At 50.2% G+C, this 143,651-nt stretch overlaps 3 protein-coding genes across 3 annotated transcripts; 1 reads left to right on the top strand and 2 right to left on the bottom strand.

Annotated features, from left to right (window-relative positions):
• Positions 1-23,879: 23,879 nt before the first annotated feature.
• LOC138358231 (hyaluronan mediated motility receptor-like) lies at positions 23,880-24,218 on the bottom strand. The gene has a single exon (XM_069315883.1). The coding sequence runs from the start codon at positions 24,216-24,218 to the stop codon at positions 23,880-23,882; it is 339 nt and encodes a 112-aa protein (XP_069171984.1).
• On the bottom strand, positions 24,218-25,144 carry LOC138358230 (uncharacterized protein PF3D7_1120000-like). The gene is made up of 2 exons (XM_069315875.1): positions 24,620-25,144; positions 24,218-24,517 (listed from the first exon to the last, which is right to left on the bottom strand). The coding sequence occupies exons 1-2, from the start codon at positions 25,142-25,144 to the stop codon at positions 24,218-24,220; spliced, it is 825 nt and encodes a 274-aa protein (XP_069171976.1).
• Positions 25,145-58,134: 32,990 nt separating this feature from the next.
• Positions 58,135-128,483, top strand: LOC138358229 (uncharacterized). The gene is made up of 4 exons (XM_069315870.1): positions 58,135-58,243; positions 68,942-69,486; positions 77,312-77,853; positions 128,186-128,483. The coding sequence occupies exons 1-4, from the start codon at positions 58,135-58,137 to the stop codon at positions 128,481-128,483; spliced, it is 1,494 nt and encodes a 497-aa protein (XP_069171971.1).
• The last annotated feature ends 15,168 nt before the right edge of the window (positions 128,484-143,651 follow it).

Raw genomic sequence — 143,651 nt, 5'->3', positions numbered from 1 at the left:
CACGAAAGGTGTTAATCCCTTCTAGCCTGTGTGTGCGTGTGTGTGTGCGTGCATACGTACGTGGGCTTGAGTGCGCGCGTGCGTGCGTGTGCGTGCGTGCGTGCGCGTGCGTTTGTCACTAGTTCACGGAAGTGGTAACTTCTACCCAGAATGAGCCACACCGAGCTTTTAAATATATATACTATCCTGAACAAGAATTTAATAATATTTTACCTCACACTGTACACCTGATTACTTGACCAGAGAGGGGTACATACCAGTATGATTCCCGCTCACACAACTAGATGAGTAATGATGATGTATGGTTGACGATGGTGCTCCATCGTCGCCTTTCCACTTGGTGATTCTCTAAGTGCTAGTAGATTGACGATGTCGATTCTTTTCTACACAAATCTCTGGAGTCACAGTCACCACCCAACAAACACAGTAGTTCCACGGCGGGCCGTCCCACCTGGTCGTCAGGTCAGGTCAGGTCAGGTCACTACTCGGTCCTCTACACTGTATGCACCATGCACCGGTGATTCCACTAGCTACACTTTGTTTTTTTCGCACTATCGCTAGCGATATGACTATGCTATGTAGCACCCTGCTAACTAAACACTGCGAGAGGCCAAATACTATGATCTAGCCTCAATAATCCTTCAATGTCACGAGAAATTGACGAATTTTCGCGGTCTCTCTCCTACCGTCGCTGGCCTATGTGTGTGTGTGTACTCACCTAGTTGTACTCACCTAGTTGTGTTTGCGGGGGTTGAGCTCTGGCTCTTTGGTCCCGCCTCTCAACCGTCAATCAACAGGTGTACAGATTCCTGAGCCTATCGGGCTCTGTCATATCATCATTTGAAACTGTGTATGGAATCAGCCTCCACCACATCACCCCCTAATGCATTCCATTTGTCAACCACTCTGACACTAAAAAAGTTCTTTCTAATATCTCTGTGGCTCATTTGGGCACTCAGTTTCCACCTGTGTCCCCTTGTGCGTGTTCCCCTTGTGTTAAATAGACTGTCTTTATCTACCCTATCAATTCCCTTCAGAATCTTGAATGTGGTGATCATGTCCCCCCTAACTCTTCTGTCTTAAAGCGAAGTGAGGTTTAATTCCCGTAGTCTCTCCTCGTAGCTCATACCTCTCAGCTCGGGTACTAGTCTGGTGGCAAACCTTTGAACCTTTTCCAGTTTAGTCTTCTCCTTGACTAGATATGGACTCCATGCTGGGGCTGCATACTCCAGGATTGGCCTGACATATGTGGTATACAAAGTTCTGAATGATTCTTTACACAAGTTTCTGAATGCTGTTCGTATGCTGGCCAGCCTGGCATATGCCGCTGATGTTATCCGTTTGATATGTGCTGCAGGAGACAGGTCTGGCGTGATATCAACCCCCAAGTCTTTTTCCTTCTCTGACTCCTGAAGAATTTCCTCTCCCAGATGATACCTTGTATCTGGCCTCTTGCTCCCTACACCTATCTTCATTACATTACATTTGGTTGGGTTAAACTCTAACAACCATTTGTTCGACCATTCCTTCAGCTTGTCTAGGTCTTCTTGAAGCCTCAAACAGTCCTCTTCTGTTTTAATCCTTCTCATAATTTTAGCATCGTCTGCAAACATTGAGAGAAATGAATTGATACCCCCGGGAGATCATTTACATATATCAGAAACAAGATAGGACCGAGTACAGAGCCCGGTGGGACTCCACTGGTGCACCGTAACTCTCTGCTTCCCATTGCTTAGATACTCCCTTATCCACTGGAGCACCTTACCAGCTACACCTGCCTGTCTCTCCAGCTTATGTACCAGCCTCTTATGCGGTACTGTGTCAAAGGCTTTCCGACAATCCAAGAAAATGCAGTCTGCCCAGCCCTCTCTTTCTTGCTTAATCTGTGTCACCTGATCGTAGAATTCTATCAAGCCTGTAAGGCAAGATTTACCCTCCCTGAACCCATGTTGGCGATTTGTCACGAAGTCCCTTCTCTCCAGATGTGTTACCAGGTTTTTTCTCACGATCTTCTCCATCACCTTGCATGGTATACAAGTCAAGGACACTGGCCTGTAGTTCAGTGCCTCTTGTCTGTCGCCCTTTTTTTATATTGGGACCACATTCGCCGTCTTCCATATTTCTAGTAGGTCTCCCGTCTCTAGTGACTTACTATACACTATGGAGAGTGGCAAGCAAAGTGCCTCTGCACACTCTTTCAGTACCCATGGTGAGATCCCATCTGGACCAACAGCCTTTCTAACATCCAGATCCAGCAGGTGTCTCATGACCTCCTCTCTCGTAATTTCGAACTCCTCCAAGGCCGCCTTGTTTACCTCCCTTTCTCCTAGCACAGTGACCTCACCCTGTTCTATTGTGAAGACCTCCTGGAATCTCTTGTTGAGTTCCTCACACTCCTCTCTGTCATTCTCTGTATACCTGTCCTCGCCTGTTCGAAGTTTCAATATCTGTTCTTTCACTGTTGTTTTCCTTCTGATGTGACTGTGGAGTAGCTTTGGTTCGGTCTTGGCTTTGTTTGCTATATCATTTTCAAAATTTTTCTCTTCTTCTCTTCTCACCCTGACGTACTCATTCCTGGTTCTCTGGTATCTCTCTCTGCTTTCTGGTGGTCTGTTATTCCGGAAATTCCTCCATGCCTTTTTGTTCAGTTTCTTCCCTTCCATACATGCCCTATTATACCATGGATTCTTCTGTTGCTCTTCGGATTTTTCCCTTTGGGCCGGGATGAACCTGTTTACTGCCTCCTGACACTTTTGGGTAACATTGTCCATCATACCCTGTACAGACTTGTCTCTGAGGTCTGTGTCCCAAGGGTCTGTGTCACTTAGGAAACTTCTCATCTGTTCATAATTCCCCTTTCGGTATGCCAGCCTTTTGATTCCTAGTTCTTTTTGGGGGGAGATAAGTCCTAGCTCTACCAGGTACTCAAAGTTCAATACACTGTGGTCACTCATTCCCAAGGGCGCTTCTATCTTAACTTCCCTTATATCCCATTCATTTAGGGTAAATATCAAATCAAGCATTGCTGGTTCATCTTCTCCTCTCATTCTTGTTGGTTCTTTGGTGTGCTGGCTTAGAAAGTTTCTTGTTGCCACGTCCAGCAGCTTAGCTCTCCATGTTTCTGGTCCTCCATGCGGGTCTCTGTTCTCCAATCTATCTTCCCATACTTGAAGTCTCCCATAATTAGTAGTCCAGATCCATTCCTGCTAGCAACAGAAGCTGCTCTTTCTATTATGTTAATGGTGGCCATGTTGTTTCTATCATATTCCTGTCTAGGTCTTCTGTCATTTGGTGGTGGATTATATATGACTACGACTATAATTTTTTTCCCTCCATTTGTTACAGTACCTGCTATGTAGTCACTGAAACCTTCACAGCCCTGAATATCCATCTCCTCAAAATCCCAGCCTTTTCTTACCAGCAGAGCTACACCACCCCCACCTCTTCCTTCCCTCTCTTTCCTCATAACATAATAGTCCTGTGGGAACACTGCATTTGTTATCGTTTTCGTGATCCTTGTTTCTGTGAGGGCTATTATGTCTGGGTTTTCCTCTAGTACCAGTTCTCCAAGCTCATTTGCTTTATTTGTAATTCCATCTATGTTAGTGTACATCGCTTTGAGGCTCACTTTCTTCTGTCCCTTCTCAAATCGCCTCCTTGGTGAGTGTTCTGCTGGTGGGGGAGGCTGTTCCATGGGTGTGAGGACCTGTGAGGTGGATAACAGGGTCTCAGAGGATACTCGATGAGGGGCAGGGGATCCAGTGAAGGGGGAGGGACAGGGAGGGTATGGGGTGAAAGGGGAGGGAGGACGGGAAGGAAAGGGGGGGAGGGAGGACTTGGGAGGAGGGGAGGGGTAGAAGGGTGGGGATTGGGTGTGGGGGGAGGGAGATTTGGCTGAACATTTGAGTGGGGGCAGGTGTGTGCGTGTGTGTGTGCATTTGTGTGTGTGTGTCTGTGTGTGTACTCACCTATTTGTGCTTGCGGGGGTTGAGCTTTGGCTCTTTGATCCCGCCTCTCAACCGTCAATCAACTGATGTACAGATTCCTGAACCTACTCGGTTCTATCATATCTACACGTGAAACTGTGTATGGATTCAGCCTCCATCACATCACTTCCTAGTGCATTCCATCTGTTAACTACTCTGACACTGAAAAAGGTCTTTCTAATGTCTCTGTGGCTCCGGTACTCAGCTTCCACCTGTGTCCCCTTGTGCGTGTATCACACGTGTTAAATAATCCATCCTTGTCTACCCTGTCAACTCCCCTGAGAACTTTGTATGTGGTGATCATGTCTCCCCGAGCTCTTCTGTCTTCCAGCGACGTGAGGTGCAGTTCACGCAGCCTGTCCTCATAACTCATGCCTCTTAGTTCTGGGACTTGCCTAGTGGCATACATCTGAAATTTTCCAGCTTCGTCTTCTACTTGACTAGGTACTGGCTCCATGCTGTGGTTGCATACTCCAGGTTTGGTCTTACATATATGGTATACAAGGTTCTGAAGGAATCCTTACACAGGTTTCTGAAAGCAGTTCTGATGTTAGCCCGCCTCGCATAGGCCGCTGATGATATTATTTTGATGTGGGCTTCAGGAGACAGGTTTTTAGTGATATCAACTCCTATATCTTACTCTGTCCGTTTCGTGAAAGACTTCATCTCCCATTCGGTATCCAGTGTCTGGCCTTCTAGTTCCTCCTCCTCCTCCTAGTTTCATTACCTTACATTTACTTGGGTTGAACTTTAGTAGCCATTTGTTGGGCCATTCCTTCAGCTTGTCTAGGTCATCTTGAAGCCTAATACTATTTTCATCTGTCATGATCCTTCTCATAATATTTGCATCATCAGAAAACATTGAGAGGAATAAGACAATTCCTTCTTGGAGAGCATTTACATATATCAGAAACAGTATAGGTCCAAGGACTAAGCCCTGTGGGACTCCACTGGTGACTCCCCGCCACTCCGAGACCTCACCCCTCACAGTACGCGCTGTGTCCTGTTGTTTAGGTACTTCCTTATCCAGTGGAGTACCTTCCCTTTCACTCCTGCCTGCATCTTCAGTTTGTGCACTTGTCTCTTTTGTGGTAATGTGTCAAAGGCTTTCTAGCCGTCCAGAAATATGCAGTCTACCCAGCCCTCACTCTCTTGCCTAATTTTTGTTGCCTCGTCATAGAACTAAATTAAACCTGTTAGGCATGATTTACATCTCTGAACCCATGCTTATCTTGTGTTACAAAGTCCTTTTACTCCAGATGATCTACTAGGTTTTTTCTCACAATCTTCTCCATCATCTTGCATGGAAAACAAGTTAGGGACACAGGCCTGTTGTTCAATGCCTCCTACCTGTCACCCTTCTTGTATATTGGGACTACATTTTTTTTGGTTTAATTGCTTGTAACATATAGTATGTGCATGTAATGATGTATACTGGATCAGTTCTACCGATGTGCACCATTTGATATGGCTTCCTAAACCCCAGTGGATGATATGGCTTCCTAAACCCCACTGGATGATATGACTTCCTAAACCCCACTGGATGATATGGCTTCCTAAACCCCACTGGATGATATGGCTTCCTAAACCCCACTGGATGATATGGCTTCCTAAACCCCACTGGATGATATGGCTTCCTAAACCCCACTGGATGATATGGCTTCCTAAACCCCAGTGGATGATACGGCTTCCTAAACCCCAGTGGATGATATGGCTTCCTAAACCCCAGTGGATGATATGGCTTCCTAAACCCCAGTGGATGATATGGCTTCCTAAACCCCAGTGGATGATATGGCTTCCTGAACCCCACTGGATGATATGGCTTCCTAAACCCCACTGGATGATATGGCTTCCTAAACCCCAGTGGATGATATGGCTTCCTAAACCCCAGTGGATGATATGGCTTCCTGAACCCCAGTGGATGATATGGCTTCCTGAACCCACTAATGATATTTTGTGACACCACCATTCTGTAATATTTGTTTATATGCATGCTAGAGCTAGTTTACGACTGCACTAGGATAGAACCTAAGGACAGCTAGTTCAGAGAGGTGGTGCAGTACAGTGCATGATGATAATGATTCTTAAGAGTTGGAGTAAAGATTGTTTAAGGTGAAATAGTATGAGTTGTAGAGAACTTAGTTTTTGTTCTTTTGCTTATTTCCGGTGACCTATGTTATAGGCCCCAGTAAACTGGTTGTTTTTATTTATTTTGTGTATCTTTCCCCTAGACTTGATTGAAGGCTTGGTGGTAATATATAGTTTTTGACCACATTATTATTATTACGAGCGATGCTGTGGAGCATGTGGGCATGACAGAGAGAAAAATTGGGTTCCTGTCTGTGATGATTGTTGATAAGTAAAATGATTACCTGCTATTCAGAATCATTATCATGCCAATCCTTTGCTCAAGATCATTCCTGTTGAAATCCTAGGGTTAGGATTATTTTTGTTACTGTATAACTCCATTGCAGTTTTCTATTTGAACACGATCGTGAGTGACATCCTTTTGTTTTTATGTGACACGGAGGTGACAAGTTGACAAGATGGTGCAAGAAGTTAGAGATTTTGCAGAATCCATTAGTGTAGAAAATTGAGATCTTGACTAAGTCGTTTCTTATTTGTATGGGTAAGGTCCTAGAGATAGAAGTTGGACCTAGAATGACTAAAAATTAATTGTTGAGAACCATATTTTTACATCTGATAGAAGATGGTATGTTAGATGACGAGGTGTTATAGGCATACCCTGATGATACTGAGAATGCAGCTAGTATCAGAAGGCAGGAACTAGAACTTCAGTTTAGACAAACTGAGCTCTAGAAATTTAATTGTGAAGAAAACACTAAGCTGATGGAAGCTGAGCTAGAAGTAGCTAGACTCAGGGGAGAAGCTGAGTTAGAGGCAGCTAGACTCAGGGAAGAAGAAGAAGAAGAAACCAAGCAGTTGTTAATTAAACAGCAGATGGCTGAGGCCCAGATTTGGCTAGAGGAGAAGAAGCTCGAAGCCGCAGCATCTGCTGGAAGTAAGGGCTCTTCAGGTATTGGTATTTATTATTCTAGAGGGTTTGAACTACCCAAATTTAATGAGAAGGACCCCGAATTATTTTTCCTGCACTCTGCAAAGTTAGCTGCTAGTCTGAAATGGCCAGAGGTCTCTTGGTTGGCCATAATGCAAGGAAAGTTGAAAGGGAAAGCCCAGGACATTTTCGCTTCATTACCATTTGAAGATAGTTTTCACTACCCCACAGTAAAGAAAAGGATATTGCAAGTGTACGAAGTCAATGCAGAGGCACTACGACAAACGTTAGATGTTTAAAGCGCACACCTGATCAATCAGTCACAGATTTTGCTCGTGTAAAGAGTCTATCTTTGACAAGTGGCTAAATAGTATGAACATGCAAGATTTTGTCTCTCTTAAACAGCTTATGCTGATAGAAGAATTATTGTCTTGTCTGCCTGATAAATTGACTATGGTGTTAGCTGCAGGCAAGCGTTTGTATAAGGATGATCATGAATTAACTATACTGGCGGAGGAACATGAGACTATTAATAAGATACCATACTGTAATTATAATATTGCACATAAAGCATTCACTTTTAGGCAGTAGTAGTAGTAGGCATCCGTCAATCCCGTAAGGTTATGAAATTGTGCCCTGGGTGTCTAATTGTTGTAGTCTAGTTGGATGCAGCGCCTGCTGTGGCTGTGAATGCCAACCCGAGAATGACAGTCCCGACTGCAGCGAGCGCAGATAAACGCCAAACGGGCGCGTCTGACAGTGGTCGAGACCTCCTCTGAAGTCTATTTGCCTCCGCCTGCCTCTTAAGTTCATCCTCGAATTTCTGGAGTCCCTTCTGTACTTTGCATCTCCAGGCAGATCTGTCCGCAGCTACTGCCTCCCAAGTGTTGATGTCGATGTTCATCTGCTTGAGGTCGCGTTCAGGCATCTTTGAAACGCAGCTGAGGTCTTCCGGTGGGTCTCCTTCCTGATGCCAGTTCTCCATACAAGAGGTCCATCGGTATGCGGCCATCGACCATGCGTGTGACATGTCCCAGCCATCGCATGCGTCTCTGCTTCAGGAGAGTGAACATTGAAGGGACTCCTGTTCTCTCGAGTACTGTGTTGTTGGTGACATGGTCTTTCACGTGATGTCAAGGATGCGTCTCAGGTTCCGCATGTGAAAGGTATTGAGCCGTCCCTCCTGGCGAGAGCGCAAGGTCCAGGATTCCGAGCCGTAGAGAAGTGTACTCACCACACATGCCATGTAGACTTGTGCCTTAGTGTGCACTGTCAGTTTGGCATTTTCCCAAACGCTCTTTGTGAGCCTGGCCAGTATTGTTGCGGCCTTCCCGATACGTCTGTTGAGTTCAGTGTCCAGGGAAAGGGTGTCTGAGATTGTGGAGCCCAGGTACACAAACTCGTGAACTGCCTCCAGCACATAGTCTGCTATATTTATACAGGGTAGCTCATTGACATCTTGTCTCATCACCTGTGTCTTCTTCAGGGTGATTGTCAGGCCGAATGCGGAACAGGCTGCGGCAAAGCGTTTGAGTAGCTGCTGCAGGCCTTCTGCTGTGTGTGTGGTGATTGCTGCGTAGTCGGCGAAGAGGAACTTCTTGAGGATTCGCATCTGTATTTTTGTCTGTGCTCGATGTCTGGATAGTTTATAGAGCTTTCCATCAGATCTTGTACGAAGATAGAAGCCTTCTGTGGTTGTTCCAAAGGCATGCTTGACGAGGATCGCGAAGAAGATGCCGAATAGGGTTGGAGCAAGAACACACCCCTGTTTAACACCACTGTTAATGTTGAGTGGTTCAGAAGTTGACACGTCGTACACGACTGTCCCCTTCATATCCTTGTGGAACGATTGTATCATGCTGAGTAGGATGGGTGGGCAGCCAATTTTGGCCAAAATCTTGAAGAGTCCGTCCCCACTAACGAGGTCGAAGGCCTTTGTAAGGTCAATGTACAAAGCTTTTCTCTGCTCCCTGCACTTTTCTTGACACTGTCTCAGGGAGAACACCATGTGAGTGGTCGATCTCTCTGCTCGGAAACCACACTGTGACTCGGGTACACTCTTTCGGCAAGAATCTGAAGCCTGACCAAGACGACCCTGGCGAAGAGTTTGCTGACGACGCTGAGGAGGGAGATGCCGCGATTGTTGTTGACATCGCTTCTGTCACCTTTATTTTTGTAGAGAGTGATGATGTTTGCATCTTTCATGTCTTGTGACACCGAGCCCTCCCTCCAGCACTGGCACAGAAGTTCATGCAACTCAGTTTTAAGTGATCCACGAGTGCACTTGAGAACTTCAGGCGGAATCCAGTCGTTTCCTGGGGCTTTCCCTGAGGAAAGTGAATCCACTGCTTTCTCAACTTCTTCCACAGTTTGTTCAAAATCAAGTTCTTCCACGATGGGCAGGCATTTGATTGCATCCAAAGCCTCTACGCTGACCAATTTCTCTCTGGAATAGAGTTCGGAGTAATGTTCCAACCAGCGATTCATCTGTTGATCACGGTCTTTAATGATCTCTCCATTGGCTGACTTCACAGAGGAGCCGTCCTGTTTTGTGTGGGGCCTGTTGCCTGTTTGATCCCTTAGTACATGCTTCTTATGTTGCCAACAGTGGCCGCAGTCTGGATGCTGGAACAGAGTCGAAGACAGTAATCGTTAGCACAACGCCTCGCAGTTTGTTGAACACTACTACGGGCAGTAGGGATCCCTGTAGGTTCCTTTCTGAGGGCAGGGTCTTGTAGGATGAGAGAGTTCGTCTCTTTTCCTCTACGAGGGGTAACAGTTCCTCTGCACTGGCCCCGAACAAATGTGCTGACTTGTTTTGCCTCTTACCGCAGGTGGACATGGCAGTGTTGAAAATAGTGCCCCTGAGATGTGACCACCTCTCACTTGCGCTATCGCAGGGTAATACAAGAAGGGCATTTACCAGTGCCGCAGTGAATTCCTCCACCTTGTGAAGGTCACGGGTCTTGTTTACGTTAATGCGTGGTCTTCCCTCCTACTTTACTCTGTGGATTTTCCGGGGCTGGAATTTTACTCTGCAAACGACAAGAGAGTGGTCGGTGTCATAATCTGCGCTCTGGAAGATGCGGGTCAGTTTGACATTTCTCAGATTGCTATGTCCCGTAAGCACCAGGTCGAGTTGATGCCAATGCTTGGTTTGCCCTGCCAGAAGAAGGTAAAGTCCTTCTCCCGTATGCTGCCGGTCGTGGGCAGACGTGTCTCCTGCAGGGCGACTATGTCCATCTGGAGCCTGCGCAGTTCATTGTTGATCACAGCTGTCTTGCGGGCGTCGTTCACTTCCAGTAGATCTTCCAAGAGACCCCGGTGTCATGGTACTTACATTCCATGTGCCCAGTGTGAAAGCTGGGTGGCTCTCAAACTGCCCAGCTTGAGGCGGGCGGTAGCTGTCCTATGAAATCGGATAATTTCTCCCACCGACGGAAGCAACCCCTGGCGCCTCACTCTACACCAACTGAGTTGTAGGCTTATCACCGGTAACTGTCGCTTCCCGTGTTGAGCCATCGCCAAGGCGATGCTGGAGTGTCCTCTCCAGCGGCACAGGCCTGGGCAGTAATTATGGAGGACCAGCTGTTGCCCATGCAGCAGATCCACCCTCTTCACGCCACCGATGTGATCCAAGGGAAGGGCAGGCGCCGATACACTTGGCACCAGTGTCGTCTCAGGAGTTGCCAGAATGTAGTTGTAAACAGCTGCAAACTGCCTTAGGGACTACGACTCCGGATTTTTCCTCAGGGTTGACTCCCGAAATCTTTCCCATGAGTGGGGGTTTAGCCGCACGACAGCAGAGGTTTGAATTCGGGGTTTTCCTTCCCCTAGATGAGCTGCCTTTCCAGGCTAACAGTTAGAGTCCCATCTGCCCTAAGCAACTCGTTTTAAGGTGCCAGAGACCCGCCTTCGCCCCTTCTCCTGTTGGTAGAAGCAGTTCCGCCAGGCCTAAAGGCTAAGCCACACATATAGGCCAGGAGCTGGACTTGGTTGTCAGAGGCTATTTGAGATGCATGCCTTCAGGAGCACTTTACAGGCTGTGGGAGCTTATCTGCTCAATCCTTCCACCCGGCTATAACAACTATTGGAACCTGGCAGTTTTAGGAAGTATAGTTCTGATAAGCAACCCAGTTGTCATCATAATGCAAGATCTGCTCTTACAGCCAGGGTAGGTCAGGTATCTTGTAAATCGAAGGATACTGTTAACCCTATTTGAGTCACATCAGGTTCAGAAGGTTCGTCAGATGTTAAACAATGTGGTTATTGCCACAAAAGAGGACATGTTGCCCGTTATTGTTTCCAATTGCATCCAGAATTAGGACCTATACCTAATGACTTGAATGTGAGTAAAAGAAGTCAAGGGAATCATAATTCTGAAATTTTGTGTAAGGGCACGCCACAGTGGTTCGCTGGTTTCGCTCTTTTTATGATTAAGACCAAAATGATTGGAGTTGTGGATAAGTGGGTTCCTGTAGTCATGTTTAGGGACACTGGGGAGGAACAATCTTCGATTACTTCTCGTATGTTGTTCCAGGTCAAGAAAATTGGCCTGGAAGATGTAATGCTTTTACAGGATATAGCAGGAGCAATTCAACGTGTTCCACTTATGCAAGCATTCGTTAAGTCCTCCTCCTCCTCCTCAAATCTTCCTATACGCATGATCTATGTATTGTAGGTGTGTGTAATACTTTGGCAATACCTGGAGTCGACATCATCCTAGGGAATGACATTGCTGGTAACTTAAGAAACAGTCATCTCCCCATAATGGTTGCAGATCCAGGTCGAGTTGTCTCAGAAGTGAGTGAGATTACTCCCATAGTAATCTCGTTCCCGTATGTGCCGTCAGCAGATATCAAGATCCTAAGCCCAAACGTTACGATGTTAATGTTGATGATGGAAACGATATTTCCAAACTTACAACCGGAGGGATGGCTGAAAAACCTCCAAAGACAGAACCGGAAATCAACTTAGCAGATACTTTTTTAGCCCACTTGGTTGTGGTTAGTGCAGTTGAGTAAGTGTTGCCATGTAATAAAGGTGTCCCCCCTGTTACAACCTCTTCTTCTTTTTCTAATGTTGAATCCCACACTCTGGCCCAACTTCAAAAGAGTGAAACTAGTTTGCATGTATGTTTTTCTGAAGCTGTTCCAGAGGAGGATGCTTTGGCTGATGATGTTGAATACTTCCTCTGCTGATGAGACGATGGAGATCTAAGATATCTTCCTCTTCAGAGGACACGAGAGTGTTACTCAGCTTGTAGTCCCCAAAGCATACCAAGAACAAGTCCTTGCAGCTGCTCATGACGGTCCTTTAACTGGTTACCAAGGGGTCAATCGAATTTTGTTCCAGGTAACAAAGTACTTTTATTGGCCCAAACTTAAAAGGGCTATTGTCAGATACTGTAGACAGTGTGTAGCCTGTCAAGTGGTGGGGAAACCCAACCAACTGGACCTAGAGCTCTCCTTCATTCAATTGCCTTTCCTCGTGAACCTTTTCTCACATCTTAGTTGATTGTGTAGGCCCTTTAAGTCAGACCAAGTCAGGTCATGTATATATGTTAATCATTAATGTGCAACTACAAGATTCCCGGAAGCATACCCAGTACGTAATATCCGGGATAAGACAGTCATCCATCACATTTTTAAATTTTTCACTTTGTTTGGACAAAGTTTGTCTTTGTTTCTACATTCAGTCGAACAAAGGCAAAACTTTTGTTCAGCTGGGTTCCAACAATTTTGTTGATGGTACAATATAAAGCATCAGCATTCCAGTACGTACCTACTGCTGATAACCAAGTTTCCGTTCCAATATTCAAAAATATTAACTAGTGACAGTTTGTTGACCAATAAGGAGACGGAAAATGGTTTTCTGAAACTTCTTCAAACTTTTAAGTTTTATTTATTTAATCTACATCGTTAATGAGCCATCTTTTCATAATTGATTAACAACTTAACATTAACACAAATAAATAAAAACAATTAATTTTATTATTTATGCAATTTTAGGTTTTCAAATATGCTTTAAAAATATAGTATTAAATTTCAATAATTGTTCATTTAGTATTAGTATGGTCCATTAATAGCATATGACCTTCCTTTTTTACAATAGCGAATAAATATATGTGGATTCAAAATGTTGACCAATTTCGTTCAAATTTTACATACTTTGTAACGCGTATATATTCTCCAAGATGTAGAAGCTATAACAAAATAAAAGTATAAACAAAGGAAAAATAAATAACAAAAACGAAACCAACCCCACAAAAAAAATTGTTGGACATTGATAGAAATAACAGATATTGTCATTGGGCAATAAATTGATATGATATATAACAAAATACAGCATAATAACATACTAATTATTATTTGTGTTATTATGAATTACCAAGAAGAAGGAAGAGTGATAATTATTATTTGATTATATTATTATTATAATAATTATAATAATTATTATAATAATAATTGATGTATTAAATAATTATCACTCTTGCTTTAGCTTTGTCTTGAAGGAAGCCAGCCTCGGGTGAAAGAGGGCTGTGACAATCTCTGTCTGGAACCCGTAAGTGCGTGACTGGGACGTCGACCTCCTGGGGCTCGTGCGACCTAGGCTCTGCTTCAGGAGGCTGGGGTCGTTCTTTCCCTTGATGGAGTTGTTGTTCTCCGGCCCCGACTACGGCGGTCTCCGGGTTTGGAGATCCTGTGCGTTCTTTCACCAACTTTGAGGTCAACTTCGGAGCTCACAGTTTCTGCGACGGCACTGGAATCAATCGTATTGGTGTTTTCCTTTCCATTGGAGACTTTCGGCACTGTAGAGAGGGGGGACCTGCTGTTTCGGTAACAGCTTCTCCTCCGTATCAACCTACCCTGGCTTTGCGGCATGGAGGGGCCACTCGAGACCGACAACCAGAGCGCAACTCCATAGTCTCCTGAGACTGATGGATGTCTACTACTATTATGAATTACTCAGTAATTCTAGAAAGGCACCAGCTGCATATCCACTTTGTGGATCCTCCTTACTACTATTCTTCTTTGTGCATTGGACAGGTGCTTTCATCTCTTCATCATTGCATTATCCTTCAATTCTAGTTAATAGGAGCTGTTCTTATCATCAGCACTTTTTTTTATTCATATAAATTCCATTTCTTAGGATATTGGGATGAAAGTTTCACGGTGCTGATGCCAAATAATTGGAGAATTGCGTAACTGTTTAAATAATTTATCATGTCACACAGAAATCACAATTGCGTGATGCATCAAATAAACAAATCCACATGGGGGGAGTTGTGTAAAACCCTGGTTTGTGCCTCGGAGAGGCTGCAGGATCCAGTAAGTTCAGTAGAACTTCGGTTTAAACTCCTTTTGACCATGTCGTAGCTCAGTTGATTAAGGCAGCGTCTGGGATGCACCTCGGACGCAGGTTCGAATCCTCGTCACGGCCCTTGTGGATTTGTTCCTTTGATGCATCACACAATTGTGATTTCTGTGTGTACTGATGTAAGGGCGAAGAGGGAGAACGGCCTATTGACATAGCTCGAGTGCTGGGGGGAGTTGTGTAAAACCCTGGTTTGTGCCTCGGAGAGGCTGCAGGATACAGTAAGTTCAGCAGAACTTCGGTTTCAACTCCTTTTGACCATGTCGTAGCTTAGTCGATTATGGCAGCGTCTCGGATGCACCTCGGACGCAGGTTCGAATCCTCGTCATGGCCCTTGTGGATTTGTTAATTTATCATATAATACAAATATTTTTCATTTTCCGGCCCTTTCTGAGCTATTATTTAGACCAGTGCTATTCAACCTGGGTGGACATCCCACCTTATAGTGGACGAGATTAAGTGTGGGGTGGACAACTGTCTAAGGGTAGACTACTAGGTGGACGAGATCCTCACCTGCACGTTTCTCTATAATATACAAGAGACTCTCTCTTTCTCTCTCTCCTATATTTCTTAAAATTCATATTACAAATACATATTTACCAATTATAACATCGAGGTTGCCACCTCACCTACACGCACGACCTCGATAGTACAACCACACGAGGGACTGTCTCACTATTGGTTGTCACTATTGGTTATTGACTGTCACTATTGGTTATTGGCTCAGCAATGCATGTGCGTTGCTGAGCCTTAGCAACCTTTCCCTGTTCCCCTGTCCTCCCCCACCATTCCCCCTCCCCCGTCCCCTCGTCCCCCAAACATTACCTACTCCACGTCCCCTCATCCTCCCCACCATTTCCTTCTACACCATCCCTTCGTCCTCCTCACCATCCCCCATTCCAACGTCTCCTCATCCTCCTAACCATTTCCCACTTCCCTGTCCCCACGTCCTCCCCCACCATCTCCAATGCCCCTGTCCCCTCGTCCTCTCCACCATCCCCCACTTCTCTGTTCACAATGGGAGCCGGTCGGCCGAGCAGACAGCACACTGTACTTATGATCCTGTGGCCCTGGGTTCGATCCCAGGCGCCGGCGAGAAACAATGGGCAGAGTTTCTTTCACCCTATGCCCCTGTTACCTAGCAGTAAAATAGGTACCTGGGTGTTAGTCAGCTGTCACGGGCTGCTTCCTGGGGGTGGAGGCCTGGTCGAGGACCGGGTCGCGGGGACACTAAAAAGCCCCGAAATCATCTCAAGATAACCTTAAGATAACCATTCTCCAATTCCCCGTTCCCTCGTCCCCAACATCCTCCACTCCCCCGTCCCCTCATCTTCCCCACTTTTACCCCGACAGCCCCTCGTCCTCCCCACTTTTACCCCCAGCCCCGTCCCCTCGTCCTCCCTAACATTCACCCCCTCCCCTGTCCCTTTGTCCTCCCCATCATGCCCCACTCCACCGTCAACTCATCCTCCTAACCATTCCCCACTCCACCGACCCCTCTTCCTCCCCACCATCTCCCATTCCCCAGTCCCCTCGTCCTCCCTACCATTCCCCTCTCCCCCCCGTCCCCTTGTCCTCCTCACCATCCCCCATTCCCCTTTCCCCTTGTCCTCCCCACCATTCCATATTCCCTTAGTCCCCTCGTCTCCACCATCCCCAACTCCCCAGTCCCCTCGTCCTCCTTACAATTACTCCGTCCTCTGTCACCTCGTCCACCCCACCATTTCCCACGCCAGTCCTCTCTTCCACCTTTCCCCACTACCTTGTCTGATGCATTCCCAAATGATCTGATGTTTCAATCAAATAATTGCGAACATCAAATGATCTGATGTTCCCATCACGGAAATATAAGAAAAATAGTTACAAAAAAAATAAAAACCATGAAAACTGAAAAAAAAACAATACTCGCAAAGTGAACAGTATAGTAAACAACACAGCTCTTTCCAATGCAATGTCACTCAAAATAATTAAATCAAATCGAAAATAAATGGAAATCTATGAAAATTCCATTTGTCAATGTAATCGAAATCATTGAAATGGAATCGTAACATATTTAGTATAGTGTGTGTTGTTCTTACGTGCGACGGATGGTGCTGTTTCTTAAAAAAAAAAGAGTTTTTACCTGTCAAAGGTGTGGCATTTATAATTATATAATGGTAAACAACATAGCTCAATTCCATCGCAATGTCACACACAATAATTAATTCAAAATGAAAATAAATCGAAATCTATGAAAATTCTTATTATCAATGCAATTAGAAACATTGAAATGGAATTGTAAGAAATATAGTAAAGTGTGTGTTTCTATTATGTGCAACAGATGGCACTGTTTAAAAAAAAGAAAACATGATTTTACCTGTCACAGGTGTGGCATCTATATAGTAGGTATATAAAAATATGTGTGTCGAATGCAATGTTGTGTCAAAATTTCCTGTCACAGGTGAGGCATGTATGTAATAGGTATATAAAAAGCTTCGTCTTTTCAAATTCAACGTTGTATCAAAATTTCAAAGCAATCTGTAAAGAGGTTTTGAAGATTTCCCTCACATGAAAAAACATGAAAACACAGTTTTTCCGAAAAACATGTTTTTTCCCCTCACAGATGTGACATCAATATAATATGTATATAAAAACTAACTCGGTTGGAACGTTGTGCGAAAATTTCAAAGTAATCGGTAAAGAACTTTTGGAGATTAGCGATTTTGAACAAACGAACATTTCCATTTGTATTTATATAGACTAGCAGTACCCGGCCACGCGTTGCTGTGGCTCAGCAACGCATGTGCGTTGCTGAGCCACAGTAACATCAGTGAAGGAAAATGAAGAAGAATTTTTCCTTCACTGAAGAACTACTTCAGTGAAGGAAAATGCCTCTAAATGGCATACTTAATGTTATCTTGTGTATATTGAGCCTCTTAGTTAGAGACGAGGTGTGTAAATATATGGATGAATATGTAAAAGTTAAAAAAATAAGAGAGACTGTTTTTTTCTGTTTACATAGTCATAGAAATGATATATAAAACATAGATTTTAAATATTAAAAACGTGAGATTTTTAATGAAACTTTTTCAGGGTGGGAGTGGACAACTTCTACTTAATCACCACTAGGGGTTGACAACATTAAAAAAGGTTGAAGACCACTGATTTAGACCAAAGCTGAAGATGTAATAAGTGCAACAAAACATTATAACAGTTTAGTGCAGATTGTTGCATTAAAGTCTTGCTATCCACGAACTAACAGTGTGTGTTGACAGACACCAGCAGCAATATTTAAGAGTGCTACATTTTCATATAATTAGCATATATACTTGACTAACTGTAAAGCCTGACAATTTATGTCAGCAGATGCTGAGAGTGGGAGACGGTGTGGTCAGCAGAGCTGGGTGGATACTTAATGCACTCGTATACCTCCTTCAAATCAAGTTAAGTCAACAGAAACAAATGCCCAACAAACTTCGGCTTAAGTATGGAATGTGTGACGTCATTAGTTCATCTCTTCAACTGGTGACGAAGGATTACAAACTGTGATGGCTACAACATTTTGCTTTCCTGGAATGTAACCAAATGTGGGATTAAATTCTTGAATTATGAGCAAATATCTAGCAAACTTTCCAACTGGATTCTTATTTTTGAACAAGGGAATTAATGGTTGGTGATCTGTAAGAACATGACCTGGGTAATTATAAATTGTATCCCTGAAATGTTTAAGTGCCCAGACAACTGCCAAGGCTTCTCATTCTGTTACGCTATAATTTTTCTCTTCTTTAGATAATGTACGGCTAGCATAAGCTATTGTGTGATCTCTGTGACCTTCTGTTTGAAGTAATGCAGCACCTAAACCTATGTCACTAGCATCTGTAACCAACGTAAAAGGTTTAGAAAAATCTAGGTACCTAAAGACAGGTGACGAGATCAAGGGTGCATGAGTTTTTTTTTTATGACTGATCCCGGGCCACTCCCCAAACAAAGGGTTCATCTTTTCTTTGCAACTTGTAAATTGGGGCGGCTATAATAGAGAATCCAGCAATAAATGAACGATAAAATCCTACAAGACCTGTGAACTGTCTTACGGCTTCTGCGGTATGAGGCGTTGGAAAATCACGAGCAGCAACAATTTTTTAGTCATTCAATGTAATACCTGAAGGTGTAACTGTATGACCTAGGAAATTAATCTTCTCCTTTAAAAATAAACATTTTGGAAGCTTATTTTTAAATTTGCTTCTGCGAGCTTTGCAAGTACTTTCTCAAGGTTCTGGAAATGAGTCTGAACATCTTGCGACATGATTATGAGATCATTAAGGAAAACTAGAAGAGTACTTCCTATCAATCTACGAAATACATTTGTCATGAGCCGTGAAAAGGTTATTGGACTACTCCGCAAACCAAATGGCATTCTTTTGAAATGAAAATGACCATTGGAAGTACTAAAGGCTGTCAATTGTTTACTTTTCTCATCAAGGGGGATTTGCCAGAATCCCTGCAACAAATCTAATGTTGAGAATACTTTGTTTCGACCAATACTTTGCAACAAACCATATAGGACTGGAAGTGGGAAACGATAAGGTATCGTTACTCTGTTAAGCTCCAGATAATCGATTATAGGTCTCCAAGTCCCATCTCGCTTTGGTACAAGAATCAATGGAGCGTTCCATGGCGAATTACTCGATTCAATTACATCACTCTGTAACATTTTCTCTATGAGTTTATCGGCTTCTGCTCTCTCAGAATGGGGAAGACGGTAAGCTGGTACATAAATAGGCGTAGTTCCATGTTCAAGGGAAAATTTATGTGTAATAAGAGGAGTGAGACCTAACTTTTCTCTTGGTAGAGCAACAACAGCTCTATACCTGTTCAAATTTTCCAAAAGCTGAGCCACAGAGTCAATAAAATCAGTAGGACTGAGGTGTTGCGCTTGCACCTCTGGCTGAGATCCCTGTTCTCCTGGTGTGAGAGTACAAACAGTATGATCCATGGAGACATCATTCACAACTCGCACAGGTAACGAGTAATGGGCAAAATCTACAACATGGGTGCCAGACTGGAGATGGATGTCGGCATTACTAGTGTTTGCAATATACAATGCAACAGTACCATCCTGCACTGTGTGCCAGGAGGGTTCAACAAACATACCATTCACTTTACACGTTTCACTTTCCACAATCACATCCGACAACTCAGGCATTCCCTGAACCTTAACTCTTATTCTGGTGAAAGAATGAGAGTGCAGCACTGTCAGTAACCGTGGAACCACTGACTTCAGAGATGGAAGCTGCCAGGCGAGCGAGACAACAAGAATCAGTTAGGGCGTCCCCTTCCAGAAAGTCCCGATACTCACTCTCCTTAACAACTGCACAACTACGATGCTTCAATCGAGTGCCTGTTTTCTCGGGTATGCTACCACGACAAGGATCTAACAAACCTACGCTAGCAAGGTGGGTGTTAACAAAATTAACGTAGTCTGATTGAAGGTTGAACTCATGACCTGTCGATACATGCTACACAAGGGTATGACGTGGTCTTTAATACTAATGTTCCAACGATGGGGAAACAATGCAATACTTTCATCAATCATGGTGTACAGACCTAAGAGAATGTCTCCAGGAAAATGAATAATGTCAACAACTAAATATGTTATAGACAATGTGACATCATTTAACTTGAGTGGGAGGTCAATTTCACCCTGAACTTTTACTTTATTTTCTGAAACACCACTTAGAAAAGGTATGGATGACTGTTTTACTGTAGTAGGGTGCTTACTTGCAATGTCTCTAAGAGCTGAAGGCTTGACAATATTAATTTTTGCACCTGAGTCAAGAAAAACTTTTAAAACTCTACCATGGACAATGGCTGAGACTAGGGGACCATCACTTGAGACTGGACAAGTTACTACTTGTGACTTATGTTGTCTGGGATATCTGCGTCTCGTCTGGGTCAAATTCACTGTGGTTCTGTCAACATCTACAACTGGGCTAGAGTCAGTGTCCTCTGTCAAATGTCCAAATCTATTTTGGGTAGCTACTGAATACACAGGGAGGGCACTAGGACTGGCTAGCTTGAATTGGTTAGCGGATGGCCTTGGGGGTTTCCCGACGACATGGAGTGAACATTCTGAACTCCAGAATTCTGTGACAGAGTATTATAATTCGAAGTTGCACTATAGCTGGGTTGGGAGTTATAATTACGCGAGTTCTGATAATGTCTTGGACGCTGTGCGCCTCGCCAAGACTGACCGTGGAAGTTACGAGGTGGGGATGTCCTTTGCCCAGCTCTACAATCTGCAGTGTGGTTACCAACTTGTTTATGGTACGTGCAATATGGGAGCCTAGAATGATTAGATTGACGAGGGAACCGAGAGAATTGTCTAGGGGGTGATGATCTAGGGGCGGACCAACAGTCCCTTGCGAGGTGGTTACTCTTACCACAATGCCAACATGAGGGAGTGGATGGTTGTGGACTATGGCGTCTCGGCAACTTATGAGGAGGCGAATTTGACTGGGGGCTACGAGCATGGGTACGCTCTGCAACCAAGAGTTTTGAGAGTTTGTGGGAAGATGCTGAGATCTTGTTACTACATTTACAGTATCAGAGGGTAGCAACAGTTGAGCACTTCGGGGAGCTAGTTTATCGACGGCATTGTTAATAGCCTCAAACACTTCACCAATTTCATTTTTAACTCCAAAATTCTTTTGCTCAATGATCGGTTTAGTATGCTCTGGGGCAAAATGCATTAAAGTTCCAAATACTATCATTTTGGATGATATCATATCATATTTCACATTTATCATAGCCTCAGGGAATAAATTATTGTCTTTATCTACCCAAGACGAACTAATCATAGCAGACACCAAGGCATACAGATATTGAACATGACAGCTAGTAAACGCATTAAACGATTCACCAGGCTGCATGGTGGCATTGGCAATTTTCTTGACTAACCTATACGGGTCGAGGTCTCCTTTGTTAACAAAGCACCGGCGAAAGAAATCCTTAAATTCAGACCAAGACTGGAGGCTAACAATTGCTTTCTCATCAACAACAAAACGTGCATCGCCTTTGGTTGTGTCCACAGCTGACCGTGCAATTGCCAAGTATTCGGCATCAGTAGGCTCAGAAAAACGTGCGACTGTTTTCTCTTCAACCTTACTAAACCATGACTCTAATAAGCGGGATTCACCAGCAAAAAGTGGGATAACCATTTCCTGAGCTGATCTCTGGACATTGGAACGAGCAACTGTTCCAGTTGAGTCTGAAGGGGTTTCAACAGTGGTAGGCTTGTCACTACCGAGGAAGTGGCAGTTGATCGCAAATTATAATTAAGTACACTAGTCATAAGGAATAGAGTACACACAAAAAATAAAACACTCAAAAAAATATATCAAACTTGCCTAAGGTAAGGAAATGGCAGAATTAAAATTATTAAATTGTACTAGGCAACAAATAATTAAGAACAAGCAAAATTGTGAATTAAATTAGCAATCTGGTATGAATATGGCTGGAATTTGAAGCATGTAAATTAATTAAACCAGGCTAAGCACAGCAATTTAGAATAAAAACGGGAAAGTGCAATTGCAAAATTTCATTAAATAGATTCAACACAACAAGTGGCAATACAAGAAAAATGGATGTAGCACAGAAACTGGACACAGGAATGTATATAACTTGCTATGGTAACATTATAATGGGAAATGTTGAAGGAATAAATTTCAAATTAAGGCCCTGGAGGAATTAAAAAAAAAGTTCTATTGTGCAAATCCTTAACTACTACTAAAACAATAATTTCTTACTTCACTGGAATTTAAATTTACCAATAATACTCTAGTAGCACAATTAATGTTCAATGAAATTACTGTGGGAAGCAGGAATGTTGAAAATGACTCAGAGAAACTGTGTGAGTGGAGTATGTAACCAGCTCCAATATTTAACAAGTCACTGAATGGTTAATTCACAGGATATTATGGATAATATTATGTAAATCACTATTAATACATGGTACACGAAGGTGTAGCTCTTAATTACTTAACTCAAGACTGCGGCCAAGCCAATATGACTATAGCCAACACGAAAACAATAACTGCGACAAGGCGTGTGAAGAGGCACATGCACGGTTTGTTTACATCTGAAGCGACAGGCAGCGTTCATGGCGGCAGTGGCGCGAAGTTCGGGGGACCCCACACTAGGAATGTGAGTGTGATGTTGAGGGCGTGACAATAATTATATCGTCGAATGGCGAGTGAAGGCCAGTTGCTATGGAGACGTGTAGACAGACGTTCACTGTAGAATGGTGTAGCAGAAGGCTGTAGCGATGGTGAGAATAGGCAATGTGGCTCTGCGGCGTCGTGACTGGGAGCTGGCGACGCTAGTCAGACGGTCGTAGTCTTTTTTCAGCAATTGTTTCTCAATAAATTGCACAACACAGCTGCAGAGCAGTTGAAGCTGTAGAAGATGATTGCAATAGCTGGAACGGAACAGGAAACACACACACAAGGCTTGTTGATGTGGGCTTGGGTGGCAGTGTTGGTGGTGGTGGTGCAGGTTCCCAGGTGGCGCGGGAATCTTCCTTTCTCCTCACTGATGAATTAGCGTTCTCACAGGAAAATATTGACCCTTACTTCTGAAACGTTGACCTGGAGTAGTGGTTGATGGTAGGACCCCGGACTGGTAAAATACCACTGAATGTCGATGCGTGGGTGGCAGGAGGCAGGAGGCGCTGGACACACATGATGTTACGTGGGCACTTGCGATTTCGTAGCTCAGAAAATTTATTATGAATCACACCGCTGCTATTCGAACCTTATAATATAAAAGTATTCGTTGCTTTCTTTGGTTGTAGATATACACAGTAGAAACTTCAGTAGTTTTATTGAATAAGGCAACAAGGTGTATAACTGGCCAGCCGAGGACCAACCTGCTCTGGGTCTGTGAGAATACTGAGGCCTGCTGGAAGCACGCCTGGTACCGCTCTGTCTGGCATGACGTCAGAGGCCTACTCGCCTGTGATTGGTTATGTTTCAACCGTCATACAATTTGAGTATTAACATTTCATGGGTCTGAGAGTATCCTTCATGTGTCTGAGAGTATCCTTCATATCTATGAGAGTATCCGTCATGTCTCTTATAGTATCCTTTATGTCTCTGAGAATATCCTTTATATCTCTGAGAGTATACTTCATATCTCTGAGAGTATCCTTCATGTCTGAGAGTTTGCTTTATGTCTCTGAGAATATACTTCATGTCTCTGAGAGTATCCTTCATGGGTTTGAGGGTATCCTTCATGTCTCTGAGAGTATCCTCCATGCCTCTGAGAGTATCCTTGATGGGTATGAGAATATCCTTCATGGGCTCTGCGAGTATCCTTTATGGATCTGAGATATCCTTGATATCTCTGAGAGTATCACTCATGTCTCTCAGAGTATCCTTCATGTCTCTGAGAGTACCCTTCATGTTTCTGAGAGTATCCTAGATGTTATGGGGGATTATCCTTGATGTCTCTGAGAGTATCCTTCATGGGGGTGTGAGAGACTCCTTCATGGGTTTCAGAGTTTCCTTGATGTCTCTGAGAGTATCCTTGATGTCTCTGAGAGTATCATTGATAACTCTGAGAGTATCCATGACGTCTTTGAGAGTATCCTTATTGTCGCTGAGAGTATCAGTGATGACTTTGAGAGTATTCTTCGTGTCTTTGATAGTATCTGTCAAGTCTCCAAAAGAATCCTTCATGGGTCTGGGAGTATCCTTCATATCTCTGAGAGAATCCTTGACGATGCTGAGAGTATCCTTGATGTGTCTGAGGGTATCCGTGATGTCTCTGAGAGTATCCTTCATGTCTCTGAGAGTATCCATCATGGGTCTTTGAGTATCTTTAATGCCTCTGAGAGTATCATTGATGTCTCTGAGAGTATCGTCATGTGTCTGAGATTATCCTTCATATCTCTGACAGTATCCTTCATGTCTCTGAAAGCATCCTTCATATCTATGAGAGCATCCGTCACGTCTTTGAGAGTAACCTTCATGTCTCTGAGAGTATCTTTCATGTCTATGAGAGTATCCTTCATGTCTTTGAGAGAATCCTTCATGGGACTCAGTGTATCCTTGATGTCTCTGAGAGTATCCTTGATGTCGTTGAGGGTATCATTGTGACTCTGAGAGTATCATTCATGTTTCTGAGAGTATTCTTCATGTCTCTGAGCGTATCATTGAAGTCTTTGAGAGTGTCCTTCATGGGGGCTAAGAGTATCCTTCACGTGTTTGAGAGTATCCTTGATATCTCTGAGAGTATCCTTGATGACGCTGAGAGTAGCCTTGGCGTTTCTGAGTGTACCCGTTATGTCTCTGAGAGTATCCTTCATATCTCTGACAGTATCCTTCATGTCTCTGAAAGTATCCTTCATATCTATGAGAGCATCCGTCACGTCTTTGAGAGTAACCTTCATGTCTCTGAGAGTATCTTTCATGTCTCTGAGAGTATCCTTCATGTCTCTGAGAGTATCATTCATGGGTCTGAGAGTATCCTTCATGTCTCTGTGAGTATCCTTCATGTCTTTGAGAGAATCATTCATGTCTTCAAGAGTATCCATGATGTCTCTGAGACATTCCCTTATGCCTCTGAGAGTATCCTTCATGCCTCTGAGAGTATCCTTCATGTCTTTGAGAGAATCCTTCATGTCTTCAAGAGTATCCATGATGTCTCTGAGACATTCCCTTATGCTTCTGAGAGTATCCTTCATGCCTCTGAGAGTATCCTTCATGTCTCTGAGAGTATCTTTCATGGGGTCTGAGAGTATCTTTAATATATCTGAGAGTATCCTTCAAGTCTCTAGGAGTATCCTACATGTTTCTGAACGTATGCTTCATGTCTCTGAGAGTATCTTTTATGTCTCTGCGAGTATGCTTCATATCTCTGAAAGTATCCATAATCGGTTTGAGAGGACCCTTCATGTCTCTGAGAGTGTCCAGTATATCTCTGAGAGTATCCTTCATGTCTTTGAGAGTATCCTTCATGGTTATGAGAGTATCATTCATTTCTCTTGAGAGTATCCTTCATGTCGCTGAGTGTATCCTCAAAGGGTCTGCGAGTATCCTTCATGGGTCTGAGAGTTTCTTACACGGGTCTGAGAGTATCCTTCATATCTCTATGAGTACCCTTCATGTCTCTGAGAGTATCCATCATGTCTCCGAGAGTATTTTTCGTGTCTCTGAGAGTATCCTTGATGACGTCTGCACCTATTCGCAGTTTGAAATTCCGACTTTTTATACAAAAAATCTGCCAATTACTGAAAGCGGCGGTGGGTCACATTTTGCCCCCCCCCCCCTGCAGTTTTCAAAATATCCAAAACATCCGAAATTCGAAACCTGAGCCATATTTTGGACCAAAATTCTGGCTATCTGCACCTATTCGCCGTTTGAAATTCCGACTTTTTATACCAAAAATCTGCCAATTACTGAAAGCGGCGGTGGGTCACATTTTGCCCAAACCCCCCTGCAGTTTTCAAAATATCCCAAACATCCCAAATTCGATACCTGAGCCATATTTTGGACCCAAATTCTAGCTCTCTGCACCTATTCGCAGTTTGAAATTCCGAATTTTTATACAAAAAACCTGCCAATTACTGAAAGCGGCGGTGGGTGTGGGACTTTTGGGGCTTGAATCTGATTATTTAAATATTAATGTAGTAGATTAAATTACGAAGGACCACCCGCCTTTAAAGTAAAGAGGGAAACTGAGAATTTCTGATCATTAGATAATTCCTAGATGAACCAGTAACTATGGATAAAATACTAGAGAATATGATCATAGAAATAATTAATGGGCTGTATAATTAAATGAATCAAACCCTCAAAAACCTACATTGGGGGGTTATTACTGGAGGTAAGTACGTCCAGGAACTAGTGTGGTTCGTTCACTAATCCAAATAATAATAATCTAATCCTATGAATTATGGTGAAAATGATGTCATTACTATGAATGGGAACATACATTATAAGTATAATAATGAGATTCACAATAAGCACATGTTAATCCTGAGGAATTCTGCATATAAATAATTGCAATAAAATTCATGAATGAATATAAAATCTTAGCTTAAATATGATTCCTTTAGGTAAGCCACGGCGTTTCCTCTGATTCTCTGGACTCGGTTGGCTGACGAATGGGACGAATTAACATGGGAGAAGGCGGCAGGGAGAATTCTTCTCACGTGCTGCAAGACAAATATTTACAGTAGCAACTAATTTAACTACTGAATATCTATATTCAAGAAATTGAGAGTTACAGGTGACAAAATTAATAACCTGTTATTAGATGTTATCATGCGTCGTAACGGTCAATCACCCAGCTACTACAAAACTCTTTACAAGATGCATCACATAAAGGGAATATACTTAGCTGAAAGGGCACTGTATAAGTTTTAAGATTGCCGTAATTCGCGTCCCCAGGCTCCGGCTAGGCCTAACCTGGATCGTGGCGCGCTTCACTGGCTAGTCACGTGTCATCAAGAACCAGATTAGAAGGTCCTTTATATGACACCAGCACCAGTTGAAGATATTATCTGCAAGGTTATTCACGCCTCACAGTGGCGACTTTCATCTGAGGATGGATAACGTCTACCCTAATGGCTGGGTAATGGCGTCACCTCGTGAGTACGGTATGAGCAGGTTTACCTCAGAGCTTCTCCACATGCGCACTGGCAAACCTCCTCAACCCACGCAGCGTCCCGCGTTCATTAAACAAATTATTGTCACGAACATTAATATTTCTCGCATTTACGCTTGAAACGTTGAAGACTGGACGGGTTTATTATTTAGAGGAGGGAAATATTATTATTTGCCAATTTAGAGATAGTAAATATATAAGGGAGAGGAATTAATGTCTCCCCATGGCATTCACTCTTGACGTTAACTTTTATTACTAGATAATCGCTATGACTCCAACGCTCTATTCGGCTTTTAGTTGGAGGTCAAATCATCTGCAATTAATTATCATACAGAATGCCTTAGTTATAGAGAATCGAATTTAATTCTCAAATACATTGAATATAATGTGTTGATTGTAAGGAAATCTGACGCAATACTGGCGTCGGATGACGTGAGAATTCTAGCCTACTGCACAGATGAAATTATTAGTACATGAGAATTCTACGTGTTGTTAATTTTACTTACTACAATAATTAGTAGAGTTAGTAATAAGTAATGAGAATACAACAGTGTTGTATTCGGTGTTGGAAATATCCAACATAACTCCGGGGGGAGGATTCTAGGGTCGTAGTGTACTGTGGAGTACTGACCTATCCGGAAGTGATATTAAGATTAGTACATTAGTATGTTAATATGTTAGTATGTTAGTACACACATAACAAACGTCCCGGATTTAACAAGGACTTACAAGAACTTGAGTCTTGCTATTTACATGTCAAATGAAACATGTTACTTATAGCCTACACAATAATTAAAGAATTGCTCTTAGTTGAGAACTAGAATAGGCTTGCAGTTTCCCTTAGTGGAAACATGCATTAACTATTGAAACATTAAATGATTAAGTTATCGGTAATCAGGAACCATCTAAAGCTTGCAATAAACTCAACAACTAGGGTCGCAGTGACATGTAATGGTGTATTATGTAGCTGCTGAATCATAGGTAAACTCAGAATAATTTCCTAAGAACTGATAACACTATTGTATGATTATACAGTAAATATTATTAGTCAATTAAGATCAAGGAGACTATGACACTACAGTAAGGTCACTGTCTAGGGTCGCTGTGACTTGTAACTATTGAGTTACTAGACAATAACATTACCGCAGCATCATGATCACCCCAAATTCAAATGAGGAAATTGAATTTAATGTGCACTGCCATGCAGTAGTCATTCTGACTGATGGTACAACTAATTTGCTAACTAGCTAAAATAATAGGAAAGTAGAGAACTGAAAAGTTTATTCATTAAAATCATGGAAAATTTTGAGTCGACAGTGAGATTAGTAGCCTAGTCATTCTGACTTATGAGCTAATTAAGTGGCAGCTCATAGGCTTGACACTGTAAACTGTTTAGTACGAAATCACCTTTACATGAAATTGAGTTTATTAAATCAGTCTCTATAAGTATAGTCAACTGTAATTAATGGTGAGTACAGATTAGGCTAGTACTCAGTTGACACTAACTAAAGTCCCTAAACCTACCTAAATAAATGGTTTGAGTTTCTAACCTACCTAAGTAAGGGACTAAGCTAATTGTGAGCAAATGTACTCGAATTAACATTGTGAGCAGTATTGAGCTCATTAACTGGTCGAGCTATATTGAACTCGTGAACATGGTGAGCTACATTGAGCTCGTTAGCAGTGCTAACAGGGTGAGTTCAGTGAACTCGTCAACAGTGTTGACAGGGTGAACTACAGTGAGCTCGTTAGCAGTGCTAACAGGGTGAGCTGTAGTGAGCTCGTTAACAGTGCTAACAGGGTGAGTTCAGTGAACTCGAATTAACGAGGTGGAGCTTTGTCATTCAGTTATCATGGCGAGCAATATTAAGCTCGTACGCATGGCGAACGAGCACTCATATTATTACGTTAATTCTAAGGTGAGCTATGTTAAGCTCATGAAGCATGTTAATTAACAATGCTAATGTTTAACGATAATGCATTAAACATATTAGTGCTCTGTAAATTCGCTTACGTATTAGTAAGTTTGCAAGTTTGTTCGTGCTGCGCTCCTACACTAAATAAGCAGAAACGAAAGAAAAACAACTCAAACAATTGATGCAAGTATTTATCACTAACTCTTAGTGCAGAAAACATGGTATTAAGAAGGTTTTCTTGGCAAACCTTTAAGCGCAAGTATAGTGGACCAGTGGTCCTAGTGAATTTGTAATTACTGAAGTTGCTTGATGACTTCATAGTATTACTAAATTCAGGAAATGCCAGTGGCATTGAGTGCTAGATTCTCTAGCCTAACATTTTTAATTACCTAGGGAGTACTAGATTCTCTAGCCCAACATTACAATTTAACTAGGAAGACTGAGTGTGGTCAATTACTACTTGTCGAGAATAATTCTAGGTCTGCAGTGAATTCAATGGTTTGGTCGCTGTGACTTGTACTTGTTTGAGTATGGACCATTGGTTTTCACTGAGAGCTATGAAACATCTCGGCGAGTATCAATTGCACTACATTCAATCTGAGTTTATTACTCAGCTGTGTTTCTCCTTTTAGCTTGCTGCTGGAGAATTGATTTACTGCTGACTAATTTATTATTGTTGGCAGGTTTAGGCTTGTTCACATTCAGAACTTTACCAGTAAGTAAGTAGCCACCTGCAGATTGGAGCATATTCATTCCCAATCGTTTAACATGTCCAGTTATGAACTGGTAATAGTAGTCGGCTCCTACTAGTACATCTACATTGTTAAGGCGGTCAGACATTAATTTGTTGTCAGCCAAATTAATTTCACGTTCCTGCAGGAAGTGGGCTGTGTACCCCAGACCCTTAATATTTAAGTCTAAAGGTATTTGATCTACAACAATGGCTTGGACAGCCTTGGCATGACTACCTAGTCGTACAAGCGGTTGAACTACTGTGTATTCATGGGTTCCTCGATTTATCATGGACCCTGACAAGTTTAATTTTACTTGTCCTATTGGTTGTAAATTAAGTGCCTTTGCTGCTCTTTGAGTAAGGAAAGTTCTCTGGGAACCTTGATCAAATAGCCTACGTATGGTGATCTTGGCTCCTCTGTTCTTCACTTGAAGTTGGGCAGTAGGCAGAGCAGCATCCACTTGAGATGCTTGGGAAGTTACGCTGTACACATCTCGCACCTTGCAGCACTGTACTTGTGTAGATTCTCTACGTCCTATTCTAGGATTGACATAATTAGTCCTAACTAATTTGCACAGTGCAGCATGATGCTTGCCCCTTCTACACCTATTGCAGGTGTTCAGTGGGGTTTCACAGCTGTTAACATTATGTGGTTTGAGACACCGAGTACATTTGTGTAACTGTTTGAGTCGTCTGACTCTTGTGTCTCTATTAGGATAATTAGTACATTTGTACAGAGAATGTTTTTGATGGCAAAACAAGCACATTCCCCATCCTACAGATCGTTTAGGGTTTACCGGTTTAGGTAAAACAGTATTTGCAGGTGGTGATGGTTTTGCTGTTTGCATTTGTTTGTTATTCATTCTCTTGTGAGTACTTGGTGTACTCAGGGGAACCATTAACAGGCTCTTGGGAGTGCTCTTTGGACTATTAGGTCTCTTAGGAGCACCTGTGGAGTTATTAGCAGTGCTCTTTGGACTATTAGGTCTCTTAGGAGCACCTGTGGGACTCTTAGGCCTCACTGATGAATCAGTATTTGACTGATTGTTGTTACATTGAGTATTAGCACCTTTGTTACCTAGTGACAGTGTCACTTTAGGAGTTTCAGGTAAGGAAACTGATGTAGGTACAGCTTTGGTGCATTCAGATTTAGCATTAATTGCTTGGTCTGCTGTATGATTGCTCATATTGCGCAAACCTGTAAATATATCCTGCATTGACAGGGTATTACCATTCTGGCACACATATAATTTATTAAGTGTGTCACCAGACAATTTTCTCTGGATGATAATTTTAGTCATCCACTCAGTAGTTGGGTGATCCACCTCTTTACTGAAAGAATTTATCAGTGACTCAAGCTGGAAACTAAAGGCTTGTAAAGAGTCAACTGATTGCTCTGGTGAAGATAAATTTAATAATTGGTGTACAAGGTTTATAATAGTCTTCTCATTGTTAGCACTTACTTTAGAAGGCTGTTGTGAGCAATTGTGACCATTACTTGTGTTGCTTAAGGCTTCTTGTTTAGCCTCAGCTTTGATTACAGCTTCGACTGCTGCTGCAGCATTAGCTTTATCATTTTCTGGTTCAGATTCACTGATTATTGCAGCTTCACTTGTTTCATCTGCAGCTTCAATTGTTTCTCTGGGTTCTGGTGATAAGCTAGTTAATTCAGTAGCCTTATGTATTGAACCTATAGAATCCAGGGAACATTGAGAAGTGTGGTCTGAAAATTGGTCAGACTCTGTAAACAAATCATCACATGAAGCTGTATTAGATGAGAGGTTAGAAAATGAAGGTTGAACTTCAGTTGTTGATCTTGTATAGTGATCAGTATTGATTAGAGGATTCTCCTCATCTTGAGGTAGCTCAGGTATTTCATCTGAACTGAGTGCTTGCTCGGTTGTAGTTTTTCTACAAAAACGTTCTATCCAATCAGAATCATTTTGTTTCGCAAGTACTCTTTCATAGTGATCTAACTGGTCTTGAATGGTATCTACATATTCATCAAGATCATATTCGATCTGACTTAATTCGTCTGGGTCAGTATTACTGACCTGGAGTAAGTTCCTATGAGACTCGATTACAGTCTTCACATGATCATATTTTTGGATGGCGTTCCTTATGTAACTTGCTAGTCTGTAGACGTCACCTGGGTCAGTTTCTACACAGAGATGACATTTCATAAGCAGTTTTCCTAAAGGACGTTGAAGAGCTGTCAAGAATCTTGCATTCCTTTCTAAAGGATTCATTCTTGTGGTAAATGGAGTCTGATAGGGCTTATGTAGCTAGTGGTATAGCTATGGTGTCTGCACCTTGATGTAAAGCAGGTATAAGTATTGACAGCCTGGTATTTCTTGAGGCTGGTTGTAATTTACCTCATTTAGAGGTTAGCTACCTACCTAATAATAAGCAACTAAGATTTGAGTGGTACCTTGGTCTCACTACAGGTGTTCCTCAGCTTAGCTCATCTAAATCAGCCTCGGATGGGTAGTGGACTTACAGTAACACTCAAAGACATACATAGAAATATGCAATAAAATAATTACACAATAAATGGTTAATCCCACCCTTGATAGGGTCAGCACAAAAGAATAATATATATCACTAACTAGCTCAAGCTTAGTCGTGGGAATTTCTACTTGAGAAACTACAACTATATTTAGTCTATGCTTGTGCCAAATTCAACACAATCACAGCCTAAATTGTTACCTAATAAAGGTTGGCAAAGATTATATTATGGTGCAATAATGTGCAAACAATTGTGCTGTGTTTTTGGGTTTTTTGTATTTTATATAATATACACTTGTGTAATTATGTGTATAAGAAATTAAATGAACACAAAGGAATTAATTGTGTTTGGCAAGTATTCTACTGCCGTAAATATTATCTAACTCCTAAATGTACTCCTAATGTGGAATAAAATATTATCAGGGTTAGTAATGATTAACTAGTATGAGATCAGTAATTTATATTAGTATACTGGATCCCTAAATATTAATGATCCACTGACATGAGTGAATCAGTAATTATAACATGGATTCAGGCTATAATGGACAGTCTGCTGACAGCCATACATTGAAACATTGGTATAGCCTAAATGGTTAACACTTAATTGGTGTTAGTGATTAATATAAGGTTATGAGCTGTTGCTCTTGGTGACCTAAAGATTCTACTTCAGTATGAAGTGTAGGTCTAAATGTTGTGGGTAATTGGTTATGACCCACTAAAGCTACCTTAGACATGAGGTGAAAGTAGCAATATGTTAGTGTGATCTAGACTAACTAATGTGTTACACTGTTAGTTGACACAATTAATTAAATAGTTAGTCTAGCTTATGTCACACAAGGATTAGTTATTATTGATTAATATTTTAATTATAAATTTAATGCCTATCCGGTTCGATAAGGACCATAATGTGGGACTTTTGGGGCTTGAATCTGATTATTTAAATATCAATGTAGTAGATTAAATTACGAAGGACCACCTGCTTTTAAAGTAAAGAGGGAAACTGAGAATTTCTGATCATTAGATAATTCCTAGATGAACCAGTAACTATGGATAAAATACTAGAGAATATGATCATAGAAATAATTAATGGGCTGTATAATTAAATGAATCAAACCCTCAAAAACCTACATTAAGGGGTTATTACTGGAGGTAAGTACGTCCAGGAACTAGTGTGGTTCGTTCACTAATCCAAATAATAATAATCTAATCCTATGAATTATGGTGAAAATAATGTCATTACTATGAATGGAAACATACATTATAAGTATAATAATGAGATTCACAATAAGCACATGTTAATCCTGAGGAATTCTGCATATAAATAATTGCAATAAAATTCAAGAATGAATTTAAAATCTTAGCTTAAAGATGATTCCTTTAGGAAAGCCACGGCGTTTCCTCTGATTCTCTGGACTCGGTTGGCTGACGAATGGGACGGATTAACATGGGAGAAGGCGGCAGGGAGAATTCTTCTCACGTGCTGCAAGACAAATATTTACAGTAGCAACTAATTTAACTACTGAATATCTATATTCAAGAAATTGAGAGTTACAGGTGACAAAATTAATAACCTGTTATTAGATGTTATCATGCGTCGTAACGGTCAATCACCCAGCTACTACAAAACTCTTTACAAGATGCATCACATAAAGGGAATATACTTAGCTGAAAGGGCACTGTATAAGTTTTAAGATTGCCGTAATTCGCGTCCCCAGGCTCCGGCTAGGCCTATCCTGGATCGTGGCGCGCTTCACTGGCTGGTCACGTGTCGTCAAGAACCAGATTAGAAGGTCCTTTATGTGACACCAGCACCAGTTAAAGATATTATCTGCAAGGTTATTCACGCCTCACAGTGGCGTCACCTCGTGAGTACAGTATGAGCAGGTCTACCTCAGAGCTTCTCCACACGCGCACTGGCAAACCTCCTCAACCCACGCCGCGTCCCGCGTTCATTAAACAAATTATTGTCACGAACATTAATATTTCTCGCATTTACGCTTGAAACGTTGAAGACTGGACGGGTTTATTATTTAGAGGAGGGAAATATTATTATTTGCCAATTTAGAGATAGGAAATATATAAGGGAGAGGAATTAATGTCTCCCCATGGCATTCACTCATGACGTTAACTTTTATTACTAGATAATCGCTATGACTCCAACGCTCTATTCGGCTTTTAGTTGGAGGTCAAATCATCTGCAATTAATTATCATACAGAATGCCTTAGTTATAGAGAATCGAATTTAATTCTCAAATACATTGGATATAATGTGTTTATTGTAAGGAAATCTGACGCAATACTGGCGTCGGATGACGTGAGAATTCTAGCCTACTGCACAGATGAAATTACTAGTACATGAGAATTCTACGTGGTGTTAATTTTACTTACTACAATAATTAGTAGAGTTAGTAATAAGTAATGAGAATACAACAGTGTTGTATTCGGTGTTGGAAATATCCAACAGTGGGTCACATTTTACCCAAACCCCCCTGCAGTTTTCAAAATATCCCAAACATCCCAAATTCAATACCTGAGCCATATTTTGGACCCAAATTCTGGCTCTCTGCACCTATTCACATTTTGAAATTCCGAATTTTTATACCAAAAATATGCATATTACTGAAAGCGGCCGTGGGTCACATTTTGCCCAAGCCCCCCTGCAGTTTTCAAAATATCCCAAACATCCCAAATTCGATACCTGAACCATATTTTGCACCCAATTTTTGGCTCTCTGCACCTATTCGCAGTTTAAAAATCCTACTTTTTATGACAAAATGATGCATATTACTGAAAGCAGCTGTGGGTCACATTTTGCCTAAACCCCCCTGCAGTTTTCAAAATCTCCCAAACATCCCAAATTCGATACCTGAGCCATATTTTGGACCAAAATTCTTGCTCTCTGCACCTATTCCCAGTTTGAAATTCCGAATTTTTTTACCAAAAATATGCATATTACTGAAAGCGGCGGTGAGTCACATTTTGCCCAGCCCCCCTGCAGTTTTCAAAATATCCTAAACATCCCTAATTCGATACCTGAGCTATATTTTGGACCCAAATTCTGGCTCTCTGCACCTATTCGCAGTTTGAAATTCCTTATTTTCATACGAAAAATCTGCCAATTACTGAAAGCGGCGTTGGGTCACATTTTGCCAAACCACCCAGCAGTTTTCAAAATATTCTAAACATCCCAAATTCGATACTTGAGCCATATTTTGGACCCAAATTCTGGCTCTCTGCACCTATTCGTAGTTTGAAATTCCTACTTTTTATACCAAAAATATGCATATTACTGAAAGCAGCAGTGGGTCACATTTTGCTCAAGCCCCCTTGCAGTTTTCAAAATATCCCAAACATCCCAAATACGATACCTGAGCCATATTTTGAACCCAATTTCTGGCTCTCTGCACCTATTCGCAGTTTGAAATTCCTAATTTTTATACCAAAAATATGCATATTACTGAAAGCAGCGGTGGGTCACATTTTGCCCAAACCCCCCTGCAGTTTTCAAAATATCCCAAACATCCTAAATTTGATACCTGAGCCATATTTTGGACCCAAATTCTGGCTCTCTGCACCTATTCCCAGTTTGAAATTCCGACTTTTTATACCAAAAACATGCATATTACTGAAAGCTGCGGTGAGTCACATTTTGCCCAGGCCCCCCTGCAGTTTTCAAAATATCCCAAACATCGCTAATTCGATACCTGAGCTATATTTTGGACCGAAATTCTGGCTCTCTGCACCTATTTGCAGTTTGAAATTCCGACTTATTATACAAAAAATCTGCCAATTACTGAACGCGGCGGTGGGTCACATTTTGCCCAAACACCCCTGCAGTTTTCTCAATATCCCAAACATCCCAAATTCGATACCTGAGCCATATTTTGGACCCAAATTCTGGCTCTCTGCACCTATTCGCAGTTTGACATTCCGAATTTTCATACGAAAAATCTGCCAATTACTGAAAGCGGCGGTGGGTCACATTTTGCCCAAACCACCCTGCATTTTTCAAAATATTCTAAACATCCCAAATTCGATACCTGAGCCATATTTTGGACCCAAATTCTGGCTCTTTGCACCTATTCACAGTTTGAAATTCCTACTTTTTATACCAAAAATAAGCATATTACTGAAAGCAGCGGTGGGTCACATTTAGATCTAACACCCCTGCAATTTTCAAAATGTCCCAAACATCCCCAATTCGATACCTGAGCCATATTTTGAACCCAAATTCTTGCTCTCTGCACCTATTCGCATTTTGAAATTCCGACTTTTTATACCAAAAATATGCATATTACAGAAAGTGGCAGTGGGTCACATCTTGACCCAAGCCCCCTGCAGTTTTCAAAAAATCACAAACATCCCAAATTCGATACCTGAGCCATATTTTGGACCCAAATTCTGGCTCTCTGCACCTATTCCCAGTTTGAAATTATGAATTTTTATATCAAAAATATGCATATTACTGAAAACGGCGATGGGTCACATTTTGCCCAAGCCCCCCCTGCAGTTTTCAAAATATCCCAAAGAACCCAAATTCGATACCTGAGCCATATTTTGTACCCAAATTCTGGCTTTCTGCACCTATTCGCAGTTTGAAATTCCGACTTATTATACGAAAAATCTGCCAATTACTGAAAGCGGCGGTGGGTCACATTTTACCCAAACCACCTTGCAGTTTTCAAAATATTCTAAGCATCCCAAATTCGATACGTGAGCCATATTTTGGACCCAAATTCTTGCTCTCTGCACCTATTCGCAGTTTGAAATTCCTAATTTTTATACCAAAAATATGCATATTACTGAAAGCAGCGGTGGGTCACATTTTGGCCAAACCCCTCTGCAGTTTACAAAATATTCCAAACATCCCAAATTTGAAACCTGAGCCATATTTTGGACCCAAATTCTGGCTCTCTGCACCTATTCCCAGTTTGATATTCCGACTTTTTATACCAAAAATATGCATATTACTGAAAGCGGCGGTGGGTCACATTTTGCCCAAGCCCCTCTGCAGTTTTCCAAATATCCCAAAAATCCCAAATTCGATATCTAAGCCATATTTTGGACCCAAATTCTGGCTCTCTGCACCTATTTGCAGTATGAAATTCCGAGTTATTATACCAAAAATATGCCAATTACTGAAACCGGCGGTGGGTCACATTTTGCCCAAACCCCCCTGCAGTTTTCTAAATATCCCAAACATCCCAAATTCGATACCTGAGCCATATTTTGGACCCAAATTCTGGCTCTCTGCACCTATTTGCAGTTTGAAATTCCGAATTTTCATACAAAAAATCTGCCAATTACTGAAAGCACCGGTGGGTCACATTTTGCCCAAACGCCCCTGCCGTTTTCAAAATATCCCAAACATCCCAAATTCGATACCTGAGCCATATTTTGGACCCAAATTCTGGCTCTCTGCACCTATTCGCAGTTAGAAATTCCGACTTTTTATACAAAAAATATGCCAATCACTGAAAGCGGCGGTGGGTCACATTTTGCCCAAACCCCATTGCAGTTTTCAAAATATCCCAAACATCCCAAATTCGATACCTGAGCCATATTTTGGACCCAAATTCTGGCTCTCTGCACCTATTCGCAGTTTGAAATTCCGACTTTTTATACAAAAAATATGCCAATCACTGAAAGCTGCGGTGGGTCACATTTTGCCCAAACGCCCCTGCCGTTTTCAAAATATCCCAAACATCCCAAATTCGATACCTGAGCCATATTTTGGACCCAAATTCTGGCTCTCGGCACCTATTCGCCGTTTGAAGTTCTGAATTTTTATACAAAAAATCAGCCAATTACTGAAAGCGGCGGTGGGTCACATTTTGCCCAAACCCCCCTGCAGTTTTCCAAATATCCTAAACATCCCAAATTCGGTACCTGAGCCATATTTTGGACCCAAATTCTGGCTCTCGGCACCTATTCGCCGTTTGAAATTCTGAATTTTTAAAAAAAAATCAGCCAATTACTAAAAGCGGCGGTGGGTCACATTTTGCCCAAACCCCCCCTGCAGTTTTCTAAATACCCCAAACATCCCAAATTCGATACCTGAGCCATATTTTGGCCCCAAATTCTGGCTCTCTGCACCTATTCGCAGTTTGAAATTCCGACTTTTTATACCAAAAACTGCCCAACGGTGGGTCACATTTTGCCCAAACCCCCCTTCAGTTTTCAAAATATCCTAAACATCCCAAATTCGATACCTGAACCATATTTTGGACCCAAATTCTTGCTCTCTGCACCTATTCGCAGTTTGAAATTCCGAATTTTTATACCAAAAATATGCATATTACTGAAAGCAGCGGTGGGTCACATTTTGCTCAAGCCCCCTTGCAGTTTTCAAAATATCCCAAACATCCCAAATTCGATACCTGAGCCATATTTTGAACCCAATTTCTGGCTCTCTGCACCTATTCGCAGTTTGAAATTCCTACTTTTTATACCAAAAATATGCATATTACTGAAAGCAGCGGTGGGTCACATTTTGCTCAAACCCCTCTGCAGTTTTCAAAATATCCCAAACATCCCAAATTTGATACCTGAGCCATATTTTGGACCCAAATTCTGGCTCTCTGCACCTATTCCCAGTTTGAAATTCCGAATTTTTATACCAAAAATATGCATGAAAGCTGCACCTATTCGCAGTTTGAAATTCCGACTTATTATACGAAAAATCTGCCAATTACTGAACGCGGCGGTGGGTCACATTTTGCCCAAACACCCCTGCAGTTTTCTCAATATCCCAAACATCCCAAATTCGATACCTGAGCCATATTTTGGACCCAAATTCTGGCTCTTTGCACCTATTCACAGTTTGAAATTCCTACTTTTTATACCAAAAATAAGCATATTACTGAAAGCAGCGGTGGGTCACATTTAGATCTTACACCCCTGCAATTTTCAAAATGTCCCAAACATCCCCAATTCGATACCTGAGCCATATTTTGAACCCAAATTCTTGCTCTCTGCACCTATTCGCATTTTGAAATTCCGACTTTTTATACCAAAAATATGCATATTACAGAAAGTGGCAGTGGGTCACATCTTGACCCAAGCCCCCTGCAGTTTTCAAAATATCCCAAAGAACCCAAATTCGATACCTGAGCCATATTTTGTACCCAAATTCTGGCTTTCTGCACCTATTCGCAGTTTGAAATTCCGATTTATTATACCAAAAATATGACAATTACTGAAATCGGCGGTGGGTCACATTTTGCCCAAACCCCCGTGCAGTTTTCTAAATATCCCAAACATCTCAAATTCGGTACCTGAGCCATATTTTGGACCCAAATTCTGACTCTCTGCACATATTCGCAGTTTGAAATTCCGAATTTTCATACGAAAAATCTGCCAATTACTGAAAGCGTCGGTGGGTCACATTTTGCCCAAACCACCTTGCAGTTTTCAAAATATTCTAAGCAGCCCAAATTCGATACGTGAGCCATATTTTGGACCCAAATTCTTGCTCTCTGCACCTATTCGCAGTTTGAAATTCCTAATTTTTATACCAAAAATATGCATATTACTGAAAGCAGCGGTGGGTCACATTTTGCCCAAACCCTTCTGCAGTTTACAAAATATCCCAAACATCCCAAATTCGAAACCTGAGCCATATTTTGGACCCAAATTCTGGCTCTCTGCACCTATTCCCAGTTTGATATTCCGACTTTTTATACCAAAAATATGCATGTTACTGAAAGCAACGGTGGGTCACATTTTGCCCAAGCCACCCTGCAGTTCTCAAAATATCCCAAACATCCCAAATTCGATATCTAAGCCATATTTTGGACCCAAATTCTGGCTCTCTGCACCTATTTGCAGTTTGAAATTCCGAGTTATTATACCAAAAATATGCCAATTACTGAAACCGGCGGTGGGTCACATTTTGCCCAAACCCCCCCTGCAGTTTTCAAAATATCACAAACATCCCAAATTCGATACCTGAGCCATATTTTGGACCCAAATTCTGGCTCTCTGCACCTATTTGCAGTTTGAAATTCCGAATTTTCATACAAAAAATCTGCCAATTACTGAAAGCACCGGTGGGTCACATTTTGCCCAAACGCCCCTGCCGTTTTCAAAATATCCCAAACATCCCAAATTCGATACCTGAGCCATATTTTGGACCCAAATTCTGGCTCTCTGCACCTATTCGCAGTTAGAAATTCCGACTTTTTATACAAAAAATATGCCAATCACTGAAAGCGTCGGTGGGTCACATTTTGCCCAAACCCCATTGCAGTTTTCAAAATATCCCAAACATCCCAAATTCGATACCTGAGCCATATTTTGGACCCAAATTCTGGCTCTCTGCACCTATTCGCAGTTTGAAATTCCGACTTTTTATACAAAAAATATGCCAATCACTGAAAGCTGCGGTGGGTCACATTTTGCCCAAACGCCCCTGCCGTTTTCAAAATATCCCAAACATCCCAAATTCGATACCTGAGCCATATTTTGGACCCAAATTCTGGCTCTCGGCACCTATTCGCCGTTTGAAGTTCTGAATTTTTATACAAAAAATCAGCCAATTACTGAAAGCGGCGGTGGGTCACATTTTGCCCAAACCCCCCTGCAGTTTTCCAAATATCCTAAATATCCCAAATTCGGTACCTGAGCCATATTTTGGACCCAAATTCTGGCTCTCGGCACCTATTCGCCGTTTGAAATTCTGAATTTTGTTAAAAAAAATCAGCCAATTACTAATAGCGGCGGTGGGTCACATTTTGCCCAAACCCCCCCTGCAGTTTTCTAAATACCCCAAACATCCCAAATTCGATACCTGAGCCATATTTTGGCCCCAAATTCTGGCTCTCTGCACCTATTCGCAGTTTGAAATTCCGACTTTTTATACCAAAAACTGCCAATTACTGAAAGCGGCGGTAGGTCACATTTTTCCCAAACCCCCCCTGCAGTTTTCAAAATATCCCAAACATCCCAAATTCGATACCTGAGCCATATTTTGGCCCCAAATTCTGGCTCTCTGCACCTATTCGCAGTTTGAAATTCCGACTTTTTATACAAAAAACCAGCCAATTACTGAAAGCAGCGGTAGGTCACATTTTGCCCAAACCCCCCTGCAGTTTTCAAAATATCCCAAACATCCCAAATTCGATACATGAGCCATATTTTGGACCCAAATTCTGGCTCTCTGCACCTATTCGCATTTTGAAATCCCGACTTTTTATGTAAAAAATATGCAAATTACTGAAAGCGGCGGTGGGTCACATTTTGCCCAAATCCCCCTTCAGTTTTCAAATTATCCCAAACATCTCAAATTCGATACCTGAGCCATATTTTTGACCCAAATTCTGGCTCTCGGCACCTATTCGCCGTTTGAAGTTCTGAATTTTTATACAAAAATTCAGCCAATTACTGAAAGCGGCAGTGGGTCACATTTTGCCCAAACCCCCCTTCAGTTTTCAAAATATCCTAAACATCCGAAATTCGATACCTGAGCCATATTTTGGACCCAAATTCTGGCTCTCTGCACCTATTCGCAGTTTGAAATTCCGACTTTTTACTCAAAAAATATGCCAATCACTGAAATCGGCGGTGGGTCACATTTTGCCCAAACCCCATTGCAGTTTTCAAAATATCCCAAACATCCCAAATTCGAGACCTGAGCCATATTTTGGACCCAAATTCTGGCTCTCTGCACCTATTCGCCGTTTGAAATTCTGACTTTATATACAAAAAAATCAGCCAATTACTGAGAGCGGCGGTGGGTCACATTTTGCCCAAACCCCATTGCAGTTTTCAAAATATCCCAAACATCCCAAATTCGATACCTGAGCCATATTTTGGACCCAAATTCTGGCTCTCTGCACCTATTCGCAGTTTGAAATTCCTACTTTTTATACCAAAAATAAGCATATTACTGAAAGCAGCGGTGGGTCACATTTAGCCCTAACACCCCTGCAATTTTCAAAATGTCCCAAACATCCCCAATTCGATACCTGAGCCATATTTTGAACCCAAATTCTTGCTCTCTGCACCTATTCGCATTTTGAAATTCCGACTTTTTATACCAAAAATATGCATATTACAGAAAGTGGCAGTGGGTCACATTTTGACCCAAGCCCCCTGCAGTTTTCAAAATATCCCAAACATCCCAAATTCGATACCTGAGCCATATTTTGGACCCAAATTCTGGCTCTCTGCACCTATTCCCAGTTTGAAATTCCGAATTTTTATATAAAAAATATGCGTATTACTGAAAGCGGCGATGGGTCACATTTTGCCCAAGCCCCCCTGCAGTTTTCAAAATATCCCAAAGATCCCAAATTCGATACCTGAGCTATATTTTGAACCCAAATTCTGGCTTTCTGCACCTATTCGCAGTTTGAAATTCCGACTTATTATACCAAAAATATGACAATTACTGAAACCGGCGGTGGGTCACATTTTGCCCAAACCCCCGTGCAGTTTTCTAAATATCCCAAACATCCCAAATTCGATACCTGAGCCATATTTTGGACCCAAATTCTGGCTCTCTGCACATATTCGCAGTTTGAAATTCCGAATTTTCATACGAAAAATCTGCCAATTACTGAAAGCGGCGGTGGGTCACATTTTACCCAAACCACCTTGCAGTTTTCAAAATATTCTAAGCATCCCAAATTCGATACGTGAGCCATATTTTGGACCCAAATTCTTGCTCTCTGCACCTATTCGCAGTTTGAAATTCCTAATTTTTATATCAAAAATGTGCATATTACTGAAAGCAGCGGTGGGTCACATTTTGCCCAAACCCCTCTGCAGTTTACAAAATATCCCAAACATCCCAAATTCGAAACCTGAGCTATATTTTGGACCCAAATTCTGGCTTTCTGCACCTTTTTGCAGTTTGAAATTCCGAATTATTATACCAAAAATATGCCAATTACTGAAACCGGCGGTGGGTCACATTTTGCCCAAACCCCCCTGCAGTTTTCTAAATATCCCAAACATCCCACATTCGATTCCTGAGCCATATTTTGGACCCAAATTCTGGCTCTCTGCACCTATATGAAGTTTGAAATTCCGAATTTTCATACAAAAAATCTGCCAATTACTGAAAGCACCGGTGGGTCACATTTTGCCCAAACGCCCCTGCCGTTTTCAAAATATCCCAAACATCCCAAATTCGGTACCTGAGCCATATTTTGGACCCAAATTCTGGCTCTCTGCACCTATTCGCAGTTTGAAATCACGACTTTTTATACAAAAAATCTGCCAATTACTGAAAGAGGCGGTGGGTCACATTTTGCCCAAACCCCCCTTCAGTTTTCATAATATCCCAAACATCCCAAATTCGATACCTGAGCCATATTTTGGACCCAAATTCTGGCTCTCGGCACCTATTCGCCGTTTGAAATTCTGACTTTATATACAAAAAAAATCAGCCAATTACTATAAGCGGCGGTGGGTCACATTTTGCCCAAACCCCCCCTGCGGTTTTCATAATATCCTAAACATCCCAAATTCGATACCTGAGCCATATTTTGGACCCAAATTCTGGCTCTCTGCACCTATTCGCAGTTTGAAATTCCTACTTTTTATATAAAAAATATGCCAATCACTGAAAGCGGCGGTGGGTCACATTTTGCCTAAACCCCATTGGTGTTTTCAAAATATCCCAAACATCCCAAATTCGACACCTGAGTCATATTTTGGACCTAAATTCTGGCTCTCTGCACCTATTCGCCGTTTGAAATTCTGACTTTATATACAAAAAAATCAGCCAATTACTGAAAGCGGCGGTGGGTCACATTTTGCCCAAACCCCCCCTGCGGTTTTCATAATATCCTAAACATCCCAAATTCGATACCTGAGCCATATTTTGGACCCAAATTCTGGCTCTCTGCACCTATTCGCAGTTTGAAATTCCTACTTTTTATATAAAAAATATGCCAATCACTGAAAGCGGCGGTGGGTCACATTTTGCCTAAACTCCATTGCAGTTTTCAAAATATCCCAAACATCCCAAATTCGACACCTGAGTCATATTTTGGACCCAAATTCTGGCTCTCTGCACCTATTTGCAGTTTGAAATTCAAAATTTTTATACAAAAAATCTGCCAATTACTGAAAGCGGTGGTGGGTCACAATTTGCCCAAACCGCCCTGCAGTTTTCAAAATATCCCAAACATCCCAAATTCGATACCTGAGCCATATTTTGGACCCAAATTCTGGTTCTCTGCACCTATTCGCATTTTGAAATCCCGAATATTTATGCCAAAAATCTGCCAATTACTGAAAGCGGCGGTGGGTCACATTTTGCCCAAACCCCCCTGCAGTTTTCCAAATATCCTAAACATCCCAAATTCGGTACCTGACCCATATTTTGGACCCAAATTCTAGCTCTCTGCACCTATTCGCAGTTTGAAATCCCGGCTTTTTATACAAAAAATCTGCCAATTACTGAAAGAGGCGGTGGGTCACATTTTGCCCAAACCCCCCTTCAGTTTTCAAAATATCCCAAACATCCCAAATTCGATACCTGAGCCATATTTTGGACCCAAATTCTGGCTCTCGGCACCTATTCGCCGTTTGAAATTCTGACTTTATATACAAAAAAATCAGCCAATTACTGAAAGCGGCGGTGGGTCACATTTTGCCCAAACCCCCCCTGCGGTTTTCATAATATCCTAAACATCCCAAATTCGATATCTGAGCCATATTTTGGACCCAAATTCTGGCTCTCTGCACCTATTCGCAGTTTGAAATTCCGACTTTTTATACAAAAAATCTGCCAATTACTGAAAGCGGCGGTGGGTCATATTTTGCCCAAACCCCCCTGCAGTTTTCAAAATATCCCAAACATCCCATATTCGATACCTGAGCCATATTTTGGACCCAAATTCTGGCTCTCTGCACCTATTCGCATTTTGAAATCCCGACTTTTTATGCAAAAAATCTGCAAATTACTGAAAGCGGCGGTGGGTCACATTTTGCCCAAACCACCCTTCAGTTTTCAAAATATCCCAAACATCTCAAATTCGATACCTGAGCCATATTTTGGACCCAAATTCTGGCTATCGGCACCTATTCGCCGTTTGAAGTTCTGAATTTTTATACAAAAAATCAGTCAATTACTGAAAGCGGCGGTGGGTCACATTTTGCCCAAACCCTCCTGCAGTTTTCCAAATATCCTAAACATCCCAAATTCGGTACCTGAGCCATATTTTGGACCCAAATTCTGGCTCTCTGCACGTATTCCCAGTTTGAAATCCCGACTTTTTATAAAAAAAATCTGCCAATTACTGAAAGCGGCCGTGGGTCACATTTTGCCCAAACCCCCCTGCGGTTTTCAAAATATCCTAAACATCCCAAATTCGATACCTGAGAAATATTTTGGACCCAAATTCTGGCTCTCCGCACCTATTCGCAGTTTGAAAATCCTACTTTTTATATAAAAAATATGCCAATCACTGAAAGCGGCGGTGGGTCACATTTTGCCTAAACCCCATTGCAGTTTTCAAAATATCCCAAACATCCCAAATTCGACACCTGAGTCATATTTTGGACCCAAATTCTGGCTTTCTGCACCTATTCGCAGTTTGAAATTCCGACTTTTTATACAAAAAAATTAGCCAATTACTGAAAGCGGCGGTGGGTCACATTTTGCCCAAACCCCCCTTCAGTTTTCAAAATATCCCAAACATCTCAAATTCGATACCTGAGCCATATTTTGGACCCAAATTCTGGCTCTCGGCACCTATTCGCCGTTTGAAGTTCTGAATTTTTATACAATAAATCAGCCAATTACTGAAAGCGGCGGTGGGTCACATTTTGCCCAAACCCCCCTGCAGTTTTCCAAATATCCGAAACATCCCAAATTCGGTACCTGAGCCATATTTTGGACCCAAATTCTGGCTCTCTGCACCTATTCGCAGTTTGAAATCCCGACTTTTTATACAAAAAATCTGCCAATTACTGAAAGAGGCGGTGGGTCACATTTTGCCCAAACCCCCCTTCAGTTTTCAAAATATCACAAACATCCCAAATTCGATACCTGAGCCATATTTTGGACCCAAATTCTGGCTCTCGGCACCTATTCGCCGTTTGAAATTCTGACTTTTTATACAAAAAAATCAGCCAATTACTGAAAGCGGCGGTGGGTCACATTTTGCCCAAACCCCCCTGCGGTTTTCAAAATAACCTTAACATCCCAATTTCGATACCTGAGAAATATTTTGGACTTAAATTCTGGCTCTCTGCACCTATTCGCAGTTTGAAATTCCTACCTTTTATATAAAAAATATGCCAATCACTGAAAGCAGCGGTGGGTCACATTTTGCCTAAACCCCATTGCAGTTTTCAAAATATCCCAAACATCCCAAATTCGACACCTGAGTCATATTTTGGACCCAAATTCTGGCTCTCTGCACCTATTCGCAGTTTGAAATTCCGACTTTTTATACAAAAAATCTGCCAATTACTGAAAGCGGCGGTGGGTCACATTTTGCCCAAACCCCCCTGCAGTTTTCAAAATATCCCAAACATCTCAAATTCGATACCTGAGCCATATTTTTAACCCAAATTCTGGCTCTCTGCACCTATTCGCATTTTGAAATCCCGACTTTTTATGCCAAAAATCTGCCAATTACTGAAAGCGGCGGTGGGTCACATTTTGCCCAAACCCCCCTGCAGTTTTCCAAATATCCCAAACATCTCAAATTCGATACCTGAGCCATATTTTGGACCCAAATTCTGGCTCTCGGCACCTATTCGCCGTTTGAAGTTCTGAATTTTTATACAAAAAATTAGCCAATTACTGAAAGCGGCGGTGGGTCACATTTTGCCCAAACCCCCCTGCAGTTTTCCAAATATCCTAAACATCCCAAATTCGGTACCTGAGCCATATTTTGGACCCTAATTCTGGCTCTCTGCACCTATTCGCAGTTTGAAATCCCGACTTTTTATACAAAAAATCTACCAATTACTGAAAGAGGCGGTGGGTCACATATTGCCCAAACCCCCCTTCAATTTTCAAAATATCCCAAACATCCCAAATTCGATACCTGAGCCATATTTTGGACCCAAATTCTGGCTCTCTGCACCTATTCGCCGCTTGAAATTCTGACTTTATATACAAAAAAATCAGCCAATTAATGAAAGCGGAGGTGGGTCACATTTTGCCCAAACCCCCCTGCGGTTTTCAAAATATCCTAAACATCCCAAATTCGATACCTGAGAAATATTTTGGACCCAAATTCTGGCTCTCTGCACCTATTCGCATTTTGAAATCCCGAATTTTTATGCCAAAAATCTGCCAATAACTGAAAGCGGCGGTGGGTCACATTTTGCCTAAACCCCATTGCAGTTTTCAAAATATCCCAAACATCCCAAATTCGACACCTGAGTCATATTTTGGACCCAAGTTCTGGCTCTCTGCACCTATTCGCAGTTTGAAATTCCGACTTTTTATACAAAAAATCTGCCAATTACTGAGATCGGCGGTGGGTCACATTTTGCCCAAACCCACCTGCAGTTTTCCGAATATCCTAAACATCCCAAATTCGGTACCTGAGCCATATTTTGGACCCTAATTCTGGCTCTCTGCACCTATTCGCAGTTTGAAATCCCGACTTTTTATACAAAAAATCTGCCAATTACTGAAAGAGGCGGTGGGTCACATATTGGCCAAACCCCCCTTCAGTTTTCAAAATATCCCAAACATCCCAAATTCGATACCTGAGCCATATTTTGGACCCAAATTCTGGCTCTCGGCACTTATTCGCCGTTTTAAATTTTGACTTTATATCCAAAAAAATCAGCCAATTACTGAAAGCGGCGGTGGGTCACATTTTGCCCAAACCCCCCTGCGGTTTTCATAATATCCTAAACATCCCAAATTCGATACCTGCGCCATATTTTGGACCCAAATTCTGGCTCTCTGCACCTATTCGCAGTTTGAAATTCCGACTTTTTATACAAAAAATCTGCCAATTACTGAAAGCGGCGGTGGGTCACATTTTGCCCACACCCCCCTTCAGTTTTCAAAATATCCCAAACATCCCATATTCGATACCTGAGCAATATTTTGGACCCAAATTCTTGCTCTCTGCACCTATTCGCATATTGAAATCCCGACTTTTTATTTAAAAAATCTGCAAATTACTGAAAGCGGTGGTGGGTCACAATTTGCCCAAACCCCCCTGCAGTTTTCAAAATATCCCAAACATCCCAAATTCGATACCTGAGCCATATTTTGGACCCAAATTCTGGTTCTCTGCACCTATTCGCATTTTGAAATCCCGAATATTTATGCCAAAAATCTGCCAATTACTGAAAGCGGCGGTGGGTCACATTTTGCCCAAACCCCCCTGCAGTTTTCCAAATATCCTAAACATCCCAAATTCGGTACCTGACCCATATTTTGGACCCAAATTCTGGCTCTCTGCACCTATTCGCAGTTTGAAATCCCGGCTTTTTATACAAAAAATCTGCCAATTACTGAAAGAGGCGGTGGGTCACATTTTGCCCAAACCCCCCTTCAGTTTTCAAAATATCCCAAACATCCCAAATTCGATACCTGAGCCATATTTTGGACCCAAATTCTGGCTATCGGCACCTATTCGCCGTTTGAAATTCTGACTTTATATACAAAAAAATCAGCCAATTACTGAAAGCGGCGGTGGGTCACATTTTGCCCAAACCCCCCCTGCGGTTTTCATAATATCCTAAACATCCCAAATTCGATATCTGAGCCATATTTTGGACCCAAATTCTGGCTCTCTGCACCTATTCGCAGTTTGAAATTCCGACTTTTTATACAAAAAATCTGCCAATTACTGAAAGCGGCGGTGGGTCATATTTTGCCCAAACCCCCCTGCAGTTTTCAAAATATCCCAAACATCCCATATTCGATACCTGAGCCATATTTTGGACCCAAATTCTGGCTCTCTGCACCTATTCGCATTTTGAAATCCCGACTTTTTATGCAAAAAATCTGCAAATTACTGAAAGCGGCGGTGGGTCACATTTTGCCCAAACCACCCTTCAGTTTTCAAAATATCCCAAACATCTCAAATTCGATACCTGAGCCATATTTTGGACCCAAATTCTGGCTATCGGCACCTATTCGCCGTTTGAAGTTCTGAATTTTTATACAAAAAATCAGTCAATTACTGAAAGCGGCGGTGGGTCACATTTTGCCCAAACCCCCCCTGCAGTTTTCCAAATATCCTAAACATCCCAAATTCGGTACCTGAGCCATATTTTGGACCCAAATTCTGGCTCTCTGCACGTATTCCCAGTTTGAAATCCCGACTTTTTATAAAAAAAATCTGCCAATTACTGAAAGCGGCCGTGGGTCACATTTTGCCCAAACCCCCCTGCGGTTTTCAAAATATCCTAAACATCCCAAATTCGATACCTGAGAAATATTTTGGACCCAAATTCTGGCTCTCCGCACCTATTCGCAGTTTGAAAATCCTACTTTTTATATAAAAAATATGCCAATCACTGAAAGCGGCGGTGGGTCACATTTTGCCTAAACCCCATTGCAGTTTTCAAAATATCCCAAACATCCCAAATTCGACACCTGAGTCATATTTTGGACCCAATTTCTGGCTTTCTGCACCTATTCGCAGTTTGAAATTCCGACTTTTTATACAAAAAAATTAGCCAATTACTGAAAGCGGCGGTGGGTCACATTTTGCCCAAACCCCCCTTCAGTTTTCAAAATATCCCAAACATCTCAAATTCGATACCTGAGCCATATTTTGGACCCAAATTCTGGCTCTCGGCACCTATTCGCCGTTTGAAGTTCTGAATTTTTATACAATAAATCAGCCAATTACTGAAAGCGGCGGTGGGTCACATTTTGCCCAAACCCCCCTGCAGTTTTCCAAATATCCGAAACATCCCAAATTCGGTACCTGAGCCATATTTTGGACCCAAATTCTGGCTCTCTGCACCTATTCGCAGTTTGAAATCCCGACTTTTTATACAAAAAATCTGCCAATTACTGAAAGAGGCGGTGGGTCACATTTTGCCCAAACCCCCCTTCAGTTTTCAAAATATCACAAACATCCCAAATTCGATACCTGAGCCATATTTTGGACCCAAATTCTGGCTCTCGGCACCTATTCGCCGTTTGAAATTCTGACTTTTTATACAAAAAAATCAGCCAATTACTGAAAGCGGCGGTGGGTCACATTTTGCCCAAACCCCCCTGCGGTTTTCAAAATAACCTTAACATCCCAATTTCGATACCTGAGAAATATTTTGGACTTAAATTCTGGCTCTCTGCACCTATTCGCAGTTTGAAATTCCTACCTTTTATATAAAAAATATGCCAATCACTGAAAGCAGCGGTGGGTCACATTTTGCCTAAACCCCATTGCAGTTTTCAAAATATCCCAAACATCCCAAATTCGACACCTGAGTCATATTTTGGACCCAAATTCTGGCTCTCTGCACCTATTCGCAGTTTGAAATTCCGACTTTTTATACAAAAAATCTGCCAATTACTGAAAGCGGCGGTGGGTCACATTTTGCCCAAACCCCCCTGCAGTTTTCAAAATATCCCAAACATCTCAAATTCGATACCTGAGCCATATTTTTAACCCAAATTCTGGCTCTCTGCACCTATTCGCATTTTGAAATCCCGACTTTTTATGCCAAAAATCAGCCAATTACTGAAAGCGGCGGTGGGTCACATTTTGCCCAAACCCCCCTGCAGTTTTCCAAATATCCCAAACATCTCAAATTCGATACCTGAGCCATATTTTGGACCCAAATTCTGGCTCTCGGCACCTATTCGCCGTTTGAAGTTCTGAATTTTTATACAAAAAATCAGCCAATTACTGAAAGCGGCGGTGGGTCACATTTTGCCCAAACCCCCCTGCAGTTTTCCAAATATCCCAAACATCTCAAATTCGATACCTGAGCCATATTTTGGACCCAAATTCTGGCTCTCGGCACCTATTCGCCGTTTGAAGTTCTGAATTTTTATACAAAAAATCAGCCAATTACTGAAAGCGGCGGTGGGTCACATTTTGCCCAAACCCCCCTGCAGTTTTCCAAATATCCTAAACATCCCAAATTCGGTACCTGAGCCATATTTTGGACCCTAATTCTGGCTCTCTGCACCTATTCGCAGTTTGAAATCCCGACTTTTTATACAAAAAATCTACCAATTACTGAAAGAGGCGGTGGGTCACATATTGCCCAAACCCCCCTTCAATTTTCAAAATATCCCAAACATCCCAAATTCGATACCTGAGCCATATTTTGGACCCAAATTCTGGCTCTCTGCACCTATTCGCCGTTTGAAATTCTGACTTTATATACAAAAAAATCAGCCAATTAATGAAAGCGGAGGTGGGTCACATTTTGCCCAAACCCCCCTGCGGTTTTCAAAATATCCTAAACATCCCATATACGATACCTGAGAAATATTTTGGACCCAAATTCTGGCTCTCTGCACCTATTCGCATTTTGAAATCCCGAATTTTTATGCCAAAAATCTGCCAATAACTGAAAGCGGCGGTGGGTCACATTTTGCCTAAACCCCATTGCAGTTTTCAAAATATCCCAAACATCCCAAATTCGACACCTGAGTCATATTTTGGACCCAAGTTCTGGCTCTCTGCACCTATTCGCAGTTTGAAATCCCGACTTTTTATACAAAAAATCGGCCAATTACTGAAAGAGGCGGTGGGTCACATATTGGCCAAACCCCCCTGCGGTTTTCATAATATCCTAAACATCCCAAATTCGATACCTGCGCCATATTTTGGACCCAAATTCTGGCTCTCTGCACCTATTCGCAGTTTGAAATTCCGACTTTTTATACAAAAAATCTGCCAATTACTGAAAGCGGCGGTGGGTCACATTTTGCCTAAACCCCCCTTCAGTTTTCAAAATATCCCAAACATCCCATATTCGATACCTGAGCAATATTTTGGACCCAAATTCTGGCTCTCTGCACCTATTCGCATATTGAAATCCCGACTTTTTATTTAAAAAATCTGCAAATTACTGAAAGCGGCGGTGGGTCACATTTTGCCCAAACCCCCCTGCAGTTTTCCGAATATCCTAAACATCCCAAATTCGGTACCTGAGCCATATTTTGGACCCTAATTCTGGCTCTCTGCACCTATTCGCAGTTTGAAATCCCGACTTTTTATACAAAAAATCTGCCAATTACTGAAAGAGGCGGTGGGTCACATATTGCCCAAACCCCCCCTTCAGTTTTCAAAATATCCCAAACATCCCAAATTCGATACCTGAGCCATATTTTGGACCCAAATTCTGGCTCTCGGCACCTATTCGCCGTTTGAAATTCTGACTTTATATACAAAAAAATCAGCCAATTACTGTAAGCGGCGGTGGGTCACATTTTGCCCAAACCCCCCTGCAGTTTTCAAAATATCCCAAACATCCCAAATTCGATACCTGAGCCATATTTTGGACCCAAATTCTGGCTATCTGCTCCTATTCGCAGTTTGAAATTCCTACTTTTTATATAAAAAAAATGCCAATCACTGAAAGCGGCGGTGGGTCACATTTTGCCTAAACCCCATTGCAGTTTTCAAAATATCCCAAACATCCCAAATTCGATACCTGAGTCATATTTTGGACCCAAATTCTGGCTCTCTGCACCTATTCGCAGTTTGAAATTCCAAATTTTTATACAAAAAATCTGCCAATTACTGAAAGCGGTGGTGGGTCACATTTTGCCCAAACCCCCCTACAGTTTTCAAAATATCCCAAACATCCCAAATTCGATACCTGAGCCATATTTTGGACCCAAATTCTGGCTCTCGGCACCTATTCGCCGTTTGAAATTCTGACTTTTTATACTAAAAAATCAGCCAATTACTGAAAGCGGCGGTGGGTCACATTTTGCCCAAACCCCCCTGCAGTTTTCAAAATATCCCAAACATCCCAAATTCGATACCTGAGCCATATTTTGGACCCAAATTCTGGCTCTCTGCACCTATTCGCATTTTGAAATCCCGACTTTTTATGCAAAAAATCTGCCAATTACTGAAAGCGGCGGTGGGTCACATTTTGCCCAAACCCCCCTTCAGTTTTCAAAATATCCCAAACATCTCAAATTCGATACCTGAGCCATATTTTGGACCCAAATTCTGGCTCTCGGCACCTATTCGCCGTTTGAAGTTCTGAATTTTTATACAAAAAATCAGCCAATTACTGAAAGCGGCGGTGGGTCACATTTTGCCCAAACCCTCTTGCAGTTTTCCAAATATCCTAAACATCCCAAATTCGGTACCTGAGCTATATTTTGGACCCAAATTCTGGCTCTCTGCACCTATTCGCAGTTTGAAATCTCGACTTTTTATACAAAAAATCTGCCAATTACTAAATGAGGCGGTGGGTCACATTTTGCCCAAACCCCCCTGCGGTTTTCAAAATATCCCAAACATCCCAAATTCGATACCTGAGCCATATTTTGGACCCAAATTCTGGCTCTCGGCACCTATTCGCCGTTTGAAATTCTGACTTTTTATACAAAAAAATCAGCCAATTACTGAAAGCGGCGGTGGGTCACATTTTGCCCAAACCCCCCTGCAGTTTTCAAAATATCCCAAACAACCCAAATTCGATACCTGAGCCATATTTTGGACCCAAATTCTGGCTCTCTGCACCTATTCGCAGTTTGAAATTCCAACTTTTTATATAAAAAATATGCCAATCACTGAAAGCGGCGGTGGGTCACATTTTGCCCAAACCCTCCTGCAGTTTTCCAAATATCCTAAACATCCCAAATTCGGTACCTGACCCATATTTTAGACCCAAATTCTGGCTCTCTGCACCTATTCGCAGTTTGAAATCCCGGCTTTTTATACAAAAAATCTGCCAATTACTGAAAGAGGCGGTTGGTCACATTTTGCCCAAACCCCCCTGCGGTTTTCAAAATATCATAAACATCCCAAATTCGATACCTGAGAAATATTTTGGACCCAAATTCTGGCTCTCTGCACCTTTTCGCAGTTTGAAAATCCTACTTTTTATATGAAAAATATGCCAATCACTGAAAGCGGCGGTGGGTCACATTTTGCCTAAACCCCATTGCAGTTTTCAAAATATCCCAAACATCCCAAATTCGACACCTGAGTCATATTTTGGACCCAAATTCTGGCTCTCGGCACCTATTCGCCGTTTGAAGTTCTGAATTTTTATACAAAAAATCAGCCAATTACTGAAAGCGGCGGTGGGTCACATTTTGCTCAAACCCCCCCTGCAGTTTTCAAAATATCCCAAACATCCCAAATTCGATACCTGAGCCATATTTTGGACCCAAATTCTGGCTCTCTGCACCTATTCGCATTTTGAAATCCCAACTTTTTATGCCAAAAATTTGCCAATTACTGAAAGCGGCGGTGGGTCACATTTAGCCCAAACCCCCCTTCAGTTTTCAAACATATCTCAAACATCTGCTGATGCTGTTCGCAGAAGTCAACGCAAGAGAAATGAAAATGTCAGGCTGTCTCGCACCCTTGATGAAATGGAGTTTTAGGTACAGTATTGTGGTTAAACTGCACAAACTTTGTCAGTTAATAATTTGTACTTTTTCCTTGTTAAGGGGCCATATCACCCGGATTAAAAAAATTGTTGTAGGGCATTCATAATTTATTATCCTGATACATGTGAAAGGTGCTGCACCTAGGCCAAGTTTCAGCATCTCAGCCTAAATAGAGACGGAGAAAAAAAAACAAACAAAAAAAAGACGAATTTTTCAACCATGTTCAAAAAATTTCACAGCCCACAATTGTGAACCAAAATCATTTATAAGACACTCAGCTATGACCTTGCTATATAATAAAGATTTGCATGTGACATTATTATCCCAGATGTATTTAGTGCAATAATACAGATTTTATAAAAGTTTCCCAAAAACGTACAAAATGAGGTGTATCATTATTTATAAAATCAATAAATCTACGTAGATAAGAATAATGACATGCGTTTATAGAGGTGAATTTTCTACATATAATGTGCAAGTTTCATGTAAATAGAATAATAAATAAAGGCTGTGAAATTTTATCTAGTATTAAAAGTTGGAGTTGCGTAGCGCGCTCTCAAAGTTTCTCAACCTGCGGTCACTCGTGAGTGGTGATTTACGCATTGCGGCCAGCTCGTATGGAGAGCTCGCATGCATCTAGCTGTCAATGCTTCTCTCTTGTTCGTTTGGTAAGTCATATTGCAGTACAAATAGCTAAAAATCCAAAAATAGCATGTTCTGGGAGATATTGTGTGAGCGCGTCAGCATACATCCTCTCTCCATGAGAGACACGCAGTCACTGACTGCACCACCCTCGTGTCAGACCATATGTTGTGTTGCCATATGGTTAGTTTATATTCATTTTATGCATAACATGTTATTTTCAACGCTATTACGAAAAATAAGACATCTACAACGTAAGATACAATACCCCGCGGCGTACTCACGGCGCGAGGACCAGATTCACGAAAGTTGCAGCGGGAAATTTGACTCTAATTACGTTATTTTTCAAGATATCATTAAACGGTTTGGACCACAGTGTTGCCAGAACGTTGTAGTATTTTTCGTAATTTTTCGTAAATATTCCATTTTTCATCGGATTTTCGGTGACATGTAACAGGGGCACTTAGGGTGAAAGAAACTTTGCCCATTTGTTTCTGCCTCGTGCGGGAATCGAACCCGCGCCACAGAATTACGAGTTTTGCGCGCTATCCACCAGACTACGAGGCCCCCAACGTGTGTGTGTGTGTGTGTGTAAACTAAAGTCTTTGAAAATGTAATAAGTTTTACGAAACGCGCTCAAGTGTCGCGTCAGACTAGAAATAAAAATGAATTTTGGAGAACTGATTTTTTATTTACCATCAACAGTGAAAAGAAACGTAAGAAAGATCGAGAAAATTCCTGTTAGAATTATTAATCTTACTTTTTCGGTCATCCTAGTAAACAATCACAGAAATCGCCAGTCTGTACGTGGGTGTGGGTATCTGGCTAATGATTGGTCGAAGTGCGTTTCCAGGCTTGTGTGTCTTGACATTTCCATACGCATATCCATGTTTATATTCCCCAATAATTTTTGGCAGGTGGAGTCCAGATTTTTTGGCGTTCACAGTTTCGATCAATTTGTTGACCTTTGCTTTCAGTTCGGCTGTAGTGTCCTTCGTTACCCTTTGTAATTTAGTTTGGTCAGAGAGTATGAGGTTCATTTTCGCCAGATATTCATCTTTTTTAAGAATGACGTATATTGGCGACTTCTCGCCTCTCCTGACCACTATCTCCTTGTTCTCACGAAGGCTTTTAGCTGCCGCTTTGAGCTCGGGGGACAGTATGGTGCTTCTGTAGTTGCCTCGATTCTTTCCTCCTTCCGCAATAAGTTCTGCTTGTAAGGTATCTTTGGTGGTGACCTTCTTTTGTGCTTCGAGGTCGAATATGTCGTCCAACTGAATCTCCAACTCCACTTTCCGGGCCATCTCACTCGGTCTGGACATAACGTGACAGTTTATACCCAGATTTAGGAGAGTGACTTGGTCCTCAGTGAGGTTGATTCCTGCAAGGTTCAGGAAGCCATCTCTTGGTCGTGGAATTGCCATAGGTCCTCCATATAACGTTGTAAGTTTCTTGATTATCCTTGTTTCAGTGCTGAGGTGATGCCGATCTGTGAGGATGTCGAAGTGTTGTTCAATGCGAGTACGGAGACTTTCGTCGATGTTGCTATTTCTCCATTCGTTTGTGGCCTGAAGTAGTTGCGTTTTGATGTCTTTGATTTCATTTTCTGCCTTGTATATCTGATCGCGAATCAGATCTTGGCGATATTTTATCGTGAAGGCTTGATTCCTTGCTTTTTCGTTCATATTTAATAATATATATATATATATATATATATATATATATATATATATATATATATATATATATATATATATATATATATATATATATATATATATATATATATATATATACACACACAAAGAAAACCAGCCTATAACTGCAATATCATAAATATCAGCATAAATATTCCTTGATACACAACAATGATCAATCGATCACCCTATCAGTCCTAGAAAACATATGTACGTCTCTGCAGGTAATCCATCCTATGGTCATAACTCTATAATTCAGTATAAGTACTCCTTTGTACAAAAATGATAAACAATCACCCACCTTTACTGCGTCTTGCAAGCTAATGACAATCAAACACTCTACCAACTCCCTACAGGGAGTCAATAAGAACTCCCTTTCCACATCTGGAACTTCACTACCCTGACATCTTCAGGTTCTTCCGGGGTTTATCTACCAGGGTCCTCCACTCCTCTCCCGGCTGCTACTGCAAGAAGTCTTCCTTGAACAACAATGCTACTTCACCACTGGTATCACAAAAGCGTGTGAAACTTCATTCCACTACCCCTCTTCTCACAGCTTGAGGTCCTGCTCCTCACTGAGCTCAGTACTTTCCACAACCTTGGAGTCTCATCAACTACTCCCTCTCTGCTGGCCTCGAAGTTCTCAGCAACTCCTTCCCCAGACAAACCTGCAACCCATCGACATGCTAATAAAAATGTTTCCCTATAAACACAAACAAATTAAACCACACACCATTAATGTTTCCACCCATCATCTCTCAGCTTTCTACATGCTGTGAGTGTGGACTCCCCCATCTAGGGCGAATCCATCCTCCGCCTCCCTCTGAGCGGTTCCTCTGTCTGCCGAGGTGGGGCAACTATTCCGCCAGGATCTGGGCTCCCTCAGTCACCCACCAGAGCTCAGAGGAGATGGACGTCGCTCCGCCCTCCAGGCTGTTCCTCCATCTTTACTCGCTTATTTAGGCCTTCTGCCTTATCTAAATATGCCTAACATATCAATAGACACTTGCTACGATCGCTGGGCACACGATCAACTATAGGAAATCATTAAACTGGCAAAAATTGTGCTTACCACAAAATAGTCTCCTGCAGGGCGTTCCATGGCCCACGAAAATGTCTTTGGGCAGCTTCACAACTCCTCCTGCCGTCCAGGACTTGAGACCACTACGTTCCCAGCTTGATCCTACAGTTGAAACATCTGCACACTTCCTTCCTCTTGAAGGTATATCAACTAGGGGGTTCCTCTATAACAGGAGCTCACACGGAGCGCGGCTTCCCCTCACGATGTCTGGTGCTCAAGTAGGGGTCAAAACCCACCAGAAGCGAGCCTCACACTTCCAGCAAACTCTCCACATCTCATGTCAAGTCATTTACTTATATTCTTGATCACTGACCATACTCTTAAACTGTCTGTCAACCATACCCAATTATTTTACGTATGTATCTCCAAGTCTATAAATCTTTGACCTCTTATTTAGGTCAGGTCATGCAGAATATCTCTCAAGGTAGACTCGTTTCTCAGCTACCAGGGATCATAACACTATGTATCACTATATCACATTACTGACAATGTATCACTATATCACATTACTCACAATGTATTACTGTATCACCTTACTATGTATCGCTATATCACACTACTCAATGTATCACTGTATCACATTACTCACAATGTATCACTATATCACATTACTGACAATGTATCACTATATCACATTACTCACAATGTATCACTATATCACAAAAAAAATTTATTCAGGAAAACTTGGCTTATTAGGCAAATCGGGCCTTGCATAGTAGGCAGAGAAGTGCGTTCTGGCTACTAGGTACGACATATATATATATATATATATATATATATATATATATATATATATATATATATATATATATATATATATATATATATATATATATATATATATATATATATATGTCGTACCTAGTAGCCAGAACTCACTTCTCAGCCTACATTTCAAGGCCCGATTTGCCTAATAAGCCAAGTTTTCCTGAATTAATATATTTACTATAATTTTTTTCTTATGAAATGATAAAGCTACCCTTTTCACTATGTATGAGGTCATTTTTTTTTTATTGGAGTTAAAATTAACGTAGATATATGACCGAACCTAACCAACCCTACCTAACCTAACCTAACATATATATATAGGTAAGGTTAGGTTAGGTAGCCAAAAAAAGCTAGGTTAGGTTAGGTTAGGTAGGTTAGGTAGACGAAAAAACATTAATTCATGAAAACTTGGCTTATTAGGCAAATCGGGCCTTGAATAGTAGGCTGAGAAGTGCGTTCTGGCTATTAGGTACGACATATATATATATATATATATATATATATATATATATATATATATATATATATATATATATATATATATATATATGTCGTACCTAATAGCCAGAACGCACTTCTCAGCCTACTATTCAAGGCCCGATTTGCCTAATAAGCCAAGTTTTCATGAATTAATGTTTTTTCGTCTACCTAACCTACCTAACCTAACCTAACCTAGCTTTTTTTGGCTACCTAACCTAACTTTACCTATAAATATAGGTTAGGTTAGGTTAGGTAGGGTTGGTTAGGTTCGGTCATATATCTACGTTAATTTTAACTCCAATAAAAAAAAATTGACCTCATACATAGAGAAAAGGGTTGCTTTATCATTTCATAAGAAAAAAAATATAGTAAATATATTAATTCAGGAAAACTTGGCTTATTAGGCAAATCGGGCCTTGAATAGTAGGCTGAGAAGTGAGTTCTGGCTACTAGGTACGACATATATATATATATATATACATATATATATATATATATATATATATATATATATATATATATATATATATATATATATATATATATATATATGTCGTACCTAGTAGCCAGAACTCACTTTTTGGCCTACTATTCAAGGCCCGATTTGCCTAATAAGCCAAGTTTTCCTGAATTAATATATTTTTTCTAATTTTTTTCTTATGAAATGATAAAGCTACCCATTTCATTATGTATGAGGTCAATTTTTTTTTATTGGAGTTAAAATTAATGTAGATATATGACCGAACCTAACCAACCCTACCTAACCTAACCTAACCTATCTTTATAGGTTAGGTTAGGTTAGGTAGCCGAAAAAGTTAGGTTAGGTTAGGTTAGGTAGGTTAGGTTCTCGAAAAACAATTAATTCATGAAAACTTAGCTTATTAGGCAAATCGGGCCTTGAATAGTAGGCTGAGAAGTGCGTTCTGGCTACTAGGTACGACATATATATATATATATATATATATATATGCAAACAAGCCTGAATGGTCCCCAGGACTATATACAACTGAAAACTCACACCCCAGAAGTGACTCGAACCCATACTCCCACAACTGGTATGTACAGGGACGCCTTAATCCGCTTGACCATCACGACCGGACATAAGGAAGTGATAGCCGAGGCTATATGAACCACTTCCCCGCCGGCACTCGGATGGTAATCTTGGGCATAGCATTTTATCAAATCACCTCATTCTTTGGGGCACACGTGAGGAACACAAATGCAAACAAGCCTGAATGGTCCCCAGGACTATATACAACTGAAAACTCACACCCCAGAAGTGACTCGAACCCATACTCCCACAACTGGTATGTACAGGGACGCCTTAATCCGCTTGACCATCACGACCGGACATAAGGAAGTGATAGCCGAGGCTATATGAACCACTTCCCCGCCGGCACTCGGATGGTAATCTTGGGCATAGCATTTTATCAAATCACCTCGTTCTTTGGGGCACACGTGAGGAACACAAATGCAAACAAGCCTGAATGGTCCCCAGGACTATATACAACTGAAAACTCACACCCCAGAAGTGACTCGAACCCATACTCCCACAACTGGTATGTACAGGGACGCCTTAATCAGCTTGACCATCACGACCGGACATAAGGAAGTGATAGCCGAGGCTATATGAACCACTTCCCCGCCGGCACTCGGATGGTAATCTTGGGCATAGCATTTTATCAAATCACCTCATTCTTTGGGGCACACGTGAGGAACACAAATGCAAACAAGCCTGAATGGTCCCCAAGACTATATACAACTGAAAACTCACACCCCAGAAGTGACTCGAACCCATACTCCCACAACTGGTATGTACAGGGACGCCTTAATCCGCTTGACCATCACGACCGGACATAAGGAAGTGATAGCCTGACAATGCCGTAGGCATATCCTAAGCCATAGTCGCCTTGAAGTTTATTGAAATGCACACTACCTTTCTTTGCGTTGATTGCTGTAATTGTTTTGTTTACTTTCCGCTTAAGGTCTTCTACGGGGTTCCTCGTGATTCGTTGAAATTTGGAGTCGTCACTTAGGATGTCGCTAATTTTGTTCATGTATTCATGGGTAGGAATCAATACATATGCTGCTGTTTTGTCGGCTTTTCTTATTGTTACGTCTTTCAGATTTTTTAGTTGTTTCGCTGCTTCTTTGAGTCGTGGGGTTAAGATTGTAGATGAATATGTTCCTCGTTTTTTCCCTGCTTCTGCAAGTAGTTCAGCTTGAAGTGTGTCAGTGGTGATGACTGTTTTGTTGTCTTCTAGCTTATGGATATCGTCCAGAAGCATTTCGATTTCCAGGAGTTTTTGATGCATCTTTGGTTTATATAAGAATTGACAATTATATTAAATTAAATCTTGGTCTAAATTGTCAATTCTTATCTAAACCAAAGATGCATCAAAAACTCCTGGAAATCGAAATGTTTCTGGACGATATCCATAAGCTAGAAGACAACAAAAAAGTCATCATCACTGACACACTTCAAGCTGAACTACTTGCAGAAGCAGGGAAAAAACGAGGAACATATTCATCTACAATCTTAACCCCACGACTCAAAGAAGCAGCGAAACAACTAAAAAATCTGAAAGACGTAACAATAAGAAAAGCCGACAAAACAGCAGCATATGTATTGATTCCTACCCATGAATACATGAACAAAATCAGCGACATCCTAAGTGACGACTCCAAATTTCAACGAATCACGAGGAACCCCGTAGAAGACCTTAAGCGGAAAGTAAACAAAACAATTACAGCAATCAACGCAAAGAAAGGTAGTGTGCATTTCAATAAACTTCAAGGCGACTATGGCTTAGGATATGCCTACGGCAATGTTAAGACGCATAAACCAGGTAACCCACTACGCCCTATAATCAGCCAAATACCAACCCCAACTTATCACCTGGCAAAGAAACTCAATGAACTCCTAACTCCATACACTCCAAGTAAGTTTAGTCTACAATCATCAGCAGATTTCCTAGAATTGATCAAATCTACCCAGCCCGATGGAATCATCGCTTCCCTGGACGTTGAATCCTATTTACCAACGTCCCAGTCGACACAACCATAGGAATGATACTGGACAGAGTATACAGAGACGAGAGCACCCCCAAATTAGACATACCTGAGCCACACTTGAAAAGTCTTCTCGAAGCATGTACAAAGGAAGCCCCTTTCATCAGTCCACAAGGAGACATGTACTTACAAATAGACGGAGTAGCAATGGGCTCCCCCTTAGGAGTTTTATTTGCTAATTTTTATATGGGAACCATCGAAGATAGGGTCTTCAGTAGCAGACAAAAACCAACTGTATACTGCCGTTATGTAGATGACATATTCGTAATAGTAAAAGACTCAGATGAACTAATTGACCTAAAAAGACACCTAGAGAGAGAGTCAGTACTCCGATTTACACATGAAAATAGTGAAAATAACAGTCTGCCATTCTTGGATGTACTAATAACAAAAACAGGAACCTCTTTAAGCACCAACGTATATACCAAGCCCACCAACATAGGATTATGCCTGAACGGTAGAAGTGAGTGCCCCCAAAGATACAAAGCCAGTGTTCTCAATGCTTATATTCGTCGAGCGCTTACCCACTGCTCTGAATGGAGCAACGTGAGTAGAGAGTTTGAAAGAGTAACTCAGGTATTGGTGAACAACGGATATAGCAACGCGGAAACAAACGCTGCTATAAGAAGACACTTGGACCGTTGGTATAATTCAGAACCTAGAACAGAAACCACAACACCCCCAATAAAATTATATTACAAATCAACCATGCACAGTGAACATATAAAAGAGGAAAGAATAATGAAAGAAATAATCCGTAAAGGAGTAAAAAGCACTGCTCCTAACCAAAACATAAACCTGATAATATTCTACAAAACCAAGAAGACTTCCGAACTTCTTATCAAAAACAGCCCGAAGCCGACGGAGAACCCTCTACAGCAGTCAAGCGTTGTATACATGTACACTTGCCCCCACGAAGGATGTAACCTTCAATGTAAGTACATAGGTATGACGTCGACCAAGCTGACGAGGCGTTTGACATGCCATCTTCAATCTGGTGCCCCTAGGAATCACATGAGACAAGCCCATGACATTACTCTAACAAGAGAAATGTTGAACAAGAATACTTGCATAATAGACAAAACCCAAGATTCAAGAAGATTACAAATTCTTGAGGCAATTCACATAAGAATAGAGCGACCTACCATGAACACCCAAATCACGGAACTATTTACTCTACCCACCATGAGAGTAAGGACAAGACAAGGACATATCGATGCCAACACAGAAGACAATGTCCAACATAACAGGCCAATTACACTGGATTAATCTTTGTGTTTAGATAGGAGATGCCTCGTATGGGCCAATAAGCCTTCTGCAGCCTCTATGTTTCACCTCACATTTATCCCTTATGTATCCCCCCATGTTTTCACCTTCATTGAATTATCACCTGACCTAATGCGGGTATAAAATCAACTAGTATTGTAAGATCTGTTCACTTGAGAATGAACCATGGAGGTTCGAAACGTCGTGCAAATTATACAAATAAGTGTAATACACTCTATAGTAAATCACTTCTTTTCTTCACCTTAAAAGTACGAAAATGAGTTTTGGAGAACTCCTATTTCAATTAAGCCCTGATGCTAAGAAAATAGTTAGAGGGATAGAAGCCCTAAACCAAAAAATAATATATACAGAATATGCGGTCATATTCAATGAAACATGTTTGAAAGAAAACCTGCTGCCAGTATACACCAATATATATATATATATATATATATATATATATATATATATATATATATATATATATATATATATATATATATATATATATATATATATACATATATATATATATATATATATATATATATATATATATATATGTATATATATATATATATATATATATATATATATATATATATATATATATATATATATATATATACATACAAAGAAAACCAGCCTATAACTGCAATATCATAAATATCTGCATAAATATTCCTTGATACACAACAATGATCAATCGATCACCCTATCAGTCCTAGAAAACATATGTACGTCTCTGCAGGTAATCCATCCTATGGTCATAACTCTATAATTCAGTATAAGTACTCCTTTGTACAAAAATGATAAACAATCACCCACCTTTACTGCGTCTTGCAAGCTAATGACAATCAAACACTCTACCAACTCCCTACAGGGAGTCAATAAGAACTCCCTTTCCACATCTGGAACTTCACTACCCTGACATCTTCAGGTTCTTCCGGGGTTTATCTACCAGGATCCTCCACACCTCTCCCGGCTGCTACTGCAAGAAGTCTTCCTTGAACAACAATGCTACTTCACCACTGGTATCACAAAAGCGTGTGAAACTTCATTCCACTACCCCTCTTCTCACAGCTTGAGGTCCTGCTCCTCACTGTATGGCTGCTCTTCCACAGAGCTCAGTACTTTCCACAACCTTGGAGTCTCATCAACTACTCCCTCTCTGCTGGCCTCGAAGTTCTCAGCAACTCCTTCCCCAGACAAACCTGCAACCCATCGACATGCTAATAAAAATGTTTCCCTATAAACACAAACAAATTAAACCACACCATTAATGTTTCCACCCAACATCTCTCAGCTTTCTACATGCTGTGAGTGTGGACTCCCCCATCTAGGGCGAATCCATCCTCCGCCTCCCTCTGAGCGGTTCCTCTGTCTGCCGAGGTGGGGCAACTATTCCGCCAGGATCTGGTCTCCCTCAGTCACCCACCAGAGCTCAGAGGAGATGGACGTCGCTCCGCCCTCCAGGCTGTTCCTCCATCTTTACTCGCTTATTTAGGCCTTCTGCCTTATCTAAATATGCCTAACATATCAATAGACACTTGCTACGATCGCTGGGCACACGATCAACTATAGGAAATCATTAAACTGGCAAAAATTGTGCTTACCACAAAATAGTCTCCTGCAGGGCGTTCCATGGCCCACGAAAATGTCCTTGGGCAGCTTCACAACTCCTCCTGCCGGTTAGGACTTGAGACCACAACGTTCCCAGCTTGATCCCACAGTTGAAACATCTGCACACTTCCTTCCTCTTGAAGGTATATCAACTAGGACGTTCCTCTATAACAGGAGCTCACACGGAGCGCGGCTTCCCCTCACGATGTCTGGTGCTCAAGTAGGGGTCAAAACCCACCAGAAGCGAGCCTCACACTTCCAGCAAACTCTCCACATCTCATGTCAAGTCATTTACTTATATTCTTGATCACTGACCATACTCTTAAACTGTCTGTCAACCATACCCAATTATTTTACGTATGTATCTCCAAGTCTATAAATCTTTGACCTCTCATTTAGGTCAGGTCATGCAGAATATCTCTCAAGGTAGACTCGTTTCTCAGCTACCAGGGATCATAACACTATGTATCACTATATCACATTACTGACAATGTATCACTATATCACATTACTCACAATGTATTACTGTATCACATTACTATGTATCGCTATATCACACTACTCAATGTATCACTGTATCACATTACTCACAATGTATCACTATATCACATTACTGACAATGTATCACTATATCACATTACTCACAATGTATCACTATATCACAATCTCACAATTACTCACCATACACTGTTCAAGAGAGGAATTATTAATTACGTGTGTGACTGACCTTTGACCTGGCTAAAAGGGGGAGATCCATGGATGTTTACACATAAAAATCTGGGGTCTAATTCCATTGTAATGTTTGACAAGAGTATCATGAAATATTACATACATGAAACTAGCTGACTAAGACTAACCCAGGAATTTTTTAATCAACATACAAGATAATCCGGAGGTCATCTGGGCTGACCTCTTGGAGAAGGCTTCCCTGGGTTTGAACTTTAAGGGGGGGGGGGGGTCATGGGTGTTACATCACATTACTCACTATGTATCACTGTATTACATTACTCACTATGTATCACTGTATCACATTACTCACTATATATCACTGTATCACATTACTCACTATGTATCACTGTATCACATTACTCACTATGTATCACTGTATCACATTACTTACTATGTATCACATTACTCATTATGCATCACTTTATTACATTACTCACTATGTATCACTATATCACATTACTTACTATGTATCACTGTATCACATTACTCACTATGCATCACTTTATCACATTACTCACTATGTATCACTGTATTATTTTACTGACTTTGTATCACTGAATCACATTTCTCACTATGTATCACATTACTCATTATGCATCGCTGTATCACATTACTCACTATGTATCCTGTATCACATTACTCGCTTTGTATCAATGCATCACATTTCTCACTATGTATCACTGAATCTCATTACTCACTGCTACCTGTCTTTGCCTCTATCATGGGGAAGGTAGTATCTTGGGAATGATCAACTTGGGACCGGGAGACCAGATTAATCGGAATGTGGACTGGAGAGACCTGATTGATCGGGCGGAATCGTTCGCCTTCAGCTTGGGATTTTGTCCTCTCGGTGATTAATTAAGCTCTGGGATTAAGTCATCCCTAGGATTAATTCTTCTCTTGGTTTAATTCAGCATTGGGATATATAAACCCTGGGATTATTTCAACACTGGGTTCAACTCTGCCCAGGGATTAATTGCCTTCCGGGATTAATGCGGCTTTAGTATTAATCAACTTATGAGATTAATTCTGCTCTAGAAATAATTAATCTGGTAATTAATCGACTCTGGAATTAGTCGGCTCATATGTGATTAATCTGTTCATTAGACCTTATTTTCCCCTTTTTTTACGTATTAACTTTTAATCCTGGGAAGAACAGCTGAGTGATAAATATATATTTGTTCGCAAAACGTGATATAATATAGGCATTGTAATGACGTGTAATGAACATGTCTTTTTTATAAGTCTTGTTTATATAAATATTTATATAAAATAGTTTTACTTATCTAGTAAGGACATGACAGGTCACGGAGCTGGCTGGTAGAGACATGTCAGGTCACGGAGCTGGCTGGTAAAGTCATAACAGGTCACGGAGCTGGCTGGTAGAGACATGTCAGGTCACGGAGCTGGCTGGTAAAGTCATAACAGGTCACGGAGCTGGCTGGTAAAGTCATAACAGGTCACGGAGCTGGCTGGTAAAGTCATAACAGGTCACGGAGCTGGCTGGTAAAGTCATAACAGGTCACGGAGCTGGCTGGTAAAGTCATAACAGGTCACGGAGCTGGCTGGTAAAGACATGTCAGGTCACGGAGCTGGCTGGTAAAGTCATAACAGGTCACGGAGCTGGCTGGTAAAGTCATAACAGGTCACGGAGCTGGCTGGTAAAGTCATAACAGGTCACGGAGCTGGCTGGTAAAGTCATAACAGGTCACGGAGCTGGCTGGTAAAGTCATAACAGGTCACGGAGCTGGCTGGTAAAGACATGTCAGGTCACGGAGCTGGCTGGTAAAGTCATAACAGGTCACGGAGCTGGCTGGTAAAGTCATAACAGGTCACGGAGCTGGCTGGTAAAGTCATAACAGGTCACGGAGCTGGCTGGTAAAGTCATAACAGGTCACGGAGCTGGCTGGTAAAGTCATAACAGGTCACGGAGCTGGCTGGTAAAGACATGTCAGGTCACGGAGCTGGCTGGTAAAGTCATAACAGGTCACGGAGCTGGCTGGTAAAGTCATAACAGGTCACGGAGCTGGCTGGTAAAGACATGTCAGGTCACGGAGCTGGCTGGTAAAGTCATAACAGGTCACGGAGCTGGCTGGTAAAGTCATAACAGGTCACGGAGCTGGCTGGTAAAGACATGTCAGGTCACGGAGCTGGCTGGTAAAGTCATAACAGGTCACGGAGCTGGCTGGTAAAGTCATAACAGGTCACGGAGCTGGCTGGTAAAGACATGTCAGGTCACGGAGCTGGCTGGTAAAGTCATAACAGGTCACGGAGCTGGCTGGTAAGGTCATAACAGGTCACGGAGCTGGCTGGTAAAGTCATAACAGGTCACAGAGCTGGCTGGTAAAGACATGTCAGGTCACGGAGCTGGCTGGTAAAGTCATAACAGGTCACGGAGCTGGCTGGTAAAGACATGTCAGGTCACGGAGCTGGCTGGTAAAGTCATAACAGGTCACGGAGCTGGCTGGTAAAGACATGTCAGGTCACGGAGCTGGCTGGTAAAGTCATAACAGGTCACGGAGCTGGCTGGTAAAGTCATAACAGGTCACGGAGCTGGCTGGTAACGACATGTCAGGTCACGGAGCTGGCTGGTAAAGACATGTCAGGTCACGGAGCTGGCTCCAACTAGAGCTGACTAGATGACTAGTTGGGGTCGACTAGATCCCAACGGCCAGACCAGCGGCGCTGTACACTCACTCGATAACTAATATGTGGCCCAGGAGAGGATATTATATATTTTTACAATAAAAACGAAGAAAAGTCCAAAGCTGTTTGTACTGCCTTCCTCCACACTACTTGAGAACTACAACCCTCACAACCACAACCCATTAAATCTGTTGGAAGCTTAGTGGGCTCAACATACGAGCTCTAGCTCCCGGCCCAGCTATTTACACGGCCCAGCAGCTACACCACATCAGCTACAACACAGCAGCTACAACACAGCAGCTACAACACAGCAGCTACAACACAGCAGCTACACCACATCAGCTACAACACAGCAGCTACAGCGTAGCAGCTACACCACATCGGCTACAACACAGCAGCTACACCACATCAGCTACAACACAGCAGCTACAGCGCAGCAGCTACAGCGCAGCAGCTACAGCACAGCAGCTACAACACAGCAGCTACAGCACAGCAGCTACAACACAGCAGCTACAGCGCAGCAGCTACAGCGCAGCAGCTACAACACAGCAGCTACAGCGCAGCAGCTACAACACAGCAGCTACAGCGCAGCAGCTACAGCGCAGCAGCTACAGCGCAGCAGCTACAACACAGCAGCTACAACACAGCAGCTACAGCACAGCAGCTACAACACAGCAGCTACACCACAGCAGCTACAGCACAGCAGCTACAACACAGCAGCTACAGCGCAGCAGCTACACCACATCAGCTACAACAAAGCAGCTACAACACAGCAGCTACAGCACAGCAGCTACAACACAGTAGCTACAACACAGTAGCTACAACACAGCAGCTACATCACAACAGCTACAGCGCAGCAGCTACACCACATCAGCTACAACACAGCAGCTACAACACAGCAGCTACAGCACAGCAGCTACAACACAGTAGCTACAACACAGTAGCTACAACACAGCAGCTACAGCGCAGCAGCTACAGCGCAGCAGCTACAGCGCAGCAGCTACAGCGCAGCAGCTACAACACAGCAGCTACAGCACAACAGCTACAACGCAGCAGCTACAACACAGCAGCTACAGCACAGCAGCTACAGCACAGCAGCTACATCACAGCAGCTACAACACAGCAGCTACAGCACAGCAGCTACAACACAGCAGCTACAACACAGCAGCTACAACACAGCAGCTACAACACAGCAGCTACAGCACAGCAGCTACAGCACAGCAGCTACAACACAGCAGCTACAATACAGCAGCTACAGCACAGCAGCTACATCACAGCAGCTACAACACAGCAGCTACAACACAGCAGCTACAGCACAGCAGCTACAGCACAGCAGCTACAACACAGCAGCTACAATACAGCAGCTACAGCACAGCAGCTACATCACAGCAGCTACAGCGCAGCAGCTACAACACAGCAGCTACAGCACAGCAGCTACAACACAGCAGCTACAACACAGCAGCTACAATACAGCAGCTACAGCACAGCAGCTACATCACAGCAGCTACAACACAGCAGCTACAACACAGCAGCTACAGCACAGCAGCTACAGCACAGCAGCTACAACACAGCAGCTACAACACAGCAGCTACAACACAGCAGCTACAACACTGCAGCTACAGCACAGCAGCTACAACACAGCAGCTACAACACAGCAGCTACAACACAGCAGCTACAGCACAGCAGCTACAACACAGTAGCTACAACACAGCAGTTACAACGCAGCAGCTACAACACAGCAGCTACAGCACAGCAGCTACAGCACAGCAGCTACAACACAGCAGTTACAACGCAGCAGCTACAACACAGCAGCTACAACACAGCAGCAACAGCACAGCAGCTACAACACAGCAGCTACAACACAGCAGCTACAACACAGCAGCAACAGCACAGCAGCTACAACACAGCAGCTACAGCACAGCTGGGGTTGAACCCACAACCAGCAACCCAGTAACCACCCTCCTCTGCACTGAAATCTCTCCTACCCCGAACCCTCCCTGCCTCCACTCAAATGTTCAGGCACCTCTCCTTCACCCCTCACCACACTCCCACCCTGCTTCCCCTCCTCTACTCCCACCATATCCCACTCCCCCCCCCCTGTCCTCCCTCCCCCTTCATCCTTCATCCCATACCCTCCCTGTCCCCCCTTCACTTGACACCCCACCTCTCACTTCAGTATCCTCTGAGACCACGTTACCCACCCTACATCTCACGCCCGTGGAACAGCTTCCCCCATCAGCAGAACGCTCACCAAGAAGGGATCGTGAGAAGGGACAGAAGAAAGTGAGTCTCAAAGCAATGTACACTAACATAGATGAGATTACAAATAAAACAGATGAACTTGGAAAATGGGTACTTGAAGGAAATCCAGACATAATAGTACTCACAGAAACAATGCTAATGAAAACCATAACAAATGCAGTGTTTCCACAGGACTACTGTGTTGTGAGGAGAGAGAGAGGAGGAAGAGGAGGTGGTGGTGTAGCTCTGCTGGTTAGAAAAGGCTGGGATTTTGAGGAAATGGTTATTCAGGGCTGTGAAGGTTTCAGTGACTATATAACAGGTACAATAGCAACTGGAGGACAAAAAATTGTAGTCGCAATCATATATAACCCGCCACCAAACGACAGAAGACCCAGACAGGAATATGATAGAAACAACATGGCCACCATTAACATAATAGAGAGAACAGCATCTCTCGCTAGTAGGAATGGATCTGGACTACTAATCATGGGGGATTTCAACCACGGGAAGATAGATTGGGAGAACAGAGACCGGCATGGAGGACCAGATACATGGAGAGCTAAGCTGCTGGATGCGGCCACAAGAAACTTTCTTAGCCAGCATATCAAGGGACTGACAAGAATGAGAAGGGAGGATGAACCAGCTATGCTTGATCTGGACCTAGATTCAGGAAGCTCTGTGTATTTCTTCGTAAGTGGGTTTGCTACGAAGGTTCCTAAGTGTGCCCTAAGAAGATGCTTAGGTGCAATTCAATAACGTCTACTTAGGAAGGAATTTGTTGGTTCACCTGCGTGCCGATAGAGGTCACTACTGTGTTTCGTTTGGCCAATCAGAGAGCAGCAACATTCTTCATATTGAAGATTTAGCGCTGGCTTATCGGAGCTCTACTGCCTCCTATTTACGTCGAATTTTCTTATAAAATTAGTATATTTCGAAGTAAAACCATGTTTTTTCAACTTATACAGCCAGCACCGACATAGTAGTAAACAAATATGTTACATTTGTTGTTTACCTACGTAATTATAAGAGATACTGTGTAGCTGTCCTTGTTGCTCGGAAGATGCGCTGACAATTATTGTATATATTTACTGAATTTACCCAAGGGCCACTAACTATCTAGTGGCCTCGAAGAGGACAGAAAGCCGGCGGCTTGTTCAAGGGCCCGCCAATTGTCTTAATGATATTTTTTAGCTGGAATTTGGCATTTACGGCTTCAGCGGGTAGGCGGTTCCATGGGTTTATAGCCCTCTTGGTGGAAAAAAAACATCTGTTTTCAGTCCTACTTGAGAGAACATACTCTCCAACACTATATCTGTGATTGTCCTGTTATCAGTGACTTCATACCAAATGGTATGAGGTATTTTGAGCTCTGTAATTACTTCATACACTCAGGAATATTGGAAGATATTCTTGTGCTGCACCCAGATTTTGCCAGTGGAGGCTAATAGATCAGCATTAAGTATTTAGTTCTCTCCTAATTCCATGTATGACTGGCCATCCTGTGAGGTGAGGATGTTGGATGAGCTTGTAGCTGGTTTTTGATCTACACTGTGTGGTCTTTTATACAGAATAGGGAAGCAGCACATTGCTGTGTATACCTAAACATGTTTAAAAATTACATTGTTTGAGAGGAGTCTTGTAGAAACTGGTAAGAGTAATTATAATATAATGTTTCCATGATTCAGTGCTTACCTCTTGTGAAAATCCCGAAGAGTTGTTTAGTCAGAGTTGATTTGTTTTTTGTATTGAGGCTGGTATTTTCTAAATTGATTCCATGTACAGTATGTCTAACCATCCTGTGAGATGGGAGTATTAGATAAACTTATAGCTAGTTTTTTATCTACACTGTGTAATATTCCATATAGAATAGGGTAGCAGCACATTGCTGTGTATACCTAATCTTCTTAATAAAAAAATCAGTAATAAAGATTTTAAATTATAGTTTGTATTATTACAAATACAGTACTGTATTATCCTTATTAAATCATGTTGACCATGGATCATTAAGATCTCATGTTGATATGTAATAGTCATATTTCTTTTGAACTGCTAATCCATGCTAATCATTCATTAAATTGTGCATTATGTCTCAATTTTTCACTTCCTTGGATATACTGTACAGTACAAAAAGACAGGATAAAAATAAATCAGTAATATTTCTTTCATTACATTTTTCATTTAAATAACTGCATCAATATTTTTACAGATGACAGGATTTGTTTTACCAAACAGGTGCATTATTTGTTTTAAAAAAATTTGGTTTATTGTTACACACAATGGTGCTACATAGCCTTCCCAGCTTGGTGCCTTCTTTTAATACTTACTGATTAAAAAATAAATAATAAATACATTTTATTCAGGAAAAGTACATATAGTTGATTTACAAACATAATGTTGGATTTATAGACAGAGCTAGTACATACAATTCCTAAAGCCACTAATACTCATAGCATTTCGGGCAAGGTGTGGGGGAAAAAACACAGACTAAAACTTAATAGTAATCGGGATTAGGTATAAATTGTGTTGAAAGAATGAATAAAAAATACAAAAAGGGGGGTTAACATAGCATAAATCAGCAATTGCACATGTTGGCGAACAGCGTTGTTTAAAAAAAAAGCAAGACATGGGTTGACATTTAGGAGGTAAGTTAGGTTACATGGAGTAAATTAGGCAGTACTTGGTTTAACTCTTATTAAACTGGTTGAGAGAGGTACAGCCTTTGACATGATTCGGGAGGTCATTCCACATTCTGGGTCCCTTGATTTGTAGAGCACTTCTAGTTTGGTTACACACAGCCAAATTGTGTAACAGGAAGAGGTCTTGGACACAAATTTGTTCCATGCTAAATGTAGAGGAATCAGCTGAGTATTCCTCAAATAAAATAAGTTGCCTCAGCTTATAAGGTAAATAAAATAAGCATTTCTCAAATAAGTAGCTGCCTCACCTCACTGCCTTACTGCTACATAGCCTTCCCGGCATGGTGCCTTCTTTTCTTAATTACTTGTTCCACACCCAAATTGTATAACAGGAAGAGGTCTTGGACCCCTACTTCCCTCTCTCTTTTTTAATGGTCTATATAGTCATAATTATAGCTTTAAGTATTCAATGAATAAAGTTTTTGACATTTTTACTCTTCTCCTTACCTAACATCATTTGTGCAGCATATTTTTATTTTATGTCTCACCCAGATTTAATTTCAAAATAAAACCAAACTAAATAAATTAGAAATGGGTATATATAGCTAAGGTACACCCTTACTACTAGGTGAACAGGGGCATTTGGTGATAGTAAATGATCCCATCAGGCAGGGCTCATCACCTTCTCTCATATTTCATGTTCACCAGTGTTTATTTACTTAATAACTACGGGTATAATATCTTGCTATTATAAAACTAATTCTACTATCATAAAAGACATATTTACTTTAAGTTTCAAGCAGAGAATGCATGTATAACTAACACGAAGGACTCCTCTTCACTAGATTCAATTTTTATAATCTTTTGTTTATGTTCCAAAATCTTAAAATCGATCCCAGTGTTATGTAGTAGAGAAAAATTGAGTTATATCCAGTTTACGTAAAGCTACGAGTGGTCGAAACCACACTTAGATCCTGAAATGAACTTACGAAGGTTTTTCCACTTAGTGTAGCTATTTGAATACCGCCGTAGCCGCCACGAAGGCATTAAGAAGGAAAACATTCATAGCTAAGAAGAAAGACCTTCGTAAGTACCTTCCTTAATCAGGCCCCTGATATTTACCCTTAATGAGTGGGATATAAGGGAGATCAAGATGGAATCACCTTTAGGAATGAGTGATCACAGTGTATTCATCTTTGAGTACTTGGTAGAGCTATGACTTATCTCCCCCCAAAAAGAACTAGAAAACAAAAGACTGGCATACTGAAAGGGGAATTATGAGGGGATGAGAAGTTTCCTAAGGGATATACCATGGGACACAGACCTCAGAGCTAAGTCGGTACAAGACATGATGGACTATATCACCCAAAAGTGTCAGGAGGCAGTAAACAGGTTAATCCCAGCCCAAAGGAAAAAAATCCGAGAAGCAAAAGAAGAATCCATGGTTTAACAGGACATGTATGGAAGCGAAGAAACTGAACAAAAGGGCGTGGAGGAACTTCCGAAATAACAGAACACCAGAAAGCCGAGAGAGATACCAGAGAACCAGGAATGAATATGTTAGTGTGAGAAGGGAAGCAGAGAAAAATTATGAAAATGATGTAGCAAGCAAAGCCAAGACCGATCCAAAGCTACTCCACAGCCACATCAGGAGGAAAACAACAGTGAAAGAACAGGTAATGAAACTTAGAACAGGCGAGGACAGGTATACAGAGAATGACAAAGAGGTGTGTGAGGAACTCAATAAGAGGTCCCAGGAGGTTGTCACAATAGGACATGGTGAGGTCACTGCACTAGAAGAGGGGGCAGTAAACCAGGCGGCCTTGGAAGGGTTCGAAATTACGAGAGATGAGGTCCAGAGACACCTGTTGGGTCTGGATGTGAGAAAGGCTGTTGGTCCAGACGGGATCTCACCATGGGTATTGAAAGAGTCTGCAGAGGTGTACCTCTGCTTGCCACTCTCCATAGTGTATAGTAGGTCACTGGAGACGGGAGACCTACCAGAAATATGGAAGGCGGCTAATGTGATCCCAATATACAAAAAGGGTGACAGACAAGAGGCACTGAACTACAGCCCAGTGTCCTTAACTTGTATACCATGCAAAGTGATGGAGAAGATCGTGAGAAAAAATCTAGTAACACATCTGGAGAGAAGGGACTTTATGACAAATCGCCAACATGGGTTCTGGGAGGGTAAATCTTGCCTTACAGGCTTAATAGAATTCTACGATCAGGTGACAAAGATTAAGCAAGAAAGAGAAGGCTGGGCAGACTGCATTTTTTTGGACTGTCGGAAAGCCTTTGATACAGTCCCCCATAAGAGGCTGGTACATAAGCTGGAGAGACAGGCAGGAGTAACTGGTAAAGTGCTCCAGTGGATAAGGGAATACCTAAGCAATAGGAAGCAAAGAGTTACAGTGAGGGGTGAGACCTCATATTGGCATGAAGTCACCAGTGGAGTCCTACAGGGCTCTGTACTCGGTCCTATCCTGTTTCTGATATACGTGAACGATCTCCCGGAGGGTATAGACTCATTCCTCTCAATGTTTGCTGACGATGCCAAAATTATGAGAAGGATTAAGACAGAGGAGGACTGCTTGAGGCTTCAAGAAGACATAGACAAACTAAAGGAATGGTCGAACAAATGGTTGTTAGAGTTTAACCCAAGCAAATGTAATGTAATGAAGATAGGTGTAGAGAGCAGGAGACCAGTTACAAGTTATCATTTGGAAGATGAAATTCTACACGAGTCAGAGAGAGAGAAAGACCTGGGGGTTAACATCACGCCAGACCAGTCCCCTGAAGCCCATATCAAGAGAATAACATCAGCAGCATATGCCAGGTTGGCTAACATAAGAACGGCATTTAGACACTAGTGCAAGGAATCATTTACAACTCTGTATAACACCTATGTCAGACCAATCCTGTAGTATGCAGCCTCAGCATGGAGTCTATATCTAGTCAAACATACGACCAAACTGGAAAAAATTCAAAGGTTTGCCAACAGACTAGTACCCGGGCTGAGAGGTATGAGCTACGAGGAGAGACTACAGGAATTAAACCTCACGTCGCTAGAAGACAGAAGAGTTAGGGGGGATATGATCACCATGTACAAGATTCTCAGAGGAATTGACAGGGTAGATAAGCACGGGCTATTTAACACAAGGGGCACATGCAGTAGGGGACACAGGTGGAAATTGAGAGCCCAAATGAGCCAAAGAGATATTAGAAAGAATTTTTTTAGTGTCAGAGTGGTTGACAAATGGAATGCATTAGGAAGTGATGTGGTGGAGGCTGACTCTATACACAGTTTCGAGTGTAGATATGATAGAGCCAAATAGGCTCAGGAACCTGTACACCTGTTGATTGACGGTTGAGAGGCGGGACCAATGAGCCAGACCTCAACCCCCGCAAAAACAAATAGCTGAGTACAGCAGCTGCAACACAGCAGCTACAGCATAGCAGCTATAACACAGCAGCTACAGCACAGCAGCTACAGCAAAGCAGCTACAACACAGCAGCTACAGCACAGCAGCTACAACACAGCAGCTACAACACAGCAGCTACAACACAGCAGCTACAGCACAACAGCTACACCACAGCAGCTACACCACAGCAGCTACAGCACAGCAGCTACAACACAGCAGCTACAGCACAGCAGCTACAACACAGCAGCTACAGCTCAGCAGCTACAGCGCAGCAGCTACAGCACAGCAGCTACAACACAGCAGCTACACCATAGCAGCTACAGCACAGCAGCTACAACACAGCAGCTATAGCTCAGCAGCTACAGCGCAGCAGCTACAGCACAGCAGCTACAACACAGCAGCTACACCACAGCAGCTACAGCACAGCAGCTACAACACAGCAGCTACAACACAGCAGCTACAAAACAGCAGCTAGAGTACAGCAGCTACAGCACAGCAGCTACAACACAGCAGCTACACCACAGCAGCTACAGCACAGCAGCTACAACACAGCAGCTACAGCACAGCAGCTACAAAACAGCAGCTACAGTACAGCAGCTACAGCACAGCAGCTACAACACAGCAGCTACACCACAGCAGCTACAGCACAGCAGCTTCAGCAAAAAAGCAACAGCAGAGCAGTTACAGCACAGCAGCTACAACACAGCAGCTACAGCACAGCAGCTACAACACAGCAGCTACAGCACAGCAGCTACAACACAGCAGCTACAGCACAGCATCTACAATACAGCAGCGACAGCACAGCAGCTACAGCACAGCAGCTACAACACAGCAGCTACAGCACAGCAGCTACAACACAGCAGCTACACCACAGCAGCTACAGCTCAGCAGCTACAACACAACAGCTACAGCACAGCAGCTACAACACAGCAGCTACAACACAGCAGCTACACCACAGCAGCTACAGCTCAGCAGCTACACCACAGCAGCTACACCACAGCAGCTACAGCTCAGCAGCTACAACACAACAGCTACAGCACAGCAGCTACACCACAGCAGCTACACCACAGCAGCTACACCACAGCAGCTACAACACAGCAGCTACAGCACAGCAGCTACACCACAGCAGCTACAACACAGCAGCTACAACACAGCAGCTACAACACAGCAGCTACAACACAGCAGCTACATCACAGCAGCTACAACACAGCAGCTACAACACAGCAGCTACAGCACAGCAGCTACAACACAACAGCTACAACACAGCAGCTACAACACAGCAGCTACAGCGCAGCAGCTACAGCACAGCAGCTACAACACAGCAGCTACACCACAGCAGCTACAGCACAGCAGCTACAACACAGCAGCTACAGCACAGCAGCTACAAAACAGCAGCTACAGTACAGCAGCTACAGCACAGCAGCTACAACACAGCAGCTACACCACAGCAGCTACAGCACAGCAGCTACAACACAGCAGCAACAGCACAGCAGCTACAACACAACAGCTACTACACAGCAGCTACAGCACAGCAGCTACAACACAGCAGCTACAACACAGCATCTACAACACAACAGCTACAACACAGCAGCTACAGCACAGCAGCTACAACACAGCAGCTACAACACAGCATCTACAACACAGCAGCTACAACACAACAGCCACAACACAGCAGCTACAACAGAGCAGCCAGCAACAGAGCCACTCGCCGTGAGGGACCTCTCCACTGACAACAGTGACGATACAGAGTGTGCAACGTGTACTAGCACGCCCAGCCTCACTCTTCGCACCCAGCCTCACTCTTCGCACCCAGCCTCACTCTTCGCACCCAGCCTCACTCTTCGCACCCAGCCTCACGCCACGCACCCAGCCTCACTCTTCGCACCCAGCCTCACTCTTCGCACCCAGCCTCACTCTTCGCACCCAGCCTCACTCTTCGCACCCAGCCTCACTCTTCGAACCCAGCCTCACTCTTCGCACCGAGCCTCACTCTTCGCACCCAGCCTCACTCTTCGCACCCAGCCTCACGCCACGCACCCAGCCTCACTCTTCGCACCCAGCCTCACTCCTCGCACCCAGCCTCACTCTTCGCACCCAGCCTCACTCTTCGCACCCAGCCTCACTCTTCGCACCCAGCCTCACTCTTCGCACCCAGCCTCACTCTTCGCACCCAGCCTCACGCCACGCACCCAGCCTCACTCTTCGCACCCAGCCTCACTCTTCGCACCCAGCCTCACTCTTCGCACCCAGCCTCACTCTTCGCACCCAGCCTCACTCTTCGAACCCAGCCTCACTCTTCGCACCGAGCCTCACTCTTCGCACCCAGCCTCACTCTTCGCACCCAGCCTCACGCCACGCACCCAGCCTCACTCTTCGCACCCAGCCTCACTCCTCGCACCCAGCCTCACTCTTCGCACCCAGCCTCACTCTTCGCACCCAGCCTCACTCTTCGCACCCAGCCTCACGCCACGCACCCAGCCTCACTCTTCGCACCCAGCCTCACTCTTCGCACCCAGCCTCACTCTTCGCACCCAGCCTCACTCTTCGCACCCAGCCTCACGCCACGCACCCAGCCTCACGCCTCGCACCCAGCCTCACGCCACGCACCCAGCCTCACTCTTCGCACCCAGCCTCACTCTTCGCACCCAGCCTGACTCTTCGCACCCAGCCTCACTCTTCGCACCCAGCCTCACTCTTCGCACCCAGCCTCACGCCTCGCACCCAGCCTCACTCTTCGCACCCAGCCTCACGCCACGCACCCAGCCTCACTCTTCGCACCCAGCCTCACTCTTCGCACCCAGCTTCACTCTTCGCACCCAGCCTCACGCCTCGCACCCAGCCTCACGCCACGCACCCAGCCTCACTCTTCGCACCCAGCCTCACTCCTCGCACCCAGCCTCACTCTTCGCACCCAGCCTCACGCCTCGCACCCAGCCTCACGCCTCGCACCCAGCCTCAAGCCTCGCACCCAGCCTCACGCCTCGCACCCAGCCTCAAGCCTCGTGTTCAGCCTCACGCCTCGCACCCAGCCTCACGCCTCGCACCCAGCCTCACGCCTCGCACCCAGCCTCACTCTTCGCACCCAGCCTCACTCTTCGCACCCAGCCTCACTCTTCGCACCCAGCCTCACGCCACGCACCAAGCCTCACTCTTCGCACCCAGCCTCACGCCACGCACCCAGCCTCACGCCTCGCACCCAGCCTCACGCCTCGCACCCAGCCTCACTCTTCGCACCCAGCCTCACTCTTCGCACCCAGCCTCACTCTTCGCACCCAGCCTCACTCTTCGTAACCAGCCTCACGCCTCGCACCCAGCCTCACTCTTCGCACCCAGCCTCAAGCCTCGTGTTCAGCCTCACGCCTCGCACCCAGCCTCACGCCACGCACCAAGCCACACTCTTCGCACCCAGCCTCACTCTTCGCACCCAGCCTCCCTTTTCGCACCCAGCCTCACTCTTCGCACCCAGCCTCACGCCTCGCACCCAGCCTCACTCTTCGCACCCAGCCTCACGCCACGCACCAAGCCTCACTCTTCGCACCCAGCCTCACGCCTCGCACCCAGCCTTACGCCTCGCACCCAGCCTCACTCTTCGCACCCAGCCTCACGCCTCGCACCCAGCCTCTCGCCACGCACCCAGCCTCACTCTTCGCACCCAGCCTCACGCCTCGCACCCAGCCTCACTCTTCGCACCCAGCCTCACGCCTCGCACCCAGCCTCACTCTTCGCACCCAGCCTCACGCCTCGCACCCAGCCTCACTCTTCGCACCCAGCCTCAAGCCTCGTGTTCAGCCTCACGCCTCGCACCCAGCCTCATGCCTCGTGTTCAGCCTCACGCCTCGCACCCAGCCTCACGCCACGCACCCAGCCTCACTCTTCGCACCCAGCCTCACGCCTCGCACCCAGCCTCACTCTTCGCACCCAGCCTCACTCTTCGCACCCAGCCTCACGCCACGCACCCAGCCTCACGCCTCGCACCCAGCCTCACTCTTCGCACCCAGCCTCACTCTTCGCACCCAGCCTCACGCCTCGCACCCAGCCTCACTCTTCGCACCCAGCCTCACGCCACGCACCCAGCCTCACTCTTCGCACCCAGCCTCACGCCTCGCACCCAGCCTCACGCCTCGCACCCAGCCTCACTCTTCGCACCCAGCCTCACTCTTCGCACCCAGCCTCACGCCTCGCACCCAGCCTCACGCCTCGCACCCAGCCTCACTTTTCGCACCCAGCCTCACTCTTCGCACTCAGCCTCACGCCTCGCAACCGTGCCTCACTCTTCGCACTCAGCCTCACGCCAGGCACCCAGCCTCACGCCTCGCACCCAGCCTCACGCCTCGCACCCAGCCTCACTCTTCGCACCCAGCCTCACTCTTCGCACCCAGCCTCACTCTTCGCACCCAGCCTCACGCCTCGCACCCAGCCTCACTCTTCGCACCCAGCCTCACTCTTCGCACCCAGCCTCACTCTTCGCACCCAGCCTCACTCCTCGCACCCAACCTCACTCCTCGCACCCAGCCTCACTCTTCGCACCCAGCCTCACGCCTCGCACCCAGTCTCACGCCACGCACCCAGCCTCACTCTTCGCACCCAGCCTCACTCTTCGCACCCAGCCTCACTCTTCGCACCCAGCCTCACTCTTCGCACCCAGCCTCACTCTTCGCACCCAGCCTCACTCTTCGCACCCAGCCTCACGCCAAGCACCCAGCCTCACTCTTCGCACCCAGCCTCACTCTTAGCACCCAGCCTCACGCCTCGCACCCAGCCTCACGCCTCGCACCCAGCCTCACTCCTCACACCTAGCCTCACTATTCGCACCCAGGCTCACGCCTCGCTCCCAGCCTCACTCTTCGCACCCAGCCTCACTCTTCGCACCCAGCCTACCTCTTCGCACCCAGCCTCACTCTTCGCACCCAGCCTCACTCTTCGCACCCAGCCTCACTCTTCGCACCCAGCCTCACGCCTCGCACCCAGCCTCACTCTTCGCACCCAGCCTCACTCTTCGCACCCAGCCTCACGCCTCGCACCCAGCCTCACTCTTCGCACCCAGCCTCACGCCATGCACCCAGCCTCACTCTTCGCACCCAACCTCACTCTTCGCACCCAGCCTAAACTCTTCGCACCCAGCCTCACTCCTCGCACCCAGCCTCACTCCTCGCACCCAGCCTCACGCCTCGCACCCAGCCTCACTCTTCGCACCCAGCCTCACGCCACGCACCCAGCCTCACTCTTCGCACCCAGCCTCACGCCATGCACCCAGCCTCACTCTTCGCACCCAACCTCACTCTTCGCACCCAGCCTAAACTCTTCGCACCCAGCCTCACGCCTCGCACCCAGCCTCACGCCTCGCACCCAGCCTCACTCTTCGCACCCAGCCTCACGCCTCGCACCCAGCCTCACTCTTCGCACCCAGCCTCACGCCATGCACCCAGCCTCACTCTTCGCACCCAACCTCACTCTTCGCACCCAGCCTAAACTCTTCGCACCCAGCCTCACGCCTCGCACCCAGCCTCACGCCTCGCACCCAGCCTCACGCCTCGCACCCAGCCTCACTCTTCGCACTCAGCCTCACTCTTCGCACCCAGCCTCACGCCTCGCACCCAGCCTCACGCCTTGCACCCAGCCTCACGCCTCGCACCCAGCCTCACTCTTCGCACCCAGCCTCACTCTTCGCACCCAGCCTCACTCTTCGCACCCAGCCTCACTCTTCGCACCCAGCCTCACGCCTCGCACCCAGCCTCACGCCACGCACCCAGCCTCACTCTTCGCACCCAGCCTCACTCTTCGCACCAAGCCTCACGCCTCGCACCCAGCCTCACTCTTCGCACCCAGCCTCACGCCTCGCACCCAGCCTCACGCCTCGCACCCAGCCTCACTCTTCGCACCCAGCCTCACGCCTCGCACCCAGCCTCACTCTTCGCACCCAGCCTCACTCTTCGCACCCAGCCTCACGCCTCGCACCCAGCCTCACGCCTCGCACCCAGCCTCACTCTTCGCACCCAGCCTCACGAATCGCACCCAGCCTCACTCTTCGCACCCAGCCTCACTCTTCGCACCCAGCCTCACGCCACGCACCCAGCCTCACTCCTCGCACCCAGCCTCACTCTTCGCACCCAGCCTCACTTCTCGCACCCAGCCTCACTCATCGCACCCAGCCTCACTCCTCGCACCCAGCCTCACTCATCGCACCCAGCCTCACTCCTCGCACCCAGCCTCACTCCTCGTACTGAGCCTCACTCCTCGTGATCAGCCTCACGCCTCGCACCCAGCCTCACTCCTCGTGATCAGCCTCACTCCTCGCACCCAGCCTCAAGCATCGCACCCAGCCTCACTCTTCGCACCCAGCCTCACTCTTCGCACCCAGCCTCACTCCTCGTGATCAGCCTCACGCCTCGCACCCAGCCTCACTCCTCGTGATCAGCCTCACTCCTCGCACCCAGCCTCAAGCATCGCACCCAGCCTCACTCTTCGCACCCAGCCTCACTCTTCGCACCCAGCCTCACTCTTCGCACCCAGCCTCACTCTTCGCACCCAGCCTCACGCCAAGCACCCAGCCTCACTCTTCGCACCCAGCCTCACTCTTAGCACCCAGCCTCACGCCTCGCACCCAGCCTCACGCCTCGCACCCAGCCTCATTCCTCACACCCAGCCTCACTATTCGCACCCAGGCTCACGCCTCGCTCCCAGCCTCACTCTTCGCACCCAGCCTCACTCTTCGCACCCAGCCTACCTCTTCGCACCCAGCCTCACTCTTCGCACCCAGCCTCACTCTTCGCACCCAGCCTCACTCTTCGCACCCAGCCTCACGCCTCGCACCCAGCCTCACTCTTCGCACCCAGCCTCACTCTTCGCACCCAGCCTCACGCCTCGCACCCAGCCTCACTCTTCGCACCCAGCCTCACGTCACGCACCCAGCCTCACTCTTCGCACCCAACCTCACTCTTCGCACCCAGCCTAAACTCTTCGCACCCAGCCTCACTCCTCGCACCCAGCCTCACTCCTCGCACCCAGCCTCACGCCTCGCACCCAGCCTCACTCTTCGCACCCAGCCTCACGCCACGCACCCAGCCTCACGCCTCGCACCCAGCCTCACGCCTCGCACCCAGCCTCACGCCTCGCACCCAGCCTCACGCCTCGCACCCAGCCTCACTCTTCGCACTCAGCCTCACTCTTCGCACCCAGCCTCACGCCTCGCACCCAGCCTCACGCCTTGCACCCAGCCTCACGCCTCGCACCCAGCCTCACTCTTCGCACCCAGCCTCACTCTTCGCACCCAGCCTCACTCTTCGCACCCAGCCTCACTCTTCGCACCCAGCCTCACGCCTCGCACCCAGCCTCACGCCACGCACCCAGCCTCACTCTTCGCACCCAGCCTCACTCTTCGCACCAAGCCTCACGCCTCGCACCCAGCCTCACTCTTCGCACCCAGCCTCACGCCTCGCACCCAGCCTCACGCCTCGCACCCAGCCTCACTCTTCGCACCCAGCCTCACGCCTCGCACCCAGCCTCACTCTTCGCACCCAGCCTCACTCTTCGCACCCAGCCTCACGCCTCGCACCCAGCCTCACGCCTCGCACCCAGCCTCACTCTTCGCACCCAGCCTCACGAATCGCACCCAGCCTCACTCTTCGCACCCAGCCTCACTCTTCGCACCCAGCCTCACGCCACGCACCCAGCCTCACTCCTCGCACCCAGCCTCACTCTTCGCACCCAGCCTCACTTCTCGCACCCAGCCTCACTCATCGCACCCAGCCTCACTCCTCGCACCCAGCCTCACTCATCGCACCCAGCCTCACTCCTCGCACCCAGCCTCACTCCTCGTAATCAGCCTCACTCCTCGCGATCAGCCTCACGCCTCGCACCCAGCCTCACTCCTCGTGATCAGCCTCACTCCTCGCACCCAGCCTCAAGCATCGCACCCAGCCTCACTCTTCGCACCCAGCCTCACTCTTCGCACCCAGCCTCACTCCTCGTGATCAGCCTCACGCCTCGCACCCAGCCTCACTCCTCGTGATCAGCCTCACTCCTCGCACCCAGCCTCAAGCATCGCACCCAGCCTCACTCTTCGCACCCAGCCTCACTCTTCGCACCCAGCCTCACTCTTCGCACCCAGCCTCACGCCTCGCACCCAAACTCACGCCTCGCACCCAGCCTCACGCCTCGCACCCAGCCCCACGCCTCGCACCCATCCTCACGCCTAGCACCCAGCCTCAAGCATCGCACCCAGCCACACGCCTCGTGTTCAGCCTCACGCCTCGTGGTCAGCCTCACGCCTCGTGGTCAGCCTCACCCCTTGTGATCAGCCTTACGTCTCGCTCCCAGCCTCACGCCTCGCACCCAGCCTCACGGCTCGTGGTCAGCCTCACGCCTCGTGATCAGCCTTACGCCTCGCACCCAGCCTCACGCCTCGCACCCATCCTCACGCCTCGCACCCAGCCTCACGCCTCGCACCCAGCCTCATGCCTCGCACCCATCCTCACGTCTCACACCCAGCCTCACACCTCGCACCCAGCCTCACGCCTCGCACCCAGCCTCACGCCTCGTGGTCAGCCTCACGCCTCGTGGTCAGCCTCACACCTCGCACCCAGCCTCACGCCTCGCACCCAGCCTCACGCCTCGTGATCTGCCTCACGCCTCGTGGTCAGCCTCACGCCTCGTGGTCAGCCTCACGCCTCGTGCTCAGCCACATGCCTCGCACCCAGCCTCACGCCTCACTCCCAGCCTCACGCCTCGTGATCAGCCTCACGCCTCGTGATCAGCCTCACGCCTCGTGGTCAGCCTCACGCCTCGTGGTCAGCCTCACGCCTCGTGGTCAGCCTCACGCCTCGTGGTCAGCCTCACGCCTCGCACCCAGCCTCACGCCTCGCTCCCAGCCTCACGCCTCGTGATCAGCCTCACGCCTCGTGATCAGCCTCACGCCTCGTGGTCAGCCTCACGCTTCGTGGTCAGCCTCACGCCTCGCACCTAGCCTCACGCCTCGCTCCCAGCCTCACGCCTCGTGGTCAGCCTCACGCCTCGTGGTCAGCCTCACGCCTCACACCCAGCCTCACGCCTCACACCCAGCCTCACGCCTCACACCCAGCCTCACGCCTCGCACCCAGCCTCACGCCTCGCACCCAGCCTCACGCCTCGTGATCAGCCTCAAGCCTCGCACCCAGCCTCACGCCTCGCACCCAGCCTCACGCCTCGTGATCAGCCTCACGCCTTGCACACAGCCTCACGCCTCGTGATCAGCCTCACGCTTCGCACCCAGCCTCACGCCTCGTGATCAGCCTCACGCCTCGCACCCAGCCTCACTCTTCGCACCCAGCCTCACGCCTCGCACCCAGCCTCACGCCTCGCACCCAGCCTCAAGCCTCGTGTTCAGCCTCACGCCTCGCACCCAGCCTCACGCCTCGCACCCAGCCTCACGCCACGCACCCAGCCTCACGCCTCGCACCCAGCCTCACGCCTCGCACCCAGCCTCACTCTTCGCACCCAGCCTCACTCTTCGCACCCAGCCTCACTCTTCGCACCCAGCCTCACGCCACGCACCCAGCCTCACTCTTCGCACCCAGCCTCACGCCACGCACCCAGCCTCACGCCTCGCACCCAGCCTCACGCCTCGCACCCAGCCACACTCTTCGCACCCAGACACACTCTTCGCACCCAGCCTACCTCTTCGCACTCAGCTTCACTCTTCGCACCCAGCCTCACTCTTCGCACCCAGCCTCACTCTTCGCACCCAGCCTCACGCCTCGCACCCAGCTTCACTCTTCGCACCCAGCCTCACTCTTCGCACCCAGCCTCACGCCTCGCACCCAGCCTCACTCTTCGCACCCAGCCTCACGCCACGCACCCAGCCTCACTCTTCGCACCCAGCCTCACTCTTCGCACCCAGCCTCACTCTTCACACCCAGCCTCACTCCTCGCACCCAGCCTCACTCCTCGCACCCAGCCTCACGCCTCGCTCCCAGCCTCACTCTTCGCACCCAGCCTCACGCCACGCACCCAGCCTCACGCCTCGCACCCAGCCTCACGCCTCGCACCCAGCCTCACGCCTCGCACCCAGCCTCACGCCTCGCACCCAGCCTCACTCTTCGCACTCAGCCTCACTCTTCGCACCCAGCCTCACGCCTCGCACCCAGCCTCACGCCACGCACCCAGCCTCACTCTTCGGACCCAGCCTCACGCCTCGCACCCAGCCTCACGCCTCGCCCCCAGCCTCACTCTTCGCACCCAGCCTCACTCTTCGCACCCAGCCTCACTCTTCGCACCCAGCCTCACTCTTCGCACCCAGCCTCACGCCTCGCACCCAGCCTCACGCCACGCACCCAGCCTCACTCTTCGCACCCAGCCTCACTCTTCGCACCCAGCCTCACGCCTCGCACCCAGCCTCACTCTTCGCACCCAGCCTCACGCCTCGCACCCAGCCTCACGCCTCGCACCCAGCCTCACTCTTCGCACCCAGCCTCACGCCTCGCACCCAGCCTCACTCTTCGCACCCAGCCTCACTCTTCGCACCCAGCCTCACGCTTCGCACCCAGCCTCACGCCTCGCACCCAGCCTCACTCTTCGCACCCAGCCTCACGCCTCGCACCCAGCCTCACTCTTCGCACCCAGCCTCACTCTTCGCACCCAGCCTCACGCCACGCACCCAGCCTCACTCCTCGCTCCCAGCCTCACTCTTCGCACCCAGCCTCACTCCTCGCACCCAGCCTCACTCATCGCACCCAGCCTCACTCCTCGCACCCAGCCTCACTCATCGCACCCAGCCTCACTCCTCGCACCCAGCCTCACTCCTCGTGATGAGCCTCACTCCTCGTGATCAGCCTCACGCCTCGCACCCAGCCTCACTCCTCGTGATCAGCCTCACTCCTCGCACCCAGCCTCAAGCATCGCACCCAGCCTCACTCTTCGCACCCAGCCTCACTCTTCGCACCCAGCCTCACTCCTCGTGATCAGCCTCACGCCTCGCACCCAGCCTCACTCCTCGTGATCAGCCTCACTCCTCGCACCCAGCCTCAAGCATCGCACCCAGCCTCACTCTTCGCACCCAGCCTCACTCTTCGCACCCAGCCTCACTCTTCGCACCCAGCCTCACGCCTCGCACCCTGCCTCACGCCTCGCACCCAGCCTCACGCCTCGCACCCAGCCTCACGCCTCGCACCCATCCTCACGCCTCGCACCCAGCCTCAAGCATCGCACCCAGCCACACGCCTCGTGTTCAGCCTCACGCCTCGTGGTCAGCCTCACGCCTCGTGGTCAGCCTCACGCCTTGTGATCAGCCTTACGTCTCGCTCCCAGCCTCACGCCTCGCACCCAGCCTCAAGGCTCGTGGTCAGCCTCACGCCTCGTGATCAGCCTTACGCCTCGCACCCAGCCTCACGCCTCGCACCCATCCTCACGCCTCGCACCCAGCCTGACGCCTCGCACCCAGCCTCATGCCTCGCACCCATCCTCACGTCTCACACCCAGCCTCACACCTCGCAACCAGCCTCACGGCTCGCACCCAGCCTCACGCCTCGTGGTCAGCCTCACGCCTCGTGGTCAGCCTCACACCTCGCACCCAGCCTCACGCCTCGCACCCAGCCTCCCACCTCGTGATCTGCCTCACGCCTCGTGGTCAGCCTCACGCCTCGTGGTCAGCCTCACGCCTCGTGGTCAGCCTCACGCCTCGAACCCAGCCTCACGCCTCACTCCCAGCCTCACGCCTCGTGATCAGCCTCACGCCTCGTGATCAGCCTCACGCCTCGTGGTCAGCCTCACGCCTCGTGGTCAGCCTCACGCCTCGTGGTCAGCCTCACGCCTCGTGGTCAGCCTCACGCCTCGCACCCAGCCTCACGCCTCGCTCCCAGCCTCACGCCTCGTGATCAGCCTCACTCCTCGTGATCAGCCTCACGCCTCGTGGTCAGCCTCACGCTTCGTGGTCAGCCTCACGCCTCGCACCTAGCCTCACGCCTCGCTCCCAGCCTCACGCCTCGTGGTCAGCCTCACGCCTCGTGGTCAGCCTCACGCCTCACACCCAGCCTCACGCCTCACACCCAGCCTCACGCCTCACACCCAGCCTCACGCCTCGCACCCAGGCTCACGCCTCGCACCCAGCCTCACGCCTCGTGATCAGCCTCAAGCCTCGCAGCCAGCCTCACGCCTCGCACCCAGCCTCACGCCTCGCACCCAGCCTCACGCCTCGTGATCAGCCTCACGCCTCGCACCCAGCCTCACGCCTCGTGATCAGCTTCACGCCTCGCACCCAGCCTCACGCCTCGTGATCAGCCTCACGCCTCGCACCCAGCCTCACTCTTCGCACCCAGCCTCACGCCTCGCACCCAGCCTCACGCCTCGCACCCAGCCTCAAGCCTCGTGTTCAGCCTCACGCCTCGCACCCAGCCTCACGCCTCGCACCCAGCCTCACGCCACGCACCCAGCCTCACGCCTCGCACCCAGCCTCACGCCTCGCACCCAGCCTCACTCTTCGCACCCAACCTCACTCTTCGCACCCAGCCTCACTCTTCGCACCCAGCCTCACTCTTCGCACCCAGCCTCACGCCACGCACCCAGCCTCACTCTTCGCACCCAGCCTCACGCCACGCACCCAGCCTCACGCCTCGCACCCAGCCTCACGCCTCGCACTCAGCCTCACTCTTCGCACCCAGCCTCACTCTTCGCACCCAGCCTCACTCTTCGCACCCAGCCTCACTCTTCGCACCCAGCCTCACGCCTCGCACCCAGCCTCACTCTTCGCACCCAGTTTCAAGCCTCGTGTTCAGCCTCACGCCTCGCACCCAGCCTCACGCCTCGCACCCAGCCTCACGCCACGCACCCAGCTTCACTCTTCGCACCCAGCCTCACTCTTCGCACCCAGCCTCACTCTTCGCACCCAGCCTCACTCTTAGCACCCAGCCTCACGCCTCGAACCCAGCCTCACTCTTCGCACCCAGCCTCACGCCACGCACCAAGCCTCACTCTTCGCACCCAGCCTCACGCCTCGCACCCAGCCTCACGCCACGCACCCAGCCTCACTCTTCGCACCCAGCCTCACGCCTCGCACCCAGCCTCACTCTTCGCACCCAGCCTCACGCCTCGCACCCAGCCTCACTCTTCGCACCCAGCCTCACGCCTCGCACCCAGCCTCACTCTTCGCACCCAGCCTCAAGCCTCGTGTTCAGCCTCACGCCACGCACCCAGCCTCACGCCTCGCACCCAGCCTCAAGCCTCGTGTTCAGCCTCACGCCTCGCACCCAGCCTCACGCCACGCACCCAGCCTCACTCTTCGCACCCAGCCTCACGCCTCGCACCCAGCCTCACTCTTCGCACCCAGCCTCACTCTTCGCACCCAGCCTCACGCCACGCACCCAGCCTCACGCCTTGCACCCAGCCTCACTCTTCGCACCCAGCCTCACTCATCGCACCCAGCCTCACGCCTCGCACCCAGCCTCACTCTTCGCACCCAGCCTCACGCCACGCACCCAGCCTCACTCTTCGCACCCAGCCTCACGCCTCGCACCCAGCCTCACGCCTCGCACCCAGCCTCACTCTTCGCACCCAGCCTCACTCTTCGCACCCAGCCTCACGCCTCGCACCCAGCCTCACGCCTCGCACCCAGCCTCACTCTTCGCACCCAGCCTCACTCTTCGCACCCAGCCTCACGCCTAGCACCCAGCCTCACTCTTCGCACCCAGCCTCACGCCTCGCACCCAGCCTCACTCTTCGCACCCAGCCTCACTCTTCGCACCCAGCCTTACTCTTCGCACCCAGCCTCACGTCTCGCACCCAGCCTCACTCTTCGCACCCAGCCTCACTCTTCGCACCCAGCCTCACTCTTCGCACCCAGCCTCACTCCTCGCACCCAGCCTCACTCCTCGCACCCAGCCTCACTCTTCGCACCCAGCCTCACGCCTCGCACCCAGCCTCACGCCACGCACCCAGCCTCACTCTTCGCACCCAGCCTCATTCTTCGCACACAGCCTCACTCTTCGCACCCAGCCTCACTCTTCGCACCCAGCCTCACTCTTCGCACCCAGCCTCACGCCACGCACCCAGCCTCACGCCTCGCACCCAGCCTCACGCCTCGCACCCAGCCTCACGCCTCGCACCCAGCCTCACGCTTCGCACCCAGCCTCACTCTTCGCACTCAGCCTCACTCTTCGTACCCAGCCTCACGCCTCGCACCCAGCCTCACGCCACGCACCCAGCCTCACTCTTCGCACCCAGCCTCACTCTTCGCACCCAGCCTCACGCCTCGCACCCAGCCTCACGCCTCGCACCCAGCCTCACTCTTCGCACCCAGCCACAAGCCTCGTGTTCAGCCTCACGCCTCGCACCCAGCCTCACGCCACGCACCCAGCCTCACTCTTCGCACCCAGCCTCACTCTTCGCACCCAGCCTCACTCTTCGCACCCAGCCTCACTCTTCGCACCCAGCCTCACGCCTCGCACCCAGCCTCACTCTTCGCACCCAGCCTCACGCCACGCACCAAGCCTCACTCTTCGCACCCAGCCTCACGCCTCGTACCCAGCCTCACGCCTCGTACCCAGCCTCATTCTTCGCACCCAGCCTTACGCCTCGCACCCAGCCTCACGCCACGCACCCAGCCTCATTCTTCGCACCCAGCCTCACGCCTCGCACCCAGCCTCACTCTTCGCACCCAGCCTCACGCCTCGCACCCAGCCTCACTCTTCGCACCCAGCCTCACGCCTCGCACCCAGCCTCACTCTTCGCACCCAGCCTCAAGCCTCGTGTTCAGCCTCACGCCTCGCACCCAGCCTCACGCCTCGCACCCAGCCTCAAGCCTCGTGTTCAGCCTCACGCCACGCACCCAGCCTCACGCCACGCACCCAGCCTCACTCTTCGCACCCAGCCTCACGCCTCGCACCCAGCCTCACTCTTCGCACCCAGCCTCACTCTTCGCACCCAGCCTCACGCGACGCACCCAGCCTCACGCCTCGCACCCAGCCTCACTCTTCGCACCCAGCCTCACTCTTCGCACCCAGCCTCACGCCTCGCACCCAGCCTCACTCTTCGCACTCAGCCTCACTCTTCGCACCCAGCCTCACGCCTCGCACCCAGCCTCACGCCTCGCTCCCAGCCTCACTCTTCGCACCCAGCCTTACTCTTCGCACCCAGCCTCACGCCTAGCACCCAGCCTCACTCTTCGCACCCAGCCTCACGCCACGCACCCAGCCTCACGCCTCGCACCCAGCCTCACGCCTCGCACCCAGCCTCACTCTTCGCACCCAGTCTCACTCTTCGCACACAGCCTCACTCTTCGCACCCAGCCTCACGCCTCGCACCCAGCCTCACTCTTCGCACCCAGCCTCACTCTTCGCACCCAGCCTCACTCTTCGCACCCAGCCTCACTCCTCGCACCCAGCCTCACTCCTCGCACCCAGCCTCACTCTTCGCACCCAGCCTCACGCCTCGCACCCAGCCTTACGCCACGCACCCAGCCTCACTCTTCGCACCCAGCCTCACTCTTCGCACCCAGCCTCACTCTTCGCACCCAGCCTCACTCTTCGCACCCAGCCTCACTCTTCGCACCCAGCCTCACGCCACGCACCCAGCCTCACTCTTCGCACCCAGCCTCACTCTTCGCACCCAGCCTCACTCTTCGCACCCAGCCTCACGCCTCGCACCCAGTCTCACTCCTCGCACCCAGCCTCACTCTTCGCACCCTGGCTCACGCCTCGCTCCCAGCCTCACTCTTCGCACCCAGCCTCACTCTTCGCACCCAGCCTCATGCCTCGCACCCAGCCTCACGCCTCGCACCCAGCCTCACTCTTCGAACCCAGCCTTACTCTTCGCACCCAGCCTCACGCCTAGCACCCAGCCTCACTCTTCGCACCCAGCCTGACGCCACGCACCCAGCCTCACGCCTCGCACCCACCCTCACGCCACGCACCCAGCCTCACTCTTCGCACCCAGCCTCACTCTTCGCACACAGCCTCACTCTTCGCACCCAGCCTCACGCCTCGCACCCAGCCTCACTCTTCGCACCCAGCCTCACTCTTCGCACCCAGCCTCACTCTTCGCACCCAGCCTCACTCCTCGCACCCAGCCTCACTCCTCGCTCCCAGCCTCACTCTTCGCACCCAGCCTCACGCCTCGCACCCACCCTCACGCCACGCACCCAGCCTCACTCTTCGCACCCAGCCTCACTCTTCGCACCCAGCCTCACTCTTCGCACCCAGCCTCACTCTTCGCACCCAGCCTCACTCTTCGCACCCAGCCTCACGCCACGCACCCAGCCTCACTCTTCGCACCCAGCCTCACTCTTCGCACCCAGCCTCACGCCTCGCACCCAGCCTCACGCCTCGCACCCAGTCTCACTCCTCGCACCCAGCCTCACTCTTCGCACCCAGGCTCACGCCTCGCTCCCAGCCTCACTCTTCGCACCCAGCCTCACTCTTCGCACCCAGCCTCACTCTTCGCACCCAGCCTCACTCTTCGCACCCAGTCTCACTCTTCGCACCCAGCCTCACTCTTCGCACCCAGCCTCACTCTTCGCACCCAGGCTCACGCCTCGCTCCCAGCCTCACTCTTCGCACCCAGCCTCACTCTTCGCACCCAGCCTCACGCCTCGCACCCAGCCTCACGCCTCGCACCCAGCCTCACTCTTCGAACCCAGCCTTACTCTTCGCACCCAGCCTCACGCCTAGCACCCAGCCTCACTCTTCGCACCCAGCCTGACGCCACGCACCCAGCCTCACGCCTCGCACCCAGCCTCTCGCCTCGCACCCAGCCTCACTCTTCGCACCCAGCCTCACTCTTCGCACACAGCCTCACTCTTCGCACCCAGCCTCACGCCTCGCACCCAGCCTCACTCTTCGCACCCAGCCTCACTCTTCGCACCCAGCCTCACTCTTCGCACCCAGCCTCACTCCTCGCACCCAGCCTCACTCCTCGCTCCCAGCCTCACTCTTCGCACCCAGCCTCACGCCTCGCACCCACCCTCACGCCACGCACCCAGCCTCACTCTTCGCACCCAGCCTCACTCTTCGCACCCAGCCTCACTCTTCGCACCCGGCCTCACTCTTCGCACCCAGCCTCACTCTTCGCACCCAGCCTCACTCTTCGCACCCAGCCTCACTCTTCGCACCCAGCCTCACGCCTCGCACCCAGCCTCACGCCTCGCACCCAGTCTCACTCCTCGCACCCAGCCTCACTCTTCGCACCCAGGCTCACGCCTCGCTCCCAGCCTCACTCTTCGCACCCAGCCTCACTCTTCGCACCCAGCCTCACTCTTCGCACCCAGCCTCACTCTTCGCACCCAGTCTCACTCTTCGCACCCAGCCTCACTCTTCGCACCCAGCCTCACGCCTCGCACCCAGCCTCACTCTTCGCACCCAGCCTCACTCTTCGCACCCAGCCTCACGCCTCGCACCCAGCCTCACTCTTCGCACCCAGCCTCACGCCACGCACCCAGCCTCACTCTTCGCACCCAGCCTCACTCTTCGCACCCAGCCTCACTCTTCGCACCCAGCCTCACTCCTCGCACCCAGCCTCACTCCTCGCACCCAGCCTCACGCCTCGCACCCAGCCTCACTCTTCGCACCCAGCCTCACGCCACGCACCCAGCCTCACGCCTCGCACCCAGCCTCACGCCTCGCACCCAGCCTCACGCCTCGCACCCAGCCTCACGCCTCGCACCCAGCCTCACTCTTCGCACTCAGCCTCACTCTTCGCACCCAGCCTCACGCCTCGCACCCAGCCTCACTCTTCGCACCCAGCCTCACTCTTCGCACCCAGCCTCACTCTTCGCACCCAGCCTCACTCTTCGCACCCAGCCTCACGCCTCGCACCCAGCCTCACGCCACGCACCCAGCCTCACTCTTCGCACCCAGCCTCACTCTTCGCACCCAGCCTCACGCCTCGCACCCAGCCTCACTCTTCGCACCCAGCCTCACGCCTCGCACCCAGCCTCACGCCTCGCACCCAGCCTCACTCTTCGCACCCAGCCTCACGCCTCGCACCCAGCCTCACTCCTCGCACCCAGCCTCACTCTTCGCACAAAGCCTCACTCTTCGCACCCAGCCTCACGCCACGCACCCAGCCTCACTCCTCGCACCCAGCCTCACTCTTCGCACCCAGCCTCACTCCTCGCACCCAGCCTCACTCATCGCACCCAGCCTCACTCCTCGCACCCAGCCTCACTCATCGCACCCAGCCTCACTCCTCGCACCCAGCCTCACTCCTCGTGATCAGCCTCACTCCTCGTGATCAGCCTCACTCCTCGTGATCAGCCTCACGCCTCGCACCCAGCCTCACTCCTCGTGATCAGCCTCACTCCTCGTGATCAGCCTCACGCCTCGCACCCAGCCTCACGCTACGCACCCAGCCTCACTCTTCGCACCCAGCCTCACGCCTCGCACCCAGCCTCACGCCTCGCACCCAGCCTCACTCTTCGCACCCCGCCTCACTCTTCGCACCCAGCCTCACTCTTCGCACCCAGCCTCACTCTTCGCACCCAGCCTCACGCCTCGCACCCAGCCTCACGCCTCGCACCCAGCCTCACTCTTCGCACCCAGCCTCACTCTTCGCACCCAGCATCACGCCTCGCACCCAGCCTCACTCTTCGCACCCAGCCTCACGCCACGCACCCAGCCTCACTCTTCGCACCCAGCCTCACTCTTCGCACCCAGCCTCACTCTTCGCACCCAGCCTCACTCCTCGCACCCAGCCTCACTCCTCGCACCCAGCCTCACGCCTCGCACCCAGCCTCACTCTTCGCACCCAGCCTCACGCCACGCACCCAGCCTCACGCCTCGCACCCAGCCTCACGCCTCGCACCCAACCTCACGCCTCGCACCCAGCCTCACGCCTCGCACCCAGCCTCACTCTTCGCACTCAGCCTCACTCTTCGCACCCAGCCTCACGCCTCGCACCCAGCCTCACGCCACGCACCCAGCCTCACTCTTCGCACCCAGCCTCACGCCTCGCACCCAGCCTCACGCCTCGCACCCAGTCTCACTCCTCGCACCCAGCCTCACTCTTCGCACCCAGGCTCACGCCTCGCTCCCAGCCTCACTCTTCGCACCCAGCCTCACTCTTCGCACCCAGCCTCACTCTTCGCACCCAGCCTCACTCTTCGCACCCAGTCTCACTCTTCGCACCCAGCCTCACTCTTCGCACCCAGCCTCACTCTTCGCACCCAGGCTCACGCCTCGCTCCCAGCCTCACTCTTCGCACCCAGCCTCACTCTTCGCACCCAGCCTCACGCCTCGCACCCAGCCTCACGCCTCGCACCCAGCCTCACTCTTCGAACCCAGCCTTACTCTTCGCACCCAGCCTCACGCCTAGCACCCAGCCTCACTCTTCGCACCCAGCCTGACGCCACGCACCCAGCCTCACGCCTCGCACCCAGCCTCTCGCCTCGCACCCAGCCTCACTCTTCGCACCCAGCCTCACTCTTCGCACACAGCCTCACTCTTCGCACCCAGCCTCACGCCTCGCACCCAGCCTCACTCTTCGCACCCAGCCTCACTCTTCGCACCCAGCCTCACTCTTCGCACCCAGCCTCACTCCTCGCACCCAGCCTCACTCCTCGCTCCCAGCCTCACTCTTCGCACCCAGCCTCACGCCTCGCACCCACCCTCACGCCACGCACCCAGCCTCACTCTTCGCACCCAGCCTCACTCTTCGCACCCAGCCTCACTCTTCGCACCCGGCCTCACTCTTCGCACCCAGCCTCACTCTTCGCACCCAGCCTCACTCTTCGCACCCAGCCTCACTCTTCGCACCCAGCCTCACGCCTCGCACCCAGCCTCACGCCTCGCACCCAGCCTCACTCCTCGCACCCAGCCTCACTCTTCGCACCCAGGCTCACGCCTCGCTCCCAGCCTCACTCTTCGCACCCAGCCTCACTCTTCGCACCCAGCCTCACTCTTCGCACCCAGCCTCACTCTTCGCACCCAGTCTCACTCTTCGCACCCAGCCTCACTCTTCGCACCCAGCCTCACGCCTCGCACCCAGCCTCACTCTTCGCACCCAGCCTCACTCTTCGCACCCAGCCTCACGCCTCGCACCCAGCCTCACTCTTCGCACCCAGCCTCACGCCACGCACCCAGCCTCACTCTTCGCACCCAGCCTCACTCTTCGCACCCAGCCTCACTCTTCGCACCCAGCCTCACTCCTCGCACCCAGCCTCACTCCTCGCACCCAGCCTCACGCCTCGCACCCAGCCTCACTCTTCGCACCCAGCCTCACGCCACGCACCCAGCCTCACGCCTCGCACCCAGCCTCACGCCTCGCACCCAGCCTCACGCCTCGCACCCAGCCTCACGCCTCGCACCCAGCCTCACTCTTCGCACTCAGCCTCACTCTTCGCACCCAGCCTCACGCCTCGCACCCAGCCTCACTCTTCGCACCCAGCCTCACTCTTCGCACCCAGCCTCACTCTTCGCACCCAGCCTCACTCTTCGCACCCAGCCTCACGCCTCGCACCCAGCCTCACGCCACGCACCCAGCCTCACTCTTCGCACCCAGCCTCACTCTTCGCACCCAGCCTCACGCCTCGCACCCAGCCTCACTCTTCGCACCCAGCCTCACGCCTCGCACCCAGCCTCACGCCTCGCACCCAGCCTCACTCTTCGCACCCAGCCTCACGCCTCGCACCCAGCCTCACTCCTCGCACCCAGCCTCACTCTTCGCACAAAGCCTCACTCTTCGCACCCAGCCTCACGCCACGCACCCAGCCTCACTCCTCGCACCCAGCCTCACTCTTCGCACCCAGCCTCACTCCTCGCACCCAGCCTCACTCATCGCACCCAGCCTCACTCCTCGCACCCAGCCTCACTCATCGCACCCAGCCTCACTCCTCGCACCCAGCCTCACTCCTCGTGATCAGCCTCACTCCTCGTGATCAGCCTCACTCCTCGTGATCAGCCTCACGCCTCGCACCCAGCCTCACTCCTCGTGATCAGCCTCACTCCTCGTGATCAGCCTCACGCCTCGCACCCAGCCTCACGCTACGCACCCAGCCTCACTCTTCGCACCCAGCCTCACGCCTCGCACCCAGCCTCACGCCTCGCACCCAGCCTCACTCTTCGCACCCCGCCTCACTCTTCGCACCCAGCCTCACTCTTCGCACCCAGCCTCACTCTTCGCACCCAGCCTCACGCCTCGCACCCAGCCTCACGCCTCGCACCCAGCCTCACTCTTCGCACCCAGCCTCACTCTTCGCACCCAGCATCACGCCTCGCACCCAGCCTCACTCTTCGCACCCAGCCTCACGCCACGCACCCAGCCTCACTCTTCGCACCCAGCCTCACTCTTCGCACCCAGCCTCACTCTTCGCACCCAGCCTCACTCCTCGCACCCAGCCTCACTCCTCGCACCCAGCCTCACGCCTCGCACCCAGCCTCACTCTTCGCACCCAGCCTCACGCCACGCACCCAGCCTCACGCCTCGCACCCAGCCTCACGCCTCGCACCCAACCTCACGCCTCGCACCCAGCCTCACGCCTCGCACCCAGCCTCACTCTTCGCACTCAGCCTCACTCTTCGCACCCAGCCTCACGCCTCGCACCCAGCCTCACGCCACGCACCCAGCCTCACTCTTCGCACCCAGCCTCACGCCTCGCACCCAGCCTCACGCCTCGCACCCAGCCTCACTCTTCGCACCCAGCCTCACTCTTCGCACCCAGCCTCACTCTTCGCACCCAGCCTCACTCTTCGCACCCAGCCTCACGCCTCGCACCCAGCCTCACGCCACGCACCCAGCCTCACTCTTCGCACCCAGCCTCACTCTTCGCACCCAGCCTCACGCGTCGCACCCAGCCTCACTCTTCGCACCCAGCCTCACGCCTCGCAGCCAGCCTCACGCTTCGCACCCAGCCTCACTCTTCGCACCCAGCCTCACTCTTCGCACCCAGCCTCACTCTTCGCACCCAGCCTCACGCCTCGCACCCAGCCTCACGCCACGCACCCAGCCTCACTCTTCGCACCCAGCCTCACTCTTCGCACCCAGCCTCACGCCTCGCACCCAGCCTCACTCTTCGCACCCAGCCTCACGCCTCGCACCCAGCCTCACGTTTCGCACCCAGCCTCACTTTTCACACCCAGCCTCACGCCTCGCACCCAGCCTCACTCTTCGCACCCAGCCCCACTCTTCGCACCCAGCCTCACGCCTCTCACCCAGCCTCACTCTTCGCACCCAGCCTCACGCCTCGCACCCAGCCTCACGCCTCGCACCCAGCCTCACTCTTCGCACCCAGCCTCACGCCTCGCACCCAGCCTCACTCTTCGCACCCAGCCTCACGCCTCGCACCCAGCCTCACTCCTCGCACCCAGCCTCATTCTTCGCACTCAGCCTCACTCTTCGCACCCAGCCTCACGCCTCGCACCCAGCCTCACGCCTCGCACCCAGCCTCACTCTTCGCACCCAGCCTTACTCTTCGCACCCAGCCTCACGCCTAGCACCCAGCCTCACTCTTCGCACCTAGCCTCACGCCACGCACCCAGCCTCACGCCTCGCACCCAGCCTCACGCCTCGCACCCAGCCTCACTCTTCGCACCCAGCCTCACTCTTCGCACACAGCCTCACTCTTCGCACCCAGCCTCACTCTTCGCACCCAGCCTCACTCCTCGCACCCAGCCTCACTCCTCGCACCCAGCCTCACTCTTCGCACCCAGCCTCACGCCTCGCACCCAGCCTTACGCCACGCACCCAGCCTCACTCTTCGCACCCAGCCTCACTCTTCGCACCCAGCCTCACTCTTCGCACCCAGCCTCACTCTTCGCACCCAGCCTCACTCTTCGCACCCAGCCTCACGCCACGCACCCAGCCTCACTCTTCGCACCCAGCCTCACTCTTCGCACCCAGCCTCACTCTTCGCACCCAGCCTCACGCCTCGCACCCAGTCTCACTCCTCGCACCCAGCCTCACTCCTCGCACCCAGGCTCACGCCTCGCTCCCAGCCTCACTCTTCGCACCCAGCCTCACTCTTCGCACCCAGCCTCACGCCTCGCACCCAGCCTCACGCCTCGCACCCAGCCTCACTCTTCGAACCCAGCCTTACTCTTCGCACCCAGCCTCACGCCTAGCACCCAGCCTCACTCTTCGAACCCAGCCTGACGCCACGTACCCAGCCTCACGCCTCGCACCCAGCCTCACGCCTCGCACCCAGCCTCACTCTTCGCACCCAGCCTCACTCTTCGCACACAGCCTCACTCTTCGCACCCAGCCTCACGCCTCGCACCCAGCCTCACTCTTCGCACCCAGCCTCACTCTTCGCACCCAGCCTCACTCTTCGCACCCAGCCTCACTCCTCGCACCCAGCCTCACTCCTCGCTCCCAGCCTCACTCTTCGCACCCAGCCTCACGCCTCGCACCCACCCTCACGCCACGCACCCAGCCTCACTCTTCGCACCCAGCCTCACTCTTCGCACCCAGCCTCACTCTTCGCACCCAGCCTCACTCTTTGCACCCAGCCTCACGCCTCGCACCCAGTCTCACTCCTCGCACCCAGCCTCACTCTTCGCACCCAGGCTCACGCCTCGCTCCCAGCCTCACTCTTCGCACCCAGCCTCACTCTTCGCACCCAGCCTCACTCTTCGCACCCAGCCTCACTCTTCGCACCCAGTCTCACTCTTCGCACCCAGCCTCACTCTTCGCACCCAGCCTCACGCCTCGCACCCAGCCTCACTCTTCGCACCCAGCCTCACTCTTCGCACCCAGCCTCACGCCTCGCACCCAGCCTCACTCTTCGCACCCAGCCTCACGCCACGCACCCAGCCTCACTCTTCGCACCCAGCCTCACTCTTCGCACCCAGCCTCACTCTTCGCACCCAGCCTCACTCCTCGCACCCAGCCTCACTCCTCGCACCCAGCCTCACGCCTCGCACCCAGCCTCACTCTTCGCACCCAGCCTCACGCCACGCACCCAGCCTCACGCCTCGCACCCAGCCTCACGCCTCGCACCCAGCCTCACGCCTCGCACCCAGCCTCACGCCTCGCACCCAGCCTCACTCTTCGCACTCAGCCTCACTCTTCGCACCCAGCCTCACGCCTCGCACCCAGCCTCACTCTTCGCACCCAGCCTCACTCTTCGCACCCAGCCTCACTCTTCGCACCCAGCCTCACTCTTCGCACCCAGACTCACGCCTCGCACCCAGCCTCACGCCACGCACCCAGCCTCACTCTTCGCACCCAGCCTCACTCTTCGCACCCAGCCTCACGCCTCGCACCCAGCCTCACTCTTCGCACCCAGCCTCACGCCTCGCACCCAGCCTCACGCCTCGCACCCAGCCTCACTCTTCGCACCCAGCCTCACGCCTCGCACCCAGCCTCACTCCTCGCACCCAGCCTCACTCTTCGCACCCAGCCTCACGCCTCGCATCCAGCCTCACTCTTCGCACCCAGCCTCACGCCTCGCACCCAGCCTCACGCCTCGCACCCAGCCTCACTCTTCGCACCCAGCCTCACGCCTCGCACCCAGCCTCACTCTTCGCACCCAGCCTCACTCTTCGCACCCAGCCTCACTCTTCGCACCCAGCCTCACGCCACGCACCCAGCCTCACTCCTCGCACCCAGCCTCACTCTTCGCACCCAGCCTCACTCCTCGCACCCCGCCTCACTCATCGCACCCAGCCTCACTCCTCGCACCCAGCCTCACTCATCGCACCCAGCCTCACTCCTCGCACCCAGCCTCACTCCTCGTGATCAGCCTCACTCCTCGTGATCAGCCTCACTCCTCGTGATCAGCCTCACGCCTCGCACCCAGCCTCACTCCTCGTGATCAGCCTCACTCCTCGTGATCAGCCTCACGCCTCGCACCCAGCCTCACGCTACGCACCCAGCCTCACTCTTCGCACCCAGCCTCACGCCTCGCACCCAGCCTCACGCCTCGCACCCAGCCTCACTCTTCGCACCCAGCCTCACTCTTCGCACCCAGCCTCACTCTTCGCACCCAGCCTCACTCTTCGCACCCAGCCTCACGCCTCGCACCCAGCCTCACGCCTCGCACCCAGCCTCACTCTTCGCACCCAGCCTCACTCTTCGCACCCAGCATCACGCCTCGCACCCAGCCTCACTCTTCGCACCCAGCCTCACGCCACGCACCCTGCCTCACTCTTCGCACCCAGCCTCACTCTTCGCACCCAGCCTCACTCTTCGCACCCAGCCTCACTCCTCGCACCCAGCCTCACTCCTCGCACCCAGCCTCACGCCTCGCACCCAGCCTCACTCTTCGCACCCAGCCTCACGCCACGCACCCAGCCTCACGCCTCGCACCCAGCCTCACGCCTCGCACCCAACCTCACGCCTCGCACCCAGCCTCACGCCTCGCACCCAGCCTCACTCTTCGCACTCAGCCTCTCTCTTCGCACCCAGCCTCACGCCTCGCACCCAGCCTCACGCCACGCACCCAGCCTCACTCTTCGCACCCAGCCTCACGCCTCGCACCCAGCCTCACGCCTCGCACCCAGCCTCACTCTTCGCACCCAGCCTCACTCTTCGCACCCAGCCTCACTCTTCGCACCCAGCCTCACTCTTCGCACCCAGCCTCACGCCTCGCACCCAGCCTCACGCCACGCACCCAGCCTCACTCTTCGCACCCAGCCTCACTCTTCGCACCCAGCCTCACGCCTCGCACCCAGCCTCACTCTTCGCACCCAGCCTCACGCCTCGCAGCCAGCCGTACGCTTCGCACCCAGCCTCACTCTTCGCACCCAGCCTCACTCTTCGCACCCAGCCTCACTCTTCGCACCCAGCCTCACGCCTCGCACCCAGCCTCACGCCACGCACCCAGCCTCACTCTTCGCACCCAGCCTCACTCTTCGCACCCAGCCTCACGCCTCGCACCCAGCCTCACTCTTCGCACCCAGCCTCACGCCTCGCACCCAGCCTCACGCTTCGCACCCAGCCTCACTCTTCACACCCAGCCTCACGCCTCGCACCCAGCCTCACTCTTCGCACCCAGCCCCACTCTTCGCACCCAGCCTCACGCCTCTCACCCAGCCTCACTCTTCGCACCCAGCCTCACTCCTCGCACCCAGCCTCACGCCTCGCACCCAGCCTCACTCCTCGCACCCAGCCTCACGCCTCGCACCCAGCCTCACTCTTCGCACCCAGCCTCACGCCTCGCACCCAGCCTCACGCCTCGCACCCAACCTCACGCCTCGCACCCAGCCTCACGCCTCGCACCCAGCCTCACTCTTCGCACTCAGCCTCACTCTTCGCACCCAGCCTCACGCCTCGCACCCAGCCTCACGCCACGCACCCAGCCTCACTCTTCGCACCCAGCCTCACGCCTCGCACCCAGCCTCACTCTTCGCACCCAGCCTCACTCTTCGCACACAGCCTCACTCTTCGCACCCAGCCTCACTCCTCGCACCCAGCCTCACTCATCGCACCCAGCCTCACTCCTCGCACCCAGCCCCACTCATCGCACCCAGCCTCACTCCTCGCACCCAGCCTCACTCCTCGTGATCAGCCTCACTCCTCGTGATCAGCCTCACGCCTCGCACCCAGCCTCACTCCTCGAGATCAGCCTCACTCCTCGCACCCAGCCTCAAGCATCGCACCCAGCCTCACTCTTCGCACCCAGCCTCACTCTTCGCACCCAGCCTCACTCCTCGTGATCAGCCTCACGCCTCGCACCCAGCCTCACTCCTCGTGATCAGCCTCACTCCTCGCACCCAGCCTCAAGCATCGCACCAAGCCTCACTCTTCGCACCCAGCCTCACTCTTCGCACCCAGCCTCACTCTTCGCACCCAGCCTCACGCCTCGCACCCAGCCTCACGCCTCGCACCCAGCCTCACGCCTCGCACCCAGCCTCACGCCTCGCACCCATCCTCACGCCTCGCACCCAGCCTCAAGCATCGCACCCAGCCACACGCCTCGTGTTCAGCCTCACGCCTCGTGGTCAGCCTCACGCCTCGTGGTCAGCCTCACGCCTTGTGATCAGCCTTACGTCTCGCTCCCAGCCTCACTCCTCGCACCCAGCCTCACTCCTCGCACCCAGCCTCACTCTTCGCACCCTGCCTCACTCTTCGCACCCAGCCTCACTCTTCGCACCCAGCCTCACTCTTCGCACGCAGCCTCACGCCACGCACCCAGCCTCACTCTTCGCACCCAGCCTCACGCCTCGCACCCAGCCTCACTCTTCGCACCCAGCCTCACGCCTCGCACCCAGCCTCACTCTTCGCACCCAGCCTCACGCCTCGCACCCAGCCTCACTCTTCGCAATCAGCCTCAAGCCTCGTGTTCAGCCTCACGCCTCGCACCTAGCCTCACGCCTCGCACCCAGCCTCAAGCCTCGTGTTCAGCCTCACGCCTCGCACCCAGCCTCACGCCACGCACCCAGCCTCACTCTTCGCACCCAGCCTCACGCCTCGCACCCAGCCTCACTCTTCGCACCCAGCCTCACTCTTCGCACCCAGCCTCACGCGACGCACCCAGCCTCTCGCCTCGCACCCAGCCTCACTCTTCGCACCCAGCCTCACTCTTCGCACCCAGCCTCACGCCTCGCACCCAGCTTCACTCTTCGCACCCAGCCTCACTCCTCGCACCCAGCCTCACTCATCGCACCCAGCCTCACTCCTCGCACCCAGCCTCACTCCTCGTGATCAGCCTCACTCCTCGTGATCAGCCTCACGCCTCGCACCCAGCCTCACTCCTCGTGATCAGCCTCACTCCTCGTGATCAGCCTCACGCCTCGCACCCAGCCTCACGCTACGCACCCAGCCTCACTCTTCGCACCCAGCCTCACGCCTCGCACCCAGCCTCACGCCTCGCACCCAGCCTCACTCTTCGCACCCAGCCTCACTCTTCGCACCCAGCCTCACTCTTCGCACCCAGCCTCACTCTTCGCACCCAGCCTCACGCCTCGCACCCAGCCTCACGCCTCGCACCCAGCCTCACTCTTCGCACCCAGCCTCACTCTTCGCACCCAGCCTCACGCCTCGCACCCAGCCTCACGCTTCGCACCCAGCCTCACTCTTCACACCCAGCCTCACGCCTCGCACCCAGCCTCACTCTTCGCACCCAGCCTCACTCTTCGCACCCAGCCTCACGCCTCTCACACAGCCTCACTCTTCGCACCCAGCCTCACGCCACGCACCCAGCCTCACGCCTCGCACCCAGCCTCACGCCTCGCACCAAACCTCACGCCTCGCACCCAGCCTCACGCCTCGCACCCAGCCTCACTCTTCGCACTCAGCCTCACTCTTCGCACCCAGCCTCACGCCTCGCACCCAGCCTCACGCCACGCACGCAGCCTCACTCTTCGCACCCAGCCTCACGCCTCGCACCCAGCCTCACGCCTCGCACCCAGCCTCACTCTTCGCACCCAGCCTCACTCTTCGCACCCAGCCTCACTCTTCGCACCCAGCCTCACTCTTCGCACCCAGCCTCACGCCTCGCACCCAGCCTCACGCCACGCACCCAGCCTCACTCTTCGCACCCAGCCTCACTCTTCGCACCCAGCCTCACTCATCGCACCCAGCCTCACTCCTCGCACCCAGCCTCACTCATCGCACCCAGCCTCACTCCTCGCACCCAGCCTCACGCCTCGCACCCAGCCTCACTCTTCGCACCCAGCCTCACGCCTCGCACCCAGCCTCACGCCACGCACCCAGCCTCACTCTTCGCACCCAGCCTCACTCTTCGCACCCAGCCTCACTCATCGCACCCAGCCTCACTCCTCGCACCCAGCCTCACTCATCGCACCCAGCCTCACTCTTTGCACCCAGCCTCACGCCTCGCACCCAGCCTCACTCTTCGCACCCAGCCTCACGCCTCGCACCCAGCCTCACGCCTCGCACCCAGCCTGACTCTTCGCACCCAGCCTCACGCCTCCCACCCAGCCTCACGCCTCGCACCCAGCCTCACTCTTCGCACCCAGCCTCACGCCTCGCACCCAGCCTCACTCTTCGCACCCAGCCTCACTCTTCGCACCCAGCCTCACTCTTCGCACCCAGCCTCACGCCACGCACCCAGCCTCACTCCTCGCACCCAGCCTCACTCTTCGCACCCAGCCTCACTCCTCGCACCCAGCCTCACTCATCGCACCCAGCCTCACTCCTCGCACCCAGCCTCACTCATCGCACCCAGCCTCACTCCTCGCACCCAGCCTCACTCCTCGTGATCAGCCTCACTCCTCGTGATTAGCCTGACGCCTCGCACCCAGCCTCACTCCTCGTGATCAGCCTCACTCCTCGTGATCAGCCTCACGCCTCGCACCCAGCCTCACGCCACGCACCCAGCCTCACTCTTCACACCCAGCCTCACGCCTCGCACCCAGCCTCACTCTTCGCACCCAGCCTCACTCTTTGCACCCAGCCTCACGCCTCGCACCCAGCCTCACTCTTCGCACCCAGCCTCACGCCTCGCACCCAGCCTCACGCCTCGCACCCAGCCTGACTCTTCGCACCCAGCCTCACGCCTCCCACCCAGCCTCACGCCTCGCACCCAGCCTCACTCTTCGCACCCAGCCTCACGCCTCGCACCCAGCCTCACTCTTCGCACCCAGCCTCACTCTTCGCACCCAGCCTCACTCTTCGCACCCAGCCTCACGCCACGCACCCAGCCTCACTCCTCGCACCCAGCCTCACTCTTCGCACCCAGCCTCACTCCTCGCACCCAGCCTCACTCATCGCACCCAGCCTCACTCCTCGCACCCAGCCTCACTCATCGCACCCAGCCTCACTCCTCGCACCCAGCCTCACTCCTCGTGATCAGCCTCACTCCTCGTGATTAGCCTTACGCCTCGCACCCAGCCTCACTCCTCGTGATCAGCCTCACTCCTCGTGATCAGCCTCACGCCTCGCACCCAGCCTCACGCCACGCACCCAGCCTCACGCCTCGCACCCAGCCTCACTCTTCGCACCCAGCCTCACTCTTCGCACCCAGCCTCACTCTTCGCACCCAGCCTCACTTTTCGCACCTAGCCTCACGCCTCGCACCCAGCCTCACGCCTCGCACCCAGCCTCACGCCACGCACCCAGCCTCACTCTTCGCACCCAGCCTCACTCTTCGCACCCAGCCTCACTCTTCGCACCCAGCCTCACTCCTCGCACCCAGCCTCACTCTTCGCACCCAGCCTCACTCTTCGCACCCAGCCTCACTCTTCGCACCCAGCCTCACTCTTCGCACCCAGCCTCACGCCTCGCACCCAGTCTCACTCCTCGCACCCAGCCTCACTCTTCGCACCCAGGCTCACGCCTCGCTCCCAGCCTCACTCTTCGCACCCAGCCTCACTCTTCGCACCCAGCCTCACTCTTCGCACCCAGCCTCACTCTTCGCACCCAGTCTCACTCTTCGCACCCAGCCTCACTCTTCGCACCCAGCCTCACGCCTCGCACCCAGCCTCACTCTTCGCACCCAGCCTCACTCTTCGCACCCAGCCTCACGCCTCGCACCCAGCCTCACTCTTCGCACCCAGCCTCACGCCACGCACCCAGCCTCACTCTTCGCACCCAGCCTCACTCTTCGCACCCAGCCTCACTCTTCGCACCCAGCCTCACTCCTCGCACCCAGCCTCACTCCTCGCACCCAGCCTCACGCCTCGCACCCAGCCTCACTCTTCGCACCCAGCCTCACGCCACGCACCCAGCCTCACGCCTCGCACCCAGCCTCACGCCTCGCACCCAGCCTCACGCCTCGCACCCAGCCTCACGCCTCGCACCCAGCCTCACTCTTCGCACTCAGCCTCACTCTTCGCACCCAGCCTCACGCCTCGCACCCAGCCTCACTCTTCGCACCCAGCCTCACTCTTCGCACCCAGCCTCACTCTTCGCACCCAGCCTCACTCTTCGCACCCAGACTCACGCCTCGCACCCAGCCTCACGCCACGCACCCAGCCTCACTCTTCGCACCCAGCCTCACTCTTCGCACCCAGCCTCACGCCTCGCACCCAGCCTCACTCTTCGCACCCAGCCTCACGCCTCGCACCCAGCCTCACGCCTCGCACCCAGCCTCACTCTTCGCACCCAGCCTCACGCCTCGCACCCAGCCTCACTCTTCGCACCCAGCCTCACTCTTCGCACCCAGCCTCACGCCTCGCATCCAGCCTCACTCTTCGCACCCAGCCTCACGCCTCGCACCCAGCCTCACGCCTCGCACCCAGCCTCACTCTTCGCACCCAGCCTCACGCCTCGCACCCAGCCTCACTCTTCGCACCCAGCCTCACTCTTCGCACCCAGCCTCACTCTTCGCACCCAGCCTCACGCCACGCACCCAGCCTCACTCCTCGCACCCAGCCTCACTCTTCGCACCCAGCCTCACTCCTCGCACCCCGCCTCACTCATCGCACCCAGCCTCACTCCTCGCACCCAGCCTCACTCATCGCACCCAGCCTCACTCCTCGCACCCAGCCTCACTCCTCGTGATCAGCCTCACTCCTCGTGATCAGCCTCACTCCTCGTGATCAGCCTCACGCCTCGCACCCAGCCTTACTCCTCGTGATCAGCCTCACTCCTCGTGATCAGCCTCACGCCTCGCACCCAGCCTCACGCTACGCACCCAGCCTCACTCTTCGCACCCAGCCTCACGCCTCGCACCCAGCCTCACGCCTCGCACCCAGCCTCACTCTTCGCACCCAGCCTCACTCTTCGCACCCAGCCTCACTCTTCGCACCCAGCCTCACTCTTCGCACCCAGCCTCACGCCTCGCACCCAGCCTCACGCCTCGCACCCAGCCTCACTCTTCGCACCCAGCCTCACTCTTCGCACCCAGCATCACGCCTCGCACCCAGCCTCACTCTTCGCACCCAGCCTCACGCCACGCACCCAGCCTCACTCTTCGCACCCAGCCTCACTCTTCGCACCCAGCCTCACTCTTCGCACCCAGCCTCACTCCTCGCACCCAGCCTCACTCCTCGCACCCAGCCTCACGCCTCGCACCCAGCCTCACTCTTCGCACCCAGCCTCACGCCACGCACCCAGCCTCACGCCTCGCACCCAGCCTCACGCCTCGCACCCAACCTCACGCCTCGCACCCAGCCTCACGCCTCGCACCCAGCCTCACTCTTCGCACTCAGCCTCACTCTTCGCACCCAGCCTCACGCCTCGCACCCAGCCTCACGCCACGCACCCAGCCTCACTCTTCGCACCCAGCCTCACGCCTCGCACCCAGCCTCACGCCTCGCACCCAGCCTCACTCTTCGCACCCAGCCTCACTCTTCGCACCCAGCCTCACTCTTCGCACCCAGCCTCACTCTTCGCACCCAGCCTCACGCCTCGCACCCAGCCTCACGCCACGCACCCAGCCTCACTCTTCGCACCCAGCCTCACTCTTCGCACCCAGCCTCACGCCTCGCACCCAGCCTCACTCTTCGCACCCAGCCTCACGCCTCGCAGCCAGCCTCACGCTTCGCACCCAGCCTCACTCTTCGCACCCAGCCTCACTCTTCGCACCCAGCCTCACTCTTCGCACCCAGCCTCACGCCTCGCACCCAGCCTCACGCCACGCACCCAGCCTCACTCTTCGCACCCAGCCTCACTCTTCGCACCCAGCCTCACGCCTCGCACCCAGCCTCACTCTTCGCACCCAGCCTCACGCCTCGCACCCAGCCTCACGCTTCGCACCCAGCCTCACTCTTCACACCCAGCCTCACGCCTCGCACCCAGCCTCACTCTTCGCACCCAGCCCCACTCTTCGCACCCAGCCTCACGCCTCTCACCCAGCCTCACTCTTCGCACCCAGCCTCACGCCTCGCACCCAGCCTCACGCCTCGCACCCAGCCTCACTCCTCGCACCCAGCCTCACGCCTCGCACCCAGCCTCACTCTTCGCACCCAGCCTCACGCCTCGCACCCAGCCTCACGCCTCGCACCCAACCTCACGCCTCGCACCCAGCCTCACGCCTCGCACCCAGCCTCACTCTTCGCACTCAGCCTCACTCTTCGCACCCAGCCTCACGCCTCGCACCCAGCCTCACGCCACGCACCCAGCCTCACTCTTCGCACCCAGCCTCACGCCTCGCACCCAGCCTCACTCTTCGCACCCAGCCTCACTCTTCGCACACAGCCTCACTCTTCGCACCCAGCCTCACTCCTCGCACCCTGCCTCACTCATCGCACCCAGCCTCACTCCTCGCACCCAGCCCCACTCATCGCACCCAGCCTCACTCCTCGCACCCAGCCTCACTCCTCGTGATCAGCCTCACTCCTCGTGATCAGCCTCACGCCTCGCACCCAGCCTCACTCCTCGTGATCAGCCTCACTCCTCGCACCCAGCCTCAAGCATCGCACCCAGCCTCACTCTTCGCACCCAGCCTCACTCTTCGCACCCAGCCTCACTCCTCGTGATCAGCCTCACGCCTCGCACCCAGCCTCACTCCTCGTGATCAGCCTCACTCCTCGCACCCAGCCTCAAGCATCGCACCAAGCCTCACTCTTCGCACCCAGCCTCACTCTTCGCACCCAGCCTCACTCTTCGCACCCAGCCTCACGCCTCGCACCCAGCCTCACGCCTCGCACCCAGCCTCACGCCTCGCACCCAGCCTCACGCCTCGCACCCATCCTCACGCCTCGCACCCAGCCTCAAGCATCGCACCCAGCCACACGCCTCGTGTTCAGCCTCACGCCTCGTGGTCAGCCTCACGCCTCGTGGTCAGCCTCACGCCTTGTGATCAGCCTTACGTCTCGCTCCCAGCCTCACTCCTCGCACCCAGCCTCACTCCTCGCACCCAGCCTCACTCTTCGCACCCTGCCTCACTCTTCGCACCCAGCCTCACTCTTCGCACCCAGCCTCACTCTTCGCACGCAGCCTCACGCCACGCACCCAGCCTCACTCTTCGCACCCAGCCTCACGCCTCGCACCCAGCCTCACTCTTCGCACCCAGCCTCACGCCTCGCACCCAGCCTCACTCTTCGCACCCAGCCTCACGCCTCGCACCCAGCCTCACTCTTCGGAATCAGCCTCAAGCCTCGTGTTCAGCCTCACGCCTCGCACCTAGCCTCACGCCTCGCACCCAGCCTCAAGCCTCGTGTTCAGCCTCACGCCTCGCACCCAGCCTCACGCCACGCACCCAGCCTCACTCTTCGCACCCAGCCTCACGCCTCGCACCCAGCCTCACTCTTCGCACCCAGCCTCACTCTTCGCACCCAGCCTCACGCGACGCACCCAGCCTCTCGCCTCGCACCCAGCCTCACTCTTCGCACCCAGCCTCACTCTTCGCACCCAGCCTCACGCCTCGCACCCAGCTTCACTCTTCGCACCCAGCCTCACTCCTCGCACCCAGCCTCACTCATCGCACCCAGCCTCACTCCTCGCACCCAGCCTCACTCCTCGTGATCAGCCTCACTCCTCGTGATCAGCCTCACGCCTCGCACCCAGCCTCACTCCTCGTGATCAGCCTCACTCCTCGTGATCAGCCTCACGCCTCGCACCCAGCCTCACGCTACGCACCCAGCCTCACTCTTCGCACCCAGCCTCACGCCTCGCACCCAGCCTCACGCCTCGCACCCAGCCTCACTCTTCGCACCCAGCCTCACTCTTCGCACCCAGCCTCACTCTTCGCACCCAGCCTCACTCTTCGCACCCAGCCTCACGCCTCGCACCCAGCCTCACGCCTCGCACCCAGCCTCACTCTTCGCACCCAGCCTCACTCTTCGCACCCAGCCTCACGCCTCGCACCCAGCCTCACGCTTCGCACCCAGCCTCACTCTTCACACCCAGCCTCACGCCTCGCACCCAGCCTCACTCTTCGCACCCAGCCTCACTCTTCGCACCCAGCCTCACGCCTCTCACACAGCCTCACTCTTCGCACCCAGCCTCACGCCACGCACCCAGCCTCACGCCTCGCACCCAGCCTCACGCCTCGCACCCAACCTCACGCCTCGCACCCAGCCTCACGCCTCGCACCCAGCCTCACTCTTCGCACTCAGCCTCACTCTTCGCACCCAGCCTCACGCCTCGCACCCAGCCTCACGCCACGCACCCAGCCTCACTCTTCGCACCCAGCCTCACGCCTCGCACCCAGCCTCACGCCTCGCACCCAGCCTCACTCTTCGCACCCAGCCTCACTCTTCGCACCCAGCCTCACTCTTCGCACCCAGCCTCACTCTTCGCACCCAGCCTCACGCCTCGCACCCAGCCTCACGCCACGCACCCAGCCTCACTCTTCGCACCCAGCCTCACTCTTCGCACCCAGCCTCACGCCTCGCACCCAGCCTCACTCTTCGCACCCAGCCTCACGCCTCGCACCCAGCCTCACGCCACGCACCTAGCCTCACTCTTCGCACCCAGCCTCACTCTTCGCACCCAGCCTCACGCCTCGCACCCAGCCTCACTCTTCGCACCCAGCCTCACGCCTCGCACCCAGCCTCACGCTTCGCACCCAGCCACACTCTTCACACCCAGCCTCACGCCTCGCACCCAGCCTCACTCTTCGCACCCAGCCTCACTCTTTGCACCCAGCCTCACGCCTCGCACCCAGCCTCACTCTTCGCACCCAGCCTCACGCCTCGCACCCAGCCTCACGCCTCGCACCCAGCCTGACTCTTCGCACCCAGCCTCACGCCTCCCACCCAGCCTCACGCCTCGCACCCAGCCTCACTCGTCGCACCCAGCCTCACGCCTCGCACCCAGCCTCTTTCTTCGCACCCAGCCTCACTCTTCGCACCCAGCCTCACTCTTCGCACCCAGCCTCACGCCACGCACCCAGCCTCACTCCTCGCACCCAGCCTCACTCTTCGCACCCAGCCTCACTCCTCGCACCCAGCCTCACTCATCGCACCCAGCCTCACTCCTCGCACCCAGCCTCACTCATCGCACCCAGCCTCACTCCTCGCACCCAGCCTCACTCCTCGTGATCAGCCTCACTCCTCGTGATTAGCCTTACGCCTCGCACCCAGCCTCACTCCTCGTGATCAGCCTCACTCCTCGTGATCAGCCTCACGCCTCGCACCCAGCCTCACGCCACGCACCCAGCCTCACTCTTCACACCCAGCCTCACGCCTCGCACCCAGCCTCACTCTTCGCACCCAGCCTCACTCTTTGCACCCAGCCTCACGCCTCGCACCCAGCCTCACTCTTCGCACCCAGCCTCACGCCTCGCACCCAGCCTCACGCCTCGCACCCAGCCTGACTCTTCGCACCCAGCCTCACGCCTCCCACCCAGCCTCACGCCTCGCACCCAGCCTCACTCTTCGCACCCAGCCTCACGCCTCGCACCCAGCCTCACTCTTCGCACCCAGCCTCACTCTTCGCACCCAGCCTCACTCTTCGCACCCAGCCTCACGCCACGCACCCAGCCTCACTCCTCGCACCCAGCCTCACTCTTCGCACCCAGCCTCACTCCTCGCACCCAGCCTCACTCATCGCACCCAGCCTCACTCTTCGCACCCAGCCTCACTCTTCGCACCCAGCCTCACTTTTCGCACCTAGCCTCACGCCTCGCACCCAGCCTCACGCCTCGCACCCAGCCTCACGCCACGCACCCAGCCTCACTCTTCGCACCCAGCCTCACTCTTCGCACCCAGCCTCACTCTTCGCACCCAGCCTCACTCCTCGCACCCAGCCTCACTCCTCGCACCCAGCCTCACGCCTCGCACCCAGCCTCACTCTTCGCACCCAGCCTCACGCCACGCACCCAGCCTCACGCCTCGCACCCAGCCTCACGCCTCGCACCCAGCCTCACGCCTCGCACCCAGCCTCACTCTTCGCACTCTGCCTCACTCTTCGCACCCAGCCTCACGCCTCGCACCCAGCCTCACGCCACGCACCCAGCCTCACTCTTCGCACCCAGCCTCACGCCTCGCACCCAGCCTCACGCCTCGCACCCAGCCTCACTCTTCGCACCCAGCCTCACTCTTCGCACCCAGCCTCACTCTTCGCACCCAGCCTCACTCTTCGCACCCAGCCTCACGCCTCGCACCCAGCCTCACGTCACGAACCCAGCCTCACTCTTCGCACCCAGCCTCACTCTTCGCACCCAGCCTCACGCCTCGCACCCAGCCTCACTCTTCGCACCCAGCCTCACGCCTCGCACCCAGCCTCACGCTTCGCACCCAGCCTCACTCTTCGCACCCAGCCTCACTCTTCGCACCCAGCCTCACTCTTCGCACCCAGCCTCACGCCTCGCACCCAGCCTCACGCCACGCACCCAGCCTCACTCTTCGCACCCAGCCTCACTCTTCGCACCCAGCCTCACGCCTCGCACCCAGCCTCACTCTTCGCACCCAGCCTCACGCCTCGCACCCAGCCTAACGCTTCGCACCCAGCCTCACTCTTCGCACCCAGCCTCACGCCTCGCACCCAGCCTCACTCTTCGCACCCAGCCTCACTCTTCGCACCCAGCCTCACGCCTTGCACCCATCCTCACTCTTCGCACCCAGCCTCACGCCTCGCACCCAGCCTCACGCCTCGCACCCAGCCTCACTCTTCGCACCCAGCCTCACGCCTCGCACCCAGCCTCACTCTTCGCACCCAGCCTCACTCTTCGCACCCAGCCTCACTCTTCGCACCCAGCCTCACGCCTCGCACCCAGCCTCACTCCTCGCACCCAGCCTCACTCTTCGCACCCAGCCTCACTCCTCGCACCCAGCCTCACTCATCGCACCCAGCCTCACTCCTCGCACCCAGCCTCACTCATCGCACCCAGCCTCACTCCTCGCACCCAGCTTCACTCCTCGTGATCAGCCTCACTCCTCGTGATCAGCCTCACGCCTCGCATCCAGCCTCACTCCTCGTGATCAGCCTCACTCCTCGCACCCAGCCTCAAGCATCGCACCCAGCCTCACTCTTCGCACCCAGCCTCACTCTTCGCACCCAGCCTCACTCCTCGTGATCAGCCTCACGCCTCGCACCCAGCCTCACTCCTCGTGATCAGCCTCACTCCTCGCTTCCAGCCTCAAGCATCGCACCCAGCCTCACTCTTCGCACCCAGCCTCACTCTTCGCACCCAGCCTCACTCTTCGCACCCAGCCTCACGCCTCGCACCCAGCCTCACGCCTCGCACCCAGCCTCACGCCTCGCACCCAGCCTCACGCCTCGCACCCATCCTCACGCCTCGCACCCAGCCTCAAGCATCGCACCCAGCCACACGCCTCGTGTTCAGCCTCACGCCTCGTGGTCAGCCTCACGCCTCGTGGTCAGCCTCACGTCTTGTGATCAGCCTTACGTCTCGCTCCCCAGCCTCACGGCTCGTGGTCAGCCTCACGCCTCGTGATCAGCCTCACGCCTCGCACCCAGCCTCACGCCTCGCACCCAGCCTCACTCTTCGCACCCAGCCTCACTCCTCGTGATCAGCCTCACGCCTCGCACCCAGCCTCACTCCTCGTGATCAGCCTCACTCCTCGCACCCAGCCTCAAGCATCGCACCAAGCCTCACTCTTCGCACCCAGCCTCACTCTTCGCACCCAGCCTCACTCTTCGCACCCAGCCTCACGCCTCGCACCCAGCCTCACGCCTCGCACCCAGCCTCACGCCTCGCACCCAGCCTCACGCCTCGCACCCATCCTCACGCCTCGCACCCAGCCTCAAGCATCGCACCCAGCCACACGCCTCGTGTTCAGCCTCACGCCTCGTGGTCAGCCTCACGCCTCGTGGTCAGCCTCACGCCTTGTTATCAGCCTTACGTCTCGCTCCCAGCCTCACTCCTCGCACCCAGCCTCACTCCTCGCACCCAGCCTCACTCTTCGCACCCTGCCTCACTCTTCGCACCCAGCCTCACTCTTCGCACCCAGCCTCACTCTTCGCACGCAGCCTCACGCCACGCACCCAGCCTCACTCTTCGCACCCAGCCTCACGCCTCGCACCCAGCCTCACTCTTCGCACCCAGCCTCACGCCTCGCACCCAGCCTCACTCTTCGTACCCAGCCTCACGCCTCGCACCCAGCCTCACTCTTCGCAATCAGCCTCAAGCCTCGTGTTCAGCCTCACGCCTCGCACCTAGCCTCACGCCTCGCACCCAGCCTCAAGCCTCGTGTTCAGCCTCACGCCTCGCACCCAGCCTCACGCCACGCACCCAGCCTCACTCTTCGCACCCAGCCTCACGCCTCGCACCCAGCCTCACTCTTCGCACCCAGCCTCACTCTTCGCACCCAGCCTCACGCGACGCACCCAGCCTCTCGCCTCGCACCCAGCCTCACTCTTCGCACCCAGCCTCACTCTTCGCACCCAGCCTCACGCCTCGCACCCAGCTTCACTCTTCGCACCCAGCCTCACTCCTCGCACCCAGCCTCACTCATCGCACCCAGCCTCACTCCTCGCACCCAGCCTCACTCCTCGTGATCAGCCTCACTCCTCGTGATCAGCCTCACGCCTCGCACCCAGCCTCACTCCTCGTGATCAGCCTCACTCCTCGTGATCAGCCTCACGCCTCGCACCCAGCCTCACGCTACGCACCCAGCCTCACTCTTCGCACCCAGCCTCACGCCTCGCACCCAGCCTCACGCCTCGCACCCAGCCTCACTCTTCGCACCCAGCCTCACTCTTCGCACCCAGCCTCACTCTTCGCACCCAGCCTCACTCTTCGCACCCAGCCTCACGCCTCGCACCCAGCCTCACGCCTCGCACCCAGCCTCACTCTTCGCACCCAGCCTCACTCTTTGCACCCAGCCTCACGCCTCGCACCCAGCCTCACGCTTCGCACCCAGCCTCACTCTTCACACCCAGCCTCACGCCTCGCACCCAGCCTCACTCTTCGCACCCAGCCTCACTCTTCGCACCCAGCCTCACGCCTCTCACACAGCCTCACTCTTCGCACCCAGCCTCACGCCACGCACCCAGCCTCACGCCTCGCACCCAGCCTCACGCCTCGCACCAAACCTCACGCCTCGCACCCAGCCTCACGCCTCGCACCCAGCCTCACTCTTCGCACTCAGCCTCACTCTTCGCACCCAGCCTCACGCCTCGCACCCAGCCTCACGCCACGCACCCAGCCTCACTCTTCGCACCCAGCCTCACGCCTCGCACCCAGCCTCACGCCTCGCACCCAGCCTCACTCTTCGCACCCAGCCTCACTCTTCGCACCCAGCCTCACTCTTCGCACCCAGCCTCACTCTTCGCACCCAGCCTCACGCCTCGCACCCAGCCTCACGCCTCGCACCCAGCCTCACTCTTCGCACCCAGCCTCACTCTTCGCACCCAGCCTCACGCCTCGCACCCAGCCTAACGCTTCGCACCCAGCCTCACTCTTCGCACCCAGCCTCACGCCTCGCACCCAGCCTCACTCTTCGCACCCAGCCTCACTCTTCGCACCCAGCCTCACGCCTTGCACCCATCCTCACTCTTCGCACCCAGCCTCACGCCTCGCACCCAGCCTCACGCCTCGCACCCAGCCTCACTCTTCGCACCCAGCCTCACGCCTCGCACCCAGCCTCACTCTTCGCACCCAGCCTCACTCTTCGCACCCAGCCTCACTCTTCGCACCCAGCCTCACGCCTCGCACCCAGCCTCACTCCTCGCACCCAGCCTCACTCTTCGCACCCAGCCTCACTCCTCGCACCCAGCCTCACTCATCGCACCCAGCCTCACTCCTCGCACCCAGCCTCACTCATCGCACCCAGCCTCACTCCTCGCACCCAGCTTCACTCCTCGTGATCAGCCTCACTCCTCGTGATCAGCCTCACGCCTCGCATCCAGCCTCACTCCTCGTGATCAGCCTCACTCCTCGCACCCAGCCTCAAGCATCGCACCCAGCCTCACTCTTCGCACCCAGCCTCACTCTTCGCACCCAGCCTCACTCCTCGTGATCAGCCTCACGCCTCGCACCCAGCCTCACTCCTCGTGATCAGCCTCACTCCTCGCATCCAGCCTCAAGCATCGCACCCAGCCTCACTCTTCGCACCCAGCCTCACTCTTCGCACCCAGCCTCACTCTTCGCACCCAGCCTCACGCCTCGCACCCAGCCTCACGCCTCGCACCCAGCCTCACGCCTCGCACCCAGCCTCACGCCTCGCACCCATCCTCACGCCTCGCACCCAGCCTCAAGCATCGCACCCAGCCACACGCCTCGTGTTCAGCCTCACGCCTCGTGGTCAGCCTCACGCCTCGTGGTCAGCCTCACGTCTTGTGATCAGCCTTACGTCTCGCTCCCCAGCCTCACGGCTCGTGGTCAGCCTCACGCCTCGTGATCAGCCTCACGCCTCGCACCCAGCCTCACGCCTCGCACCCAGCCTCACTCTTCGCACCCAGCCTCACTCCTCGTGATCAGCCTCACGCCTCGCACCCAGCCTCACTCCTCGTGATCAGCCTCACTCCTCGCACCCAGCCTCAAGCATCGCACCAAGCCTCACTCTTCGCACCCAGCCTCACTCTTCGCACCCAGCCTCACTCTTCGCACCCAGCCTCACGCCTCGCACCCAGCCTCACGCCTCGCACCCAGCCTCACGCCTCGCACCCAGCCTCACGCCTCGCACCCATCCTCACGCCTCGCACCCAGCCTCAAGCAACGCACCCAGCCACACGCCTCGTGTTCAGCCTTACGCCTCGTGGTCAGCCTCACGCCTCGTGGTCAGCCTCACGCCTTGTTATCAGCCTTACGTCTCGCTCCCAGCCTCACTCCTCGCACCCAGCCTCACTCCTCGCACCCAGCCTCACTCTTCGCACCCTGCCTCACTCTTCGCACCCAGCCTCACTCTTCGCACCCAGCCTCACTCTTCGCACGCAGCCTCACGCCACGCACCCAGCCTCACTCTTCGCACCCAGCCTCACGCCTCGCACCCAGCCTCACTCTTCGCACCCAGCCTCACGCCTCGCACCCAGCCTCACTCTTCGCACCCAGCCTCACGCCTCGCACCCAGCCTCACTCTTCGCAATCAGCCTCAAGCCTCGTGTTCAGCCTCACGCCTCGCACCTAGCCTCACGCCTCGCACCCAGCCTCAAGCCTCGTGTTCAGCCTCACGCCTCGCACCCAGCCTCACGCCACGCACCCAGCCTCACTCTTCGCACCCAGCCTCACGCCTCGCACCCAGCCTCACTCTTCGCACCCAGCCTCACTCTTCGCACCCAGCCTCACGCGACGCACCCAGCCTCTCGCCTCGCACCCAGCCTCACTCTTCGCACCCAGCCTCACTCTTCGCACCCAGCCTCACTCCTCGCACCCAGCCTCACTCATCGCACCCAGCCTCACTCCTCGCACCCAGCCTCACTCCTCGTGATCAGCCTCACTCCTCGTGATCAGCCTCACGCCTCGCACCCAGCCTCACTCCTCGTGATCAGCCTCACTCCTCGTGATCAGCCTCACGCCTCGCACCCAGCCTCACGCTACGCACCCAGCCTCACTCTTCGCACCCAGCCTCACGCCTCGCACCCAGCCTCACGCCTCGCACCCAGCCTCACTCTTCGCACCCAGCCTCACTCTTCGCACCCAGCCTCACTCTTCGCACCCAGCCTCACTCTTCGCACCCAGCCTCACGCCTCGCACCCAGCCTCACGCCTCGCACCCAGCCTCACTCTTCGCACCCAGCCTCACTCTTCGCACCCAGCCTCACGCCTCGCACCCAGCCTCACGCTTCGCACCCAGCCTCACTCTTCACACCCAGCCTCACGCCTCGCACCCAGCCTCACTCTTCGCACCCAGCCTCACTCTTCGCACCCAGCCTCACGCCTCTCACACAGCCTCACTCTTCGCACCCAGCCTCACGCCACGCACCCAGCCTCACGCCTCGCACCCAGCCTCACGCCTCGCACCAAACCTCACGCCTCGCACCCAGCCTCACGCCTCGCACCCAGCCTCACTCTTCGCACTCAGCCTCACTCTTCGCACCCAGCCTCACGCCTCGCACCCAGCCTCACGCCACGCACCCAGCCTCACTCTTCGCACCCAGCCTCACGCCTCGCACCCAGCCTCACGCCTCGCACCCAGCCTCACTCTTCGCACCCAGCCTCACTCTTCGCACCCAGCCTCACTCTTCGCACCCAGCCTCACTCTTCGCACCCAGCCTCACGCCTCGCACCCAGCCTCACGCCTCGCACCCAGCCTCACTCTTCGCACCCAGCCTCACTCTTCGCACCCAGCCTCACGCCTCGCACCCAGCCTAACGCTTCGCACCCAGCCTCACTCTTCGCACCCAGCCTCACGCCTCGCACCCAGCCTCACTCTTCGCACCCAGCCTCACTCTTCGCACCCAGCCTCACGCCTTGCACCCATCCTCACTCTTCGCACCCAGCCTCACGCCTCGCACCCAGCCTCACGCCTCGCACCCAGCCTCACTCTTCGCACCCAGCCTCACGCCTCGCACCCAGCCTCACTCTTCGCACCCAGCCTCACTCTTCGCACCCAGCCTCACTCTTCGCACCCAGCCTCACGCCTCGCACCCAGCCTCACTCCTCGCACCCAGCCTCACTCTTCGCACCCAGCCTCACTCCTCGCACCCAGCCTCACTCATCGCACCCAGCCTCACTCCTCGCACCCAGCCTCACTCATCGCACCCAGCCTCACTCCTCGCACCCAGCTTCACTCCTCGTGATCAGCCTCACTCCTCGTGATCAGCCTCACGCCTCGCATCCAGCCTCACTCCTCGTGATCAGCCTCACTCCTCGCACCCAGCCTCAAGCATCGCACCCAGCCTCACTCTTCGCACCCAGCCTCACTCTTCGCACCCAGCCTCACTCCTCGTGATCAGCCTCACGCCTCGCACCCAGCCTCACTCCTCGTGATCAGCCTCACTCCTCGCATCCAGCCTCAAGCATCGCACCCAGCCTCACTCTTCGCACCCAGCCTCACTCTTCGCACCCAGCCTCACTCTTCGCACCCAGCCTCACGCCTCGCACCCAGCCTCACGCCTCGCACCCAGCCTCACGCCTCGCACCCAGCCTCACGCCTCGCACCCATCCTCACGCCTCGCACCCAGCCTCAAGCATCGCACCCAGCCACACGCCTCGTGTTCAGCCTCACGCCTCGTGGTCAGCCTCACGCCTCGTGGTCAGCCTCACGTCTTGTGATCAGCCTTACGTCTCGCTCCCCAGCCTCACGGCTCGTGATCAGCCTCACGCCTCGTGATCAGCCTCACGCCTCGCACCCAGCCTCACGCCTCGCACCCATCCTCACGCCTCGCACCCAGCCTCACGCCTCGCACCCAGCCTCATGCCTCGCACCCATCCTCACGTCTCACACCTAGCCTCACACCTCGCACCCAGCCTCACGCCTCGCACCCAGCCTCACGCCTCGTGGTCAGCCTCACGCCTCGTGGTCAGCCTCACACCTCGCATCCAGCCTCACGCCTCGCACCCAGCCTCACGCCTCGTGATCTGCCTCACGCCTCGTGGTCAGCCTCACGCCTCGTGGTCAGCCTCACGACTCGTGGTCAGTCTCACGCCTCGCACCCTGCCTCACGCCTCACTCCCAGCCTCACGCCTCGTGATCAGCCTCACGCCTCGTGGTCAGCCTCACGCCTCGTGGTCAGCCTCACGCCTCGTGGTCAGCCTCACGCCTCGTGGTCAGCCTCACGCCTCGCACCCAGCCTCACGCCTCGCTCCCAGCCTCACGCCTCGTGATCAGCCTCACGCCTCGTGATCAGCCTCACGCCTCGTGGTCAGCCTCACGCCTCGTGGTCAGCCTCACGCCTCGCACCCAGCCTCACGCCTCGCTCCCAGCCTCACGCCTCGTGGTCAGCCTCACGCCTCGTGGTCAGCCTCACGCCTCACACCCAGCCTCACGCCTCACACCCAGCCTCACGCCTCGCACCCAGCCTCACGCCTCGCACCCAGCCTCACGCCTCGTGATCAGCCTCAAGCCTCGCATCCAGCCTCACGCCTCGTGATCAGCCTCACGCCTCGCACCCAGCCTCACGCCTCGTGATCAGCCTCACGCCTCGCACCCAGCCTCACGCCTCGTGATCAGCCTCACGCCTCGCACCCAGCCTCACGCCTCGTGATCAGCCTCACGCCTCGCACCCAGCCTCACGCCTCGTGATCAGCCTCACGCCTCGCACCCAGCCTCACGCGTTTGTGGTCAGCCTCACGCCTCGTGATCAGCCTCACGCCTCATGATCAGCCTCAAGCCTCGCACCCAGCCTCACGCCTCGCTCCCAGCCTCACGCCTCGTGATCAGCCTCACGCCTCGTGATCAGCCTCACGCCTCGTGGTCAGCCTCACGCCTCGTGGTCAGCCTCACGCCTCGTGGTCAGCCTCACGCCTCGCACCCAGCCTCACGCCTCGCTCCCAGCCTCACGCCTCGTGATCAGCCTCACGCCTCGTGATCAGCCTCACGCCTCGTGGTCAGCCTCACGCCTCGTGGTCAGCCTCACGCCTCGCACCCAGCCTCACGCCTCGCTCCCAGCCTCACGCCTCGTGGTCAGCCTCACGCCTCGTGGTCAGCCTCACGCCTCACACCCAGCCTCACGCCTCACACCCAACCTCACGCCTCGCACCCAGCCTCACGCCTCGTGGTCAGCCTCACGCCTCACACCCAGCCTCACGCCTCACACCCAGCCTCACGCCTCGCACCCAGCCTCACGCCTCGCACCCAGCCTCACGCCTCGTGATCAGCCTCAAGCCTCGCATCCAGCCTCACGCCTCGTGATCAGCCTCACGCCTCGCACCCAGCCTCACGCCTCGTGATCAGCCTCACGCCTCGCACCCAGCCTCACGCCTCGTGATCAGCCTCACGCCTCACACCCAGCCTCACGCGTTTGTGGTCAGCCTCACGCCTCGTGATCAGCCTCACGCCTCATGATCAGCCTCAAGCCTCGCACCCAGCCTCACGCCTCGCTCCCAGCCTCACGCCTCGTGATCAGCCTCACGCCTCGTGATCAGCCTCACGCCTCGTGGTCAGCCTCACGCCTCTTGGTCAGCCTCACGCCTCGCACCCAGCCTCACGCCTCGCTCCCAGCCTCACGCCTTGTGGTCAGCCTCACGCCTCGTGGTCAGCCTCACGCCTCACACCCAGCCTCACGCCTCACACCCAGCCTCACGCCTCACACCCAGCCTCACGCCTCGCACCCAGCCTCACGCCTCGCACCCAGCCTCACGCCTCGTGATCAGCCTCAAGCCTCGCACCTAGCCTCACGCCTCGCACCCAGCCTCACGCCTCGTGATCAGCCTCAAGCCTCGCACCCAGCCTCACGCCTCGCACCCAGCCTCACGCCTCGCACCCAGCCTCACGCCTCGTGATCAGCCTCACGCCTCGCACCCAGCCTCACGCCTCGTGATCAGCCTCACGCCTCGCACCCAGCCTCACGCCTCGTGATCAGCCTCAAGCCTCATGATCAGCCTCAAGCCTCGCACCCAGCCTCACGCCTCGTGATAAGCCTCACGCCTCGTGATCAGCCTCACGCCTAGTAGTCAGCCTCATGCCTCGCACCCAACCTCATGCCTCACACCCATCCTCACGGATCGCACCCAGCCTCATGCCTCGCACCCATCCTCACGGCTCGCACCCAGCCTCATGCCTCGCACCCAGCCTCACACCTCGCACCCAGCCTCACGCCTCGCACCCAGCCTCACGCCTCGTGATCAGCCTCAAGCCTCGCACCTAGCCTCACGCCTCGCACCCAGCCTCACGCCTCGTGATCAGCCTCAAGCCTCGCACCCAGCCTCACGCCTCGCACCCAGCCTCACGCCTCGCACCCAGCCTCACGCCTCGTGATCAGCCTCACGCCTCGCACCCAGCCTCACGCCTCGTGATCAGCCTCACGCCTCGCACCCAGCCTCACGCCTCGTGATCAGCCTCAAGCCTCATGATCAGCCTCAAGCCTCGCACCCAGCCTCACGCCTCGTGATAAGCCTCACGCCTCGTGATCAGCCTCACGCCTAGTAGTCAGCCTCATGCCTCGCACCCAACCTCATGCCTCACACCCATCCTCACGGCTCGCACCCAGCCTCATGCCTCGCACCCATCCTCACGCCTCGCACCCAGCCTCATGCCTCGTGGTCAGGTTCACGCCTCACACCCAGCCTCACGCCTCGCACCCAGCTTCACGCCTCGTGATCAGCCTCACGCCTCGTGGTCAGCCTCACGCCTCGCACCCAGCCTCACGCCTCGCACCCAGCCTCACACCTCGCACCCAGCTTCACGCCTCGTGATCAGCCTCACGCCTCGTGGTCAGCATCACGCCTCGTGATCAGCCTCACGCCTCGTGATCAGCCTCACGCCTCGTGGTCAGCCTCACGCCTCGTGATCAGCCTCATGCCTTGTGTTCAGCCTCACGCCTCGTGGTCAGCCTCACGCCTCGTGGTCAGCCTCATGCCTTGTGTTCAGCCTCACGCCTCGTGGTCAGCCTCACGCCTTGTGATCAGCCTCATGCCTTGTGTTCAGCCTCACGCCTCGTGATCAGCTTCACGCCTCGCACCTGGTTGATACCTGGTTGATGGGGTTCTGGGAGTTCTTCTACTCCCCAAGCCCGGCCCGAGGCCAGGCTTGACTTGTGAGAGTTTGGTCCACCAGGCTGTTGCTTGGAGCGGCCCCCAGGCCCACATACCCACCACAGCCCGGTTGGTCTGGCACTCCTTGGAGGAATAAATCTAGTTTCCTCTTGAAAATGTCCACGGTTGTTCCGGCAATATTTCTTATGCTTGCTGGGAGGACGTTGAACAACCGCGGACCTCTGATGTTTATACAGTGTTCTCTGATTGTGCCTATGGCACCTCTGCTCTTCACAGGTTCTATTCTACATTTTCTTCCATATCGTTTACTCCAGTACGTTGTTATTTTACTGTGTAGATTTGGTACTTGGCCCTCCAGTATCTTCCAGTTGTATATTATTTGATATCTCTCTCGTCTTCTTTCTAGTGAGTACATTTGGATGGCTTTGAGACGATCCCAATAATTTAGGTGCTTTATTGCATCTATGCGTGCCGTATATGTTCTCTGTATTCCCTCTATTTCAGCAATCTCTCCTGCTCTGAAGGGGGAAGTGAGTACTGAACAGTACTCAAGACGGGACAACACAAGTGACTTGAAGAGTACAACCATTGTGATGGGATCCCTGGATTTGAAAGTTCTCGTAATCCATCCTATCATTTTTCTGGCTGTCGCAATATTTGCTTGGTTATGCTCCTTAAACGTTAGGTCGTCAGACATTATTATTCCCAAATCCTTTACATGCTGTTTTCCTACTATGGGTACATTTGATTGTGTTTTGTACTCTGTATTATGTTTAAGGTCCTCATTTTTACCGTACCTGAGTACCTGGAATTTATCACTGTTAAACATCATGTTATTTTCTGATGCCCAGTCGAAAACTTTATTAATATCAGCTTAAAGTTTTTCAATGTCCTCAGCCGAGGTAATTTTCATACTGATTTTTGTGTCATCTGCAAAGGATGATACGAAGCTGTGACTTGTATTTTTGTCTATATCTGATATGAGAATAAGGAAAAGCAGCGGTGCAAGGACTGTACCCTGAGGTACAGAGCTTTTCACTGCACTTGGACTAGATTTTATATGGTTGACAGTTACTCGCTGAGTCCTGTTTGACAGAAAACTGAGTATCCAGCGTCCTACTTTACCGGTTATTCCCATTGACTTCATTTTGTGAGCTATCACGCCATGGTTACATTTATCGAAAGCCTTTGCGAAGTCCGTGTATATCACATCAGCATTCTGTTTCTCTTCTAATGCCTCAGTGACTTTGTCGTAGTGCTCAAGTAGCTGTGAGTGGCACGATCTTCCCGCTCGAAATCCATGTTGGCCTGGGTTGTGAAGGTCATTGGTCTCCATGAAATTGGTGACCTGACTCCTAATCACTCTCTCAAATACTTTTATGATGTGCGAGGTTAGTGCAACTGGTCTATAATTTTTTGCCAATGCTTTGCTCCCTCCCTTGTGTAGAGGGGCTATGTCTGCTATAAGTGCATCTGGTATCTCCCCCCGTGTCCAAGCTCTTCCTCCACACTATACTGATTGCCTGTGCTACCGGCACTTTGCATTTCTTTATAAATATTGAATTCCATGAGTCTGGACCTGGGGCCGAGTGTATGGGCATGTTTTCAATTTCTTTTTCAAAATTTAGTGCGCTCGTGTTTATATCAGTTATATTTACAGGGGTTTGAATATCCCGCATAAAGAAATTGTCTGGATCTTCCACCTTCATGTTGTTTATTGGAGTGCTAAACATGTCCTCATACTGCTTTTTTAGGATTTCACTAATTTCTTTGTCATCCTCCGTGTATGAACCTTCACTTGTACGAATAGGTCCAATACTGGCAGTGGTTTTTGCTTTTGATTTCGCATATGAGAAGAAATATTTTGGATTTTTCTTTATTTCCTGAATGGCTTTCTGTTCTAACTGCCTTTCTTCAGTTTCATATGAGTGTTTCAATTTCCGCTCGATTTCTTCAATCTCCCTATTTAAATTATTCCTTCTTTGACGGGAAATTCGTGTCTGCATAAGCAGTTCCGTTGTTTTTTTCCTGCGTTTATAGTGTCGTCTGCGTTCTCTTTCTACGTTAGATCTCTTTCTGGCTTTCCTCAAAGGAACATGTTTCAGACAGACTTGATACGCTTCTGAAGTCAGTTTTTCTATTCCTTCTGTAGGACTTGTATTACTTAGAACAGTTCCCCATGGAATGTTTGTAAGTTCCCTGTTTATTATCTCCCAGTCTATCATTTTATTATTAAAATTGAATTTACTGAATAGCCCCTCTCGCTTTATTAACGTTTTAGGTCTATTCTGAGTATTGATGGTCGTTTGCACTTCAATGAGCTTGTGATCTGAATATGTGGTATCTGATATCGTAATGTCTCTGATAATGTCTTCATTGTTCGTATCCTCACGCCTATCCCCATCCACCTATCCTCACGCCTCGCACCCAGCCCCACGCCTCGCACGCAGCCTCACGCCTCGCACCCAGCCTCACGCCTCGCACCCAGCATCACGCCTCGTGATCAGCCTCACGCCTCGTGGTCAGCCTCACGCCTCGTGATCAGCCTCACACCCAGCCTCACGCCTCGCACCCAGCCTCACGCCTCGCACCCAGCCTCACGCCTCGCACCCAGCCTCACGCTTCGCACCCAGCCTCAAGTCTTGTGTTCAGCCTCACGCCTCGTGATCAGTTTCACGCCTCGCACCTATCCTCACGCCTCGCACCCAGCCTCATGCCTCGCACCCAGTCTCATGCCTCGCACCAAGTCTCACGCCTCGCACCCAGCCTCACGCCTCGCACCCAGCCTCACGCCTCGCATCCAGCCTCACGCCTCGCACCCAGCCTCACGTCTCGCACCCAACATCACGCCTCGTGATCAGCCTCACGCCTCGTGGTCAGCCTCACGCCTCGTGATCAGCCTCACGCCTCGTGATCAGCCTCACGCATCGCACCCAGCCTCAAGCCTCGCACCCAGCCTCGCACCTCGTGTTCAACCTCACGCCTCGTGATCAGCCTCACGCCTCGCACCCAGCCTCACGCCTTGCACCCAGCCTCACGCCTTGCACCCAGCCTCACGCCTCGCACCCAGCCTCACGCCTTGCACCCAGCCTCACGCCTTGCACCCAGCCTCACGCCTTGCACCCAGCCTCACGCCTCGAACCCAGCCTCAAGCCTCGCACCCAGCCTCCCGCTTCGCACCCAGCCTCACGCCTCGTGTTCAACCTCGTGCCTCGTGATCAGCCTGACGCCTCGCACCCAGCCTCACTGCTCGTGTTCAACCTCACGCCTCGTAATCAACCTCACGCCTCACGCCCAGCCTCACGCCTCGCACCTAGCCTGACGCCTCGCACCCAGCCTCACGCCTCGTGTTCAACCTCACGCCTCGTGATCAGCCTCACGCCTCGCGCCCAGCCTCACGCACATACTCACGCCTCACACCCAGACCACTCCCTGCCCATGACTCGTCACCCCAGGCGTGCCGTGCCTGGCCTAGTTCACCCCGCCCCCAACCCTCCCACAGCTGACTCCCAACGACTCGCAGTGACGTACCGTGCCATTGTCTCATGCCTAACGTGACGCTTCCCGATACCCGGTCTGATGCCACCCGACACCCGGCCCAATGCCACCCGACACCTGGCCTGATGCCACCCGACACCTGGCCTGTCGCCTCCTGACGCCGACGACACTGCAGCACGACATTCACCCTGTGACGACCTGATCACCTGCATCTGCAGCACTTTGTTGAATGGACTGCAGCACTAGCGGCCTTCAGCTCTAGTTAAGTACCCTTTGTTATCTATATAGTAGAATAAACTGTAGACTATTATGGGCACAACATAATCTTTGTGAACTTATGGACAACCGATACTTACTTTGGCCTCACTCGCACACCTACCCCTGTGGCCTCGGGTCTCTCTCACATTCTGGGAGTGACTTAGAGCGGTTTCCTGTGAACTGCCTGAGAATACCCGATTGCCTTCATCTTGCGGTAGCTTAGGCTCTATTTCCTCTTCATCCAACAGCGACTCAGTACCAAACATGATTCACCCTTCATATGCAGCGGGTCCTTATTCGAGCACCGTCACGGTTCTTACCCAGCCTGTTGACACACACCCATTTAGTAGAAAGGATCCATCCCTCCTGGAATCTTGGCTCGCTAGTGTAGAAGTAAGAGTACGAGGCAAGAGTACTGCTGTCACTGATGCAGACTATATCATTATGGTGACGTCCACTATAAAACCGGAGATGTATATCTCGTGGCAGAATCATAGACTTAAAGAAAATTGTGAAGTGGGACGGCTTTATAAAGTTCTATCATAAGTGATATTCATCCGCTGTCAATAGTGACCCCTTTGGCAATACTCGCCAAATAGCTAATGCAGAAATCCGTTCTGATGAGACACGCAACGCTTTCGGCAGACGCCTAGATAAGCTCCATAGCACACTGAAATCAGCTTTGATGGGTTCTAGATGGGATGCTGGGGGAAGCCTCACCATAGACAATGTGTGTGTGTAGGCTACTGATGTAAGGTGCCATGCAGCGTCATGCTTCTGAGGCGCTACTGAAGGACATTGAAGATAAGGACTTAGGTCCAACCAACACTATTTGTGAATTAATGGATGAAATGGTAGATTCCACTGAGAGGCTAAAGAACAGGGACTCTACCCAGCACTATGCCGTTTTCAGGGCACACATTCCCCATAAACCTGCGAACTTTATCACACGTTCTTTCCTTAGTAACATTCAGACTCATGCTAGTCTCCTCCGCCCTCATAAGGACCCAAGTCATACTCAAGGACTAACTCCTCAGTATCCTCCATGCCTCTGAACGCCAGAATGCTTTAACTGTGGCAAACCAGGCTACCGTATGGCAGAATGCACCTCTAACAACACACGTTACCAACTGCTTGCCAGACACAACAATGCAGGACATACTAATTATCACAACCATCCATATTGCACATTTCACCGTAGACCTGGCATTAACATGTCAGTATGCCGAGCTGTTCACGCACCATTCTGCACCTACCACCAGCTGCCTGGCCATGACACTGCTGACTGTCGAGCACACCGCGGTACTAGCCAAGCTAACTGCTATAGCCCTGCTCCTCCTAATCAAGCTAACCACTATAGCTATGCTCCTCCTGCCCATAACCAACTGCATGCTGCAACCCATAGCCAGCTCTGACCGAGCCCTGCACGTGCTCCTGCAACCCAACCTACTTCCCATGTTAGGTTCGCGACGACTGACAGTCACAACTCAGACGGACACTGTGATTCGCGGATGGCAAACAATACTACAGCCTTCATGAATAACACAGACCAGATTTACGGTCACGCAGACCAGACCTATGACTCCCAATCGCGGGGAAAGACATAGCAGCCTTCGTCAACAGCATGACGTAGGGAAGCGAGACGTCCTCCCTGCATACTCAGTGCCTACCCTTAACAGGCTTAATTTATTAGCAGAGGAGATACCGTACACTACCTACACGCTGACAATACACAGTCATGTGCTCCAGACACAAGGTCGACCACAACAGTCTCGTAATAACATGCCTAACAAAGACATAGAAGGACCTCTGATTACAGCTGATCTGATACGTCGAAAAGTTAAAATTTTCCTAGACACAGGAGATAGTAACATCATGAAAGAAGCCGCCTTGCATGACATACACGACAGACTTGACGTATGTCAGCCATCTGTCTCCAACCTTAGTGGAATATATGGAGGAATGACTGCTGTGCTGGGTGAAGCCGACATAGAGTTAATAGATGATGACAGATCACCCACCATGACACCATCACTCACCAGTCGATAATATTCGTTCACAGGAGACATCTTACTAGGACTGAACACTATGAGAGACTACAGAATTATTATCGATGCTTACCATTAGGAAACAACAATTGGTGACACAGTAGTACCTCTTTGTGGTGTGTTCGCCATGGGACACGAGTTCACCAACCATAGGGACTATATCAGTTACATCAAAGCCAAGCATGACCAGTATACACTCTACCAGTCACACCCAAACACAACCGTCATTTGATCACTTACTGACACCAGTCCATCATGCAACCACACAGGTCGGTGAGGTCAATGAATCTTTGCAAGGAGCCCCAGCAATTGTTCATTACCTTACTTGCTTGGAGTCTAACATCAATCAAGTCACGTAATAGCAGACAGACACATATCAAATAAAAGTTACCTACTTAGAACTGTCCTTACATCCGATTCAGAATGTTGTTGTTGTATTAGTTTTAGCTACTCAGAACAAAATGACCATGTAGCACAGGCTATAATGAGCCCGTAATTGAGTTCGGCTATTCGAGATAACTTTGTTAATGTGATAAATATGGGTCAAAGTTTTAAATAGAGGTGGGGGGTTCCTCCATTTTCCCTGTTTCTTTTTTGCTTTTGTTTCAACGCACTGGTTTTAGTCTTGTTTTAATAACATTTCTTGGTGGCGGATGATGTGCAGAATGTTCACTAGTATGTCCCATTCTTCAACTGCTTTTCTAATCATTGTAGTCGGTGTGGAATTTGCATCTAATGCAGCTGCGGTCGTTGGATTAATGTTAAGTTTGAAGCGCAAGTATACAGTTGTTTCACTTTAGCGTAAGTAATGCAATAGTGATGCCTCTGCATCTGTTCCACAGATATGACACTCTTTAACTATTGGGTTTATTTCCTCCCAGCAGCACTTGTAACCAAGTCTGAATCTGTGTATGACTACTGCAATATCTCTGGATATCCTTTTGTCAGGCTTGAAAGAGTAGTTCCCAGTGGCTTGTTCATACCATATCGCAGTGGATCTTCCTTCCGCTACTTTGGCTCTGTGGCGACTCTTGATAGTTGGTAGTATTTTCTTCTTGATTTGCTCCTTAATCTATGACAAACTTGGAGGTATTTTAACCTGTAAAACAGGTTGAGTAGTGGCAGTTTTTGCTGCAGAACGACACTACTGCTGTTTATGTTGCTAATGTCCCCAAAGCCAAAATTCACCTCACAACAGGCACACATGTTGTAGACTTCACCCATTATTCATTACCAGTGCGAGTAGTGGATGATGCCTCTACTGAACAAGTGGTACATGCACTCTCTCACACGACAAATCGAAATCGGTTAGCGGTCTCACCTGAGCATCATAGTCCCACTGACTTCCCAGACTCCCAAGCTCAATTCCTGACGGACTCCCAAGCTCAATTCCTGACGATCCTCAACAAACATTGTACTGTTGTTGTACTGACAGGAGAAGAACTTGGACTGACACACCTCATCACTCACAAAATTCTTCTTGAACCAGGTATTCGACAATTTACGTACCTGCATACAGATTGCCTCATTCTCTCCATGGAATGTTCCATTGATCTTAGTACCCAAGAAGGATGGCTCATGGAGTCTCGTCGTTGATTTCCGAAAACTTAACCAAGTGACGATACCTGATAGATTTCCACTTCCGGTGCTTACTGACTTATTGCAGAACATAGGCCAGAATAATTTGTTTCTACACTTGATCTATTGCAACTATCTTGGCAAATACCACTTGACCCAGAAAACCGGGAACTGACAACGGTTTAGTCCCTAATGGCAATTACCAGTAGCAAGCGAGGAGTCACAATCGACTTGAGAACGGTACATGACAGACCGCATTTCGTCGTCCCTTCACTTTCTTGTGTGTGGTTTGATCAACAATTACCAGTACACCCGCATGCCTTTTGGCTTATGCAGCAGCCCTATTACTTTCTCTAGACTTATTACAAACTTGTTCCGACGAATGATAGGTAATACCCTCATGGTTTACCTCGATGACCTCATAATCATGTCCAAAGATGTACCGACCCACCTTCAAAGTTTAGAACATGACCTGCAGAAACTAGCTGAAACTAATCTGAAAATCAATGTAAGCAAATGTGCCTTCACACAGAAGAAAGTGATAAAGTTTCTAGGCCATAATGTCACCCCACAAGGCATCACCACTCTTGACTCAAAGATAGACGCATTGAAGAACTATCCTGCCCCTCATAATGTTGAAGCTGTACAAAATTTCATAGGCCTAGCAGGATTCTACCGCCATTTCGTCGCTGGCTACTCAGTGATTGTGTCTCCTCTCACTCACCTCCTTAAGAAAGACGTCCCGATCGCTTGGACAGCTGATCAGGAGAAAGCATTTAAGACACTTAAAGAGGTTTTGATATCTGATCCCATTCTCAAGTTCCCAGACTTCTCCAAACCGTTTGTCTTAGTCACCGACGCCAGTAATATTGGGTTAGGAGCCTTACTATCACAAGTCAGCGACAGGAAAGAACATGCCATTGCATACATGGGCTGAGTCCTCTCCAAAGCAGAAAAAATTACTCGACAACAGTACTTGAAGCTTTAGCTGTAGTGTGGGCTCTCAAACATGTCAGAAACATCATATACAACTACCCTGTCCATGTAGTGACGGACCACCAAGCCAATTTTCCCTTGTTCAAAGAAAAGAACCCAATAGGCAAGTTTGCCTGTTGGTAAGTATAGTATTGTATTGTAAGTATTGTTGGCAAGTATTGCGCTAACAATACAAGAATTCCTACCCACGTTTGAATACTTATCTGGCAGACATAATGTTGTTGTCGATGCCCTCTCCGGTTACGTCACGCCTATTCAAGTTGAATACCCTTCATTAGACTTGCAAGATGTAGAAATGGCACAAAAAAGATCCAATGTGGGCACCGATCTTAAGCTTTCTAAAGAACCCGAACACGACTCTTACAATCAAGCCTCCTGTGCTGCTCAAGGAACTAGTACTCTTAAATCACGTGCTCCACCGCAAGGCTATGTTTGGCTCTCCTGTCAGAATGATACATCAACTTGTTATTCCTGCGTCGATAGTACCTACCATGTTGAAACTTGTCCATGACGTCCCACACAGTGCGCATCCTGGCAAGGACCGCATCATAAAGCAGGCTCGCCTCAAGTACTACTGGACCAAAATGGCAAAACAGAATGAACATCACGTGGATCAATGTCTAACCTGCCTAGCTCACAGAGGCCATGTTCCTGCCTCAAACCCGATTCAGACTTACCCTACGACTAATGCACCTTGGGATTGTGTTCCAATAGATTTGCTAACGAACTTTGCTGAAACTTTCAAAGGTAATAAACATCTCCTAGTTATGCTAGATAACTTCTCTAGACATTATTAACTGCTTAAGATTCCAAACAAAACTGCAGAAACAATGGAAAGTGCATTTCATGGTAAGATAATTTGCAGGTACGGTCCAGCTAGTGTTGTACTCTCTGACAACGGCCCGGAATTAAACAATTCTGTTCTGGAGCAACTGGCTAAACTGTACAATAACAGCCTGTGTAATATAATGCCTTATCAACCGGCTAGCAATGGCCTCGCTGAAGGAACAAATAAGAAAGTCCTTGATGCACTCAAGGACTTTGAGTGTAGGACAAGGACAAGGAGTAACAGTCAATCACGAGAGTCACAAATAGGATGAAGAGATGCCAATCGTCCAAAGCTCGATAAGCTACTCTGTCAACTCCTCAACAGGAGGCAAACTTCACTTTATGTTTTTGGGACATACATGAGATTCCCTAATGCTCCTATATCCTTGCCACCTGTGCCACTTAACAACTATGATGATTATGTTAAAATATAACAAAGAGACACTCAGTTGGTGTTCCAGGGAGTCAAATAACACCTATCAAAAGCTACTGACGATTTCACTCGGTTACAAAACGCTCATGCTAAACCTACACAAATAGGATCAAGATCTTTAGCAATGATCCACAAGCAGCGAAAAGATGATCACATGTACAAGCTGACTGAGAGGTTTCTTGGATCATATAGAGTTCTTGAGCATATCACATATCCCAGCTTAGTTTTAGAAATATATTTAAGCAATGTACACTATATTCATACATGCCCAAGACAGTGTTGGACGTTTCAAAGCTTAAGGCCATTGTAAATATATGTACATAACTGTCAGGTACACAACCAAGAAGTTCGTCAAGAAGATCTTCGAGGACGCCGATGATAGCTTGCCGAGCGATGTTGGACGCACATGTGATGACCCTCATTCATCAACTGCATATTGCCAGCACTTAACTCAGCAGCAGTTGTCAACAGCAGCGTTAACGTGCTCGCAGATGTGCGACTAGACCCCAACGGCCAGACTATCATGACCAGCGGCGCTGTACACCCACTCACTCGATAGATAGTAAGTGGCCCAGGAGAGGATATCATATATTTGTACAATAAAACGAAGAAAAGTTCAAAGCTGTTTGTATTGCCTTCCTCCACACCACAAGAGAACTACAACCCTCACAACCCACAACCCATAATAAAAGAGAAAAAGAAAGAAATAAAGAGAAAAAGAAAGAGAGAACGAAAGAAAAAGAGGAAGAAAGAAAGAAAAAGAGAGAAAGAAAGAAAGAAAGAGAGAAAGAAAGAGAGAAAGAAAGAAAGAGAGAGAAAGAAATAGAAAACGAGAGAAAGAAATAAATAAAGAGAGAATGAATGAAAGAGAGAAAGAAAGAGAGAAAGAAAGAGAGAAAGAACGAGAGAGAGAAAGAAAGAAAGAAAGAAAGAAAGAAAGAAAGAAAGAAAGAAAGAAAGAAAGAATGAATGAATGAATGAATGAATGAATGAATGAATGAATGAATGAATGAATGAATGAAAGAATGAATGAATGAAAGAATGAAAGAATGAAAGAATGAATGAAAGAAAGAAAGAAAGATATACTGATCAACTTGCTGCTTTTGTTTAGTTTACAAACTCTCCCAGAAGATTCTCCAACATAGGGAGGCTCTGATTGACATTCTTGGGTTCAATGACTCCTTCAAGCCATTGTGTGAAAACCAAAACTCAGTCTCAACGAAGGACTTAAGCTGCTCTGCACAAAGCGTCGAGGCTGACAGTTGCTGGTCTAATCACATTGCTAGCAACTCCAAGGGTAAAGCTTGGTGGAAATCCAGCATAAGGGCTCATAGGGAGCCTCGACCCACAACTCGTAATCTGCAAATCCTTCTGCAGGTCTTCCAGACTCAGCTTTGCCGCAGCCATCACCTTCTGTCACACCAACTGAGGAAACGCACACCAGTCCATATACAACACCCAGTGTGATTTCCACTCCTGCCAATTCAGACACGCAGACACCTACATCTAAAGCTGTCAATCAAGAGGAGCCCACAGCACATGTACAATGGCCAAATCAAAACCTGCGGGAATATGCCTAGAGGGAGTGGGCGAAGGCGGCGTCGCCCAATCCAGCGTTCTCGGCCTCCACACCCTCAGCCACAACATAACCATAACCAGGGGGCAAGATTCACGAAAGCACTTACGAACCTGTACATCTTTTCTCAATCTTTGGCGGCTTTGTTTCCAATTATAAAACAGTTAATGAGCTCCGAAGCACAAGGAGGCTGTTTATAACACTAAGAACAGCTAAATGGGAAGTTTTCATGCTTCTAAACTGTTTAATAAATGTAACCAAAGCCGTCAAAGATTGACGAAAGATGTAAACGTTCGTAAGTTATTGCGTAAGTGGTTTTGTGAATCTGGGCTCAGGCACTTTGTTACGGACTCGTCGCCCTTGTCAGGGAGTAGAGTGGCAGTTCCAGCACCATCTAAGAGTCCGCACCCGAACTCTCCGGGAATAGTACGTAGTACGGACAATGCCTTCTGATGGTGGTTATCTAATACTTGCCAAAGGCTAAAGATTCCTGCCTTGGTCAGCCAGAGGGGTCGTAGTGAGTGACCTCTGGTGAGGTGACGCATCAAGACCAGCGCCACCTAGTGTGTGCTACAGAGCACAATGTCAACTCCCCAGTGGGTTAGTAGTATTTCCTAGTTCTCCAGTATCGGCAAGGTCATTGATGACGTTTTTGTGTCCACAGAGGTGACGTCTGGGGGCAGCGGTACTGGAGAGAGCAGTTCACCTTGGGTAGTCCACAGTCTCCCTACATGGTCCTGGAAACGACCAAGTAAGCCGCCGCAGATGAAGCAGTGTGGTAGCTACTAGTGCTTTAGTGTTGAAATGATCGGCGTACCTTCGGGACGGCTTAGGGGAGAGACTGATGACAGGGAGGTGCCTGTTGAGTGCTGCTAGCTGGTCGTTAGAGACTGCTGCCAGGGGATCGCGACCTCTGTATTGTGACCCCACACAGCGTGTGGCTGAGGTACTCTGCCAGCGAGTAGCTGGAGAGCGGTCGTTGGGGTACAGGCACCTCATGATACTATCAGTGGGCTGGCCCACGTACAGGTGAACTCGCCGGTGTTCTTCCCAGTAAGGTTGGATACGCTACTGGACAGTGAAGATATACTGGGGATTGATGAACTCTGCACGTGAGCACGTTTGATATCCTGAGCGAAAGGATTGTACATAGGTGTAATAATAGCCTATCTGTTCTTTATATATTATTTATAGTGACGGTGTACATATATATATACTTAACGGTGGTGGAAAGATATTTAATACATTGACGAAAGGAACAGTGTTTTGTTCATCCCTCCTTTTTTATGCACTACATAGCCACTTTCTTGAAAGCATACTACCGACTTGGGGTCGAATACTATCATTTTGGTTCAACCATCAAAGAATCCGGTTGCGACCCATAGCGGCTGTAACACACTTCATCACCAACCTCAACAAGGCATCAAGAGGACACATGTCGAACCAAAAGGGATCTGGATTGACAGGAACAACTGTTTAGAGACCTTAGCCTGGATCAATCTAAGAAATATTTAGACTTGGAACACACACTCATACTCGTCAGCCTCCTTACTATCCAAACCCTAGCCCTGCAGGTGGCATTGTGACTTACTCAGCATAGCAGATTTACACTCCACCAGCACAGCAGCTACGAGGTCTGCCACCATACACAGCTGCCTTCTAAAACAACTTGCAGACATGAGGAGTCAATTGATCAGCATATTGTCTGCCAACATCAGGGGCTTCATTACCAATGTTGGCGATCTCACACACAGCTTTGTAAAGACTCATCGTCCTGATGTGGTTGTTGTGCTAGAAACATCTCTAGATGACAGGACCCCTGAGAACTTTGCTACAATTGCCGGTTAAACCTCATGGATGCGCCGCGAAAGGTAGGATCAAGGAGGGGGTGTTGCAGTGTGTTCCAACAAATTTGTGCATAACAAATCAATAGATGTGGTCATCTTAAAATTATGTTCTTCAATATTGTTCAATTTCAATCAAAGATTTTGACTAATTGTATATGAAAAGAGCTATATAACTGGTCCAAGTCACAGCATCGTAGTATAAATAGAAAGGGAGAAAAAAAAATATTGAATTATGTGTCAATTTTTTTTCAAAATGTTCAAAAATTAACATCAAACAAAAGTGTCAACTGTAATCATGTCTATGACTCTCAGCTATCACAATAGCATAATAAAAGATTTTAATAATTAGTTTTATCCAAAAATTAATTTATTTCTCATTTTTTTCTGGCGACTTGCATAAAACTTACACACCTTACTGAGCGTAAGTCTATCTGTAAGGGTGCCAATTTTGGAGAAAATTAGTTGATGTCAACCTCAGCCACAGGTGGCAGAATCTTTGACTTTTTTTTCAAGTAACATAACTCTACTCTTTCATTTTTTATTCAATTTACATGGAACTTACACCTTATATGTAGAGTTTGTCTGTACCATTAATCCAAGATACTGTATTCCTAAGTTCATTTACTGATTTTATAAATAAATATAAACATAATATCTTTGCATAAACTTTGGGGGAACTTTAACTAATTTTATTAGTAAAACTAAACATATTTTTAATAATCCGCTTGATAAAATCCTTTATTATATGCTAATGTGATAGATGAGTGTCACTGAAATGATATCATTTGAAACTTGTGGATATAGCGTAATTTTGAAAAAAGTTGAAAATTCGTTGAAAAATAATCATTTTTTTCTCCCTTTCTATTTAGGCTGTGATATTGAAACTTAGAACAGTTGCTTAGAACAGATGTTACGGTATCGACACTATCATCGGAGTGTGGAGTTGCAATTTCAGCGCCATCTACGGGTCTGCACTCTAATTCCTCTAACTTGAGAGCTATGTAGACAACGCCATCTGTGGGTGGTGGCCTGGTATCGACAAATGGCTCTGGTTTCCTGCCTTAGTCAGAAAAAGAGGTCAGTGTGGATGACCTCTGGTGGGTGACATGTTACGATCAGTGCCATCTAGGTTGTGGCTACAAGTCACAATATCACCTCCCGGTGAACGAGTGTTACCCAATGGTTTCCCCAGTGTCCTGTCCATCTAATTAGTGACGTGCAGGCCAATAAAGTCACAATAACGTGGCTGAAGTATGTTGACCAATCCACACTAGAAAATGAAGAGATGACGACGTTTCGGTCCATCCTGGACATTCTCAAGTCGATTGTGACTTGAGAATGGTCCAGGACAGACCGAAAAGTCGATGTCCCTTCATTTTCTAGTGTGTGGATTGGTCAACATAATTAATGACGTTCTTATGTCCACATTTGTGACATGTGGAGGCGGTTGTACAGAGGAAGGCAGCTTACCTTGGGCAGTCCACGAACCCTTAGCTTGGTCCTAAAGGAAGACAAAGTAGCCGCCGTCGATCTAAGCAGTGTGTGTTAGCTGCTGGTATACGAAGTGTTGGTGAAGATCAGCATACCCCGAGATTGGCTATTAACCCTTTAACTGCGCGGCCTATAAATATGACACCCCCCCCCCCCCCAGTGCTATGGAAATAAATTCTCTTGAAAAAATTCTTTTTTTTTTAAGTGTCAAAAACCCTTCCCTCAGTATGGGTCTGTCAAAAAAAAATTTGAACTTGTACGTACTTTGGCTGCTATGGGGTCTGTAAGTTGGCGTGTGACGTCATCATTCCCCATTCGCCCGTGACGTATGCTCCCGGGGCCAGTAGGGCGCCCGGGGCAGGGCGCTCCAGTTGCCGCGAATATATTTTTGTTCATTTTTTGCGCACAGTTCCAAATACATTTTATTTGTTTTTATGTGCTAATCCTATATATAATGAACACGTACGCTATATTATGGCAGTAAAACATCGGTACTGTCCAAGGACACTGTGTTACGTCCATGACACTTGTGTACACATATGTTACACATATTTACCATGTATCATGCTAATTTATGTATATATACAATCTATTTACAGACTATACACTGTCACACACTATATTCATGATCAATAAACTCAGAACACCGCGAGTGTGAGCTGTCACACCCAGCCAGCCCTCCCTCACTCCAACTCCTGATGCTGTTATTACACTATACACACACACACTGTATGTACCCATGTACATGTGTGTTTCCCATAGCGAGCCACGAAGCTAGTGTGGTGAGCAAAAAAGGAGGGGCTGCCACACAGTGAGGTACCTCAATTCTCTCCCTCCCTCCCTCACCAAAATTCCTCCTTCCACAATACTACGCTCAACGTTAATTATAACCACAATTCTGGTCACAAATTCCTGTAAATGAATAATTGACCACAAGTTTATTTTGAAAAGGAACCTAAAATGTAGTTTGAAGATTCCTAAATGGACGAAATAATACTGTGGTGCTGTGGCTAGCGCTGTGAACATCTTGAACAACATTAAATCACTGATATTTTAACATTGTACTCAGTCATTATCACACTCAGGCTCTTCTATAATACTATCATGGCAAAATAATACAAGTTATATATATATTATGATATTATTAGGCGATGCTGTGGTCACACGCTGAACAGCAGTGCTGTGCGCTCATACTGCGAGCGCCAGCCTTGGTTGCTCACTCACTACTGAGGCTCCCACACCCGGGAATGTGGACCACGATTTTGTTTAAAGATGGCGTCTGTTTACAAGAGCCCTGTGGAAGCTGATGTGAACCCCATGTAGCCGCGGGAGTTTTGAATGAAACGTGAAAATACAAATACCCGGAGGCGCGTTACGCACCTGAAGCCTGGGCCTACAGGCGTGTTGCGCAGTTAAAGGGTTAAGGGTAACAGTGATGTGCCTAGCGTGAAGTGCTGCTACCAAGCTGCTAGAGGCCTCTGCCAAGGGTTAACTACCCCCTGTATGAGTTTGTCTGGGACCCCTGTCAGCGTGTTGCTGAAGCCTTCTGCCAGTGAGTAGCTTGAGAGTGAAGGTGGGTTGCAGGCGCATCGTGAAACTGTGTGGGTGGACTGGCCCATGTAAAAGGTGAACTCACCAGTGTTGTCTAATACAAGTGGACAGGGTGCTGTGTTTGTGAAAACACTGGAGTTGATGAACACTGCTTAAGTATTTATGTCCTGCAAGAGACACAATTGTAAATAAGTGTAGTTATAATCTAATATATATATATATATATATATATATATATATATATATATATATATATATATATATATATATATATATATATATATATATATATATATATATTTGTTACGGCCCTACTGGGGCGTAACCGAGTTCTTTTCTGATGTTATTAGAATTTGGGAATCCGGCCCCAAGTTAGTAGTGGCTTTCAAGGGGTGTGTTCCGTAGCGCAATTAAAGGGGAAGGGATACAAACGCACTAATTTAAATATATAATTACCACCACCAATAAATATATATCTCACAGTCACTCGCTGGGTCTATAACTACACTTATGTACAATAACTTGTCTTCCTCCGAAGACTCAGGATGTTTCACGGTGTTCACGATGAGTAGCCCTGGTTCTCTTCTTTGTGCCCACGATGAATCCTTCGATTCTCTAGGCGAATCTACCCTGGCCACAGGCCAGCCAAATTATAGTCCCACTGGGTGCACCGTCGTGGAGGCCTTCAACCACAAATCCAGCCTGTAGCTGGCAAGTTCCAATCAGCTCCACTGCGTAGGCCACTCAACGACCGATACTAGGGTTGCGAGCCCTAGGCAGGAGCCTCGTGTGATTCCACAGATCACTCTCCTCACCACAGTGGCTAGTCTCTTTCACCAGTCAATCCCCGGGTATGACGATTCCTCAACTCTGCCACGTCGCAGGCAGGCTAACACTCTCAGCAGTGTTCGTCCGGGAGCAACTCACAGCTTCTGCAGCAAACACGTGGAGAGACTTTGGCTGCCTTGGGTAGACTGCCCATCATCCAATCTAGCAGTCCCAGGTCGACTCTGTAATCAGACACGTCATCAGTACTAGGGACACCCTAGGGCACCTCACTTACAGGCTTAGACACAAACGCCCACCTATCCACTCCATAGATGGCATTGCTGTCTAAGCGTCACCTCACCAGAGGTCAGCAGCGGCTATGTTACGAGCTGATTAAGACGGGAAACCAGCCCCTGTGGCCGGTATATCCTGTTCTCACTAGATGGCTTCGTCCATTTGGAGAGGGTTTCGGGAGCTGACCCACAGATGGCTTTGTCATCACCGCTCCGTGCTACGACGCTGGGCTCGGGTCCGTAACAAGATTATATATAATCTATATATAGAAGGGAACCGTGTATTGTTTATCCCCCACCCCCTTTTCATTCTTCATTGCACTATTACAGTTCTTAAAAGCCTACTACCGACTTGGGGTCAGATACTATAAAAGAGGTTATAACATATGCAGGCGATGAGTCACAATAACGTGGCTGAAATTTGTTGACCAGACTACACACTAGAAGGTGAAGGGACGACGACGTTTCGGTCCGTCCTGGACCATTCTCAAGTCGATTGTGAGAATGGTCCAGGACGGACCGAAACGTCGTCGTCCCTTCACCTTCTAGTGTGTGGTCTGGTCAACAGGTTATAACATCAAGAACCCAGTTACTGGCCCATAGTGGCCGTAACATGCAGCTCTTTTCATATATAACTAGTCAAAAACGTTTGATTGACATTGAACAACTTTTAATAGCCGACGTTATGCCCCCTTAAGTGCAATGTACAGACGTCAATGGTAGGATGCTTCTCCAATCAACTTCCTGGTGGACAACCTAGACTCCCTGCTAATGCAGAATGGTCAGCACATTATAATAGTGGGTGACCTTAATCAGTATCTCATACAGAGGGATTTTGATGAACTCTCAACAGTCTACAACTTTGACAAGTTTGTGTGCTTTCCCACCCACATGCCAGGCTCGTCTCTCGATCCTGTCGTAACTGACCATCCTGCAAGCATAGTTCACTGCTGACCTCTGGGATATGTTGGTTCTTCAGACCACCAGACTGTCTTTACTACAATGACTATCCCTACAGATCGAGGTGAAGAATCTGTTCGAACTACCTGGCTTTGAGAAAGAGGGAACTATAACTAGCCAGCCCTCCATTCAGAACTTGAAGCAAGTGATTGGAATGCCTTACTACAGGAGGGATGTGAAAAGCTAAGCAAATGCTTTCACCAGTCGTATACTGGACCTCCAGCATAGGCATATCCCTCACCGGCAATATGTGACAAAGCCCACTGATCAGCCATGGTTTGGATATCGCTGCGGGATGGCAGCAAAAGCCAAAAATAAGGTCTGGAAGAGATTTAAATGGCATCCCTCGGCTCATAACAGAAACATTCATAGACAATCTTGTCGAATAATGAAAGAAGTTAAAAAACTGGCTATATCCAGATGGGAATCCGAAACTCGAGGAAAACTTGCATCAGGAAGGGTTGGATCCAAGGTCTGGTGGTCCCTGGTGAAGGATTGACAGGGATACTCATCTGAGGACACAATCCCGTTTCTGAACCGAGAGGATGGTGTCGGAAATTTCCGACCCCCATACTACTTACACCTGACACAACTAGTTAAAATCGTTGTCTCAGGGAATTAATCTACTAACCTTATTAATTTCCTGTTAGAAAACATCTAGAAATCACTCAGAAAAAATATAGGATGATTGCGTCAGCCAGCATCGAAGTGGCACTATTATTAATCTTCCTATGATATTAATATTTCCTGTCTATTATTTCTTTAAATCAGAAAACCTTATTTTAGACTGAAATTAACTAAAACTTAAAAAGAATTAAAGCGATCATCCACCGAAGTAAAATTCTACCTTTGTGAATGCTATCTCACTGCTGGTGGAATAGTCACGCCACGAGTTTAACACATGGCAAACGTGCTTTAAACCTCACAAACTTCTAGTCCAGCGTTAGGAACAATATAAAGAACAGTTTTCTGGATTTAGAATCAATTAATAAGGCGTAAAATAACGCCTAACTGTTATAGTAAATGAACGAGTTAAAGTTAGTAGCGTGACTACTATTGTGACACCTCGATAGGAGAAGGAAGACGCACTTGTGCAAAACATCTAATACGATCAAGTCTCGATCACGAGGGAAGCAAATTAGTAGCGACAGATATTTACGTCGTCCGTGGTCCCACAACGTTCAAACGCTACTGGAATCTTCAGACTACGAAGCACATGGTATACGGTCGGTTATATATACTCAGTGATTGATATATGACCATGTATTAAGTTATTTGAGTGACCGATAGGTTAAGCCGCAAGGAAATTAAAATCTCCATGGTGAGCACATGTATAGTTAGGAAA

This window comes from Procambarus clarkii, chromosome 7 (assembly GCF_040958095.1).
Source record: "Procambarus clarkii isolate CNS0578487 chromosome 7, FALCON_Pclarkii_2.0, whole genome shotgun sequence".
NCBI classification, from domain to species: Eukaryota; Metazoa; Arthropoda; class Malacostraca; order Decapoda; family Cambaridae; genus Procambarus; species Procambarus clarkii.
The sequence above is the reverse complement of the archived record's forward strand: the minus strand, read 5'-3'. Positions and strand labels throughout refer to the sequence as shown.

Excerpts from the sequence above, each read along its gene's own strand:
- LOC138358231 (XM_069315883.1), bottom strand. The coding sequence starts at position 24,218 with ATGGATACTCTCAGAGACATGAAGGATACTCTCAGAGACATCACGGAT.
- LOC138358230 (XM_069315875.1), bottom strand. The coding sequence starts at position 25,144 with ATGAAAGATACTCTCAGAGACATGAAGGATACTCTCAGAGGCATGAAG. Across the intron at positions 24,518-24,619 it reads TCAAGGATACTCTCAAACAC|AGTCACAATGATACCCTCAA; the intron begins GTGAAGGATACT and ends TGATACTCTCAG.
- LOC138358229 (XM_069315870.1), top strand. The coding sequence starts at position 58,135 with ATGTCTTTGGGCAGCTTCACAACTCCTCCTGCCGTCCAGGACTTGAGA. Across the intron at positions 58,244-68,941 it reads ACACTTCCTTCCTCTTGAAG|CAGCTACACCACATCAGCTA; the intron begins GTATATCAACTA and ends TACACGGCCCAG. Across the intron at positions 77,854-128,185 it reads AGCACAGCAGCTACAACACA|CGACTCAGTACCAAACATGA; the intron begins GCAGCTACACCA and ends TTCATCCAACAG.